This window comes from Silene latifolia, chromosome Y (genome assembly GCF_048544455.1).
Source record: "Silene latifolia isolate original U9 population chromosome Y, ASM4854445v1, whole genome shotgun sequence".
Lineage (NCBI taxonomy): Eukaryota > Viridiplantae > Streptophyta > Magnoliopsida > Caryophyllales > Caryophyllaceae > Silene > Silene latifolia.
In genome coordinates, this window is record NC_133538.1 from 81848009 (window position 1) to 81992187 (window position 144179).

At 40.2% G+C, this 144179-nt stretch overlaps 4 protein-coding genes and 1 long non-coding RNA gene across 10 annotated transcripts; all 5 read left to right on the forward strand.

Moving 5' to 3' along the window:
* Nucleotides 1-2102: 2102 nt before the first annotated feature.
* On the forward strand, nucleotides 2103-2954 carry LOC141628401 (uncharacterized). The gene has a single exon (XM_074441552.1). It carries the CDS (start codon nucleotides 2103-2105, stop codon nucleotides 2952-2954), a length of 852 nt encoding a protein of 283 aa, XP_074297653.1.
* A 7939-nt stretch (nucleotides 2955-10893) lies between these two features.
* LOC141628402 (uncharacterized) lies at nucleotides 10894-12534 on the forward strand. Its single transcript, XM_074441553.1, has 3 exons — nucleotides 10894-11048; nucleotides 11119-12211; nucleotides 12346-12534. The coding sequence occupies exons 1-3, from the start codon at nucleotides 10894-10896 to the stop codon at nucleotides 12532-12534; spliced, it is 1437 nt and encodes a 478-aa protein (XP_074297654.1).
* A 32669-nt stretch (nucleotides 12535-45203) lies between these two features.
* LOC141628404 (uncharacterized) lies at nucleotides 45204-45761 on the forward strand. The gene has a single exon (XM_074441554.1). The coding sequence runs from the start codon at nucleotides 45204-45206 to the stop codon at nucleotides 45759-45761; it is 558 nt and encodes a 185-aa protein (XP_074297655.1).
* A 964-nt stretch (nucleotides 45762-46725) lies between these two features.
* LOC141633352 (protein BONZAI 1-like) lies at nucleotides 46726-51676 on the forward strand. Of its 6 annotated transcripts, none has more exons than XM_074445847.1 (9): nucleotides 46789-47346; nucleotides 47605-47664; nucleotides 47956-48016; nucleotides 48349-48427; nucleotides 49253-49475; nucleotides 49557-49669; nucleotides 50039-50142; nucleotides 50265-50412; nucleotides 51134-51676. In XM_074445847.1, exons 6-9 carry the CDS (start codon nucleotides 49664-49666, stop codon nucleotides 51158-51160), a joined length of 285 nt encoding a protein of 94 aa, XP_074301948.1. In that variant the 5' UTR covers nucleotides 46789-47346; nucleotides 47605-47664; nucleotides 47956-48016; nucleotides 48349-48427; nucleotides 49253-49475; nucleotides 49557-49663; the 3' UTR covers nucleotides 51161-51676. The 6 variants fall into 6 exon arrangements, with proteins under 6 accessions (XP_074301944.1, XP_074301943.1, XP_074301948.1 ...); XM_074445845.1 differs by having other exon boundaries at nucleotides 49278-49475; XM_074445846.1 differs by having other exon boundaries at nucleotides 49305-49475.
* A 23558-nt stretch (nucleotides 51677-75234) lies between these two features.
* On the forward strand, nucleotides 75235-100796 carry LOC141629998 (uncharacterized). Its single transcript, XR_012537401.1, has 4 exons — nucleotides 75235-75426; nucleotides 75622-75735; nucleotides 99437-99723; nucleotides 100213-100796. It is a non-coding gene; the product is annotated as an uncharacterized LOC141629998 (long non-coding RNA).
* Nucleotides 100797-144179: the final 43383 nt, after the last annotated feature.

The window sequence follows — 144179 nt, forward strand, 5'->3', positions numbered from 1 at the left end:
GACCAAAGAGGAAATTCACGTGCATAAAAGGGAAGGGACTCAGTCAACAAACAAACTCCTATTTTGTAGAAGATTGACCTGATATTTCGCAACAGACACAGAGGCAGCTCCAAAAACCCTAAGCTTTGGTTCCAACATCTATATAAAGACGAGGAGAGTAACACTCAAGGCATTCCACAGTAACCTCGAGCAACACTTCATTCCTCAAAATCCATCAATAATTAGCGATAATTATCTAGCAACATAGCATTTGTATTTCCTTACTTGGGCATTTTACACCGATTATAGTGCAAAGTTGGCAGGATTGACTCCCCCCGCGGTTGTTCCCACACCGGGTTTTCCGCGTCACCAAAAATCCCTCGTGTCATTTTTTTCGTTTGTCTCTCTTTCGTTGTTCTTATCGCTGCATTTAAATCGTAATTGGCATTTAGAATATTCACTATCACTCACATAATTAATTCATAACCGGTAAATTTTTACCAAAACAGTTTGGCGCCCACCGTGGGGCATAGTGATCATTTTCTATAGCCAAACCTCGCAAGACCAAACCAGCCGTCACCATGTCTGGAACCAGCCAGAACCCTCCCAGCAGCCAGAGCATGTCAGCCCTGTCCTCTGGAGCAGGACCTACCTCTGCATCCGCAGGATCAGTCAGTGCACCGCCAGCGTCCAGCCAGACGATCCCCGTCAGCGTGTCAACCAGAGCCATGCCCCAGCTTCAGAAGCCACCACAGATTCCGAAGGCAGCAGGTGCATCCAGTCAGTCCAAATCCAGTAGGGAAAGCAACCCCAACAGAAGTGAAGCTGTATCCAGGAGCCAGACCCAAGAAGGCTCAGGCGCAGAAGTTCTCCGAAGCAGAGGATCTCCAGCGCTTGATCCGATGCAGGTGATGATTTAGGGCATGGACACTCTGCGTCGGGCCGTTGAGGATCTGAGGAAGGACAACCAGAACCTGATTGCTCAGATCGTAACAGCAGTCCAGCCTAAACCAGCATCAACACCAGAGCCTCCGACCAGAACCAGCGGTGGAGGATCGGGTCGATCAATTCCATCAGAACTAGTCACCAGACTAGACCTAGCAGGAATAGCACCCAGCGAACCAATTAAGCCCAGAGGATTGGGATGCCTGTCATTTGATAATCCACCCAGTCTGCAGCAGACAACAGATAACGCTTTGTTTAGCACCCCATCAGGATCTGACCTTCCACCCTTTTCAGGTACCCCCGTACACTAGACATCAGGATGGCAATCTGGACCTGTCATCAATACAGCAATTCCATCCTGCAACCAGTTCACCAGTGGAGCCTAGATCGGAGGATTACAGCAGACACCAGGATGGCAGCCTGGATCCATAATCAGTGCAACACTAGTAACCAGTCACCCAGCACCATGCCAATTTTCTGGAGCGCCCTGGTTAGGAGGCCCACCTGTTGGTCCTTTCCTGCCTATTTCTAACTCTCTTGCAGGAGCAGGTAATTCGCTGGAGCAGCAATACCAGGAGCTGAGGGAGCTTATGTATAGGATACCAGGCGTAGCCCGTCCGTTGGAGAAAGTAGCCAAAGACAACTACGCAGAATCACCTTTCGTGGACGACATAGCCCTAGTCGGTGTTCCTAAAGGATGTGTGCCGCCATCTATGACACTCTATGATGGAACCACAGATCCACTTGACCATATCAACCACTACAAGCAGAAAATGATGGTGATAACTGCAACTGGATCTCTGAAGGAAGCTTGCATGTGCAAAGGATTAGGATCAACCTTGTCAGGAGCAGCCCTGCAGTGGTTCGTCGGCCTGCCAAATAAGAGTATATCCAGCTTCGCCGACCTAGTCAATGCCTTCAACCAGCAGTTCGCCAGCAGCAGAAAGGCGGAGAAGCAGACCAGTGACCTCTACCGGATAGTGCAAGGGTTTGAGGAATCTACCCGTGATTACTTGAACAGGTTCAACAAGGAGAAAGTATCAATTCCGAGGTGCGATATAGCAACCGCTATACAAGCCTTCCGCCGAGGATTGCACCAGGATTCACAGCTATACAAGGACCTGACCATGCATCCATGCACTACTTTTGAGGAAGTATAATCAAAGGCAATTGCTGTCATGAGGCTGGAGGAAGACGCTGCACCCGTAAGAGGCACTTACGATTCAGACCCAGTATCCAGAATAGCTCCAGCAAAGAAGAAGAGTGAAAGACCCAAACCCTACCGCAGGAGCGTGAATAGAGTATCTGGAAATTCCGAAGGAAAGAGCGAAGCAGATCTGCCTCCGAAAGTAAGTGAGTATGGTTTTACTACCAATCTTGCAGGACTATTCAAAGCCTTGAAGGAGCTGGGACGCAGAGTCAAATGGCCAAAGCTTCCTGAAGGAAACCCCAGCAGTAGAAAGGACACAGGCAAGAAGTGTGAATTCCATGGCAGCAACACCCACGACACCGATGAATGCCACTCCCTCAGAAAGGAAGTCAAATTCCACTATGACCAAGGAAACCTGGATCATCTCCTACCCAGAAACACAACCAGAGTAAACTCAGCGGATCAGGTTCTGCCATCCCCTCCTCCTCATTTCACTAGAACTGTGAATGTTATTACAGGTGGATCGAAGCTGTGTGGGCTGACCTATTCAACAGCTAAGAGGCACGCAACCAGAAATAAAGGAGACAGACCAGAAAGCTCCTGCAGGATTAACCACCAGAATCTGCCGTCAGTCACCTTTGACGAAACAGACGTAGGGTCTGCTCCAGAACAGCACCACGATGCCCTAATCATCACGCTTCCCATAGGAAATTGCAAGGTGAGGAAGATACTGGTAGATACCGGAAGCTCCGTCAACTTGATCATGATGGAGACACTCAAAGGCATGGGATTAGCCGAGAAAGATCTAGCAAAGAAGGCGATTCCCTTGGTTGGTTTCTGTGAGATCCCTGAAAAAATCTCCTTTTTGAAATATGAGTAATAAGTGGAGTCGCCAGTAGGTTTTATAAAAAACATACAAAAATAAGTTTAACGGAAAAGGCCCCTTTTGATCCCTGGTATGGGGACTGATCCGTCACTCCGGCCTGAACCAAAGATTGCGGATTCGGGGGTAAAGGTACGATCAGGGAAGGTGTTAGGCACCCGGATCGCCCATCAAACTGACGGCCTCTACTATTTATTTATAATATTATATATTTGACGAAAAGTGACAATAAAAAAAGGTTAATTATACAATTTTATACAAGACAAGATGAAACAACTTATTTGATGTCGGTACCCTCAGGCCTATGTGGATGTTGACTATGAATAAAGATCGACTCTGTCGTTAATTATTGGCTCTTATGCGCTTATATGAAATTGGGATGATTTATTTGTGTGTGGTTTGATTTGAGTTGAAGCTGGGATAGTATATTTGAGACGGTAATTTGTATGAGAGCATGAAATTTGTGGGACTGATCTTGTATTAAATCACTCGGTATTATGTGAATCTCGTCTCTTCCGTGGAATTGTTTGTATCGCTGATTTTGTGTTTGTTCCTCTGTCTTATTTTTTTTTCCCTTACCCGTGTATATGCGGGTAGTATATTTATAGTATTTGGGTACGTAGTTTGTCTTTAGTTCGGAGCTTAACAGCGAAATTAGAGTTGCTCTCTAATTAGTGTTGTATGCCTGTATAAACAAGTTGTTGATTGATACTTTGCCTCTTGTTTCTTTCTGTTCCCATATTTCTATCTTCTGCCAACATTCCTTGTTATAATATTACTATATTTACTAAGGTCACAAGGTGTGCACACCTCTTAAAATTCCTTGGACTCTCGTATATGTCAGAGTACTCTTTTAATTTCCTATGCACAAATTATTTAGGCATTGAAAGAAATAACAATGGGCTTATTTATTTGCTATTATGTCACTTGAGTTATGGGCTAATGGCCGAGTATTATAACTTGGGTCGACTATAAATTGACATGAGTTCTGATATGGAACTCTATTTTAATCTTATAGTGTATTTTTTGAGAGTATTATTAAAATCGGCATAAAATATAGTAATGAAATGGATCGGGTGAAAAATAAATGTGAAAGTGGTTTTGGGCTATTTTAAGTAGCTTCTCGGAAAATAAGCGTAAAGAGCCTTTAATTATAACATTGTCAATTTTCATTTAGTCATTAAATTTAAGCCTCATCATCGGGTACCCTTAAGGCTAGGTAGACATTTTGAGGTGTCTACAGAAGCCCCCACTTTGACCGAGTCTGAGTAAGACGAAGGTCAAAGTAGTCCGGTCGGGACAGATAAAGGATAAGAAACGTACCTGGGCCTCTTATATTACCTGTCTGGAGTAGCTGCGATCTGGAAATGGTTTAGCAAAACTTTGTTTTACTAATCTGGAACTGGTATAGCCAAACTTTGTTCAGCTTGTCTGGAACTAGCATGACAAAACTTTGTTTTGTCAATCTGGAATGGAGTTGGTAAAACTTTGTTTCACCAATCTGGCGTGGCAAAACTTTGTTTCGCCGGTCTGGAATCTGGTAAAGCAAAACTTTGTTTTGCTGGTCTGGAATCTGGAATAGCCAAACTTTGTTCAGCTTAAAGGTGAGATCGTGAAATCTGATTTCCCGAACTCGGTTGCGTATAAGGGCCCGCCGACCAAGGGATGCTTCTTAGTTTTGCAGGTGAACAAAACGTGAAATTGTTTAGCTTCGCAGGTGAACGAAGCTGGACTGGTTAGTTTCGCAGGTGAACGAAACTGGATTGCTTTGCAGGTGAACAAAGCTGGATTATTCCGCAGGTGAACGGAATGAGATTGCTTAGTTTCGTAGGTGAACGAAACCGGATTTGCTTAACTTCGCAGGTGAACGAAGCTGGATTAGAACACAAAATTTGATTTTATGAACTAGGACGCGTGTCAGAGCCCGCCGACCAAGGTATTTCAAAATTTTATTTTGAAAAAGGATTGCGTGTTAGAGCCCGCCGACCAAGGAATTCAAAATTTTATTTTGAAAAAGGATTGCGTGTTAGAGCCCGCCGACCGAAGGAATTTCAAAATTTTATTTTGAAAAAGGATTAGAATGTAAAATTTTATTTTACAAACTGGGATTTGCAAAATTTTATTTCGCAAAAAGGCAAGTTCATAAAATTTTATTTTAAGAACTCAGATGCATGTCAGGGCCTGCCGACCAAGGAATTCAAAATTTTATTTTGAAAAGAGAAGCTGATTTGAGGATCGTAAAATTTTATTTCACGAAAAGAGCTGGAGAATTGCAAAATTTATTTCGCAAAAAGATTAGACTTGAATTTTTGACAATCATTGATTTTGAAATTCGCAAAATTTTATTTTACGGGAAGATGGGACTTTATGAGAAAGCCCCCACTTTGGATGAATCTGGAAGATAAATGACAAAGTAGTCGACTGGAATGGTTAGTGACAAATTATATATGACACATAAAATGCAACTGCATGTCCTAGATATGATGCACATGATGAATGCAAAAATGGAGTATTTGAAAACATTTGAATTAAGATTCTTTTTTGAAAAGATTTTGAAAAACATGGGGTTTGACCCAAATGTGATCCAAGTAGAAAGACTGAACACTAATACTCTGGTGTGGAGAATATTCATCATTTTTATTTGACCTATTAATTTGAGTTATTCTTCGACGAGTTCTGCCCTCTTTACAGTAACAAGCTCTACTAATTAAGCAAAACTAATACCATAGAAACAAAATACTTATATGACCGTATAAACTTAGTGTACATCCCCCGAAGTCTTAGATGCTGAACGAGGGTGATAAATGGAATGGAGTAGAAGATTCTATGGTGTTAGAAGACACTGGAGACCTGTGTGCCTCTCTCACTCACCTAAATGAATGAAAGGATCGTCCCAAGAGGAATGGAGACAAAGTAACTGTGGATTGATTCATCTGAAAAATGACTACTCTGCAATTTGATTGCAAATTTGACTAGAGTTGTTTTTTTGCCTTATGAATTTTTGAGACTTTTGACATTGGATTTGATTGCAGCTTTGGCTGGAATTTTTTTTTGTCTTGTGAACTTTTAAGTCTTTTGACACTGGATTTGCATCTTTTTCAGATCATAATTTTTTCTTTGAATATTTGAGAGTCTTGAAACTGGATTTGAATCTATTTGAGATCATTTTGGTCTTTGACTTTTGAGACTTTTGTCACTAGAGTTGATTTCAACTTTGACTGAGTATTTTTGTTGACTTATAAGAGTCTTTACTGTGGGTATTTTGAGCTTGTATTGGAATTTGGACTCACATATTAAGTTCATTTTAAGGGACTAATGGTCACCAATAAAACAGCACGGAGTGCGCGCTCCCATGTCTTATTTGTTATGTTTGAACACGGGTGTACTAGGAATCTGGTTTGAATATGTTTGAGCTAGTTTTCTAGCATGAATGGGAATGAATGATAATATTTGTTAAAATGGTCATATGAGTTTGGGCTCATCTGGTAGTCATTTGAGATATGGGAAATTGACAAATTTCGTAAATAGAGAGTTGTGCTCATTTAGATTAGTAGTCATATGAAATATGGAGAATTTGACAAATCGGGAAAAAGAAAGAGTCTCCAAACCTAGAGGTCACCTAGCTAGAGACACGGCGATCAAGGAATTATCACACCACAGGAGATGGAAAAGATGGTCAAATGCACGCCCTCGTTCAGGCTAACTCTAAGAGGTCGATTGATCTACACTAAAGAGATACGCCCTAAAGTATTTCAAGTCTACTCTACTAGTTAAGGGTAAAAAGTAGAACAAGTGACTAATAAAAATGACATATGCTCGTATTTATTTATTTATTTATGTAACTCAAAAAGGACTAGGATGGTCCTAACTTAATATAAAATGTCAAATGTATTATATGACATAATTTATAAAGTGTGGTAAAATTGGTGATCAGATCATGATACAAACGTCCGTCCAGAAGGAATTGCCAATCATGTGCTCCCTAATTCTATCGTGTATTGCTCTTTTTTTTTGGCAAGAGACCAAAGGGTTACATACGGTGGATAAAGTACTGAAGTCAAAGAATAAGATGCCATGACCTCTTTAATAATGTTTCAATATACTTTCGCTCTGTCTCAAATAGTCCTTCTTTTCTCTAACTCATTGATGTAGGTAATATGTATGCAAGGGAGTACATAATCATTGATAACTATAACTTGATTTGATTCTACCATTTTATGTGATAGAACCGTCTTTTGAGAGATTAATTTGGAAGTGGAGTTCTACCGTGGATCACAATTGAGTTTTTTTTTTTTTTTTTTTTTTTTTTTTTTTTTATGTTTAAAAAAAAACAAAAATTATCATGGAGAATAAAAAAAGGAAAAAAGTAAAAACAAAAACAACAACTGTTTTTTTTTTTAAATAAGACCCCTATTTTTTTAGAAGAAAGTAATAAATTGAGAAAAGAAGACACTGTTTTTTTTTTTTTTTTTTTTTAGACCAGGAAAGGAATTTTTTATTTTATTTTTGAAAATATAAAACCGCAAACTTGAATGCAAATGAGACTAATGATTTTATGCTTATGCATGCATGATTTTATGCTAATGGCCAGCCCAATGCCTAACTAAGTAACTATTTACATTGTTGATCTATTCTACACTACTCTAATGATGCAACGAGACACTAAGTAGTCATAAATTAGACACAACTAATTTTTATACTAAAATTCATATTATACCTTAATAGTTAGTTATTTGTATGTGACTAATTAATGCACAAGCTACTCAGAAACCCAATTGCTCACCTTAATGACTCGGCTGAATGAAATATTTTGACGCAACTAACAATATTAGGCAAGTTAAAATTTTAACACGATCAGATGGCTCACGGAAAATGACAAATTTTTTGAGATTATAAACAAAAAACAATGTACATACATATTATCTTAGTCAAAGGTTCTACGGGATCTATGGTTTGGTTCATGGGTTGGAAAATTGGGTGCTCACAACATTAAAATACCCGAAGGTACCTCTCGCTTTTGTGCTCCCCCAGTCATATGGACCAGACGAGTTGCCAAAACGCGACGTCATGAGGTGGAAAATATGTGTAAGGCCTAGTCGGTCGAATGGACCTTCTAAGTATACAACATACTTTACCGAGGGTGAATTAGGGTAGCTTAAGATGACATAATACTGGCTTACGGAGAGCCTATGCCCTTTTTTGTCTTTTCCATTAAATATTCGAATAATAATACAATTGACAAAACATACAACTCAAGTATGAGATTTAACTTGTATGAAAGACAAAACGGAGTAGCAAATCAATTTAACCTACCTTTAAATAGAAATAATAAAATTTGTCATCAAAAAATTACGGATTGCATGCATAATAGGGGATGGGATCAAAATCAACTCATAATATGAAAATAGTCCCCACTAAAATATGTGCCAACCATAATTACAAACAAAGAAGTACTGATAAGCTGATTGCCATGACAGATGCATACAATTTTGGCGAATTACTATGAAAATCCAGAAAGAATTGATTCATACCTGATTTGCACTAGCTATAAGTCACACTGCTAAATTGTCAACACGTGCGCAAAAACAAAGTTAGTCAAATATATAATATCACAATTAAATTTCAAGTCTTACCCTCTTATAAGTCCCCAGCGGAGTCGCCACTGTGAGATCCCTGAAAAAATCTCCTTTTTGAAATATGAGTAATAAGTGGAGTCGCCAGTAGCTTTTATAAAAAACATACAAAAATAAGTTTAACGGAAAAGGCCCCTTTTGATCCCTGGTATGGGGACTGATCCGTCACTCCGGCCTGAACCAAAGATTGCGGATTCGGGGGTAAAGGTACGATCAGGGAAGGTGTTAGGCACCCGGATCGCCCATCAAACTGACGGCCTCTACTATTTATTTATAATATTATATATTTGACGAAAAGTGACAATAAAAAAAGGTTAATTATACAATTTTATACAAGACAAGATGAAACAACTTATTTGATGTCGGTACCCTCAGGCCTATGTGGATGTTGACTATGAATAAAGATCGACTCTGTCGTTAATTATTGGCTCTTATGCGCTTATATGAAATTGGGATGATTTATTTGTGTGTGGTTTGATTTGAGTTGAAGCTGGGATAGTATATTTGAGACGGTAATTTGTATGAGAGCATGAAATTTGTGGGACTGATCTTGTATTAAATCACTCGGTATTATGTGAATCTCGTCTCTTCCGTGGAATTGTTTGTATCGCTGATTTTGTGTTTGTTCCTCTGTCTTATTTTTTTGCCCCCCCTTACCCGTGTATATGCGGGTAGTATATTTATAGTATTTGGGTACGTAGTTTGTCTTTAGTTCGGAGCTTAACAGCGAAATTAGAGTTGCTCTCTAATTAGTGTTGTATGCCTGTATAAACAAGTTGTTGATTGATACTTTGCCTCTTGTTTCTTTCTGTTCCCATATTTCTATCTTCCGCAACATTCCTTGTTATAATATTACTATATTTACTAAGGTCACAAGGTGTGCACACCTCTTAAAATTCCTTGGACTCTCGTATATGTCAGAGTACTCTTTTAATTTCCTATGCACAAATTATTTAGGCATTGAAAGAAATAACAATGGGCTTATTTATTTGCTATTATGTCACTTGAGTTATGGGCTAATGGCCGAGTATTATAACTTGGGTCGACTATAAATTGACATGAGTTCTGATATGGAACTCTATTTTAATCTTATAGTGTATTTTTTGAGAGTATTATTAAAATCGGCATAAAATATAGTAATGAAATGGATCGGGTGAAAAATAAATGTGAAAGTGGTTTTGGGCTATTTTAAGTAGCTTCTCGGAAAATAAGCGTAAAGAGCCTTTAATTATAACATTGTCAATTTTCATTTAGTCATTAAATTTAAGCCTCATCATCGGGTACCCTTAAGGCTAGGTAGACATTTTGAGGTGTCTACAGTTTCAGTGGCGAAACAAAGCACTCCCTAGGAGAAATCATCATCCCAACCTACGCCGGAGGTGTAAACAAACAGGTAAGGTATCTGGTTATTGATGGACCCTCTACTTACAATGTGATCCTTGGTAGGCCCTGGATCCACGAGATGAAAGCAATTCCCTCAACGTACCACCAATGCCCGAAGTTTCCAACACCTTGGGGGGTGCAAGAGATACGTGGGGACCAGGAAGAAGCTAAGGATTGCTACAAGGTGGCTCTGAAGTCAACGACCGGTTCGCCCGCATAGCAATTACAGAGCCAGCGCATCCAGGACGAGTACATTGAGCCTCAGCAGGCAGAGTTGGACGAAGTCATCCTGGACGCGCTATCCAGAACGAACTGTTCTCATTGGATTTGAATGTACAGGTAAAATTCATGAAGAACTTGTTCGGTTATTGAGAACTAACATAGACTGCTTTGCTTGGTCACATGATGATATGATAGGGATAGACCCAAGTGTGATAACTCACAAGCTAAGTGTGGATCCAAGCTATAAACTTGTGCAGCAGAAAAGGAGAAAATTTGCTTCTAAAACGAACCAGGTCATAAACAAAGAGGTAGATAACCTGCTTGCTGCAGGAAAAATTCGAGAGGTAAAATATCCAGAATGGTTGTCTAATGTGGTGGTGGTTCCGAAGAAGAATGGCAAGTGGACAGTCTGCGTCGATTTCACGGATTTAAATAAAGCTTGCCCAAAGGATCCATTTCCACTACCACACATAGATGCCATGGTGGATGCCACTGCAGGGCACGAGATGCTGACATTCCTGGATGCCTGGAGCGGATATAACAAGATAAAGATGCACCCCAGTGACCAGGAAAAGACAGCATTCAGATCCGAGCGAGATATCTACTGTTATAATGTCATGCCTTCTGGACTGAAAAATGCAGGATCTACCTATCAGAGGCTGGTAAACATGATGTTTAAAGAGCAAATAGGCCAAACTATGGAAGTATACATAGACGATATGGTCATCAAATCGAAGCAGACTTCACAGCACCATCAGCACCTGGCAGAAACTTTCAATACCCTCAGGAAATATCAAATGAAGCTGAATCCGACAAAGTGTACCTTCGGGGTATCTAGTGGAAAATTTCTGGGGTATATGGTAACCCATAGGTGGATAGAGGCCAGCACCGAACAGATGCACGCTGTTTTATGATGTACTCAGAAAAAGCCAAAGATTTGAGTGGACGGATGATCATGAGAAATCATTTCAGGAGCTGAAACGTTATCTCAACACCCCACCACTCCTGTCGAAGCCAGAGCCAGGAGAGCCACTATTCCTGTACCTGTCAGTCACAGAAGCAGCAGTCAGTGTAGTACTAGTACGAGAGCAGGAAGGGTCACAGCATCTAGTATATTACATCAATAAGTCTCTGCTTCCAGCAGAGACCGGGTACACGTCACTAGAAAAACTTGTCCTTGCACTAGTTACTGCATCCCATAAATTGCGTCCCTACTTCGAGTCATATACAATTTTTGTGATAACTAACTATCGCCTCAAAACTATCATGAGAAAACCAGAATTATCAGGAAGGATGGCTAAATGGTCCGTGCACTTGAGCGGTTATGATTTGAAGTTTGAACCCCGTACGGCCATAAAGTCTAAGGCTCTGGCAGACTTTGTGTCTGACTTCTGCCCAGCACTCCAGACCCAGGCAGAACAGGACATTCTGAATCTGGAAGAAGATAAAGGGGAACAAGTATGGGAGCTACATGTGGACGGAGCCTCCAATGCCAAAGGAGCAGGAGTAGGACTGGTCCTCAAGACACCCCAGGGAGATCTCATAGTCCAGGTTGTACGATGTGAATTCAAAGCCACAAACAACGAAGCAGAATATGAGTCACTGATCCTGGGTCCGAAGGCGGCTCGGATCGAAAATCGACACCTTCGGTTTTGCGGTGATTCTAAGCTTATAGTTAACCATGTTAATGACTGCTATGAGGCCAGGGATCCCAAGATGATGGCATATCTAGACGTAGCAAAGGAGCTGAAAATCAGATTTGTCACGTTCAACATCAAGCAAATCCCCAAGGACCATAATGCAGAAGCAAACGCACTAGCCACCCTGGGGGTAACCTTCAAGGCAGCAACTATCTCCACAATACCAATTGTCTACGTGCTGGAGCCAGCAACACTAAAATCTCAGCAGGAACCAGAAAAGGTGTGTAGCACCAGCAGTGAAGAAAATACTCCAGACTGGAGAAAACCCTACCTAGACTGGTTGCAGAATGACGTCCTACCAGTTGATAAAAAGGAGGTACGGAGCTTTAAAATGAGAGCATCCAGATTCATACTAATTGATGGTGTTCTATTCAGGAAATACCTCGCTGGACCCTACCTCAGATGCCTAGATCGGGAAGAGTTTCAGGCTGTTTTGCATGCTCTCCACAGTGGAGAATGTGGAAACCATGCGAGAGGCGAGCCCTGTCTAACAAGGCACGAGGCGGGGATACTTCGCCCACAATGCGCAAAGATGCCATGGAGTTTGCAAAAGATGCGACGCTTGTCAGAGGCACGCCCACGTTAGCCACCAGCCAGCAGAGCCTCTGCACCAGGTTATCTCGCCATGGCCCTTCATGAAGTGGGGAATGGACATCGTGGGACCACTACCCAGAGCGCCAGGAAACAAAGTCTATATGCTCGCCATGACGGACTACTTCTCCAAGTGGATAGAAGTAGAGTCATTCTCCCAGGTTACAGAAACCTAGGTGATATCTTTCATTAAACGCAATATCATATGCAGGTTTGGCATTCCATCTGAAATTATATGTGATAATGGATCCCAATTCATTGGAAATAAGACAGAAGCTTTTTGTGCTAACTGGAATATCTCGTTGCAGAAATCTACTCCTAGGAACCTCCAGTCCAACGGACAAGCTGAATCCAGCAATAAGATTATCGTTGAAAACTTGAAAAAGAAACTGGAGGAGATTGGGGGCAAATGGGCAGAAGAGCTATCGCTGGTTTTTTGGGCTGACAGAACCACACCAAAGGTTGCAACGGGACAAACTCCCTTCAGCCTGGTGTTCGAAGCAGAAGCAGTCATCCCATCCAAAGTTAGGCTCCCAACCCACAGATATGGATGCATAACAGAAGATAGGAATCAGGTAGAAATGACAAGCAATATGGACACGGTAGATGAACTCAGAACCAGCACCCAGATCAGGATGGCTTCCTACCGACAGACTGTGGCTAGAAGCTATAAAAAGAATGTAAAGGTAAGAACCCTGCAGGTGGGAGATCTGGTCCTGAGAAAAGTTTTCCAGAATACCAAGAACCAGCAAGCAGGAAAATTCGCCTACAACTGGGAGGGGCCATACCAAGTAGAGAGCGCAGTTGGAAATGGAGCTTACCGACTCATGACTTTGGAAGGGCAAATGGTTCCCAGATCCTGGAATATCACCCACTTGAAAAAATATTTCACTTAAGCCACCAGCATGGTCAACAACTGGGTACTCAGCCTACCAGATACAGCTCAGCCAGGTTCTAGATATTGCCTTACATATTTTCTGGCTTTGAATATTTTTATGTCTCCAAATATTTTCCTGGCTCTAAATATTTTCCTATTTCTAATGTATTTTTCTATCCCTAAATATTTTTCTGGATCTGAATATCTTCTGACTCTGAATGTTTTTCTGGTTCTAAACGTTATTTCTGAATTCAACATTTCTGGTTCTAAAACAGCCTTGTTCGTATTTTAATTATATCAAATTTTAAGTTGTAAAACCATTTTGAATGTTTTAAGTATAGAACTCTTTTTATTTTTTCAAATAAGCCAAGTGAATAAAATGCAAACTAATCTGGCAGAGTCTGTATTCATTACAGAAGGCGTGTGTCTGTGGCTAAGCACGTACAACCGGGACAACCAGCCTCCCGCGATGCATTAGCACCCACGCAAGCCTGGCTCCTCTGGACGAGTGGGCCTAGACTCCTTAGCCAGCAATCTAACAGCGATGGCCAAACAAACAACGTGCATGCACAAATCAAAGTACCAGAAACGGTACGACACAAAGAGATATCCACTAGAAAATACTTAAGTTGCAAAAGCAAAGTACGTCTGGCACCAGAACCAGACCAAAATACATAAACTGTTCAAAATAAAATTAAGATGTTATGACTCGTAGGGCCAGAAACTAACTAAACATGGCAAAAGTCTTTCAGATGCAGAGAAAAGCTAATCTATGTCAATATGCTCCACGGCTTGATGTAGCGGTTTGCACCGAGTGTCGAGAGCGGAGAATTCACCTCTTCCTCAAAGATCATCTGGATCATCGTGAAGCGGACCGGGTTCCACTAAGCTAGCCAAAGACATCCAGTTCGAGACCATCGGGAAAGCGAAGAAAGCTTCTCCTCTTCGGCTCCTAAGTCCCAAGCCGAATGCTCTCCCTTCTGAAACGCCTTTATGCACTTGATCTTCATTTCCAAAGTAGCATAGGACAGAGCATTCGTTAAAGTCTCTTTCAACTCCTGCACATCAGAAGCCTTCTTCTCCTAGATCTGAGAAACACGAGCCTCCGCATCAGAAGCACGTTTCTCAGCCTCTGAAGCACGTTTCTCCACCTCTGAGGCACGTTTCTCAGCATCAGCAGCCTTATTCTCAGCACCAGAAATCCGCCCTTCAACAGCAGAAAGACTGTTTTGTAAACTCTGCTTCTGAGCAGCCTCCTCCAGCAGCAGACTCTGGGACCTGTCTAGATCAGCCTGAATCTTAAGCCTACCCTCATTGGCTTCTTTCGTCAGCTTCTGAAAATTGGCATTTTCTGCTTCCAGGAGAGGCACCTTCTCCCGCAGATACAGAGCCATCTGGAAGGACTGATCACCAGAACAGAGTGTCAAAAAAAAAAAAAAAAAAAAAAAAGAGAGAAAACTTGCAGCCGTCAATGTCCGTTTACCTCAAAGGAGTGCTCAGCTGCACGATCCACCAAATCATGCAAGGCCCTTCTATCCAACGCAGACCTAGGAGCAAGAAGTAGCATCTGGTTCATTAAACCCAAGTTACGCGCAGACTTAGCCTTGCCAAAAACGTCTGGAAGTGTAAGGACAATAACCCCAGAAGCAGGAGCAGATTTGGAACCAGAGGCAGCCCCAGAAGTAGGGGCAGCCCCAGAAGCAGAGGTAGCTCCAGAAGCAGGGATGGCTTCAGACGTTGGGATCGAACCAGAAGCAGACATGGCTGGGACAGAAGCAGGAGTAGGTTTGGGAACCGGAGGATCCCCAGAAGCAGATGACCCATGCCCAGGTAGTGGAGGCCTCACAGCTAGAGGAGTGGCTTCAATAGGAGTCTACTCCTTAGCCCGGCCCACAGCAGCAGATCTTCTCTTGGGACGAGGTCCAAAACCAGGGGCAGGGGTAGACTTTCTTTTCTCAGCAGGCTTGGGGGCAACTGCGACCCGCTCCTTTTCTTTCTGAGCCAGGACATCGTCTAGCGAAATTCTGGATTTTGCAGAGCCTGGAAGCAGCAAAGATCAAGTCAGAACCAGAAACATCAAATATCTAGATACAGAATCTAGTCAAAAAGGAAAAACAACGCACCAGTCGACATTGATTCTTTTTCCTCAGCTGCTGTTTTCTTCACCACAGCAGCAGAATCCTGAACCATATTGGGGAAGGTCCTATTCTCAGGAGGTGGACTAAATAACTTGGAGAGAGACGCAGTTTTATCGGAGGACAAAGGCAAGTGGCACAAATATGCACAAAAACCAAGTAAGGAAATATAAGCATCAAAGAAAAATACACAGGAATAAGGGCATGCAAATACCGTATGTTGACCGCCAGACACTGATAATGTAGTCAGTAGGAGCAGGAAGAGTGTCAATTTTCACGAAAATAAAGCGGGAAAACCACTTGCTATCATCCGGCTTCACGGGGAAGATAACGCAATTCTTTTCCCCGTCTCGAACCCGAATGGTCACTTGACCCCGACTGAGGGACCTGACCGAAAACAAGTGTGCAAGGTCCGGGAGACCGATCTCATAACTAAAACGATTATTCATAGCATTAATCGCAAGCAAAGTTCGCCAAGTATATGGAGCTACTTGGCAAATAGCCAAGTGATTCAAGTTCAGAAACTCTTGAATTAGAGGAGGAAAAGGAAACCTCAGACCCAGATGGAAAGCATATTCATATAGACATATCCACCCCGCTCTCACAGAGTCGGCTTTTTGGCCCGGGGTTGGAATGTGAAATACCACATCATCGGAGAAACCAAATGTTTCCCTGATATGAGCAAGATCCTCCGGAGTAAAATCGGAGTCACAGGAGTGCTTGGCGGAAAATACACCGCCGGAAGGGAAGAGATCAGGTGGCATCACCGGATCCGAGGCCGAGGTCGAAGAAGCATATTTTTGTGACATTGTATGCAAAGAAAGAAAAAGAAAGAAAGCAGAGAAGGGAAAGAAGTAAGGAAGAAGACGGAATACCTGTAACGGCCGAAAAGGAGAAATAATTTTGTTAATTAAAGGAGGGGAAGTTAGGAGATAGGGAGTAATGATGGAAAGAGTTGGGAAAGGTGAAAGGAGTTGGGATACCAAGGGGTTATTATAAGAGAGGGAGTTGTGGGAGAGTGGGAAGTAAAGGCGGCGGTTGAGGAGACATAAAGTGGGGGAGTTACCAAGATTGAGCCAACTGCTAACACTTCGTCAGTTCTCCGCATCGCAAACAGAAATTCCCGCCTAAAATCATTTGAGACGGAAATTTGGGGGCAATTGTTATGGATAAAAAATAGCATTTATCACTCGTGACATGGCACCATATTATTGGCAGAAAAAGTGACGAAGGGATGGCAACGTGGAACGCAGTAGTTGGTAGAAGAGGGGAGAGAGGGATCGCTGAGGTGGCGTGTTGTGGACCATGGGATCAAAAGTAACAAACACAACATAGACCAAAGAGGAAATTCACGTGCATAAAAGGGAAGGGACTCAGTCAACAAACAAACTCCTATTTTGTAGAGAATTGACCTGATATTTCGCAACAGACGCAGAGGCAGCTCTAAAAACCCTAAGCTTTGGTTTCAACATCTATATAAAGACGAGGAGAGTAACACTCAAGGCATTCCACAGTAACCTCGAGCAACACTTCATTCCTCAAAATCCATCAATAATTAGCGATAATTATCTAGCAACATAGCATTTGTATTTCCTTACTTGGGCATTTTACACCGATTATAGTGCAAAGTTGGCGGGATTCCGACTCCCCCGCGGTTGTTCCCACACCGAGTTTTCCGCGTCACCAAAAATCCCTCGTGTCATTCTTTTCGTTTGTCTCTCTTTCGTTGTTCTTATCACTGCATTTAAATCGTAATTGACATTTAGTATATTCACTATCACTCACATAATTAATTCATAACCGGTAAATTTTTACCAAAACAGTAAACCAATCATACCTTCGTACATTTTTAATAAACAATTACGGATGATAAAGGAAATGTACCTTGATTAGTAAAAAAATAAGATCGTATACGACCCTCTTGATGATCAAATATGAATAATAAATGAATTATAATTTCAATCAATAGAACTCAGTTGGTTAGAATCCATCGTATTGATAACGTGTTATAAAATGTAGAGAATGAGAGTGAGAGATGGTAGAAAGTTGTTTCCTTCTTATTAGCATAAAGGACTAAAGGAGCATATATATACATAATTACAATTGAAAGTTATGCCATAAGAATTTGAAGGGATAAGTCTAGAAACATCCTAAATTTATAGACATATGACATGCATTTCATAACAATATATGATCCATTATTACTTAATACTGAAGCACACATTACTGGGTAAAAGTACCAATGATTGTCAAAACTCAAAACCATTCTTAGTGACAAGTTTTTAAGTTTGAGAAAACTATTTTTAATGACAAGTTGTCTGTGATGGTAAATGTCAACTTTCTCTGTTTGTCACCGGTTTCAAACAAAATATTGACATGCTTCTTTTTTCATTTTAAAGAGTTTTATACAAATAGACCGTGTTATTGTGTGTAAGATCGTCTCATACAGTGACGGAGCACAGGCTGGGCCGGATGGGCCGTGGCCCGGGCAGCCTTGGAAAAACGTTATATAAATTTCTGTTTGATAAATGAAAATTGGGCTGAAGTTGGCAGAGATGGCAATGTATGTTGATTTATTTGGATTTGACTAGGAGGTCTAGTGTTCAAAACCCCGGATGACCTTTTTAGTTTTTTGCATTATTTTTCTGCTGCCTAATGAATATTTGATAAAAAATTTAACAATAAAATAAACTTCGTATCTACAAAGAAAATAAACTACTCTGAAACTTTTTAGTTTTTTGCTTTATTTATTTTTCTACGTGGTTTAATTTTTCTGCTGCCTAATGAGTATTTGATAAAAAGTTTAACAATAAAATAAACTTCGTATCTACAAAGAAAATAAACTAATGTGAAATTTCATGATTACTTAAAAAAAACGATTTACTCTGTATAATTTATACGCTTCTAATAATAATATCGCAGTTATATAATATAGGTACGATACTAATAAACAATGCTAAAATATATCGGAGTATGATCTTATTAAGTTTATAAATCGGCCCCCCTTGCTAGTTTGTTCTAGCTTCGTCCCTGGTCTCATACTACTCTCACACAATAATTACTGATAAATAAAAGCTACAATTATTACGTACTCCAAGGGTCCTTAATTACCTCCTCCTTTCTTCACCTTTTATTTAGCAATAAGGATTTGTAAGCATGTTTTTTACGGGGAATGTGAGATAGGATTTAGTAAACGAATAAGCCAAACGATCATGGTAAGCTTGTCTCTTTTATTTATAAAGTTTGACAAGAGGTAGAATTTATGATCCATGTTATTGTCTTGAATATAGAACTAAGTTTTCTACTTTCAATTTTGACATTATTTATAAATGTTGTATGGCCTTTATTTATTGAAATGTTTTAAGTAAAACAAAGTAATATATACAATTTCTCAATACAAGGCTTCGTTTGATTTCCCGTTGCATTTCATGGAAATTGGAAAATCCCATGAATTACAAAATTGAGACTTATTTGGTTGTCTTTTTTTTTGCCATAATTTAAGCATTCCATTTTCCAAGGAGTTTCCAACTCCTCCACAATGGAGGAGTTGGATTACCTAGGCCCCCTTAGGTAATTGCAAACTCCGGTGTAATTGAATTCCTACACTGGCAACCAAACGAATTTTGCTAATTCACATGAATTTCATGTGGGAGTTTAATTCTCATGAATTCGATATTCCCGTGGAGTTGTATTCCAACAGGCAGCCCGTCCCAATCATTTGTTTGCCTTTAATTAAAATACCCCTATAAAAAATAGAAAATGTAAACAAATGATTGGGATAAAGAAAGTATGAACATATATATTTAAATAAAACAAAAAGATAGATAAGAGTTTATGAGTAATAATAAAGCTGAAAATTAATAATAATGAACCTCTGTTGTTGCTTTTAAAGAAGTCTAACTAAAATATCTCTCATAGAGTAATAGAGACTTTCTTTGGAATAAGAATCCTTCTCAGCGTTCTCCTAATCTGATTGGTTGGCATAAAGTTTGTTTACCAAAGTCGATTGGTGGTTTAGGAATTAATCTTCTGAAGCCGCTAATAAAGCTTTACAAACGAAACTTTTATGAAAAATTCTTATGGATAAGGAAAGTATATGGGTCAAAGTGGTAACTAAAATATATTTGGGAAATTGTTCACTCTTTGATCACAAGCTAAATTCAGTCTCTTCTTGGCAGTGGCGTAAACTTATGAGTCTTCGAACTCTATTTAGAAAAGGATTAAGATGGCAGGTAGGTAATGATAGAAATATTAATTTTTGGTCTGATAATTGGGTTTTTTCATATCCTCTTACTAGCATTTTTGATGCTGATAGTACCCGTGATCTTAATCTTTTGGTTAAAGATTTCATAACACTTGATAAACAATAGGATGTTGGTAAATTATCTGTATTTGTGCATAACGATATTGTTAATCATATAACTGATATTCCAATACCGCAGAATGATATTCCGGATACCCTCATTTGGGGGTTGTCTGTGGATGGCAGTTTCTCTACCAAAATAGCAACTTGGTTAGCACAAGGTTTGTTCGATCAAAGTCTTGACAAATGTAAATTTTTATGGATCTAGAAACTGAATATTCCTCCAAAGTTAAAATTTTTCCTTTGAAAGACTTGCGTTGATGGTCTCCCTATAAAAGGTAGACTTCTTAAAAGTCATATTAATGTCCCAGCTCATTGTGTTTTGTGTGATCCTTTTGAAGACAAAGATCATTTCTTTTTCAAATATCCGTTAATTATTTCAGTTATACAAGACATGAACGTTAAGAAATTTTTGGCAATACATGATATTATTGCAAGTCAAAGCTTTATAATGAAACTAAACTATCTCAAAGACTTAAATCCAAATGCTGATTTTATTAAGATTATTTTTATTTGGTGGAATGCATGGTTCTGTATGTAGAAATGGTATAATTTTTAATAATGTTCATTTAGATATCAGCAAACTTATTCTCTTATGCGGTAATAACATTAAGATTTGGGATGAGACTAGACATAAAGATCTCAACAATCACAAGAAAAACGAGTCAGCTAGAAACACTACTAGTAAAAAAGAAATCTGGTGGGAGAAACCTATAAACGGTTTTCTAAAGCTAAATTTTGACGGATCAAAAATAGATGGCAATAAAGCCGCTTTAGGATACTCTATAAGAGATTATAATGGTAAAGTTATTTTGTTGGGAGCAAAAAAGTGCGGATCTAATAGTATTCTTGTTGCGGAAGCTCTCTCTTTAAAAGAAGGTGTTTTAGCAGCTAAATATTTAGGAATTTCAAAGTTAATTGTGGAAGGTGATAACTTTCTGTTATTAACTCACTTCGTAGTACTTGGCAAATTCCTTGAGAAATTTCTAGTATTATCAAGGATGTGAAATTAGACCTTCATTTTTTCGATGAAGTGATAATTAAACATTGTTTTTGTGAAGTCAACAAGGTTGTTGACTTCATGGCTTCAATTGGACATTCATGTCCAACTCTTTAGAGATGGTTTGAAAGTCGGTGGCTTCAACTTACATCTCTCATTCGAAAGGATGAGATAGGTTGGTCCTACCCCAGAGAATCAACCTAGTTTTTTTTACCTTATCAACAAAAAAAAAAAAAAAAATAGACAATCTTATTATGCGTCCCTCTAATGCTATACATCTACACTTCAATTCTTTGGTTCATTATTCAGCTATTCTATTGTTTTCACGTATAATTTCTCACATTTTGACGATTTTATAGACGTAGTGGAATTAAAGTGTATATATACTATAAGAAAGGTTATAATATTTGATTTGTTATAAATTTTGTGTCCAGTTCAGAGTAATGACTATATTAACAATAATATACGATAATCCAACACAAATTCTAATATGTTGTGTCAATTTATCTCTAGATAAAAGTGTGCATTACTTCTTTTCCACCTTTTGAAAATTTTTATATTTTATATTTTGTAATTTGATTGGTTTCTTAATAAAAAAAAGAATTGTGGTATGTCGGCCCTAAACCAAACACTTGTGGTACTGATCCCAAAATGCAAGGACCCGAAGAAAGTGACGGAGTTTCGCCCTATTAGTCTCTGTAATGTACTTTACAAAATTATATCCAAGATCATGGCCAATAGACTGAAGGGCTTCCTTGATGGGATTATTACGGAGAACCAGAGTGCTTTTACCCCCGGAAGACTTATTACTGACAATGCTCTTGTGGCCTTTGAAATCTTTCACACTATGAAGAGAGGTGGGGAAGGGAGAAAGGGCAACGTGGCACTGAAACTGGATATGAGTAAAGCATACGATAGGGTGGAGTGGTCTTTTTTGGGGGAAGTGATGCGGAAGATGGGCTTCTCGGACGCATGGTGTGGTCGGATATTGAGGTGTCTGTCGACCGTCTCTCAATCATTTCTTCTTAATGGTCGTGTTGTTGGGTGTGTGCAACCAACTAGAGGGCTAAGGCAAGGGGATCCCATTTCACCATATCTCTTTCTCCTTTGTGTGGACACTTTTTCACATATGCTCAGAGAGGCCTCGGAGAGGGGAGCCATTCACGGTATGAGAGTGTGTCGGGGTGCACCTAGGGTTTCCCATCTTTTTTTCGCTGACGACATTATTCTTTTTGTCAAAGCAAATACTGAGGAATGCTCGACTATAGCTAATATTATTACCAATTATGAAAGAGCATCGGGACAGAAAATTAATTTTGAGAAATCGGAAATTGTTTTCAGTAAGAAAGTGGGGAGCCAAATGAGGGGTACATTAAAGAGTTTGCTGGGTGTCCGCGAGGTTGACAAGCACGAGAAGTATTTGGGTTTACCGACTATAATTGGACGGTCTAAGAAGGTCATATTTGCTTGCTTGAAGGAGAAAATATGGAACAAAATGAATGGGCACTACTACAGATACAGTCTATAACAACGGGTAAAAACCGTTGTAAAAAGAAAAAGTGGACATTGTTAAAGTGGCCGTTGTAAAAGGTATTTACAACGGTTAGGTTATTTACTTAAACCGTTGTCGAAAGTATTCACCACGGTTAAAAGTTGTTGTTGTTGCGTGTAAGCCGTTGTGGAAAGTGTTTCAAAAATTTGGTGGGAATGATATAACAACGGTTGTCATATGAATAACCGTTGTTGTAACTTTGCCTCCAAAATTGTGAAGACTTGTAACAACGGGTATATGCTAAATACCCGTTGTTGAAATTTGTAGTAACAACGGTTCTTAGTTTAAAACCCGTTGTTGTAACTTTTCCACCAAAATTGTGAAGACTTTTAACAACGGTTCTTCGTTTAAAACCTGTTGTTGAATATTATGCGGGGGTATTTGTGAAAGGTATTTACAACGGTTCCTATTTTAAAACCTGTTGTTGAATATTATGGCGGGTATTTGTGAAGGGTATTTACAACGGTTTTTTTTTAGTAACCGTTTTTATTACGAACTCCTAATGTTTTTAAAAATTAAATTTGTTTAATGCCATTCAAAACTTGCATATATCAACAAGACCATATATCAAAGACTGCATAAATCACAAATTTGGGTTCATCGAACTCAATAGATTCAATTCAACCACAACAAAGAAGATCATATATATATATATATATATATATATATATATATATATATATATATATATATATATATATATATATATATATATATATATATATATATATATATATATATATAAGGGTTCTTATAAGGCCTTGATACCATATAAGGCCCTAAGTCCTTATAAGAACCCTTGGATGGAAGGGATGGAGGGATGAGATTGCATCTAAATGAAAGGTCACAAATTAATCTCCTCTAATTACCTCCCTTAATCATTCCAACTCCTTAAACTTTACCCTCTCCTAATCTCTCCTCTCATTATCCCACCCTTCCACCCTCTCACTAAATCCCATTTTCTCTGAAATTCCCAACAAAAAAACCCAAAACAAAAAACCCATTTTCCCTAAAATTCCCAACAAATAAAAAAACCACCCTCATCCCGACACCATCCCGTCACTGCATCCCTTTCCCTCCTTCCTTCTCGGCCGCCGTACACCACCATGCCGCCACCTCTACCTCACCAGACCCACCACCACCACCGAGAACCAACACCACCCAACACCACCAGATCCTTCGTCTCCCTCCATTGAACCGCCACCACCAGCGAACCAACAACAACAACGCCAACAACCAGCAACAACAACACCACGACAACAACAACAACAACTCCACGACTCCCTCCTCCCTCTACCACCGCAACAACTCCCCACCACAAACCACCAGACCCACCACCACCACCGAGAAACCCACACGACAAACCCACCCGACAAACCCACCAGATCTAAACCCACCCCCGACAAACCCAACCGACACCCGACTATCCTTAAACACCATCCTCCCTCCTTCACAGCCACCGCAACAACCGACATCAACAACCACTCACTGCCGTACCACCTTTCTCCCTCCCTGCTGCCGCCTAAACACCACGGGTCAGAAAAAATGGTGGTTTCGTGGGTTTGTCGTTGGTGTTGTCGTTGGTATTGGTGTTGTCGTTGACGTTAGTGTTGTCGTTGGTGTTGGTGTTGTTCAAAATTTGCTTTGTTTTTTGTTTTTTTGGTTCTCCCTCCCTGATGCCGCCTAAACGCCATACTCACTGCCGTATCATAGATTAGAAGGCAATTGGACTTTGGGGATTTACTTTTTTGTTTGTTTTGTTTTTTTGTTTTCCTGTGTGATTTGGTTACTTTTTTGTTTGTTTTTATTTTTATTGTTTAAATTTCAGATTTGTGGTTTTTGGTTTTTATTTGTTTGGTTTATTTTTTTTATTTTTTTGTTATTTGGTTTTTTTTTACTTAGTGGTTAGTTTTTTATTATTGTTATTCAAGTTTTTTTATTTGTTTGATTTTATGTTATTTGTATATTTTAGATATCATGTTTTATATTTTTTCAAATCTGTCTTGCTAAAGTTATACAATTTACGACTAAAGTTATACACTTAAAACATTAAAGTTATACTATTTACGACTAAAGTTATACCTTTGAAACATTAAAGTTATACTATTTACGACTAAAGTTGTACCATTGAAACATTATGATTTGTGTTATGTTTTGATTTTATTTTTTTTATTGTTTGATTTTTTTACTATTTACGACTAAAGTTATACATTTTATGACTAAAGTTATACATTTTATGACTAAAGTTATACCCTTGAAACATTAAAGTTACAATCTTTATGACTAAAGTTATACATATTGTCCATTAAAGTTATACACTGTTAATGTCTAAAGTTATACATTGTATAAATTGAAGTTACACAAATTTTGGACTAAAGTTATACATCTTGTCTATTAAAGTTATACACTGCGTGCATTAAAATTATACACACGATATATAAATTTCAATTATTGTTATTGTATTGTATTTCATTGTTATTTGGTTTTTTTTAGTTATTTGGTTTTTTTCTTAGACGGGTTTTTTTAGTTAGATTGGCGGGTTAAAGTTATTATGGGTTAAAGTTATTATTTTTGTATAACTTTGGTTCATTTTTGTATAACTTTAGTCCTTTCTCCTTTTTCCTTTCTCCCTCCTGCTCTTCCTTTCTCCTTTTTTTCGTTCTTTTTTTTTCAATTTTTTTTTTTTAAATTTTCGTTTGGTTTTATGTTATTTTTCTGTGAGTGTTGTTTTTTTATTGTTTTTTGGTTTTTTGTTTTGTTATTGTTATTATTGTTATTGTTATTTGGTTTTTTTTGTTATTGTTATTTGGTTTTTAAATTTTTGTTGGTTATTATTTTTTTGTTGGTTTTTTGTTTGGTTGGGTTATACAAATTTGGACTAAAGTTATACAAAAAACGACTGAAGTTATACTCTTATGGAATAAAGTTATACAATTTTGGACTAAAATTACACAAATTTGGACTGAAGTTATACAAATAAGGACTAAAGTTATACAAATAAGGACTAAAGTTATACAATTTTGGACTAAAGTTATACAAATTTGGACTACAATTATACAAAAAATGATTGAAGTTATACAAATAAGGACAAAAGTTATTCAAATAAGGACTAAAGTTATACAAAAATGGACTAAAGTTATACAAAAAGGATTTGAAGTTATACAAAAATAGACCAAAGTTATACAAAAAAAGACTAAAGTTATACAAAAATTGGACTAAAGTCATACAACAATGGACTAAAGTTATACAAAAATGAACCAAAGTTATACAAAAATGAACCAAAGTTATACAAAAATGGACTAAAGTTATACAAAAAATTGGACTAAAGTTATACAAAAATTGAACAAAAGTTATACAAAAATAGACCAGAGTTATACAAAAATTCACCAAATTTATAAAAAAAATGGACTAAAGTTATAAAAAAATTGGACTAAAGTTATACAAAAATTGGACTAAAGTTATACAAAAATGAACCAAAGTTATACAAAAATGAACCAAAGTTATACAAAAATGGACTAAAGTTAGTCCATATTTGTATAACTTTAATCCATATTTGTATAACTTTAGTCCATTTTTGTATAACTTTGGTTCATTTTTGTATAACTTTGGTTCATTTTTGTATAACTTTGGTTCATTTTTGTATAACTTTGGTTCATTTTTGTATAACTTTAGTCCAATTTTTTGTATAACTTTAGTCCAATTTTTGTATAACTTTGGTCTTTTTTTGTATAACTTTGGTTCATTTTTGTATAACTTTGGTTCATTTTTGTAAAACTTTAGTCCTTATTTGTATAACTTTAGTCCATTTTTGTATAACTTTGGTTCATTTTTGTATAACTTTGGTTAACTTTGGTTCATTTTTGTATAACTTTAGTCCAATTTTTTGTATAACTTTAGTCCAATTTTTGTATAACTTTAGTCTTTTTTTGTATAAATTTGGTCTATTTTTGTATAACTTTGGTTCATTTTTGTATAACTTTAGTCCATTTTTGTCTTAGATGAAAACAAAGTATCTCACAAAAAAAAACGAGATTTAAAACACGAAATCTTAAAAAAACGTATAACAAGAAGAGATTTAAGAAAATGAATAAAAAATGAGAACTAACAAAATAAAAGACAACTAAAATAAAATAAAAGACAAAAAAAATAATGAATGGAAAAAACAACTCAAAATATACAAATTAACACAAAACGAAAAAAAAAAAAAAAAAAAAAGAGTTTAAAAAAAAAAAAAAAAAAAAAAAAAAGTCGGCGGTGGGGGCGGAGGTGGTGGGTGGTTAGTTGGTGTCGGGTGGGGTGGTGGTGGGTGGTGGTGAATGAGGAAGAGAGGAATGAATGATTTATTTGAGTTTTTTGATTTATTTGGATTTTTTGGGTTTTTTATTTATTTGGATTTTTGGGTTTTTTTTATTTATTTGTTTTTTTTTTTTTTTTTTAGAGTTTGAGAGAAGAGAGAAATGAAATGTGTAAGATGAAAGAGAAATGGATGAGTGGAAAACAAATATATAGTAAATTAGTGATTAATTAGAGTGGATTAGTTGATCTCTTCTCTCTCTCTCTCTCTCTCTCTCTCTCTCTCTCTCTCTCTCTCTCTCTCTATATATATATATATATATATATATATATATATATATATATATATATATATATATATATATATATATATATAATTACAAGGAGTTAAATTTACATGAACTAATCATTCCCTAACTTCAACAAAAAATTTACTAATAAGTGATCTAAGCTCTACGAGTATCATGCATTTAGCCTTGAAAGATTGCTATGTTCTAAGACGTATTTGCCCAACATGTCCCTTACCTCGTCTATATGTAAACATTTGTATTGCTGAAGCTCTTGTGATGGGTTGATTACATACTGCGGAAAAAACCAAGACAAGACATTATTGTAACAACATCAAATCTTTGCATAGAACATCATGGTATAGCAAAAGAAGCAAGACAACATCACTCTAATTTAAAAAAGTAATAAACACATTACTAAATTACTAACCTTTTCTGGAATAAGGATATATCTTCGCGTAATAATCTCCAACATGAACCGACAAACGTAGTATCCACATTGTATGCTATCCTACTTGGCGAGGACCTATTATTACATAAAAACAAACAGACGAAAGAAGGCTCACATCAGAATCTTGAACTTTAGGTATTGTATTAGTATTAAACACATATTTTTGCACTTAAGGTATTGTATTTGAGCACGTACCCTTGTTATCGTAATAAAAGTAGGGCCATCATCAGAATCTTTCGTGGGTTGATCCTGCTCGTTAGCTCTTTTCTTCTCAAAGGCCCTCTTTTTAAAAAAAACACAAAAAAGGAGGCAGAAACTCATTTTTTTAGGGGCAAAAATGAGGTTTTTGCTATAAATAAAAATTAAAAATGTTATTATAAATAAATCAGTATTAAAAACTTACTTAATAATCAAGCGCTTAAAAGTCTCGCTTGTTGGATTATGTATAGAGTCCAACCAAAATACTTTCTTCTTCGTCGGCATGATGGCTGCTAGCACCCAATGAGTCCTACATCAAGAGACATCATCATTATTAATAAGTACATATATTAGTTATAAAAATGCAATTGTAGGGGGAAACGTAATATTAATTTGTTTATCACCCTTTTTCATTATAAGGGGCAAAAAAACAGCTTCTTGGTTGTCGCCAATTGCTGAGCAATATAATCTACCCGATCTTCGAACGAAAAAATCGGGATAAACATAGATAAAATATAGGGGCACAGGAATCCGTATTGATCAGATGGAATCTTCTTCTCGGGGATCACTCTCAATTTCAATATCCTACATTATTACGGTATTAATTCCGGTATTTAACACTATCTAGTAGTAGACCTGGCAAACAGATCAGGTCATGTCGTGTTCGTGTTCGTGCCAACTTTAAACGGGTCACCACTACCCCAACCCTAACCCGACCCAATTACTTAAACGGGTAATTTGTCTCAACCCTAACCCAACCCATTTAATTTTTCTATAACCCAACCCGACTTGTTTAACCCATTTATCTTTTAGCAGGTCATGTTTAACCCATTTATCTTTTAGCGGGTCATTTTTAACCACCTAACCCGTTTAACCCAATAAACTATTAAAATAAACCAAGCTTTATAAGCCTATTATCCCAAAATTAAGGAATAAAAATACTTTTTTTTTAAGTTGTTTGGGTGGAATATTGACACTTTTAAATAAGCGGGTTATTCGTGTCGGGTTCGTGTCAAAAGAGCTCAACCCTAACCCGACCCATTTAAGTTTCGTGTCGTGTCCGTGTCAACCCAATTACTTAAATGGGTCACAACGGCTTGACCCTAACCCGCTAACTTCGTGTCGTGTTTTCAGGTCGTGTCAATAATTGCCACCTCTATCTAGTAGTCAGAATATTAGAATATGAAATAATTTATTAAGAAACTTACTTCATCCAAACAAATAGGTGTTGGACATCAATCTCGTCTAGGCCAGCCCAAATGGCTACCATATCCCATGACATAAGTGCTTCGCGCTCAACCTCTAGAATATGCTCCTCGAGCGGAATAATTATCAATTGCTCGTTGCCTATGCGATCGCAAGCCTCCTCTGTAATACTATGGATTTTATAGGCTATACGAGTAAAGTGTGTTGGGTATTCTGTTTGGCTTCTGCCCACGAATACTCGGCCGAGTATGGGTAATACTCGACCGAGTAGAGGGTACTCGGCCGAGTATAATTTATACTCGACCGAGTATCCGGTCTGACAGGTTTAATTCTGCGATTTGGTTAAGGTGATTAGAGATTATTATAAATTATACTTTTACAGTTTCTGAATCATTTTACTAAAACTAAACGACGCTCACTTCTCTCTCTAATCACCCTAACCATTCTCAAGGCTAACTGATCGGTCGCAAGTCTACACTTTCGTCTCTTGTCTCAATTTTATGGGTAAGTCTCTAGTTCGTTGTAATCTGCTAATAGGTTGTCTTTTAGGGTTTTGCCCCAATTTGTGATTTGGGGGTTTAGGGTTTGTTCATCATATGTGTGTTGATTGTGGATTATAATTGTTGTAGGTGACGATGTGGTAATTGTTGTGCAATTATATGATTGATTGCAGCATAGCGGATTGCGAAAAGGTAGGGTTTCTCCTACTCAGTACTGTTAATTGATTAAGATTGCATATGTTTTATAATTGTTGTTATCTGCTGATCATCGGAGGTTGGGTGTTGTGGTGACAATGTTGGTGTGGTTGTGTTGTGACGGTTGTGGTGTTGTGATAGTTATGATGCTGTTTGTGTGATTGTGGTGGAGTCCCTTGCGAGAGTGGCTTCACACCCTAGTTCGCCCTCCGTGGAACCCGTCACGGGAGGAGATGTGCACATTAAGGGACAGGAATTGTTAGTCGCTCGTTGAAGAGCTGGAGTAGGTGGGGATGGGCTGCGGTCACCCACTGGCGGCGAGGATTATCTGTTGCGATGGGTAATCTGGCAGGGCTACACACTTCAGTGTGTAGTCGGTTACTGTGTGAGATCGGGAGACCGGGGATGAAGGATGATCAACCGGTTACATTATGTGTTTGTCTTATCTTGATTGAACGGTACTGACCCCGTGTTGTTGTTTTGTAAAACCTGCGGTGATCCATTCGGGGATGGTGAGCAGATTATGACAGGTAATGCAAATGTTTAGCTATGGGACAGTCATGGGGAGTCATCACTTGAGTCTAGCTTCCGCTGTTACAAGTTTAGCTGTCTTTGATTTCAGTTGTATTGAGACCTTATACTTTTATTTTTGAGTCGACCGAGTTTTATGTAATCGCTAACTCTTTATACTTTAATAAATGTGTTTTTGGATTGTTGCTTTTGATATATACTTACCTTGGGCAACCGAGATGGTAACCTTTCATGCTAGGGTAGTCCTTGGTAAGGTACCTTGGTATGAGGGGGTGTTACAAGTGGTATCAGAGCCGACGATTCTGGCACCTAAAACTAATGAACCCAATGAACTTAGGGGGTCTGAATAAAATGAACCCGGGGAGTGTTGTTTGGAGCTAGCGTAAGGACTTGGGAGACGTCCCGGAATCTCACTAAGGCCCTTACGATCTAAAGTCGATCACATGGGGGGAAACTGTTGTATGTTTGAGTCATGTGTGTTTGATACCTATAGTTTGAATCTTGTGCATGATTGGATGGAATGATGAAAGAAGTGGAATGTGATAGTGGTTGAAAGATGTATTGAGGATTGTTGATATTAAACTTTGAGCATGGAATATGTTAGCATGTTAAGTGTTGGAACATGATAAAACATGAAAGGTGAATTACGAATTCGTATACGATAGAACTTGAGCATGAAATATGTTGAGCATGTTACCTGTTTAATATGTGGCTTTCAAAAGGGTAGTGGTACATGTGTATAAGATTATGATGATGTTAATGTTTGGTTGTTGGTAGTAGCATGTGATTAAGGTCATGCGTCTATATGTATATGAATGATGTGTTTAATTTTCATGTGAGTATGATAAGAGTTCAATTATGTACTGCTTTCTTGAAGTATTGAGTTGTTGTTGTTGCCTTATGCATGTTCAAATTGTTTGGGTTTAGAAAATTTAATTTGTACGAAGATTGATTACGGAAGGGTTGTCTTAAAACTGTCATAAGTCGAGTTCTAGAAATGATATGGCTGTGATTCCAAGTTGAAGTGATAGCTTGTCTTCTTACGATTCTAACGATAGGTCACACACCCAAAACGACCAAGTAACGAGTGAGATATGACTATTTTATGAAAAATGGACGATGTTGAGAATCGTGTTGGTACTCGACCGAGTAAAGTAATACTCGACCGAGTAAGGGCTACTCGGCCGAGTATTCCCAATACTCGACCGAGTAATCCTCTGTGATAATTACGTTCGCTTCTGGAGTCAAAAACTCGGCCAAGTAATATAGTTACTCGACCGAGTATCCTGTACTCGACCTAGTATGCTATGTACTCGACCGAGTACCTCAGTGGGCGGCTATTTTGAGTCGGTGGCTATATTTTCACCTTAATTTTTAAGTCGGTGGCTATGTTCTTACATTTGTTTTGAGTCGTGGGGTATGTGCACACGTATGTTTTGAGTCTTAACGCATTCTTTTATATATGTGACGGCCTTGATACGTATGTTACCGAATGTTATGATAGGGAGGATGCCGGTGTATGAGGGATAGGTGTTGGATATAAAGGACATGAGTTATATGTGGTTGTGAGGGATAGTGGAACAAGAAAAGAGTAGATTGATGAGCTAATCGAGACAAGGATCATGTTTTGTAAGATATAATGAGTGATATAGTCGTGGGTTGAGTAATATAAAAGTAAGTGTATATGGGCAAGGGTGATGTAAGTGTAAAAAAACGTGAGAATGAAAGATTGAGATGAGGGATACGAATAGTGGCATATTGGGATGTGTAAGGATTTATGGAGGGAGACGGTTTGGATTGATTTTCTTAAGGATATAGGTGATAAAAGGTCGTTATAGAGAGATGGAAACGAATAGTGTATAGTGAGGTCAAGTTATGTCGCGATGAATAGACAGTGGTTGATTTTGGAATTTGGAATATCAAGTGAGCCTAGTGTGTAATTCTTTGGGCAATTAACGGTATGAGATGAATTTTTGGTTTACTAAGGATACGACATGGAGATACGGCTTATTGAAGAATAATCGTTAGTGTGTAGACTTGATGGTAACAAGTGCGGGTGAATAGTATGATGGGAGGAGATAAGTGATAAGAAATAAAGAGAAGATATCGATATGAATTACTGGAATTTGGGTTGTGGAGTAACAAGAAGGTAATCAGATTACTAAAGAGTTAGGTAGAAAGAGAAAGGAGATGAATTATTAATTGGTGTTATTGAGTAAAAGGGGAAAGAGGGATGGAAGTAAGTTGAGAGAACGTTGACCGGAGTTAAGGAGCATGAAGGTAGGAAATTATGGATATGTACGATAGCCTCACTAGAGGGTGTGAGTTAATAGTTATATAGGAGAACAGGACGACATGTTAGCCGTGAGTTTCGAGGTATTAAGGGAATAAGAAGCTGGTAGAGTGTTTGCACGATCTGAGATTTTGGTGGAGAGTTAGGTAACGATATGATAAAGGATAGAATTGGGAATAATGTTGAGGTAGATTTTTTTGTGGATTGAATGTTCGTTATTTGGGAAGATAACCAAAGGGAGGAAACGGATTGTTATATTAAGAAGTGATAGTAAGAGAGTAATCACATGAAGGATGTTGGCGTCATAGTATTGTCACTAGTGGTTGAGGATGATGTTAGCTGTCCTAATGAGGTTGATCTTGTGGAGGTGATTAGTATGTTTGGTTGTGAGGGAGTATAAGATGTAGATATATGAGGTGCTCGCTGGAAGTTGAGCAATAATGTTATGGCTACATTTGCCGGAGGAGTGATAATTGCGTGTATGAGAGGATATGTGATGAAAGGCACCTGAGTTAAGTCGGGATGAGAGGTATTCATTTTCAAGTGTTAACTTACGTGGTCAGGATTGGCTAGTTAGATTCGATTATGGGTCCATGAGGTGTGTAAAACTTTGTGTGAGGTCCTGGCCTCACGAGTAATGGTGTGGCGTGACAGTTACGAGTCGTTATGTGTGTGTTACGCGTCATATGTTATACTTATATTTGTATGTATAATATCTGTAAGTGATGGTGTGAGGTTCCGGCCTCAAGAGTCATGGTATGGATAATATTCATAAGGTTGGTATTTGTGATCCCGTCTAATGTGCTGCGTCATGATCTGGTAGAGCAGTTTTAAGACAATCTTGTGCTCAAGGAAGTTGTGCTGAGTCAGTATTATGAGATTGTAAGAGTTGCAATGACTATTGATGTGGTGTTGTGCACTGGGCACGGTAATTCGTGTTGTGATACGAGTATTTTCGTGTTGTCATCGATCGTTGTTTGTTTACTGCTATTTCTTGTCAGTGACGGTCGAGGTATATAGACCGTTGTGTTGTTTCCTGATGTTTCTTACCAGTGTCAGCTTAGGAGTGAGAATAAAGTATGGTATGAGAGAGAGTTAGGTATGGTGTTGTTGATGTCATGGCATAGTAATATTCTGTTAATGGGACACTGTTGTGAGAAGTTGTTGGAGTGCTTTTGATCTTGTGTTAGATGAGGCATTGGTGGACATAGTTGTGAAAAGAAATTGTGGAACATGTGTGGTATTGAACTTGAAACTACAAGTGGTTTAGCACCTTTCCTTGGGACAGGGAGTACGGAGTTTTAGGACTTAGTATCGCGTCAAGTTAAGGGAGTAGTGGTAATAAAGAAGATGAACTTGAGAAGCTAATGTAAGTATGTGTAACACTTGAGGAATGTGAGATAAGATTGTGGAGATGAGTGTATATGTATATAGAGGTATGTCGTGTTGTGGTAATATAGAAGAGATGGAGTAGTGGTCATACCGAGGATTTTATGATATATGTTACGGGAGTGCAGAATAATTGGAGGCACGAGAACTGTTAAAGAAAGAGAGTCATGGATATAGAAATGGTTGTCATGCAGTAGTAATGAGGATTATGGGAGGTATAGCAAAGGACCTAGTATTAGTGAGTTACGAGGACGTAACATTTATCTTAAGAGGAGTAGGATGCGACAAGAGAGTTTGATGGTCATACAGGTTGCAATTGGAAGTTTGAGTGTTGGTGCAGAATAAGGATGGATTTGTGTGATTGTCGATTTTATTACAGGTAATGGGAGTGCTCGTAGTAGTATGATGTTTATGAGTGAGAGTAACGGATTGTGTGAGGATTTTTATGTGTGTGAGTAAACTTCGAGGACGAAGTTCGTTTTAAGGATGGTAGAATGTAACATTCCGTTTTGATGGTTGATCTTATTTTGTGGATTGTATTGGTATTGAGTTGCTAGTGAGTGTTATGGAAGTGAGACAAGGTTGACAACATTATATTGTGGTTATTCGATAATATCATGGAGTTTATATCGGGAGGATTTGTTATCTAGTAGCGTGGTTGGTGGAGTTAGTGTTAGGTGTCCATGTATTATAGGTTGGATTGGAACTTCGGGGAAGAAGTTCTTTTTAAGGGGAGAAGACTGTAATACTATGGATTTTATAGGTTAGTACTCGACCGAATATGGCCTACTCGGTTCGAGTAAAGTGTGTTGGGTATTCTGTTTGGCTTCTGCCCAGGAATACTCGGCCGAGTATGGGTAATCCTCGACCGAGTAGAGGGTACTCGGCCGAGTATACTTTATACTCGACCGAGTATCCGGTCTGACAGGTTTAATTCCGCGATTTGGTTAAGGTGATTAGAGATTATTATAAATTATACTTTTACGGTTTCTGAATCATTTTACTAAAACTAAACGACGCTCACTTCTCTCTCTAATCACCCTAACCATTCTCAAGGCTAACTGATCGGTCGCAAGTCTACACTTCCATCTCTTGTCTCAATTTAATGGGTAAGTCTCTAGTTCGTTGTAATCTGCTAATAGGTTGTCTTTTAGGGTTTTGCTCCAATTTGTGATTTGGGGGTTTAGGGTTTGTTTATCATATGTGTATTGATTGTGGATTATAATTGTTGTAGGTGACGATGTGGTAATTGTTGTGCAACTATATGATTGATTGCAGCATAGCGGATTGCGAAAAGGTAGGGTTTCTCCTACTCAGTACTGTTAATTGATTGAGATTGCATATGTTTTATAATTGTTGTTATCTGCTGATCATCGGAGGTTGGGTGTTGTGGTGACGATGTTGGTGTGGTTGTGTTGTGACGGTTGTGGTGTTGTGACAGCTATGATGCTGTGTGTGTGATTGTGGTGAAGTCACTTGCGGGAATGGCTTCACACCCTAGTTCGCCCTCCGTGGAACCCGTCACAGGAGGGGATGTGCACATTAAGGGACAGGGATTGTTAGTCACTCGTTGAAGAGCTGGACTAGGTGGGGATGGGTCATGTCACCCATCGGCGGCGAGGATTACTGTTGCGATGGGTAATGCAGCGGGGCTACACACTTCGGTGTGTAGTCGGTTACTGTGTGAGATCGGGAGACCGGGGATGGAGGATGATCAGCCGGTTACATTATGTGTTTGTCTTATCTTGATTGAACGGTACTGACCCCGTGTTGTTGTTTTTTAAAACCTGCGGTGATCCATTCGGGGATGGTGAGCGGATTATGACAGGTAATGCAGATGTTTAACTATGGGACAGTCATGGGGAGTCATCACTTGAGTCTAGCTTCCGCTGTTACAAGTTTAGCTGTCTTTGATTTCAGTTGTATTGAGACCTTATACTTTTATTTTTGAGTCGACCGAGTTTTATGTAATCGCTAACTCTTTATACTTTAATAAATGTGTTTTTGGATTGTTTCTTTTGATATATACTTACCTCGGGCAACCGAGATGGTAACCTTTCATGCTAGGGTAGTCCTTGGTAAGGTACCTTGGTATGAGGGGGTGTTATATCCTCATGCAGTTTCCTCATCGTCATTGTTCTTACTTTTTGCATGTAATTCTTCCCAGAATATTTTGTGGAGTTTAAACTCCTAACATCTTTCAGTTCAGGTAAATAATGATTCTTTGATTTTGTGCTACTACCACCAGCCTACACATGTAGATAATTAAAATAATAAAAAATCCAAATGTAACATATCCTAGCTAGCTAGTTGGAGTAATAAAAATAAAAGCGTACTTAACTAAATACCTCATCAACCTGCTCTTTCAATGATGAGGTAGTAGTAGTAGGTATGACTGGGGACTTAGGCTTATCCGTTTTTTTTTGTCCCCTACACAAAATTTCCATGCTTTTTAGAAATACAGACAAAATATACATAAAGGGAGGTTTTTAAAAAAATGGAGAAGTTAATTAAATACCTCATCAAGTTGTTGTCTGGACGAGGTAGTTGGCATGTCCGGGGACTTAGGCTTATCCGCCTTAGCCGGCTTTTTTGTTCCCTACAAAAAATTTTCATGCTTTTTAGAAATACAGAAACAAAAAAATTAAAGGGAGGTTTTCATAAAAATGGAGAAGTTAATTAAATACCTCATCAAGTTGTTGTCTCAACGAGGTAGTTGGCATGTCTGTGGACTTAGGCTTATCCGCCAAAACTGGCTTTTTTGTTCCCTACAAAAAAAAAACATATAAATTTAACATATAAAAACATTCAACAATTAAAAATTTAACATATATATAAAGGTATTTCTTCTAACCCCAACTGCTTTCGGCTGAGGCGGAGACGAACGAGCCAAGAAGATGTGAGATTCAGGCCATTGGATGAAACTTCCAACCACATCTCCCAGAATGGTAATGTCGTCACGAACTCGGACAGGCAGTTGAAAGTTTTCATGGCCTGGAAAGACTTCAGTTATCTCAAATTTCTATGATTCGGCAAAACAATTTCGCCATGAACAACCACTACAGTTTCCGCTGCTGATTTGGTGGGCACTTCTACGAGAGCCCGGCCAACACGCACATATGGTTTATCGAATTTAGGGTCAACAAGAATAACTGGCCTCTTGTTTACGGCCTGAAGAATACACATACATTATTATATCCCAAAATTTAATAGAATTCATATAAATTTAACTAATTAAACACTTCATGCATACCTTATCAAAAATGAAGTGAACCGACTTGAAGGGGATGTATCTTTGTTTTCCATCAGCCGTCTTCTCAAGTTGCATCTCCTTTTCGGACCCATTATTTACCTAATAAAATTAACCAATAGCACGATGTCGAAGTTATAGCATTAGAGCCGGGCAGGGAACACACCCCCGATCTTACCCAAAAAAAAAGAAAAGAAAAATAAGGAAGTATTAGGTACCGGATCGGCTTTAGTTGTTACAACTTCAGAAGCATTAGGTACCTGATCTTTCTGAATCTTGTTGACCGATACTTCCTTCTCATGTATTGCCAAGGTAGTAGTGTTCTCGGCCTCTTGACCAATCTGTTGTACCTTATTACTAGGGATGTCAATGGATCGGGTTCGGGTCGGGTGAAGCCTCATCCGTTATCCATCCGTCTTTTCAAAATCACATCCAACCCGTCCGTCATCCGTGAAACATATCATCCGTCATCCATCCATCCATCATCCATGGATGAAACGGGTGGATCGGGTGATAAACGGGTGTTGTGCATTTATAATTTCAAGTTTAAAAAAATGATGTTTTTTTTTCTCTACAAAAATAAAGTTAGATAATTAATTTAGTTTAACTTTCTAGTGGGTAGGCTTACAAAATATTTATATTGAGAGTAGAAAAATATGAAAATTTAAATATTTTATATCTTAATAATGTGTTATATGTAAAAAAAATTAAATAAAAAATAATAAAATCGGGTGATGGATGGATGGCGGGTGGATGGCGGGTGGAATTTCTTCATCCAACCCATCCGTCATCCACATCCGTTTCATCCGTCATCCATCCATCATCCATTTAAATCGGGTTTTCATCCATCTTTTAGGATCGGGTGGATCGGGTTTTGATGGATGCGGGTGAAATTGACATCCCTACTTATTACCCCCTTTATAAATGGCATCCTCCATCATCTTCACTTCTTCTTCGGAAAGCTTGCCTCCAGCATTCAACTTTAGTAGTACGGATGCCATTAACTGAAGCTGCGTGCCAAGAATGTAATGTTTCAGCAATTTTTATCCCAACAATAACATGTGAATTGAACTTAAATGAAAATAATAGAATAAATGGTACCATGTCAGCCTTCTCAGCCTTAGTCTTCCTTTTCTTCTTTTCCGGGGCAGTTGTTCCATAATATTTCGTAACTCCAACCTGTAACCCGATACCCCTCAATCGACCTGGATGTTCGGGTCGGCCGATCGCTCTATCAAGAACGTCATCACGACCATTGGGAGTGAATTTCCCTTCTTCTACCTCCTTCAATACGTTGTCCTATAATATATTAAATAAACTTCAAATTATATTTGTGACTAAAATAATAAAGTTAGTAATGAACTCGTCTTAATAAAATAATGCTTACTATGTTGGCCAACACTTCCTCATCATATTTGTCACGCGAACGGGATCCTTTAGGCGTGTGCCCTTCTTTATAAGTTACATGCCGATCCAAGTTGGTCACTCCCTTTGCCACCTACACATTAACATGGTAATAGTTATACATGTAAATGTGTATCAAGTCCAAGTGTGATTAAAAAAATCAAGTCTCACAGGGGAATGCATGCTACTTACGAGGTTCTCTTCTATCTTTCTGTAACCGCCTCGAGAACCATATCATTTCCCCTTCTTGCATGAAATGTTAGCACAATTTCTTCTGCTAACGGCCTTCAAATAATTATATAAAAGCGCAAGTAGATGAGATAATAAAAAGATTATATAAAGAACTCATTAATTAAAAAAATGATAGGTAAATCGTTAAAAGGCGAGGATATTTAACCTGAAACTTCTCACTAGTTCTCATCTCTTTGAAAAGATCCCATTGTTCCGGACTGATGGTGGGACACTTATTGTCTCCCGGTGGGTTCTTACGCATCTCCTCCGTTGCCTTGTCCACATACAACCAATCCCTAGCAACGTCACACTTCCACTGCCTTAGGACATCCCCTGCCTCATGCATTAAATACTTATCATGGCATTCATCGGCAATATCAAAGGCTTCCTTTACACGAGCCAAGTATAACTTCCTCAATTTTGTATTCAAATTTCTAATTTCATCTAAATGGATAAGCACAAACTGTCTTGTGCAACATCCAATCCAACTGGATAAAAAACCTGCATTTGGACCAGTAGGGAAACCCTTCGAGCTCCATGTTATTTCAAGCGGCTCTTTAGCGGCTATAGCTGCAAGGGCTTGCGGGCACTTCGTAGCACCCCTCTCACCAGGCTTATTATCATCCCCACGCTTATTATTCTTTTGACTTCTTTTCCGTTTTTCACCCATGATAATCCTAAAACCCAAATATGAATGAAATAGTAAATGAACAACTTAACAACGTAATGCAGAGTATTATCTAAAACCCTAAAGAGGAATGAAAATTTAAAACAACAGATTGAGCTTCTAAAATCCTAAACCCTAATAAGAGGAGTGAAGTAGATGATGCGGGATGATAAAGATAACAAAGAAGACGAAAAACAAACAGATGCATGAAAAAGAAAAAAGATGATCGTCTTAAGACCCTAACGACAAAACACAAAATTAAAGTGAACATACCTGATGATGACGATGATAAAGAGAACGAGCAGGATGATAAGGGAAGTCAATGGAATCAAGGCGTAAATCAAGGCGACGGCGAACGAGAATGTAGAAAGCGGGGGAGAGAGAATAATAAACTCAGGATACCAACGGTTGAACTGGTGTTGTGTGTGTTTGTGTGGTATGTTGTATGTGTTTGTAAATTAGTTTTTTATTAAGACAAACTATTGACAACGGGTCCTCAAAACAAAACCGTTGTTATATGTTAATAACAACGGGTCAATAAAAGTCAACCGTTGTCAAAAATTTATTACAACGGTTAAAATATACCCGTTGTAATATATTTTCACCAAATTTGCGCCAAAATGAAATATGTCTAAAAAATCGATGACAACGGGTAGGGGTACTACACCCGTTGTTGAAAGTAATAACAACGGGTGATGTAACTATAACCGTTGTTGATAGTAATAACAACGGGTGATGTAAATATAACCGTTGTTGAAAGTAATAACAAAGGGAATTGAGATGTAACCGTTGTTATTGTTGAACCTTTTTTTAAAAAAAAAATTACTGTAATTCCATTACAGTCCAAACCTGTAACAATACATACTGTAACAACAGAAGCACCATATATTGCAACATTATTCAGCAATTTCAACACCAGCATCCACATCTAATAATAAGATCAAGAAAATAAGACAACACCGGCATGCATGCATACTGCATATCTACAGGATTTACCATGCCATGCAAATTTGGGAATCTTTATATAACAATGACCATTATTGGTTCTATTGGCTTTTTAAAGCTACCAAAAGCTAAAGACATACAACACATCTCAAACTTGCTATAAATTCATGCATCCTATTAGCTCCCCACAACTCACAAATAAATTAAACCATCAAATTACTGGTCTAAAAATGACTCAAAATGTTGGTCGTCCATATCACTATGTCCAGATGAATTCCCCAGGCCACATAGATATAGACAATGGAAAATTTGCTGCCAAGAGCTTTAATCCTTTGAGGAATAAGCTTATTGAGCTGGGATACTCGGTCAGCAAAGTTAAGCCACAATGGGGGCCATAAGGATTCAAAGGGAGTCTACTCATTCAGTTTGGAACATCACCTACACATGCAGAATCAGCATTTAAGCTTGACATGATGTTTCAACTCAGAGGCCATGGCAGAAACGACTGGAATGCTCCGAATAGGTCAACACTCGAACCATACCTCTAGGTAGCCACAGACTCGAATGCTGAGTTTCTAAAGAATACCGTGGACTATGTCCAAGTGCCGTATGCGACCATCATTGATGGGCAACAGTCGGCCAGGTCAGAAAGCGTCGATGCCTACAACCAGGTTGTGGCTGTTTTCCAAGCAATGTACCCCTAAAACCCCTACAAAATGTGTCCATGTCTACAACCACGTTGTGGCTGAAACTTCCAAGCAACGTCGTGTGTTATTTGTTGAGTGTCAAACTGTGTGTGTCTGTATCCGCCTATCATAAGCAGCGTCGTGGGCCTGTATGAAAAGACAACTTAAATAAAGATAATGTGTAGCCTTGTGCTCTTGTAAGATTTCCAGTACGTTTGTATTAAATATGCATTTCCTTCTACTAATCTGTTCAGTGGAGATAGTTATTTAAAAAATAAAAATAAAAAACTAAAAGGAAGATATATATATATATATATATATATATATATATATATATATATATATATATATATATATTTAAAAAATAAAAATAAAAATAAAAATAAAAATAAAAGCTACTATTTCATTATAAGATACAGTGGGTATATCATATGAGGACGGAGGAAATAATAACTTACATTATGGACCATCTCAGGATCGGGGACGTTTCTTGGATGTCATAGTTTCTTCGTTAACCCAAATACCTTCACCATGGTCATCACGCATATAGATGCTTTCAGTGTCCTCATGATCAGTGTCAACATCGTCGAAATAAGATACAGTGGTAGAGTGATCCATTCCCTCAAAAACGACATCATGATCATCATCACCATTATCGGATGGACTACTCCTTCTACTCCTTATAGACAGTACAACAGACCACTTCTTATCCATAGGATCGGTGACATAGAACACTTGTTTAGCTTGGGATGCCATTATGAAAGGATCATCCTTATTATTGCCAACCTTACCCAGATTGACCAACGTAAATCCCATCTTATCCTTTCGGACACAATGGATGTTGTTATCAACCCAGTTACATCGAAACAAAGGCATTGTGAAATCAATGTAATCTAGTACCAATATTTCTTGAATAACACCATAATAAAGGCATTTTCCCCAAATAGGCTTTTTGTCTTTTGAAGTAGCAAAGTGCATTGCCTCAAATTCAGAACTCACACCACTATTTTGCATTGTGCTCAACTCATCTTGCTCGCGAGTGTAAAAAATATATCCATTACTAGCAAAACTGCTGTAAAAGGTGACTTTTGCATTTGGACCTAAACCAAGACGTAGTAACCTAGGAGATATGTCATCACCAGTTTGATTAGTACACTCTAAGACAATATTCCTCAACCACTCTGCAAACGTCTTCGTATGCTCGTTTGCAATCCACTTCTTGGTCTTGTTTGGGTGATCGTATTTGAGCTCATCTTTGTGTTGTTGAATATAAGGTTGCACCTTATCTTCGTTGTTTAGCACATACGTATGTGCTAAATGCAACATTTCACGTGTCATAATTTTTTCCAACCTGGCCCCTAATACCTTTTCCGGTCATCCAGTCACTATGACGATTCTTAGGAACGCCAATCAACTTCTCAGGGGAGAGATGAGCGTAACAATATGAAAGAGCTTCGTCTAAAATAGCGCGTTCAGCAATACAACCTTCCGGACGATACCGATTAGATGTATAGTCCTTGTAGACTTTCATCAATCTTTCGAAAGGATACTGGTATCTCAAGTACACGGGCCCAAGGTACAAAATCTCCCTAACCAAGTGAATGGTCAGATGAATCATGATAGTGAAGAAAGAGGGTGGAAAATATGCAATCATTTGGACATTCCAAACATTTAGGGTAATTGGTTAAGTTTTGATATAATTTCCGATACAATATGCAATCATTTGGACATTCATGTATTTTCTCATATTTCATACCCACTCCTCTTATTAGTTTTTTCGCCTCATATGTTTTAACAGGTAGAACATTACCATCTGGAAACAACTCCTTTATCAAGGCTAAAAAACTAGTGAAACACGTGTCACTCACCCCATTTGCCCCCTTGATATTATACAACTTCACCACAGCCGACATTTTTGTGAACTTACAACCAGGATACAGAGGTGCTTCAGACTCACACAACTTCTCATACATGTTGTTAAGGTCATCCCAATTAATAGTGTCATCACCTACATCTCAAAATCATTCGAATCATCATCATTCTCTTCATTATCTATAGACCCAACATTCAACTTCTCTACTTCCAACTCTTCCAACTCAAAAAACTCGGCAAACTCAGGATCATCAGTTAGCCTTTCGTGTACCTCAACATCATCTTTTTCAGAGCTATTCTCGTCCTCTAATGGTTCCCCATGAAAAATCCAATGTGTATAGGATCGACTAAATCTCCACTTTTCTAGGTGTATTTTAACGTCCGGAAAAGCCATATAGCTAATATTACCACATCTTTCACAAGGACATGCAATACTAGAAGAACCTTTCAAATTGTTCGAAACGACTTCATAAAATTCAGCTAAACCATCCTTATAGTTGCGGTCACTCATATTTGCATCAATCATCCAAGTTCGAGTCATTTTTCTACATTCGTAATATATAGGCAACTAATTCAGAAAATCCAATAATAGGCAAACAAATAAACGAAATTCAGGAAAGCAATTAAGCTAAATTATCAACAAATTAGATAATAACCCAAAAAATTCTATATCTATAAGCGTTGCTAAGAAACATATATACCGATTAATAAACACGATGAGGAGAGAAGACGGTGACAACGAAAGACGGAGATGAAAACAGAGAGACGATCGGGGAGGAATGGAGGATGATATAGTAGCGAAGATTAGCTTGTGTTTGTGTTTTATAGCGTATAGCAGAATAAAGCAATCTGTTGTTCTTAAGATTTGCATTATATTAATAACAATGGTTACTCAGTATACAACCGTTGTTACAACCTAATAACAACGGGTTCTAAACAAACCGTTGTAATTACTTTTCACTAATTTTGCGCCAAATTATTAACAACGGTTTAAATGTATTACAGATTCAACCGTTGTTATTAGTTTTTATATTAACAACGGTTTTGAAAGTATGACCCGTTGTTAAAACCAATAACAACGGTTAACAACACAGAACGTTGTAATTAAGTTTGGTAAAATTCGCGCCATCCATTCTACAACGTCTTTTGATGATTTTCGTGAATAAGCGTTGTTAAAGGGCTGTTGTAGTTGCCTATATTTGTACTAGTGGGGTGGAAAGAAAAATTGCTTTCAAAACCGGGGAAGGAAGTTCTTATTAAGGCAGTGGCTCAAGCAATCCCGACATATATGATGAGTCTCTTTGCCATCCCGGATGGAATTCTCGATGAGATTCAGGGACTGTTGGATCGGTTTTGGTGGGGATCAACGGATGCTCAACGGAAGCTACATTGGATGAGTTGGGAGCGTTTGTGTGAACCAAAGGCTGATGGGGGTATGGGTTTCAGAGATTTAAAAGTGTTCAACCAAGCCTTGTTAGCAAAGCAAATTTGGAGATAGTTTTTGAAACCGTGTTCGTTGGTAGGCAGAGTTTTGAAAGCTCGATATTTCAAGAATGATTCGGTATTAGATGCTAGAAGGGGTACGACCCGAGTTTCTTATGGCGCAGTCTATGGGGGTCCAAGTCATTGCTATTGGAAGGGTTCAAGTGGAGAGTTGGGAACGGGCAAAGTATTGGGGTGTGGGATGAGACATGGTTACCAGGAGAGACCGCTGGTCGGGCTCCAATGCCAAATATTGAAGCGGACCCGAATATGAAAGTGGCTGATTTCATTGATGTTGAGAGGGGGCAGTGGAACACAGAGGTACTCCGGGAAGTTTTAACCGAGGACGGTGCAAGACTTGTGCTCCAATTGCCATTGAGTAAACAGATGCCCGCTGATGAGATGTTCTAGTGGCCGATAAAGGATGGGAACTATACTGTAAGGTCCGGGTATTGGGTAGGACCTAGGAGGACATCAATACCACGGGTGACTGGAGCTTCGACATGCTCGTGGAAGCAGATCTGGCAGCTCAATATACCGCCAAAGCTGACCCATTTTAGTGTGGAAAATCTTTGCGAACATCCCACCGGTGCGAATGAGCCTCTTTCGTAGACATTATTGTCCGAGCCCTCTATGTAATTTCTGCCCTGAAGAAGAATCAAGTGACCATGCTCTGTTTGGGTGTATATGGACGAAACACCACTGGGATGCGAGCGGGTTTGGGGAGTTGGTTGGTGCTGCTCCAAATTCGTCGTGTGAGGAAAGAATTACATGGATCCTCCATCAGCTAGAGGATGAAGAGAGGGGAAGGTTTCTTGCGATTGTGTGGTCGTTGTAGACAATCAGAAACCAGCGGCTGTTTGAAGAGTCTCCACCAAACGAGAATATTGTATGTTCGGGTTTTGTCAAAATGGTGTCTGATTATCGAGCCTATGCGGATCGAGTCATTACGAGGCCGTGTCTGTCTAGTGGGGTTGGTGATAGTGTGTGGTCTCCTCCGCGTGCGGGTTTTATCAAGATTATTACAGATGCATACATGGCTGGTGATGAGAGTGTTGGGCTGGGTGCAGTGGCGCGGGATAAGGATGGACGGATTCTCTGGTTGGGGTATTGGCAGGTTGGGGCAGAATGGAGTGTGGAGGTGGCGGAAGCTAAAGCGGCCATGTTTGGGCTTGACATTGCAAAGGAAAGGGGACTGTCGAACATCGTCTTGAAATGTGATGCGCTAAATTTGGTGAGAGCGGTACGGGACAAGAATATTGCGAGAACACCGGTTGGTCTTTGTGTCGAAGATTTATGTACCCTTCTTAGCTTTTTCGAATCGAGTAAGTGCTGTCATGTAAAACGTGGGGGAAATATTGTGGCTCATTGTGTTGCTCGAATTAGTGAGCGTGTTGGGGTTGCCACCGTCCTTGTAACGGATTTCCCGCAAGGTGTCCTTTCACTTGCGGAAATTGATTTAATATAAGTACCCATGTTTTCCCTTCAAAAAAAAAAAAAGAATTGCAATTCTCATAAAGTTGGATTCTCTAATATGGTTTGAAAGAGTTGAAAAATATTTACTAAAAATTGGGCCTCTCTATAAAAGCTCGAAAAAAGCTCTTTAATGAGACGGGGGAGGGGTGTCAACTACGGAGGTAAAACAGAACAATATGACATAGAAACTACGGAGGTGTTAACTATCACAGCCCGAGAAAAAGGACTATACCACCATTTGTATAAGAGTATTGTAAAACTATATTAAATCTAAATTTGTTTATGTATTTTTTTTCGAATTTTTAAATTTTTTAGGTTATAATTTAGTTTTTTGATATGAACTAAAATCTAATTGAGCTTATATTACTAGCGCCCATACATCGTACGGGCATTAAATCTAATTATCGTTAATTTTGCAAATTAAGCGTCTAACAGAGTAATAGTAACCCGTTAAACAACCTTTGTTATGAGACTCAAACCTGGCCTGTAATTTTTCTTTTTTCTTTCCTTGAAAGAAAGCCTTCTTAACCTAAAGAAACCCAACATAGTCTAACATCCCCCCCCCTCCCCCCATGTTTTAGTTTGAACACTTTTGAGGAAATTTTATTTTTGCCCTTTTTATAAAAGTCGCAATTGTTTAGATTCGACCATTTAAATTTTTTTTTTTTATCCTTGGGAATTTTATATATTCTCAATATATAGCAGTTATAACTTTTATCTTTGTGTTATTAATCCCAAGTCAACAATGATTCCGCCATTATTTTGCGTTATATTTTATAGGGGATTACAGTTGATGAATAGTTGAAGTTGGGAATAAATTGTTGAGATTAGTTGAGCCGGGTAACATGCTTCTTTGTTGGTTATTTGGGCGGGTTTGGTAATTCGGCCTTCTCACTCAACTCCACTCTTCAGTCCAACACACAAACATTTTTAACTCCTCAGTCCAACATACATGTACAGCCCAACAAATAGTTTGATCGTCACTTCCTCTAAATCAACTTTATCGCCTTTTCAAAGCTAAGAGCACATGAACAGTCCAACTTCACAATGAACAGTTGAACTTTTGCTTGTTTCTTATCCGTTGATCTCACCTTTTCGTCTCTGCCCTCCATTCCTTCTCTCACTCTCCTCAATTATTTTCCCTCATCACATTGCAAGGTCATCGATTCATTTTTAGCTTCATGTTTTTCCTTTTATGTTCACCTTTGATTCTCAACTGTCATTGACAGAACGCCTTTTCTTGTTAATCATGCTCCTTTCTTCACTTCACAGCCACTCTTTTTTTTTTTTTTTTTTTTTTTCACTTTCCACCTTTTCCTCCCAACCTTTCCTTCACGGATCAAAATACAAAACAATAATCCAGATTCATACAATTGAAAGAGATGAATAAGAGATAGAAAGTGCATAGTCGACAAGAGTGAAAGAGGAGTCGTGTGTGGTTGCTGCGTCTTGGAGCTTTAACTCAAGGACAGCAAAAGCCTGCTACGACGTTGGCTCTCATTGTACGGAGAACTGTTTAACTTAGTCACTTGTCTCTCTATATCCTGATCATCCTTGTCGATCTCCGTGATTATCAGGTTTGATTCATTTTGTTTGTGATTTGTTTTTGTGTTTTAGAATTATTTGATTGTGTTTTTGTTTCTGATTATTAGAATATTTTGTAGTAATAATTGAGCAAACTTGGTAAAAGAGTTTATTCCCTTGATCGATTTACAGTGTACAGCATCCAATCTACTTGAGTATCAATTTAGGTTTTATTTATCTGCTTTATTTATGTATTTATTATCACATCAATCAATTTCACTTCATTTCCTTATGCTATCTTAATCTTATAGGCGCGGCAAGTTTATCCCGACAAGAATCCAAATGATCCTCTTGCAGCTCACAATTTTCAGGCATCTTTCTTTTTCTTACTTAACCGCTTGCTTCTTTCTGCTCATATGTACCTTAATTTCTTATACTCTATTTACTTCTCAAGTTACGATTATAATATAAGAGGGATATGATGTAATCATACATTTTCTGTGCTTTTTCGGTAATATTTCAATGTATAGAATCACGTAGCTTTGATGACATTATCTTTTAATCATGGGTTTTTGGATTTTGCCATTTGTGACTGTTCTGTTCTTTGTAGAATTGAATTAGATTTTGATCTATTGGGGGCATTTTCTTTGATCTCTTTCCAGAAAAGATGAATAGAAAATGTAATGTCACCAAGGAATTCAAAGCAAGGCGTCGAATCGAAAGGTATTTTTTTCATCCCTGATTGCTAATTATAATTATGGATTTGTTTTTTGATCTTGGGTTTTATCTATCTTGTTTGATCTTGATCTTATTAAGATAGGTATGGAATTTATGGGTTTATTGTTTAATCTTGTGTTTTGTTTACCTTGTTTTATTTTAATCTTAAAAATTGGGTTATAAAATCCTCGAGTTCGAGTCAATAAAAATTGTATATGTATGAATTTGTACTTTACTGATCTTTATCAAGTTTGCAGTCTCAAAGATAATTTCGGGGTTGTTGATGATGCACACCTTTACACCACATAATTAATCACACTTACATGGAAAAAATGCAGGGATCTTTTGTAGGTTGATGAATTATATGGAGCTTCATAACCTATTCTCCAGCTCACTCTATCTAACTTTAAATCAAAGGTCCTTCCTTTTTTTAGAAGTTTTTGTTGATTTAGTTGGTGTATTACATTGTATTAGTGTGAAAGGGAGTGATCTTTTGTAGATTTATGCATTTATTTTGTGTTTGTTTCTTTTGGGTAGCTCCTGTTTTATCAAATTTGTGATTAATTTGATCATTGTGTTCAACTTTGTGTATTTATTCATTGCATTACACATAATTAGTGCAAAATGAACAATCTTTTGTAAATTTATGCATTTATTTTGTGTTAATTTATAAGGGGTAGTTCTTGTATTATGAAAAATGATGGTGTTTGGTGATTAATTAGCTGATCTTATATCATAATGGGTGGAAAAAGAAACCATCTTTTTAATGTAGCTTCTTTTCGTCTTTAAGGATCAGTAAAATTTCTATATAAAGTTTATACTTTAAGCCGCTCTCTTATGAGAATCTCTGATGGTCGAATTAGAGGTGAAACCTAGCACCTACACACTTCTATTTTTCCTTTCCCCTAATCAAATGTGTAGGTTTCCAGGGCATTAGAGGGAGTACTAAGGAATTTCTGTGTTTTTTTTTTTTTTTGTGTTTCCAAAGCTTAGAATTACTTCTGCTTACCAAGTTGAACTTTGTAACCTATGATATGATTTGGGTTAAAGTCAGGGTATGAATTGCGTGAGTTATTTTTTGATAATTTTGATCTCCATTGCTTTCAGTCCCTTATGGCCTTATGGGTATGATATGATCATTCTTTTGCATTTTAATTTTAATTTTAGAAGACATGTATTTGGTCCGTTATATGCAATCATATCCGTCATTAACTTAAGAATCAATTTCGCTAATGGACTCAGGCATTGAGTTACTACATGATCACAGGTTCCTAAAGTGCTTAATCCCTGGTAGGTTAACGGCGTTGAGGGATCAAGGCTGCCTATGATTATTCCCTCCAGAATGTTGCGTTGGCTGGACCGACCTTGGTTGGTAAGGTGATCGACAAAGCTTCACAAATTGCTGCAAAATCTGTTTCTCAGAACAACTCCAAATACCATGTCTTGCTTCTAAGCTCTAATCACGGCAAGTTACCCTTGCACACTCCATCCCATAGTCTGTCTTGTTTGATCAACCACTGAGTCATTTGAATCTATCTTATTCTAGGATGGAGTTCTAACAGATCTCCAAGCTACTATTGATGCGTTGTGAAGGCGTCTGACCTGCCTTTATTCATCCTTATTGTAAGGATTGGAAATACAGATTTTGCTGAGATGGAGGTAGGTAAATTTGGTGTTTATGTCATTTATTTACGCACACATAACATGTTTTTGTATTGGGTTTGGACATTATGCATTCTGGTCATTTCAAGTGCGTTGTTATTAAGTCAACTCGGGTTTGAATCATTTTTGGTCTTGCTTACAAGGCAGGTCAACCAGTTAATTTTTGGGTCATTTTGCTCCAAAGAAGTTGTGGGTCATTTGAGCCGATTTTTTGCAAATCGAATCATTTATATGTTCGTCTACTCAATTCCGTTGTTAGGTCAATTTTAATGTCAAAATGTTAATTTGCCTTGACTACATATATCCCTCTCTTTCAAAGGCTCTTATTTCACGCATGTGTTTGATTTGTTGCTGTTGAGTATATAGATTCTGGATGCCGATGGTGGTGGTTCATTAAAGAGTTCTTCAGGAACGCTAGCTGCTCGCGACAAAGTACAGTTTATGCCAATGCGTGAGGTGGATGGTGATTGGTGAGTCTACTACTCTACTACTGTCAAATTGTTGTGCATTCATATAAATCTGGAGATTCCATCGCCTATCCATAAAGCTCTAATTAATGGGATTTCTCTAGCTTAACTACCAATTATTGCAGGTTCTATGATCTGGTCTCTCATGATAATGGGATTCTAAAGAAAGGAATGGAAATTTTTCTCACTGGATGTTATCTTCGAATTTTTACTGATGGGGCTGTCTATCCCAGGTTTTTGCCAACAGAATATTTGGTGGTACTGTTGGATGAGGTAGCATATTTTATAATTGGTGAAGTTAAATCTTACTGTATGTAGGTATAGTTTGATGAAGTTAAATCTTACTGTATGTAGGTAGTTCGGTAGTAGCATTCTGCTAGATGTCCTGAGCATTGCACAAGTTTTGTCCTAGACTCTTAGTATTAAAAATAATTGTGTCTAGCCCTGGAGTTCCATTACTGGGATGAAGTTCACCTGCCTTCTGTTCTTTGATTGACGTGCCTTTAATGTCTAGCATCATAGTTTTACAAATGTGTAGACAGTACAGAATAATAATCAGCTAACCATCTTTGAATTTATCATAGGAAAAAGATAATGATGACATGTGACTGGGAGCTCAATGTTGCGTATCCACATGTTTACGCTCTTCTCTGTTTCATGATAAAGATTTTTGTTTTTTTTTTGTATTCATATAGGATCTTTACAGTAACTTGGTATAGTTATTATAACATCTCATTTAGTCTCCTAAGAGACGGTCTTATGCTCGTATTATCTGAAACCAATTCATTACTGAACCCCTACCCACATATTGTTTCAGTAACAAGACTGAGAAACTGTATTTTAGTCACTAGCTTGGTTAGTAAGAATTAGCTAATGTCAATCCTCTCCCAACAATATTTACAAAATACTGCTCATAAGACAACTTGTTTTTCTACATGTCTTATCTGTGGCTTTAAAGCAACAGAATAACAACATGAATCTTTTCCTATTGCAGATATGGATAGCAATATCAAATCAATGATTAAGATTATTAAAGTAGATGAAGACACTTTTGCAAGGCGAGCTGAAATGTATTATAAAAAGCGTCCCGATCTTATGAAACTGGTTGAAGAGTTCTACCGTGCATACCGTGCTTAAGTGGAAAGATATGATCATGCAACAAGGGTGATCCGCCAAGCCCATAAAACCATGGCAGAAGCATTTCCCAACCAAGTCCAATTCCTCATAACCAAAGACGGGACATTGAACCCGTCTAATGATTCTGATCCTCGCACACCTGAGATGCAGGCTCCTGTCTGTGAGATCCCTGAAAAAATCTCCTTTTTGAAAATAAGTGAATAATGTGGGCCTCCGTGTCTAATAAGCCCCAGTTACCAACGGACTGACTAATAAGGTGGTTTGCCTTAATTACTTGGGCCTATTCATAAAAAAGAGTAATTAATAGTAAGGTTGGGTTACGAATTGTAGGTTAAAATTGGAAACAGTGGAACAGATATTTACGAATGGTTTTATGCCATTTTGAGCGGTTTCTTGAAAATAAGCGTGAAGAGCCTTTAATTATAACATTGTCAATTTCCATTTAGTCATTAAATTTGAGCCTCATCATCGGGTACCCGTAAGGCTGACAGACAACTTTGAGGTGTCTACAGAAGCCCCCACTTTGTCCGAGTCTGAGTAAGACGAAGGTCAAAGTAGTCCGGTCGGGACAGATAAGGGTTAAGAAACATACCTGGGCCTCTTATATTACCTGTTTGGAGTAGTTGGAATCTGGAACTGGTTTAGCAAAACTTTGTTTTACTAATTTGGAATGAAGCTGGTACTGGTGTAACGAAACTTTGTTTCGTTGGTCTTAAACTGGCATAGTGAAACTTTGTTTTATGATCTGGAACTGGTATAGCCAAACTTTGTTTAGCTTCTCTGGAACTGGCATGACAAAACTTTGTTTTGTCAATCTGGAATGGAGCTGGTAAAATTTTGTTTAACCATTCTGGAAACTGGTATGACAAAACTTTGTTTCGCCGCTCTGGAATCTGGTAAAGCAAAACTTTGTTTTGTTGGTCTGGAATCTGGAATAGCTAAACTTTGTTTAGCTGGTCTGGAAACTGGTATAGCTAAACTTTGTTTAGCTGGTCTGGAATCTGCTTAAGCAAAATTTTGTTTCACTTAAGAGTGTACCTGCAAAATCTGATTTCACAAGCTCAAATGCGTGTCAGGACCCGCCACCCGAGGATTCAAAATTTTATTTTGAAAAGGGATTAGAATGTAAAATTTGATTTTACAAACTAGGATTTGCAAAATTTTATTTCGCAAAAGGGAAGCCCAAAAATTTTTATTTTAAGAACTCAAAATGCATGTCAGGGCCTGCCGACCAATTGATTTCAAAATTTTATTTTGAAAAAGGATGGGTAAGATCGTAAAATTTTATTTTACAAACTTTGATGCGTGTCGGGGCCCGCCGACCGATAAATTTGAAAATTGCAAAATTTTATTTCGCAAAAAGGGCAAGTTCATAAAATTTTATTTTAAGAACTTAAATGCATGTCAGGGCCTGCCGACCCAAAGAATTTCAAAATTTTATTTTGAAAAAGAAGCTGATTTGAGGATCGTAAAATTTTATTTCACGTAAAGAGCTGGAGAATTGGTTGATTTTGAAACTGGCAAAATTTTATTACGAGAAAAAATGAGACTTTATGAGAAACCCCCACTTTGGATGAATCTGGAAGATGAATGACAAAGTAGTCGACTGGAGCAGGTAGTGACAAATATATGACACATAAAATGCAATGCATGTCCTAGATATGATGCAAAAAAAATGTTATTTTTTGAAAACATTTTAAATGAGTATTGAAAAAGTTTTCATTTTTATTTTTTGAAAATATTTTGAAAAAGATGGGGTCTGACCAAATGTGATCCAAGTAGAAGGACTAGACACTACTACTCTTGAAAATATCTCTGCTGTGGAGAATATTTATCATTTTTTTTTTTTGACATGTGAATTTGAGTCATATTTTTGACGAGTTCTGCCCTTTTTAAAGTAACAAGCTTTACCAATTACGCAAAACTAATACCATAGAAACAAAATACTTATGTGACCGTATAAACTTAGTGTACATCCCCCGAAGTCTTAGATGCTGAACGAGGGTGATAAATGGAATGGAGTAGAAGGCTCTATGGTGTTAGAAGACACTGAAGACCTGTGTGCCTCTCTCACTCACCTAAATGAATGAAAGGATCGTCCCAAGAGGAATGGAGACAATGTAACTGTGGATTGATTCGTCTAAGAAAGGGAAAATGACTTCTGCAATTTGATTGCAAATTTGACTGGAATTGTTTTTTTTTTTTGCCTTGTGAATTTGAGACTTTTGACATTGGATTTAATTACAACTTTGGCTGGAATTTTTTTATCTTGTGAAATTTTGAGACTTTTGACCTGGATTTGTATCTTTTAGAGATCATACTTTTTTTTGTCTTTGACTTTTTGAGACTTCTGTCAGTGGACTAGAATGGCCGTATTCTACAGTGAAATGCTAAGTTTTGTAAATTATTGGCGGTGACAAATTGGTGATCACATGATGATATGAATGATGTTCTCTTGGAACATAATTGTGGATTGCTCATTCATTGCAAAATACAAATGAGCTACGGTGGGTTAGAATTTAGATATTGAACTCATGGATTAGGATTAACTTGTTTGACTACGATTTCTTTTTGTTTGCAACATGACCGTCTTTGAGACTTTTGACTCTTGGGCGAGCTAATTTTCTAGTATTAATGAGAATGGGTGATAAGATTTGCTAACATTTTCGATTGTATGAGTTTGTGCTCATATGGTAGTCAATTAAGATATGAGAAATTGACAAATATGGCAGAAAGCAATTTGTGCTTATTTGAGAAATTGACGAATCTAGTAGTCATTTGAAATATGAAAAAATTGACGAATCGATTAAAAAGATTGAGTCTCTCCAAACCTAGAGGTCACCTAGCTAGAGACACGGCAATCAAGGAATTATCACACCACAGGAGATGGAAAAGGTGGTCAAATGCACGCCCTCGTTCAGGCTCATTCTAAGAGGTCGACTGATCTACACTAAAGAGATACGCCCTAAAGTATTTCAAGTCTATTCTACTAGTTAAGGGTAAAAAGTAGAACAAGTGACTAATAAAGATGACATATGCTCGTTTTTTTCATTTTTTACGCAACTAAAAAAGGACTAGGATGGTCCTAACTAATTAGACATTTGACATGAACTACATGTTATTTGGTAATGCCAGTAATAGAGTTATAAGATTGTTTGTAAGAGTGTTTTTTTTTGTTTTATTGGCATGTTTGTGCTTACTCTTTTTGTTTAGACTGGTTGACATGACTTACAAGAGGAAATCTGGGACAGTTGTACTGGATTTAATGGAAGAACTCGATGTGGAATAAGACTTATACAGACTCTTACAATGGATCACAAATGAGTTAAAAAAAATGGAAAATTGTCAAAGAAAAAAAGATTTTCTTTTTTTTACATTTTTTAAATAAATTGAAAAAATAAGACCCCTTTTAAGATTTTTTTTTTTTTTTTGAAAATAAAATGCATGACGATGACTAACGCAAGTGATGGCTAATTAAGATGAATGCAAGCATCTATCTAAGGGTTAATTGGACCAAATGACACCGTGAAGCTTAAATGCATGTATATAATTATATATCTACCAATATTTAAATGGTGCGTGTGAGAATTTTGTTGGGGCTGGTGTCCTCTACAAGTAGTGCAATAACATTTAAATCTCTAAAAGGATCAAAGGGTATACTTTTGTATTATAATCAGTTGGTCCACGTTTATCAATAACGGTTGGCTTGCTAGATAAGTTTGACGTTATTGTCATACAGATGGCGGTGATCAACTGGTCCCTAAAAGTCACACCTATAGGATACGTTTGAGAGATGTGACGGTATGAAAATACAATCATGTTGATGCCAAAGTTGACTAAGCGAGTTAGTCGAGTCATTGACTAATAATTAGTCAAACGCGATGTTGAGATAATTATTTAATCCAGTTAAATAATATTGGCTAAGGCGAATTAAACAGTTAATTCGTAAATTAAATATAAACGATTATATTTAATTAATGTATATTGAATTAATTATACAATATCGTCTTTGTCGGACATGTATTAATATTTCAACTAATCCGTGTTATTAGTTGATGCTTTAATAACCGATAACCGATGACGATTTATAATAAAACCGTGTCATATACATTTAGCGAATTTCGGGTCGAACCACGAGTTAAAAATAAGAGAAAGTGGAAAGCCCACTCTCCCCTATTGAGGCTCACGGCCGAACCCAAGCAACAAAAGGAGAGCTTTCTCTCCTTTTGCCCTAATCATTCATTTGTGCAAAATAATTAGGGTTTTGAGAACATTACCTCTCAAAAAATTCAGATCTCACATCTAAGAAAAACTCACACAACAATTCTCTCAATATTGCAAGGCAATTAGAGAATACATTTCTAGCACAAGGGCATAGTCTCAGACGGTCTTGGGTGTATCGATTAGGAGGAAATCTACTTTGATTTCTGTTCTTAGGCCGCATCTCAAAGGACCCGAGGTTATTTCTTTACCTTTATCGTTTCTATTGCATTTTCGTTTTATGACAATAATTACATATAAAATTTGCGTTATAGTCCTAATTTTTAAGGGTATTATACGGATATTACCCCACAAGTGGTATCAGAGCGAGGCCACGTAAATTTTTCTATGTGATTTTCATCAAACGGAATTGAATCGATATTTTTTTTATTAAAAACCGTGCGGCAGCCTTTTATTCATCACGGCAGAATTTTTTTTTTGCCCACGGCTGTCTCGTTTTTTTCCCTCTTGGAAACCGTGTCATGTATATACACGGATGTTTTGTTTTGTTTTCGATTTGTTCCTTGCATATTGTTCTTGTAATCGATATTCATTACAATATGTTAAGATCATGTCAATTGTAATTTTGTTTTAATCCGGATTATGTTAAAATTGCAATTGGGTTTTGTCAAATCGTCTTGGTATTGCTTGTTGAGGCTCACGGTTTATTGAGTCATTTTTTTTTTTGGTCTCGGATTCATGCTTTGAAAATAAAAAAAAAAAAAAAAAAAATTTTTTAGGGTTGCTCTCGGTCAAGCCGTGAGAAGAAAGAATTTTTTTTGTTTTGTTCCTTTTTGCTGCTCACGGCATTAGCAGCTAAAATAAAAAAAAAAAAAAAAAAATTCGTTTTTTTGGCCATATCATGTGCATAATACGGATTTTATGCATTCGCTTAATAGTGAAACGGTTCACCATCGTACCATTTAGTTATTTTAAAACGATTTAAAGTAACGGATTATCACGGATTGAAATTAAGTTGATTAAAGCGGTTTTGTCACATAATTTTAATCATTAAAGGTGGTTTGGATAAATTTAACATAATTACGGAATTATGTCACGAATAAATTTAATTTAGTTGATGCATTTTATTTATCGTTATTTTGATTGTTTTGAATGCTTTTAATTACGTATTTATTTTTTTTACAATCAGTTGCAACTTAGTGTGGCCTTAGTAGAACGTGTTACCGTAATGATGGAACACGGTCTTGGTTGTATTTTGAGATCTCGCATCTCCGTTTTGTTTTTCTTTTAAAATTGCAGTTTTTATTTAGAATGTAAATAGGTTAAATTTTGTAAATTTTTAATTGTAATTTTGAGAAGACCAAAGATGGAGATCGGATGCTCACTCCCGCTGCATGGAAAAGATGGAACATCAAGACAAGCTTCTCGGGTCCAACGGTGGATTCCAAAGTTGTATTATGTTCTTTTTACTAGGATAGGCCACACTAGGAATTTTTATTTACGTATTGCATTCTTTTATTTATTTTAACGTAACGATAGATTGCATCATTTTCCGCCTAAAAACCAAACCACCTAATAAATGCATGAAAACTGACTCATATAGAGGTCACGCGTTAGTTTTCTATGACATTCTTATGTCACACGATCAAGTTTAAGCCATCACCTAAGATAATTCATTCACGTAATGCTAGTTATTCGTTCACTTAAAATGAATTAAAACTAAGTTGATGGGATCTTCCTCGTATAACCAAAAATTGAGAATAGTCTTTATAGGTCAAACTCCAATGAATCCCTTCTTCGTCGGTAGGCATAATATGACCCCTTCTACGTCGGGTAAGTTGGAACTGATTGACTTATTTTATCTCAACACTATGGTCACTCGTACGATCCTGTGATTATGGTGGACTATAGATAGGATTTACGGAAATCTATCGACCAAGAGTTCTTACGGAAGAACTAGCTAAACAGTTGGCTTATCAATTTACAGAAATTGAGTCTTGGGATCACTTGTATTATTCTTGAGGGAGATCAATTATGCAAGTGCAGTGAGTCTACACGATTAAAATGAATTTTAAATAGACTTAAATCACCTCGATGAGTTGCTTATTTCGTTTTGTTTTTCTTTCTTTTTCAGCGTAGATCACTATTTTTAACTGCTAATAACATAATGGCTGGCATCCTCGATGACCCAATGCCAAGTGCCACATTGGACCGTGAGTCCCGGTTTCGGATCTTCATGAATCGGATGAATCGGTCTACTAGATCAAGAATGATGGATCAAACTTCGCGAATGGGAGGCGGCATTACGGAATGCATCACCGCCGACGGGAAGCTCAAGTATTTGACTGAGCACCTCCCGCCAGCCCCAGGCCCCACGGCTCGAGTTAACGAGGTCTCCACGTATAGCGACTTCGTCATGGAAGTGGGTGCGATTAAAAACGTACTCATTTTTGCAATGGAATCCAATTTGCAGAAACGCTTCATAGCCCAAGGTGCAAACAAGATTTTCACCACGCTCACTAAGGAATTCTCGAAAGCACCGAGAATCGTGACCTATGAGCATACCACTCGCTTCTTTGATGCGAGACTCCAGAAGGGCCAACCGGTTAGCCCACACATTCTCAGCATGATTGAGAATGTCGAGAGACTGGAGGCGCTTGATTGTAAAATCAGCGAGAACATTGTGATTGACCGCATGCTTCATTCACTCCACGATGGTTTTGCGCTCTTTAGAGCGAATTACTATATGAATGATTTGAAGAAAAGTCCTCATGAACTGCACTCCCTTCTCGTACAGACCGAGAAGGACATGAAGTTCAGTGGGAGCTTGAAACAGGATGTTCTCGTTGTGTCAAACAAGGGTAAGGGCAAAGCTCGTGCAAACCTAGCGATGAGGTAAACCGAAGTTCAAGAAGTCGGGTCGTAAGAGTGGGCTCGGTGAGTCGAAAGCAACTCATCAGGCGCGACAAAGAGCAAAACCGAAAACATGGAATGCCATCATTGCCACAAGACTGGGCATTGGAGGCGTACATGTCCTGTCTACCATGAGGACATAAAAGCAGGTCGTGTTAAACCTGTTGGTATGTCTTCTTTCTCTTCTACTTTTATTCATATGATTGAGATTAACCACGCAAGTTACGAAACTTGGGTACTAGATACTGGTTGTGGTTCTCATCTGTGTAATCATGTGCAGGGGCTCCGAAACATCGAACCCCTCGTAAAGGGTGAGGTGGACCTGCGTGTCGGGAATGGAGCACGAGTGGCTGCCGTCTCGAGGGGAACATACGTGATCCAGCTTCCTAGCGGATTTGAGTTATTTTTATATAACTGCTATTATGTACCCAGTCTTTCTAAAAACATTATTTCAGTTTCTGCACTTGACAAACTTGGTTTTTCATTTGTAATAGAGAATAATTCTTGCATTTTCTCATTACACGATATGATTTATGGCAAGGCAGTCTCCATGAACGGAATTTATGTTTTAGATCAGACCACCGAAATATTACACGTAATGAATAAAAAGTTAAAGGTTGGTGATAAAGATCAAACGTATCTATGGCACTGCCGTATGGGACACATTAATGAGAAACGCGTAAAACAGCTCATAAAGAATGGGGCTATCTCGGCCTTTGATTTTCAATCATTTGGCACGTGTGAATCATGTCTCATCGGTAAGATGACTCGAATTTCCTTCAAAGGTGTTGGAATACGCGCTGCTGACCTATTAGGACTCATACATACGGATGTGTGTGGGCCTATGTCAATCACCGCACGAGAAGGCTATAGGTATTTCATCACTTTCACGGACGATTTAAGTAGATATGGCTATGTCTACTTAATGAAGCACAAAAGTGAATCCTTTGAGAAATTCAAGGAATACCAGAATAGGGTACGGAACCTCACGGGAAGAAAGATTAAAACACTACGCTCGGATCGTGGTGGCGAGTATCTTTCTCACGAGTTTGATCAACACCTTAAAGATCGTGGGATTGCCTTACAATTAACTCCACCGAACACCTCGGTTGAATGGTGTGTCCGAACGGAGAAATCGAACACTACTTGATATGGTTCGATCCATGATGAGTCACACCGTGTTGCCCGACTCATTGTGGGGTTATGCTCTTCTTCATGTCACTGCTCTAATACTTAACCGAAGTCCGTCTAAAGCTGTTGACAAGACTCCATATGAACTATGGAAGGGAACGGTCCCTAACTTGTCCTTTATACGGGTTTGGGGCTGCGAGGCTTATGTCAAGTGGAGACACGAGGATAAGCTCGGCCCGCGATCGGCCAAGACATACTTTATTGGTTATCCTAAAGGAACACTTGGTCATTACTTCTATTCGCCAACCGAACAACGTGTATTTGTTGCGGCTAGTGCGACATTCTTAGAGAAGGAATTTCTCGAGAATGCAAAGAGTGATAGAACCTTCGACCTGTCGGAGATTCCAGAACCAAATACCGAGCAACCATTGGAGGAACCAATTCCTTCAACCCCGGCTGCGGTGAATATTCCTGAGGAACCTAGGAGGTCGGGAAGAGTCTCTATTCCTCCGGACAGATACATAGGTATGGTCGAGGAACATGACATAGATGACATTCTACTCTTAACGAGTAGTGAACCCGCAACCTATAAAGGTGCCATGACCAGTTCTGACTCAAAGCTATGGCTTGAGGCCATGCAATCCGAGATGGACTCCATGTATGAGAACAACGTATGGGATCTTGTTGACTTGCCTGCTAAGGTTCGTCCCCTTAAATGCAAATGGCTTTACAAGATAAAGCATTCTGTGGAAGGTCAACAAGATATCTATAAAGCACGACTAGTTGCTAAAGGTTTCACCCAAGTGCCAAGTTTGCACTACGATGAAATCTTTGCACCCGTAGTCATGCTGCGTTCCATTCGGATTATCTTAGCGATTGCCGCTTTTCATGACTATGAAATTTGGTAGATGGATGTGAAAACCGCCTTCTTAAACGGTTATTTGGAGGAAGAGTTGTACATGGTACAACCCGAAGGTTTCATCGATCCAGAACATCATAAGAAAGTGTGCAAGCTTAAGCGTTCCATTTATGGACTTAAGCAAGCATCTCGGAGTTGGAATCATCGCTTCGACCAAGTGATTAAAGAAAATGGATTTACTCGATCGGTCGAGGAACCATGTCTTTATATCAAGTCGAGTGGGAGCAATATTGTCTTCCTAATATTGTATGTCGATGACATACTCCTGATTGGGAATGACATACCTCTCTTAACTTCGGTGAAAGTATGGTTGAAAAACCATTTCCAGATGAAAGATTTGGGTGAGGCACAAAGAATTCTGGGCATCCGTATCTATCGAGATAGATCACGACGGATGTTATCTCTCGATCAGAGTCTTACATAGACAAAGTCCTAGAGAGATTCAGCATGACTAACTCCAAGAAGGGGTTTCTTCCTATGGCTCCAGGGGTGCATTTGAGCAAGTCTCAGGCACCAGAGACACTGGAAGACAAAGAGCGCATGACACGGATTCCTTATGCCTCGGCTATAGGATCAATCATGTACGCCATGATATGCACACGTCCAGACGTGGCATATGCATTGAGTATGACAAGTCGATTCCAACAAAGATCCGGTGAATCACATTGGATGGCTGTCAAGAACATTCTTAAGTACCTACGGAGGACTAAAGATTGGGCATTGACTTATGGAGGCGATCAAAAGCTATGCGCAACCGGTTACGCAGATGCTAGCTTCCAAACGGATCGAGATGACTCGAAATCTCAGTCTGGATTCGTTTTTACTCTTAATGGCGCTGCAGTCAGCTGGAAGAGTTCCAAACAAAGTGTTACAGCAGATTCTACGACTGAGTCCGAGTACTATGCTGCGTCTGAAGCTGCAAAGGAAGCGATATGGATGCGTCAATTCTTACAAGGACTATCTGTAGTGCCTAGTTCGAATGACCCGATCACCATCTATTGCGACAATAGAGGTGCCATCTTCCAAGCTAAGGAGCCAAAGTCTAGCAACAAGTCTAGACATGTACAACGGAAAGCTCATCTAATCCGAGATTACGTGGAGCAAAAGAAAGTAGTGATAGAAAAGATTGCTACAGATGATAACATAGCAAATCCTCTCACTAAACCATTACGACAAGATAAGCATGAAGGGCATGTTAATTCCATGGGAATTAAACGTGTTCCTAAGTTGTTGTACTCTTTTATGGATTAGATTCATTCCCTTATGTACTCTATACGACATCATCGTTTTGATATTTATATATTTTGTTTTTCATGTGGTTTTGTACGACAATTTTGAACACCACAAAGTGAACTGAACAAACATTATATTTTTGGTCCTTAATTGCCCACGTGAGCTGATAACTCAAGGTAATTATTTTGTGACGTTGGTTGATGGTGGGTTCAACGAGCCATAAGTCAAAAGGTTGACTGACCAATCACAGAGGCGATTTATACGGATATCTCGTAGGACACAATTGTGACATCGACGTGGAGTCCTAAATGTTTTATAACATTCGGTGCCCGGTCGTGGATAGGACCTCCATGGTGATCCTAAGAGTCGATTCTTTTGACTATCGACTGTCTCTTGAGATTAAGGCAGATTTTGGGTGACTTTGGTTTCTTTCTCACGGTCATCCGTAAAGGGGGCCAAGTAGATTTTTTCTAGGTCATTTCATGCTGTGCTTAGTTCGGAAGGAGTCGAGTTGAAGGAAATATTCAGCCTTTATCAGTACTCGATATTTCTCGGGGCCACTCGAGGAGTCAGAATCGAAATGCATGGCCATGCTCGAATACGAATCGTTTTATCGCTTAAGTTACTCTCTAGTCGGGGAAACCACTCTTGATACAGATCGATTGTAAAATACGACCTTTGCGGATCCGGATCTGCAAATTGTTTTACATTGAGTGGGAGAAATTTTAAATGAATATGAGAATCGGTTATCGCACATACACTTGTACGGACAAGTGGGAGTTTGTTGGAGCTGTGTCCTCCAGTTAGTGCGGATAACGTTATTACACATACACTTGTACGGACAAGTGGGAGCTTGTTGGGGCTGGTGTCCTCTACAAGTAGTGCAATAACATTTAAATCTCTAAAAGGATCAAAGGGTATACTTTTGTATTATAATCAGTTGGTCCACGTTTATCAATAACGGTTGGCTTGCTAGATAAGTTTGACGTTATTGTCATACAGATGGCGGTGATCAACTGGTCCCTAAAAGTCACACCTATAGGATACGTTTGAGAGATGTGACGGTATGAAAATACAGTTGTTCCGGGTGTAATTCCAGAGCAGATGTTTGATACCACTCGTAGCTAGTAGAATGATGTCCTTGCTGGAATCCTTCCTGCGGTCTCCTGAAACGATGAACAAACTGAGGACTCGGCTTTGGCCGAGCGTACTCACTCCGACGCTCAAGTCAGTAAACTTAGAGAGGTAAGTTGTTGTTACTTGGCTAAGAGTGTATTGTAGAGAGATAAGGAAGATATTACCAGATGAATAGTGGTTATTAGGTCAATTTGTGGATCCTTTCCTCAATGAAGGTTGAGGAGTATTTATAGGCATTCACCTTTTGTCACGTAGTGGCCAGGTGGCCACGTGACAAAAGGTGAAAAGACCGTTGTACCCTCGGCCGATGGACTGTGGCGTGGCTCGCCGAGGGTCTTGGATATGAGTACGCGGATTGGGTCTCGGCTGGCTGGTTGTCTGGCCGGGACCCGGGTGACAGGCCGATGGGATGCATCGGCTAGACTGTCTAAGTCGTTGACTTTGCTGTGGATACCCTTGACCTTGCTCAATATTGTTGACTTGGTCAGCGGTGCAGAATATGCCCCATCAATTTGCCCCCAGCGTAGTCTATGCCGTGGCATGGGCTCCGGTGTATGTTGAGCGTATATTCTGCGCAAGTATTTTGCAAAAATTTCTGCGCCGGCCTCTTCTGGTGCATCGGCTTGATCATTCGTAGGTCTACCATATCCCCCCTCCACATGGATGCGTAAAGGGTATCCGATGTGGGAAAGAATGATGATGCCGGCCGAGACCAGGGCTGAGAGTGCCGGTTATTTCTGATTGTCCCCGGCCGGTGCTTCATGGCTTGGTCGATCATGTGGCGGCGGAGAGCAGTGCCTGCCTAGGAATTCCAGGTGGGAGATGAACAGGAGAAGAGATGTGAATGGGCGTGTTGAATACGCTTGGTAACTGTAGCATTGATTGACGTTCAACTGTTGCAACGATTGACGTTCCATGGTTGCATGTCTGACACGTGTCTGCTTGCTGATTGGTTGACGGTTCATGGGCTGTGCCCTGATTGGTCCTTCTTCATGGGCTTTCTCCTATAAATAGGGCAGTTATTCCGTGATTTTGGCCACTACTTTCATTTCCTCAAATTTTTCGAAAATTTTCTCCCAAAATCTTCGTCTCTCTAAACTTTCAAGGACTTTCTTTTCTGCAAATCTTCGGTCTTCGATCCGGCGAGCGTGTTTCTTCAAGGTAATCAAACAAATTCTTTTTATCTTGCTAGTAGTTTGTTGTGGAAATGTCTCCTGCTGATGCTGGACCTAGCAAACCCGCGTCGGGGGGTCCTAGGTCTCCTTCTCCTGAAGTTGATCCTCAAATTCTTGAGGAATGGGAGGACTCTGATTCTTATGGCGATTTTGGTGATGACTTCGGTGATGAAGTGAAAAGGCCTCGTCGTAACGAAGGGAGGCAGTACGTCATGGATCACGGCAACGCCTGTAAGGTCCTTCTTGACCGTGCCTGGACTCATAAGCTCGCCAGTTGTTCAGGCGAGAAATTTTTCGAGGGCCATTTTTTCTTCGGTAGGGGATACGAAATTGTTATCCCTGAGGAGGGTCAGGCCGTCTGTTGTCCTCCACCGGGCCATACCGGCGTATATATGCAGCATCTGGAGTTTGGGCTCCGGTTTCCGTTGAATGAGTACGTTGTGGCCATTATTAGAGCCATGAACGTTGCTGTCGCACAGCTGCACCCGCTGGCTATGAGGACCATAATCGGCTTTGTCTGGCTCTGTCTCTTCAAGGGACAGGCCCCAACGGTGAATTTATTCCGCCGGCTTCACCATCTCAAACCATTTTCTGGCCGCGTCGGATGGTATAGTGTGGAGATGGAGCCGGGTTATGTCTCTGTCAACAAGCTTCCTTCTTGCAAGGACTGGCAAGGCCGGTGGGTGTACGTTAAGGTGCCGGATGACTATCCGCTGCCCTGCTTTTTCCAGCACCGAGTTAACTTGCGGTGTGAAACTCAGGCGGAGCACGATAGATGGGTTTCCCGGAAGAAACTCAAAATGGATGTCAGCCGCGTCCATCTCCAAGGGGATGAGAAGCTGGCAATGAGGCTCTTTGAGGTGGACAAGAGTGGGGTACCGAAAAAATGGATTCCCCCGACGCAGATCATCCTTCAGGATGAGCCGCTCTGCCACGTTGGCCTCATACCGGCCCTAGCACAGGGTGAGTGGGGTCGGTGTGAGGCCCATCGCCGCTCTTAATGCTCTTGCTCCTCGGATTTCGCTTTATTTTTCCTAAACTCTTGCTTTGTTTCTTTCGCAGACCACTTTGGAAGGTACTTGTCTGAGGATCTTCTTCGTAGAATGGGGCTGCACAAAGATGGGACCGTTGATAACTTGCATCCGAAGGCTCCAGCCCACGACCGTAGGAAGTCGGTGAGTGACCTTATGGAACAACGGCTGAAGGGCTTGAGCGTGGAGGAGGCTCAGGCGAGGGTCGTTAGTGGTGTAGTGCGTCGGACGCGAAAAACGCCATTGACCCCGATTCCATCTCCTACTCCCCCCCCAAAGAAGGTGGAGATTGTTGATATTCTTTCTGAGGGGGACTCTGATGCGGAGGGATCTCCTCTCATCCGTAAGAGGAAGAAAACAGCCTCTACTGCCGGCGAGGAGGTGCCTTCTTCGGCCAAGAAGGCCAGGCGGGGTACCTATCTATCCCGTGGCTCAAATCTAGCCAGGTCATTAGGTACCTATCGATATGCCGATACATGCCGATACTAATGCTTCTATTAAATTTTGTAGGTCAGCCGCAGCCGGCTTCTGCTCTCGTTGGGCAGCAGGTGAAGGGGACCTCTGCGCAGGTTGGTGATCAAGGCGCCACCGTCAACCCTTCATCCCAGAAGGCTTCCGTCTCCCATCCGCAGGTTGGTGGACAAATTGTTACCACCGTCCCTTCATCCCAGAAGGCTTCCGTCTCCCAGCTTATAGAGGAAGGCACGAAGCTAATTAGGGAGCTGGCAAGGTGGCACGTGGCCACCGGTGCTCGTCTTAAGGAGCAGGAGAAGGCCGTGGCTCGCGCCGTTCATGAGCGTGACGTCACTAAGCAGGTGGCTGTGTCGGCAAAGCTGGATCTCCTCAATGAGCGGACGCTTAGGGGAGATGCTGAGAAGGCGCTCTTGGCTGAGAGAAAAGCCAGGGAGGACGCTGAAAGGGAGGTCCTTGCTGAGAGAGCCAAGGCCGAGGCTGCGGCGATCGAAAACTGCGAAGTCGCTGGAGAAGGTTCGGGGGCGTGCCGACCTCTATCTCCAAAGCGAGAGGGATGAATCCGGGGACCTTTTAAGGCCCAGGGCGAAGGCGATTCGGGGCAAAGAGGCCGTCATCAAGCGAAGGAGGAGGACATTGAGATGCTCCAAACCGTCATGCTCCCTAATCGTGCGCCGACTCCGGATCTGGCCGAGGAGCTGCCGGGAAGTGATCGAGGAGCTTTTTCCTCTTGAAGATTCCTTTCCGTGGGACGGATATAACGAGCTGCTTGATGATAAGCTTGCGGCTAAGGAGAAAGCCATGGTGGAGAAGGCCCGGGAGGCGGTGAGGGCGAAGATTGAGAAGGAGGTCTGCCGCGGAGAAGGCCGCTCTTCTTTGAGAAGGCTAAGGCGGCCCATGAGGAAGCCGACAGAATGAGGGCGGCCGATGAAGCCGAGGCCGGCCGAGGGCCGCTAAGGAAGCCGGGTTGCCCATCAAGAGGGTGCGGCTACCGCTGCTGGTGGTGAGCAATGACAGGCATAGGGAGGCGGGCTGCCCGGTGTCTCAGATAGCTTCAGCTCCTCACTAACACCGCGGGTTGCTGATGAGAACAAGTTTACAGCAGATCTGTTTCAGCTGTTCGGGGGTCAATTGTCAAGCTCCTTCCTTCTGCCATCTTTTGGCGCTTCAAATGACTTAAATTGTAGTTTTTGCTTTTCTTTCCTTGTATTTGGTACAACTTTGATAGGTTGTGTTTAGGCTTATCCCAATGGGGACGGCCGTCGTCTGCATTCTTTTCATCTGTAACCTGTTTATTATTAATAAGAACTTGCTTCCTTTGCCTTCGGCATGCCGAGGTCTTTACTCTATTTCTTTTGAGTGCTTCAATGGTACTCAGTGTTTCCACTTTGCCTCTGGCTTGGCCGAGGTCTTTTTCTCGTTTTTGTCTGAGTTGCCCTCCTACGTCGTTAATTGAGCGTCTCTTTTTGTTCCCGCCTTGGCTTGGCCGAGGCGGTTTTTAGAGTGTACATCTCAACTGTTTTTAACGCTTTTACCAATCGTTGTCTTTGACCGCGATCCCCTTCGCGGTGTCTGCGCTTCGATGGCGACTGCCGCTCTCGTCGGTACGACAGTAAGAGTCGGCGTCCGGATAGTGTGTTACGCGGCGTCTACCACTTTAAGTGACTGCCGAAGCGTCTACTATTTGGGGTGATCGCCCAAAGACTACATTTCTTCATGGGGACCACCGCTCTTGTCTATGACAGTGTGAGCTGGCGTCCGGATAGTGTGTTACGCGGCGTCTACCACTTTAAGTGACTGCCGAAGCGTCTACTATTTGGGGTGACTGCCACAGCACTACATTTCTTCATGGGGACCACCGCTCTTGTCCAATCGACAGTATGAGACGGCGTCGGCTTCATTCTTTATAACGACTGCCGCTCTTGTCCAATCGACAGTGTGAGCAGGCGTCGTCGTTTTCACAACGAACGCCGCTCTTATCCAATCGACAGTATGAGACGGCGTCGGCTTCATTCTTTATAACGACTGCCGCTCTTGTCCAATCGACAATGTGAGCGGGCGTCGTCGTTTCACAACGAACGCCGCTCTTATCCAATCGACAGATGAGACGGCGTCGGCTTCATTCTTTATAACGATCGCCGCTCTTGTCCAATCGACACAGGAGCGGCGTCGTCGTTTTCACAACGAACGCCGCTCTTATCCAATCGACAGTATGAGACGGCGTCGGCTTCATGATGGCGCCTAGCCTGAAAAATGAACATTTCGATGAAAGACTTGGTTCCTTTTACATTTGATATTAACATGCGTCGGGGTGCCCACAGCTGTTTTGGGCACCTCCGGCGCTAAACAAGGTCTATTAGTTTCCTAATGCCTTATTAGAGGTGCTCCGCCTCTGTCAGCCGTCGGTTGCATCCATAAGGTCGCCCTTTGGTTGTGAGGACGAGCTTTTCCCACTCTCCGACTGCTTCGCCACTTTGAGGGATTGCATGTTGCATCCTCTGGCAGATATCTGGATGTTGACCACCTCGTCCTTCTCGTCCTTGGAGACGAGTTTATGTGCTTCCCCCCGGTCCGAGACATACATTAGTGTCGGGGCCGGATGGACATCACTGCGTCGGCATCGCTCAGAGTAACTCGGCCTATTAGGGCGTTGTAGGCGGACGAGCCGTTGATGACGACGAACTCGGCTAAGACATTTTTGGCCGCATTCCCTCGCCGAACATCACCGGAGCCCGATTGAACCGAGGGTACCGGGCGACCGGAGAAGTCCGTATAGTGGATGGGTGCAGGGGCTCAAATCCTTGAGTCTAAGGCCGAGGCTGTTAAAGCACTCCCTAAACATAATGTTTGTGTAGGCGCCTGTGTCAATCAGACACCTCTTCATCGGTGATTGGCTACGTCCAAGTTGACTACGAGTGGGTCGGCGTGAGGGGCGATGACTCCTTCGTAGTCCTTCCTCCAATAGTCATATCGGGAATGCTTTGGAGGCGGGGGTCGCCGTGTGTTGGGCACAAAGTTGATGGCCCGATACGGCTCGTTCGGGTGCCTTTTGTGCCCATGAGCCGACCCACCGTTCTCGTTACCTCCGATGACTACGTGGATAACTCCTATCCGTTGAAAAACGGATTTCTTATCCGAACCGCCGGCGTCGCCTCTTCGGCCTTTGGCCACATACTTGTCGAGGCACCCCTTTCGGATTAGCTCTTCAATGGCATTCTTCAGTGCCGGCGATTGTCGATGAGGTGGCGGCGCAACCGTGGTACTCGCAGATCGGTTCGCGTCTCCGTCTCCTTTTGGCTTGGGAGGCCGCTCCCACTTCCGCCCTCGCTTCGCTCGGGCGAAACCCGGCGGCCGATGCGACCAGAGGGGTTTTGTCATGGTAATGCCTTTGGTAAAATAGCCCCGAATTCCCCGGCGCCCGTCGAGTCCTCGCTTCTTGGCGATCTATCGGGCCGTGACCTGTTTTTGTCACGGCGTTTCTCATCAGACCGCGACCTGTTAGTGTCGCGGCGTCCCTCATCCGGACTGTCATCCCGATGGCTTTTCTTCTTTGAGGGATCGGCCTCGTTGGGGCCTACCCAGGTCTTGTGGTAATCTTCCACCTTGATGGCCTGATCGGCCATCTTCCTTGCGGCGTCCAGGCCCAGGCCCCCGTGCTTGATGAGCTCGTCTTTCAAGCTTCCCTTCGGGAGGCCTTTCATTAGTGCGAACGCCGCTAGTTCGGGGTTGATCTCCCGAATCTGTTGAACCTTGCCGTCGAACCTTTTCACGTAGGCTCGTAGAGACTCGCCCTCCTCCTGTTTGATAGTTAGGAGGTCCGATGTCTCCACGGCCCTCCTTTTGTTACAAGAGTACTTGGGCAAGAAAGCGTCCTTTTAGGTCGGCGAAACAAGATATCGAGCCGCCGGGAGCCCCTTGTACCAACTCCGAGCCAATCCATGTAGGGTCGTTGGGAAGACCCGGCACTGCACCTCGTCGGGCTGCTCCCATACCGACATGTGAGACTCAAAGGCCTCGGCGTGGTCGGTTGGGTCACTATCTCCTTTGTATGTGAGCGTTGGTAACTTCAGCTTGGGTGGCACGGCGGTCTCTAGAACATAATCACTGAGAGGCTGCTTGACTATGTGTCGGATGACACGCGGCGACCGACTCCTCGTGTTCCCCGGTCCGCTTCTCTCCTCGTAGCGGGAAGGACTCCTCCTTTGACTCGGGCTTCTTCTCCGGCTCTCTCCCGAGTCGGGCTTCAAGCCGTGTTCCCCCGGGTGTGCCTCGTCGGTTTTGCGGCGGCGATGTCCTCTCCCGAGTGCGAGAAGGACTTACGTTTACCACGACCACTTTGGGCTCCTCCGGTGTCTTGGTAGGGTCTGCTTCTCCCGGTGCTCGTTCGGGTTTCTTGGAGTCACGTTAAGGCTCGGTCTCTGGGGACGGCTTCCGCCGCTCGTGTCGGCGTGCCTATGTGAGTTGGTGTACTCCCAATTAGGTCCAGGAGTGTCCTCGGTTTTCTACGTCAACCACCTGTCCCATGATGGTGACCTGGTTGGCGGGCGGCGGCGTGTCCTGTATTATCGGCATTCGAATTCGGTTGGACTACTACGCCGGTGGAGGGTTGTACTACTCCAGAATGGTGAAATGTATCATCTTGGTAGAATGTGGCTTCGTCGGTTGCGACTATCTCTTGTTGTTTCGACATCTTAGCTTTTTGGGTGGGTTTTTGTGTTTTTGTTTTTGTTGTTTGGGAATGAATGTGACTAGCTTCTAGTGTCCTCTTCCCCACGACGCGCCAATTGTTCCTGGTGTAATTCCGGAGCGGATGTTTGATACCACTCGTAGCTAGTAGAATGATGTCCTTCTTTGGAATCCTTCCTGCGGTCTCCTGAAACGATGAACAAACCGAGGGCTCGGCTTTGGCCGAGCGTACTCACTCCGACGCTCAAGTCAGTAAACTTAGAGAGGTAAGTTGTTGTTACTTGGCTAAGAGTGTATTGTAGAGAGATAAGGAAGATATTACCAGATGAATAGTGGTTATTAGGTCAATTTGTGGATCCTTTCCTCAATGAAGGTTGAGGAGTATTTATAGGCATTCACCTTTTGTCACGTAGTGGCCAGGTGGCCACGTGACAAAAGGTGAAAAGACCGTTGTACCCTCGGCCGATGGACTGTGGCGAGCTCGCCGAGGGTCTTGGATATGAGTACGCGGATTGGGTCTCGGGCGGCTAGTTGTCCGGCGGGACCCGGTGACAAAGATGGGATGCATCGGCTAGACTGTCTAAGTCGTTGACTTTGCTGTGGATACCCTTGACCTTGCTCAATATTGTTGACTTGGTCAGCGGTGCAGAATATGCCCCATCAACAGTCATGTTGATGCCAAAGTTGACTAAGCAGTTAGTCGGAGTCATTGACTAATAATTAGTCAAACGCGATGTTGAGATAATTATTTAATCCAGATTAAATAATATTGGCTAAGGCGAATTAAACAGTTAATTCGTAAATTAAATATAAACGATTATATTTAATTAATGTATATTGAATTAATTATACAATATCGTCTTTGTCGGACATGTATTAATATTTCAACTAATCCGTGTTATTAGTTGATGCTTTAATAACCGATAACCGATGACGATTTATAATAAAACCGTGTCATATACATTTAGCGAATTTCGGGTCGAACCACGAGTTAAAAATAAGAGAAAGTGGAAAGCCCACTCTCCCCTATTGAGGCTCACGGCCGAACCCAAGCAACAAAAGGAGAGCTTTCTCTCCTTTTGCCCTAATCATTCATTTGTGCAAAATAATTAGGGTTTTGAGAACATTACCTCTCAAAAAATTCAGATCTCACATCTAAGAAAAACTCACACAACAATTCTCTCAATATTGCAAGGCAATTAGAGAATACATTTCTAGCACAAGGGCATAGTCTCAGACGGTCTTGGGTGTATCGATTAGGAGGAAATCTACTTTGATTTCTGTTCTTAGGCCGCATCTCAAAGGACCCGAGGTTATTTCTTTACCTTTATCGTTTCTATTGCATTTTCGTTTTATGACAATAATTACATATAAAATTTGCGTTATAGTCCTAATTTTTAAGGGTATTATACGGATATTACCCCACAAATTTTAGACCGACTAAGGTGAGGAATACCTATTCTATTTGCATGACCAAATGATAGAAAATATGATGTAAACATGCAGTGGTTGAATTTTATTTACATGGGTCAGTGCTACTTTTGACATGCCACACAAAACAAAGCATAATAACGTATTTACAATTTGACCGTATCCCACAAGTTTGCTATTTTCTCAAGTAGACTTACTGTTAATGAAGACATCTATTATATTGACAATCCTACTTTTTGTATGTTTATTTGATAATGCTAAGCTCGTGCAAAACAATAAAACTACCACATTAACAAACAAGACTTCATTATTTGAATTAATCGTACACAAATATCCTAATCAAAGGTTCTACGGGCTCTATGGTTAGGTTTGTGGGTTGAAAATTAGGTACTCATAACATTAAAATACCTGAAGGTATCTCTCGCTTTTGTGCTCCCCCAGTCATATGGACCAGACGAGTTGCCAAAACGCGACGTCATGAGGTGGAAAATATGTGTAAGGCCTAGTCGGTAGAATGGCCCTTCTAAGTATACAACATACTTTACCGAGGGTAAATTAGGGTAGCTTAAGATGACATAATACTGGCTTACGGAGAGCCTATGCCTTTTTTGTCTCAATCAATATACAAAATATCTATATAATATAATAAAACAACAACCACAAGATGTTTTTTTTCCCTCCAAACTTCACTTTCACATTAAACATAGTGTTTACGATCCCTTGAAAATAGGCCCACTAATTAAATAGCTCAATACATGAGATTTCTTTTATATGCTAACATGAGATTTACAATACACAAAATCTCACTTTAGATGGACACTACCCGTCTAAAGTTGTAGACGAGTCAAATATGTCACCACTTTCATAATAACACAAACAACAAGTGTGATGGTGGGGTTGTCTTATTATAAAAGTGGTGACATATTTGACCCGTCTACATCTTTAGACGGATATACCCGTTTACAATGAGACTAATTGTTTATAGAAACCTTACTATTTAAATAGCCCAAGGCAGATACTTTCGTCTTAAATACTAATATGTTTCATTACAATTTAAATTCAATACTAATATGTTTGATTTTTTTACCGAACTAAACGATGTTTTGTTGCCGATATTAGCTTATCATGTTATTATAACATTTCCCCTTTTCTTATACGTGTAAATTGAATTATCTAACAACTAACAAATTGGATTTGAGAAGCATTGGATAAATGTCTTTAGAGACGGTCTCACAATAAATTTATTACTATATTATTTTATAATTTATAATACAAAACAGTACCACAGACAACAAAATAGGTGAAAACACGGCTAAAAATAAAATGAGTACATTTATTATAACAATAGAAACAAAGTTAAAGAGTCATTTTGTGTCATGATTACAATATAATAAAGGTCATGAAAACGCATAAATGGGTATAGATTAGTGTTATATATATCAACAACTTATTTAGAGACAATCTCAGATTTCTCAAATTTTTTTGTTAGTTAATGACAATTTATATGGATAAAATTTGATTATGACATTGTTTAAACAAGAATAAGAGGTCTACATTAGAGAGTTTTGATTAGAGAGTTTTGATTAGATGGTATTTAGCAGTAGAGAACATGAATAAGGGGTCTACAGTCTAGATTGTAAGGGTCTAATTCTCAATCACAAATTATAAGACTATATAAGTCATCATTATATGGTAAAAATTTAGTTTTTTATATTAAAAAGTTCCCACTATTTTGTTATTAAAAATGACTAATTTTTAAATACAATTGTTTTTACACAAAATGGTCACTATTTCTTATAATTGGTCACTTTATTAATCTTATCATACGAAGGTCACACACAATAACTATACAATTTGAATTCGAACCACAGGCAACACTTTATGTATTTTTTTTGATTTAATAAATAGTAAATACTTCTTTTAAGAAATAGTAACTCACCGTTCGCACATAAACGCGTGAAAGAAATGGTTTTAAACCGAGTTGCACGTTAGTTATTTCTATTAGTAGTATGGTTAATTAGGGAATTTTCAATGTATGTGAATGTTCGGTTACTCTTTGAAAAACGTATGAGTTGTGAATTATGTAAAGATTAAGTTGGTTGGTTATCTCACGTTTTCAATTTATAAACTTTGGAACTTTTTCTAACAGATGGTAAACGAGGCATTCAAAGTGACTACGAATTTACTTATTTGGCTAAATCCACATAAATAGGATTATACATCCAGTTGTAACATAAGTATGGTACAACCAAGTATAAGAATTCGAGCTTATGTGTATTCTTTCTGAGCTAATTTAAAGTTCATGTTTTTAATGTGTAAATGGATGAACTCAATACTTTCTAATAAAGCTCATATTCTTTAACATAAAGCTCGGATACTTTATCACAAAGCTCAAATTCTACACCGCACAACATATACAACTGGTTGTATAGTCCATGAATTGCTAAATCCGGGTCGAGATATGTCGATTTGTTTTTTTTTTGTTGAGCTATGTCGAATTCATATCACCTACATGTGATAATTCGGTTTTAGTAATAATGATTAGGTTATTAAGATATATATTTATTCATGCTTCTAAGTTATGATCAATGATTTGATGTTAAAGTCTTTACAGATGCTTATGAATATTTTACTCATATTTAGATATTTCATGTATATACACAAATTATTTTAAAATAACTTTGAATGATGTTTAAAATGCTTAAAAATACACCCGTATAACTTTGCACGGGTTTTAAGCTAGTAAACACAATAAAACATTACCATTCTATTATACGAAATCAACGGAGGAAAAACAGTGATAAAAGCAAATAATTATATGAACCGTTTCGTAATTGATAATGCATCCAAAACCCACGACACGTACATCCAATTTCTTTTGGCTTTATCACATTTATTGTTAAGCAAGTTATGTTCATGAGCAAAGTTGTACGTGTAATGAGGTTAATTTAGGTCTTACCCTCTTATCAAGTCCCCAGCGGAATCGCCGCCACTGTGAGATCCCCGAAAAAATCTCCTTTTTGAAAATAAGTGAATAATGTGGGCCTCCGTGTCTAATAAGCCCCAGTTACCAACGGACTGACTAATAAGGTGGTTTGCCTTAATTACTTGGGCCTATTCATAAAAAAGGGTAATTAATAGTAAGGTTGGGTTACGAATTGTAGGTTAAAATTGGAAACAGTGGAACAGATATTTACGAATGGTTTTATGCCATTTTGAGCGGTTTCTTGAAAATAAGCGTGAAGAGCTTTTAATTATAACATTGTCAATTTCCATTTAGTCATTAAATTTGAGCCTCATCATTGGGTACCCGTAAGGCTGGTAGACAACTTTGAGGTGTCTACACTGTCCGAGCTGGTTCAAACCTTGATGAATTGTATAAGGGTGCTGTTGGCTTGTCTTCGTCAGATTGCCTCTCTGGAAAACTCAGTGATCATTCTTTTTGAGGAATGATAGAATGATAGGCTGGTGTAATGGTGGATTGTTGGAAGGAACAACTATTACTTATCCCTTATACATGTGTTGTATGCCTGTTGACAGTTGCGTGGTTGTGTCAGTGTGTCGCACCTTGTGGCTGTATTCTTCACGCATGTGAGACACTGAGTCACTTAGTGTTTTTCATTTTTTGTATGAACCTCACTGCTTCTGTTCTTAGAGTCTACTTAATGTTAGAAAGTGTGATGCATCGGGTGTGCTGCGAAAAATTTACTAACGTTGATAGCTTTGAACCTGGAAGATGAGATGTTTTTCATCAGAGCTAAAGATTCACCAGTGCCGTTTCTTCACCTTTTACATTATCCAGGTACTGTGAAAGCTGCAGGCTATGCTTCAGTTACATTTATTTGTGATTTGTTGGTTTTCTTTTTCATTAAATCTTTGGGTACGCTCCTTGATGGTGTTTTTGATTATTTTGTGTTCATCAAAATAATTCTTTAATAACGCAATTGGAATTAGTCTTACCGTCATCAGTTAACTAAAACTTCTTATCTTCAATCAGGTGGCTCGAGTTGCTCCGAAGAAGTTTTAGTTACCTCCGCTCATTCCAATTATGGAGCGTTCAGTCTGTTCACTATACTTGATTCTGAGTTCTGACGGTGTTCCCAGGCTCCAAGTACGTTCGATGTACTCTGATTTTTCCCCGTTTCATATGTTTCAGTTATAAATAAGAACATGATCAAGCAACCTTGAATCATGAATGTCAGTATCTCCTTTCTGATTATCGTTTCAGAATATTGTTTCCTTTTCTCGCTTCTTTGTGGTTTCAACAGCTAAAGTATAGTTAAGGTATCTGTTGAGTTTATGGATTCAAGTACCTAAGAGGGGGAGGGGGTGAATTAGGTACTATTTAAAAATTTATAACTCCAACTTTATTGAATTAAAGTGAGTTACGAAAACAAAAGAGATTAGGAGATACTTTGGATAATATTGAAAAACTAAACAAGTATCACGATGAATGTTTGCTGAAGTATGAAAGCAACAATCGTTCTGACTGTATCTATTTGTCTCAGTTTGTGGAATATGACTGCAGGCACCAAATGCGATGATGATGAATCTGAATCACTTCTAAGGTTAAGCAAAGCAAAGCAAAACAAACAAAGTAAATTGCAGCGGAAACAAAGTAAAAACAATGAACACGAGATTTTTGAATTGGTTCGGCAAATACAAGTGCCCACGTCCAATCTACCTTTTTATTGCTTTTCTTTTAGTGATCTACTCCGACAACTAAAAGACCCTTACAATAAAAGACACAAACCTACTCCGGTTGTAAAGCTAGTACAAGAACTACTCCGTTCTTATGACAAGCTAACTCGCAACCTACTCCGGTTGCCAACTCACAACCTACTCCGGTTGTCAAGAGTTAAAGACTACTCCGTCCTAAACTCTACTAACACACTTAGAATGTTATAGGATCAAGTTTCCACTAACACATTCTTAACAAAGAATAGAGATGGACAACTTTTACAAGATCAACAATTCATAAGCAAGAGAGTTTAGTATAGAAAAGCAACAGTAGCCACGACTGTAACAACTTGAAGACACTTGAAGACTTTTAAAGATTTTTGCAAATAAAACACGATTTTTAGCTTTAAAAATAATTTGCAAAGATGGAAGAATTATTTCAGAAAAGTCTTGAGGATTTATGAAGGAGGGACACGGTTTATATAGAGGAGGTGAGTGAAGGGGTTGCTAGGGTTTTGAAGGGTCAAAGACCTCACATGTGAAGGGCAATAGCAACCACCCAAAACTTGCACCAAAGAGGGCTCTTTTGCAAAGGCAAGAATAGAGAAAGAAGGTTTGAAAGATAACCTTAAATGCTCATGCAAAATCAGAAAACAAAGGGAGAAAAGACAAGTCACATGATGACAAGTTAGCACTAAAATGGCAAAAAGCATTCTTTGTTTTCTTAAAGAGCCAAAGGGTTGAATTTGCATAAAGAGGAAACATTTTGAAAATAATAATTCAAACCACTCTTTAATGAAGACCATCTCTTTAATAAAAATCTGATTTTTATCTTTGAAAAATATGGGTCACGTGAAATGCATTTGAAAGATAAAAAGAGAGCTTCAAGTTTTTACGAGTTGTGGCAACAATCCACTCAGCTGTTTACTTGTTAAAGCAACAGTCGTCTGGACCGTTTATATTACTCTAATATACTATACTTTCTCACTTGTACATTAGATGACACTTGACTAAATACAATGGGATTAATAACAACTTCAACACTTCTTAATCCAAGCTTGATTACATCATTAATCCTGAAAAGGTAAACTAAGATAATACAAATCAAATGGGCATGTTATCATCAACATAAGGAACCCAACAAATTCCCCCTTTGATGATGACAAGCCCCAAACGAATGTATAAGCAATGTAAACACCTTAATTCAAGAGTTTAAGCAAGCAAGATCAAATGAAAGAGAAGGGACAATATTACCTTACCTAAGGCAAAAGTTAGAATTAAATTTGATGGGACATATTCTGCACCGTTGACCAAGTCAACATATTAAGCAAGGTCAAAGATATCCACAGCAAGTCAACGACTTAGACAAATTTAGCCGATGCACCTATCGGCTGTCACTGGTCTCGGCATGGCGATCACCAAATGGGCACATATCCGCGAACTCATATCCAAGACCCCTCGGCCGGCCTGCCATAGGTCCATCGGCCGAGGGTAGATCGGTCTTTCCACCTGCTAGCCACTTGGCCACTACGTGACAAAAGGTGAAAAGTCTATAAATACTCCTCGACCTTCATTGAGTAAAGGATCCACATTTTAACCTAAGAATCACTATTCATCTGGTATTATCTTCCTTATCTCTCTACAATATACATTTAGCCAAGTAACAACTTATCCCTTAAGTTTACTGACTTGAGCGTCGGAGTGAGTTCGCTCGGTCCAAAGCCGAGCCCTCAGTTTGTTCATCCTTTCAGGAGACCGAAAGGAGGATTCAAGCAAAGACATCATTCTACAAGCTACGAGTGGTAACAAATACCTGCTCTGGAATTACACCCGGAACAATTGGCGCCGTCTGTGGGAAAAGATACTAGAAGCTAGTCACATTCATTCCCAAACAAAAAATAAAAAAAACAAAAACCCACCCAAAAAGCTAAGAAGATGTCGAAACAACAAGAGGTACTCGTGACCGACGAACCCGCACTCTACCAAGATGACACCTTCAACAATTCTGGAGTCGTGCAGCCCTCCACCGGCGGAGTAATCCAACCGGAATTCGGGATGCCGATAATACCAGTACACGCGCCGCGCCCGCACAACCAGTCACCATCATGGGACATGTGGTTGACGTAGCAAAACCGAAAATGCTCCCGGACCTAATCGGTGTACGCCCGCTCACACCGTCACGCCGACAAGAGCGGCGGAAACCGTCCAGGAGACCAGGGCCCAAAAGGTGACTCCGAGAAATTTGAATGGAGCACTAGAGAAGCGACCCGGTCAAGACGCCGGGAGCCCAAAGTGGGCGTGGTAGACCTAAGTCCTTCCCGCACTCATGGGAGGATAGCGTCCCCGCCGCATGAACGAGGCTTACCCCAAAGGAGCCAGAGGAGTCCGACTCGGAGTCGGAGAAGAAGTCCGAGTCGAAGAAGGAGTCCTTCCCGCTACGAGGGGAGGAGCCGGACTAGGAATGCGAGAAGCCGGTCGCCGCGTGTCGTTCGACACGTGGTCGACAGCCCCCTCGCGCCTACGTCCTAGAAATCCAGGTGCCAACTAAGCTCAAGTTGCCACCCATATCATACAAAGGAGATAGTGATCCAGCCGACCACGCCGAGGCTTTCGAGTCTTACATGTCGGTATGGGAGCAGCCCGATGAGGTCTGGTGCCGAGTTTTCCCAACAACTTTGCATGGAATGGCTCAAAATTGGTACAAGGGGCTTCCCGACGGCTCGGTATACTATTACGCCGACCTAAGGGACGCCTTTCTAGCCCAGTACTCTTGCAATAAGAGGAGGGCCGTGGAGACGTCGGACCTCCTAACTATCAAACAGGAGGGGGCGAGTCTCTACGAAGCTATGTGAAGAGGTTCGACGGAAAGGTCCAGCAGATTCGAGAAATTAATCCCGAACTGGCGGCCTTCGCGCTGATGAAAGGCCTCCCAAGGGGAGACTTAAAAAATGAGCTCATCAAGTGCGGAGGCCTGGGCTTGGACGCCGCTAGGAAGATGGCCGACCAGGCCATCAAGGTAGAGGACTATCACAAGACTGGGTAGGCCCAGCCGAGGCCGGCACTCGAAAAGAAGAGCGCCGGAGGACAACCCGACGAAAGACGCCGTGACAACAATGGGTCACGGTCCGATGAAAGACGCCGTGACAATAATGGGTCACGGTCCGACAAGTCTGCCAGAAAGCAGAACTCGGCGGATGCCGGGGGAAGCTCGGGACCGTACTACCGAAAACGGTACGATGATCACACCCCCCTAGTCGTATCGGCCGCCGAAGTCTTCGCTTTGAGCAAGAACGAGGGTCGGGAAGGGAAAGGCCCCTAGGCCGAGGAGTGACGGTGACACGAGCCAAGATCGTGAGTACCACGGCCACACCGGCCACTTAACCAACGACTGCCGACATCTGAAGAATGCCATTGAGGAACTGATCCGGAAGGGGAGCCTCGGCAAATATGTTGCCGGAGGCCAAAAACCAGATGCCGGCGGGTCGAATAGCAAGTCCGTCTTTGAACGGATAGGAGTAATCCATGTTGTCATCAGGGGCAACGAGAACGGTGGGTCCGCTCATGGGCACAAACGGCACCCGAATGAACCATATCGTGCCATCAACTTTGTGCCCAACACAACCACCCCGCTTCCAACATCCCCGATATGACCATTGGGAAGAAGGACTATGAGGGAGTCATCGCTCTTCACATGACCCACTTACGGTCCACCCGGACATAGCCAACCACTTGGTGAAGAGGTGCCCGACGACACGGCGCCTACACGAACATTATGTACAGAGAATGCTTTCTCGGCCTCGGTCCGAGGGTTGAAGACTTAATCCCCGCACCAACCCGTTGTACAGACTTTTTTCGGGGCCGGCCCGATACCCCGGGGTCGTCGAGACACGGTGAGGTTCGGCGAGGGAAGTGCAGCCAAGAATGTTATGTCTGAATTCGTGGTCATCGACGGCACGTCTGCCTACAACGTTCTCATAGGCCGGGTCACTTTGAGTAAAACCGACGCTGTAATATCCATCCGGGCCCTGACATTGATATACGTCTCGGACCGGGGGGAAGCACATAAGCTCATCTCGAAGAACGAGAAGGATCCCGGCGTGTGGGAGGTACATACTAACGGCCCTTCCACGACGGATAGCTCGAAGGCCAGCATCGTTATTATTAGCCCGAACGGAGACGTGTTTGAGCACGCCTTAAAGCTTACCTCCTTAGCCTCGAACAACGAATCCAAGTACGAGGCAGTGATAACCGGAGTCGAGCTAGCTAAAGCCGCCGGGGCGGAGCATGTCGCGGTGAAAACAGATTCGCTCTTAGTGACCAACCAGATCAAAGGAGAGTACGAGGCTCGGGACTATAGGACGATAAGGTATCTAGAGAGGGTGAAAGCCGGCGCTTCAAAATTAAAATCCTTCCAGATACAGCACACTCCCAGGTCCAAGAACGACCGAACCATCGGCATGGTTGAAGGAGCAGAGACCGAGGAGGTGGAGATTGATCCAGGCCGCACCGTAACTGTCGGTGTCAACCTGGAACAAAAATTCAGGGCCAAACTCCTGGACCTGCTGAGGAAAAATAAGGACGTCTTCGCCTACTCAGCGGCCGAGATGCCAGGTGTGAGCCGGGAGGTAATTATTCACAAGCTAAATGTACTCCCCACCGCTCGCCCTGTCAAGCAAAGGATGAGGAACTCCTCAGTCGAGAAAGATGAGGCCATCAAAGCCGAGGTAGATAAACTACTTACGGCGGGCTTTATTATGCCTTGAACTTATCCTGAGTGGCTAGCCAATGTTGTGATGGTGAGGAAATCATCGGGAGCATGGAGAATGTGCGTAGACTTTACCAATCTTAATAAAGCATGCCCCAAAGATTGTTACCCTTTGCCTCGGATAGATAGCTTAATCGACGCCACGGCAGGCTACACCATGCTGAGCCTACTAGACGCCTTCTCGGGGTATCACCAGGTATTCATGGCTGAGGAGGACATGCCTAAATGCGCATTCATCACCGCTAACGGCACATACATGTACAAAATGATGCCGTTTGGTTTGAAAAACGCCGTATGACGTAACGTATACAAGACTTGTGGACAAAGTGTTCCAAAATCAAAAAGGGCGAAACATTGAGGCTTACGTCGACGATGCTATTGTGAAAAGCAAGTCGACAAACCAGACTGGCCGATTTACACGAGACATTTTGCTCACTAAGGAAATACAAGATGAAGCTCAACCCAATGAAATGCAACTTCGGTGTCCGGGCAGGTAAATTCCTCGGTGTACTTGTCAGCGCCAGAGGCATCGATGCAAATCCAGACAAAGTCCGAGCAATCCTAGACCTGCCGGAACCAAGGAATCGAAAAGAGGTTATGATGCTGACCGGGAGAATGGCGGCTCTCGCCCGTTTCATCTCTCGGTCGGCCGACAAGAGCACCCCATTCTTCAAAGTGTTGAAGGGGAATAAAGACTTCACTGGGAGGAACAGAGCACGGCTTTCAAGCAACCGAAAGCTCATCTTCGACTCTCCCAACCCCGTCCAGCCGATCATCGGGGAGACGCTATATCTATACATAGCGCATTACCTCGGCCACGGTCGATCTGCCGTGATCATCAGGGAAGAAGACAAACAGCAACACCCAATCTACTTTGTCAGCCATACGCTGTTGCCCGCCGAGAGAAATTACCCACTAATTGAAAAAGCAGCTTTCGCCGTCGTCGTTGCCACGAGGAAGTTAAAACCCTACTTCGACGCACACCCCGTGACGGTCCTAACCGATCAGCCATTGGAGAAAGCTTTGGAAAAATTCGAACAATCCGGTAGGCTCATCAAATGGGCAGTGGAACTCTCTGGTTTCGGCATTCAAGACAAACCAAGGCCTTCGATAAAGGGGCAAGCACTTGCGATTTCTGGCCGAATGCACATATCAAGAAGAGCCAAACCTGTGTATGGGAGGTTTACACCGACGCTCCTCCACGACGAATGGCTCAGAGCCGATCCTTATCATCACCCAAACGGGGACGAGTTTGAGTATGCCTTGAAATTCACCTTCTTGGCCTCGAACAACGAATCCGAATACGAGGCGGTGATAACCTGAGTCGAGCTAGCTAGGGTCACGGAGCGAGAACACATTGTGTTGAAGATGGACTCACCGTTGGTTACTAACCAAATCAGGGGGAGTTTGAGGCTCGGGACGACGGAATGGTAAGGTACCTAGAAAGGGTAAAGGCCGACATAGCGAAATTGAAATCTTTCCAAATCCAATGCGTTCCCGGATCCGAGAACAACCGGCCGACGCTCTCTCAAAACTTGCCGACTCAACCATCAAGAATGTCACCAACCGTGCTGGTAGATATCGAGAATGCAAAGAGCATCACTGAGGCCGTCGGCATGGTGGGCAACATAGAGACCGAGACAACGTGGATGACTCCGATAATGAAATACAAACTTACAAGTGAGTTGCCGGAGGACCGCAATCCCTCGGCCAAGATAAAAAGGATCGCGCGCCAGTACTTGGTGTTCGAAGGGGAACCGTACGAAGGTCCGTAATAAGACCACTCTTGAAGTGTGTCGGCCCAGCCGACGCAGAGCTGATACTGACAGAGATTCACGAGGGCATCTGTGGACACCACATGGGGGCAAGAACACTAGCCCACAAAGCTCTCCGAGCCGGCTACTTCGGCCCACCATGCTTCAAGATTCCGAACAAAGACCAAGAAGTGCACGAATCTGTCGATGCATGCCCCGGTGATACACGCTCCCTCCCGGACCTACAACCGTGCTTAATCCCCTTCCTTTCGCACAGTGGGGGATGGACATGCTAGGGCCGTTCCCAACGGCCTCCGGAGGAAGGAAGTTCTTGATCGTCGCCGTTGATTACTTCACCAAATGGGTTGAAGCCGTAGCAGATCGCGGCGAAGACCACAAATGGCCGTCGAAAGGTAATCTGGGAAAATGTTATAACTCGTTTCGGATTACCCCAAGTTATGGTATTTGACCACGGCCGAGAGTTTTGGAGTGACCCGATAATGAATCGGTTAGAAGAGCTTGGCATCAAGTTCACATACTCCTCCGTCCGCCACCCACAGAGCAACGGCAAAGTGAGGCAGCCAACAAAACAATCCTCAACGGTTTGAAGAAGACAGTTGAAGACCTTAAGGGAAGGTGGGCCGATGAACTACCCGGTGTCCTGTGGTCCCTTCGGACCACGGAGAAAGAAGCAACGGGGTACACCCCCTTCTACTTAGTCTACTTCCCGGCGCCCCTACCAATTGAAGCGACGGTGCCAACATTCGAACGGCTACCTTTGACCCAAATAAAACGAGGAAGGCCTGAAAGCCTCCCTAGACCTGGTCGAAGAAAGCCGAGATACAAGACGCCTCAACTTGGCAAAGATATCAAAACCGGATGAAAAGGGCCTACAATCGAAGAGTCCACAAAAGGGACTTAAAAGTGGGAGACCTAGTCCTAAGGAGGCTCACCGCCACCAACAAGGGAAATATTCATGGTAAACGACGCCAACCGGGAGGGTCCCTACAAAGTGGTTGAAGAGATGAGGCCGGCACATACCGTGCCGACATATGGGGGTGTGCCTTTGATGAGCCATTGGAACACCGACAACTTAAGGAAATACTTTGTATAGCGGCGGAGGTGTCCAAACCCATTGTGGACACCCCAACGCACGATCATAACAAACAAATGAATCACCCAAGTTTTCCATCAAAATGCTGGTCCCCTCCATGATTGCCACCAGACAGTCACCCAAAGAGAAGAAACGCTATCGAGCCATAACCCCGATTACCTCGGCCTTAGCCGAGAGCGACGGGGACACAATGACCGATACGCTAGAAGAAACGCTATCGAGCCATAACCCCGATTACCTCGGCCTTAGCCGAGAGCGACGGGGACACAATGACCGATACGCTAGAAGAAACGCTATCGAGCCATAACCCCGATTACCTCGGCCTTAGCCGAGAGCGACGGGGACACAATGACCGATACGCTAGAAGAAACGCTATCGAGCCATAACCCCGATTACCTCGGCCTTAGCCGAGAGCGACGGGGACACAATGACCGATACGCTAGAAGAAACGCTATCGAGCCATAACCCCGATTACCTCGGCCTTAGCCGAGAGCGACGGGGAGACAATGACCGATACGCTAGAAGAAATGCTATCGAGCCATGACCCCGATTACCTCGGCTTTAGCCGAGAGCGACGGGGACACAATGACCGATACGCTAACGTGTCCACAACGGCGGTTGGGAAGCACAAATCGGACGCCTCGGCCAAGACCGAGAGTGAAAGAGGAGGCAACCAATATGCCGACATGTTTAAAAAGACGTTAAACACAGTTGAGATATGCATTCTAACTGCCTCGGCCATGCCGACGAAAAAAACGAAGGCACTCAATTAATAACGCAAGAAGAAAAGTGAAGAATTGTGATCATAGCCCCGGCCAAAGCCGAGGACCAAAAAGACAAACTTTATTAAAAATGATTACAAAAAGAATACAGACGACGGCCGCCTCCATAGGGATAAGCCTAAACACAACCTACCAAAGAGTTTTACAACAAAACAAGGGAAAGAAAAGCAAAAGATTACAAACATATCATTTAAAGCGCCAAAAAATGGCAGGGAGGAAAGGCTCAATAGTTGGCCCCCGAACAGCTAAAGCTATCCGAGATGCCGGGTGAGTCTGGTGACGACCGCCCGTCTCCCTATGCCTGTTGCTCGCCCTCCATCGCAGCGGCAGATCTTCTGGCGGGCTCGAGAAGAGGGCTCGACGTTTTCAAGTGCCTTTAGCCTCTCAGCCTCCTTCACCTTTGCATCATAGGCCGCCTTGGCCTCAGCTATCTGAGCCGCCTTCGCCGCCTCCGCCTTCTCCGCAACCGCTGCCTCCGCAGCATTAGCCATCTCGTCCAGAAGCTGGTCAAATTTATCCCACGGGAAGGAGCCGTCGGGGATGAGCTTTTTGATTGCCTCCCTGGTCGCCTCCTCGGCCTGGTCCCTGAATTGGGCGCACATTTTAGGGAGGAGATCATCTTGAAGCATTTCAATATCCTTCTCCTTTTGAGCAAGGGTAGCGTGTCCCTGAGCACCTCCGCCTGGTTATGGAACAGATCTTTCCACTCTTCCTCTTGGCAACCACGGCGTCATAAGCGCCTTATACCCGTCCCGCTCCTCCATCATCTTGGCGGGCGGCGCATCGATCCTCAACTTTGGCCCTCTCGGCCGCTAACACCTTCTCGGCTTCCTCCACACGCTTCTTGGCGCAAGGAGATCCACCTTAGCCTTCCCGGCTTCCCCTTTGCAAAGCAGAGAGATCAAGCTTAAGCTTTGCGATCGGTGGCCCGTTTGGGCCATGGCCTTCTCCCGCTCCATGATGTGGGAGCCGCTAGTTGGGTCCACTTCGCCACCTCCCTATATATCTTCACACCCTCCGCCACAAGCTCGGTGGGAGGAATCTTTTGAGCCGAGGAGTCAACGGTGACATTCCCGTCATCCGCCTTCTCAATAGCCTTCTCAAAGTTTTTTCCCTAATTGCCGTTCAGTGAGAACGGCGACCGCCAAGGTGGATCTACAAAAATTTACACAGAGCATCCATGTCACCATGCATTGACACATCGTAAAGCCTCACATCGTGGATGTCCAACGAACCAGCTAAATCCGAACCACAAGTTAGATCCGTACCCACCGGACCCTCTTAGTTGGAGGGCCGGGTGAGTCGGCCTTCTCCCTAAGAAACGGTGGAAGCGCACGGTGGCTCTTTTCTCTTCTTCGAGGAGAAGGGCCCTTAGCAACGGTCACCACCCCCTCGTGATATCGATGACCTCCACATGCTCCTTCGAACCACCGGGGTCAAAGAGGGAGTTGACACAGCGCCGTCGCCAACCTCGGACGCGCTTCTTTGATCTCTTCGGACACCTCCAAGAACCCTTGCTTGGGCCGCCGGATCCAAAGTGACTTCCGCCGCTTATCCATGAGTTCGTTGGGAGCCGGTCTACGATCACGCGGGTCACCGTAGGATGCCGTTGAACGACCTTCCCGTCCTTATCGAGCCCTAACCTCTCCAGGGTCCTCTCGCATGCATCCTGGCCAAACCGGTCTCGCAAAAAAAAATCAAACAAAGGTTACATAAAAGGAGTAAAACAAAGCTCAAACAAGAGCATAACAGTAAAAATGGGCCTCACACCGACCCCACTCACCCCGGGCCGAGGGCCGGTATGAGGCCGACGCGATAGCAACTCATCCTCGAAGAATAATCTGAGTTGGGGCAGCCACCCCTTCTCGGCGTCAAAAACAACACGCCCGCTTCTCATCCGCAGTAAGAGGGACCATCGAAGCGTCCATCTTAACTTTACCCCGGAGATACATTCCTCATACTCTTCCTGCTCACACCGCAAGTAAACAGGGCTCGGAAAGACCGAGGCAATGGGTAGTCCTCCCAAGACTTGAACATACACCCATCGCCGTGCGTCCTTGCAAGAAGTAAGTTTGGACACGAGACGAAGCCTGGCTCCGTCCGCACGCCGTACCACCCCACTTTACCGGCGATTGACGGCCGTAGATGATGAAGGCGGCGGAATAAGTTAACCGTTGGATCTCCCCCAAAGAGACAGAGCCACACAAAGCCGACTATCGTCCTCATGGCCAACGGATGCAGTTGGGCCACAGCGACGTTCATAGCTTTAATGATGGCCATGACGTATTCATTCAAAGGAAACCGGAGCCCATACTCCAGTGCCGATATACACGCCGATGTGACCGGAGGAGGGCAACAGACCGCCCGACCCTCCTCGGGATAACGATCTTGTACCCCTCACCGAAGGAGAAATGGCCTCCGAAAAGAGTCCCACCGAACAAATTTGGCGAATTTATTAGTCCGGACACGGTCAAGACCCGGTCGTGCGCCTCGCCATGATCCGGGATAGACAACCTCTCACCACCGAAGGAGTCCTCTCATCATCATCAACATCATCATCCTCATCCTCCCATTCCTCCAAAATTGGTGGATCAACTACGGGAGAAGGAGACCTAGGGCCCCCAAACCTTATCGGGATGGCATCTAGAATCCCTCCCCATCAAGACGCAACGGGGACCCCCAAATGCCGAAGTGCTAGTCCCGGCGTCAGCAGAAGACATGACAAAGAATGATTACTTAACAAAATAAGAAGTGAAGAAATTTGTTTGTTTACCTTGAAGAAAAACACTCGCCGGAGTAACAACTCTAAAAATTAGAAGACAAAGAAGCCCTTGAAAGTTTAGAGAGAAGAAAATTTTGGAGAATGAAATGGGTGGCCAATTTCACTAATAATCGCCTATTTATAGGGAAAAGCCCATGAAGAAGGACCAATCGTGAGAATGCCCATGAAACGTCACCAATCGGCGTGCGGACACGTGTTGACATGCAACCACGAAACGTCAATCGTTGCAACAGCTTGAACGTCAATCAATGCAACAAGAACTGCGTCTTCAACACGCCCATTCACATCCCTCCGCCTATTCACCTTCCTCAACAAATTCCCAATCATCTGTTCTCTTCCGGCCACCTGATCAACCAAGCTAGGTAGCGCCGGCCGGGGGCAATCAAAAACAACCGGCACTCTCAACCCTGGTCTCGGCCAGCGTCACTTTCTTTTCCACATCGGATGCCCTTTACACATCCATGTGGAGGGGGGATATGGTACGGCCTAAGAAAAACCAGGCCGAGGATGAAGATGCCGATGCAGTAGAAGAAGCCGATGCAGAAATTTTTTACAAATTACTTGCGCAGAATATACGCTCAAACATACATCGGAGCCCATACCACGGCATAGACTACGCTGGGGGCAAATTGATGGGACATATTCTGCACCGTTGACCAAGTCAACATATTAAGCAAGGTCAAAGATATCCACAGCAAGTCAACGACTTAGACAAATTAGCCGATGCAAAATATCGGCTGTCGGCTGGTCTCGGATGGCGGTCTGCAAATGGGCACATATCCGCGAACTCATATCCAAGACCCCTCGGCCGGCCTGCCATAGGTCCATCGGCCGAGGGTAGATCGGTCTTTCCACCTGCTAGCCACTTGGCCACTTGGCCACTACGTGACAAAAGGTGAAAAGTCTATAAATACTCCTCGACCTTCATTGAGGAAATGATCCACATTTTAACCTAAGAATCACTATTCATCTGGTATTATCTTCCTTATCTCTCTACAATATACATTTAGCCAAGTAACAACTTATCCCTTAAGTTTACTGACTTGAGCGTCGGAGTGAGTTCGCTCGGTCCAAAGCCGAGCCCTCAGTTTGTTCATCCTTTCAGGAGACCGAAAGGAGGATTCAAGCAAAGACATCATTCTACAAGCTACGAGTGGTAACAAATACCTGCTCTGGAATTACACCCGGAACAAAATTATCATGACAATTTTACATTGCCCCAAAACAAGAATCAAGCTAAGAAGGTTAGACAAGCCATTAGTTTAATCAATAAGCAAAGAGATTCAAAGCATGAGTTTACCTTTTCCCCCTCTTGACATCATCAAACGGATAGGGATGTCACAAGCATTAGAGTGCAGATATTTCATAAGAAAACACAAAAAGACATGTAGTTGTAACAAGGTAACAAGGTCAACATAAACAAAGATTAAGCATAAGTTAATCAAAGTTCAACATAGCTAAAGATAGTTTAAAATACACCACCAAATGTCAAGATAACAAGCAAAGAAAATAAGTCTTAGAAAGGCACAACCGGTGGGACAAAATGAAATGGCACGGGTAAAAGATTAATAGGCCGAGAGGGAAGGGAAAGGCTAAGGGGAGGAGGCTTGTTCACCATCCGAGCCACTACCCAAAGGATCATCATCCACATGAGCATCTTCACCAACTTCTTTTGTTGACACAAGGGTGGAAATGATATCCACCTCTCCACGGATGAGGTCCAAAGTAGAAGCAAGGGCCGAAATTGCCAAGTCCTTTTGACGAGCATCTTCCTTAATCCACGCACCCAACTCAGCCACGGCATTAAGCACTTCCCCCATACCACCCGTATTCACTTGACTTGATGACCCAACCTCCGGGTCCTTCTTAATTTTCACAGAAATTAATTCATCATTTTCAATCTTGATAAGCATCTTCCCCATTTGCCCATCACTCATAACATCACACATATCCAACGAACCCAAGCTAGTATTCACTAACACCCCTTGTGCCTTGAGCACAACCGATAACCACATGCCATAGGGTAGGTGAATCATACTAGAAGAAGGTCGACGAAGCTTGGTCGAAATAAGGTGAAAACGTTTAAACATTAACCCGACTAGGTTCACCTTCTTATGGGTAGCAATATGATAGATTAAGTATTGTTGGGCTATGGTGAGTTTTCCCCTATCACCCGAGGGATAAATAGAGCGACAAAGCATATTAAAAATGATGCGGAGAGAAGGGGGTATTTGGGTGTTGCTCACGGGTCCAGGAGAAACAGTTTTGGGACACACTACTTGGGCAACATTAAGTGGTGAGGCATAAGGTAGGGCGACCCATGTTTCGGAGGGGAGTTTGTCGTATCCTCCGACAGGAATATTAAGAGCAGTAGCGAAATCAGATTGAGACAATTTAAGGGGCTTACCGTTCACCTTAGCCGTAAGAGTTTCACCCGACTTATCAACCCGTACCGTTGCAAAGAACTGAATCACTTCGCTCACAAACACCGGCTCACGCATCTCCAATAGCTTCTCCCAACCTTGAGCTAAAACTATATCACGGACTGAGTGAAAAACAGGCGGCTCGAACCATGTTTGGTTGTAAACCCGAGGAGAGTGAATTGCTTTGATGTTCATCAACCTCTCACAATTTTTGTAAATGGAGGTAGGGAGGTCTATACTCTCAAGGTGATCCCAAACAATGGCCAAATCCCATTTCGAGGTTAGGTAAACCGGATCCGAGGGAGAAAGATATACAAGCTTTTTCTTCAAAGGTTTCGACTTTTTCTGGGGAGGTTCACTAGGATTTTCAATTGGAGTATCAACAATGGGGTTTTCAATGTTACTCTGCTCAACATTTTCTGAAATTGGGGGTAATTGGGATGAAGAGGCTTTTTCTTTCCTTTTGTTGTTCTTTTTCGCCGGAGTCGGGTCAGACTCGCTGGACTTAGACGGATTCTCATTTAAGTCAAACTCGGTTTCATCTTCAACATCTTCAACAACTACTGTAACCGGTTCAGATGAAGAACTCGGAACAGTGGAGCTTTTCTTCCGACCACCACGTGTGCGCCGTCCTACCATTGTGGAGATGGGAATGTCGTCGGATGATGGCGGGTCAGTGGGGTTCGGTGATGGTTGTGGGTTAGGTGGATCTGGGTTTGTTGAAGAGGTCGTGTTTGAGGTTTGAGGTGGGAATGCGTAGGATGTTTTGGTTGGGGTCATTGTTGGAGTAGTTGATGTCGGTGGGTTGGATGTGACAGGTGGTGAGGTAACTTTTGTGGGTTTGATGGGTATAGTTGTGTTAAAGGATGTTTTTACCATGGTGGGTTAGGGTAGGTGAGATGAGGGAGTTTTGTGGATTTGGAGATGAAAGGTTAGTGGATTTCGGTTGTTTGGACGGGTAGGCATGGGTGATGGGTTGAGGGAATTAATGGCCCAATAAATGTGGTAAGTGAGGTAGTTGGCCCAACTAGACAAATTTAATTACTCGAAATAAAAACGCAAGGTAGCATATAATAAACGTAAGTTTAGATATGAGGTTGAGTGATTACCGACTCACAAATACGGTGTCAATTTTTGGTCTAAACATGATGTCAATGCACTTAGAACACTTAATAACATATATCCAATTTTAATTTAATCAATTAGGGAATTTTGTAAAACTCACACTAAAAATCACAAGCTATTAATTAACCCAATTTCTAGTCTAAATTTCTCAAAATGTTCTCTTGCAAGTGGCTTAGTAAAAATATCGGCAATTTGATTTTCGGTTTTGCAAAAGATAAGTTTAATATGTCCTTTTTCAACATGATCACGGATAAAATGGTGACGAATATCAATATGTTTGGTTTTAGAGTGTTGAATAGGATTTTTGGAAATATTTATTGCACTCGTATTATCACACATTAAAGGAATGGAGTCAAAAATAATACCAAAATCCAAGAGTTGTTGTTTTACCCAAAGGAGTTGGGAACAACAATGTGCCGCACTAACGTACTCACTTTCGGCCGTAGAAAGAGCTACCGTGTTTTGTTTCTTTGAGGCCCAAGAAGTCAAGCAAGGACCCAAGAACGTTGCAATTCCGGAGGTACTCTTTCTATCCACCGTGCACCCCGCATAGTTCGCGTCCGAAAAGCCTATAAGATCAAAAGGACAATGTAAAGGGTACCATAGGTAAAGATTTTGTGTTCCAATCAAATACCGAAGAATTCGTTTAACGGCTTTGAAATGTGATTCTTTCGGATTTGCTTGGAACCTAGCACATAAACAAACGCTAAAGAGAATGTCGGGACGACTTGCGGTCAAGTAAAGAAGTGAGCCTATCATACCTCTATACACCTTATCACTAACATTCTTACCGAGTTCATCCTTGTCCAATTTGGACCCGACTACCATAGGTGTATCATGAGGCTTACCATTAGTCATTCCAAATTTCTTAAGCATTTCCTTAATATACTTTTGTTGATGGATCATGATTCCATCCTTTGATTGCTTAATTTGGAGCCCAAGGAAGAATCCTAGCTCACCCATCATGCTCATTTCAAACTCCGATTTCATTAGTTCCGAAAAATATAAGTAAAGAAGTTCATTTGTTACACCAAATATAATGTCATCAACATATACTTGTACAACCAACAATTCACTGGACTGTTGCTTCAAGAACAATGTTTTGTCAACGGAGCCTCTTTTAAAACCATTTTCAATAAGAAATTTAGACAATCTATCATACCAACATCTTGGTGCTTGTTTTAAACCATAAAGAGCTTTGTCTAATTTGAAAACATGGTTAGGCAAGTCATTGTTCTCAAAACCCGGTGGTTGCTCTACAAAGACATCTTCTTCCAAATATCCATTTAAAAAAGCGGTTTTGACATCCATTTAGAAGAGTTTAATGCCTTTGTGAGCCGCAAAAGCTATAAGCAATCGTATGGCCTCAAGTCTAGCTACCGGTGCATAGGTTTCATCGTAATCAATACCCTCTTGTTGGTTATAACCTTGCACCACTAGTTTAGCCTTGTTCCTTACAATTTCTCCCGAATCATCAAGCTTGTTGCGAAAGACCCACCTAGTACCAATGACGGTACGATTAGGCGGTCTAGGGACTAAGTGCCATACCTCATTTCTTTTGAATTGATTGAGCTCATCTTGCATGGCAAGCACCCAATCTGCATCGATCGGTGCATGACATCACATTTGAAGGCTCAATTTGGGATAGGAAGGCATTATGGGCACAATACTCATTGAGGTGAGCAAGATTGTTGACGGATGATCTTGTTCGGATTCCCGAGTTGAGATCACTTGTGAGATTAGTGAGTGGATGAGAGCTTAGATGTTTCCACTTCTTTGGAACAATGGTTTCTTGTTCCCCCTCAACAAAGATCGATCCACAAAGATCGTTTCTATTGGCCTGGAAGGTTCTTCATTCTCACCGTTTTTGGGTTACTTGATTGGAGGTGGATGCAATAGTCGTTGGGTCTGTTGCTTCCAGAGAGGAATCGAAGTACTACGTGTTCCCCCGAGTTGTTGCTCTCCTTTGAAGGTGACAATCTGTGTTCCGTTGCAATTGTAAAGGTCTTTGGGAGCTTCTTCATCCGTGAACACGAAGTCTTTTCGAACAAGACCAATCTCAAACTCATCATCCTCGTCCTCGTCATCATCATCATCCATGTTTTGTACCTGTCCAAGCACACTAGATTCATCAAAAATGACATGGATGCTTTCTTCAATTAACAAGGTTCGTTTATTGTAAACTTTATAGGCCTTGCTATGATCGGAGTACCCAATAAATACTCCTTCATCACTACGTGGATCGAACTTACCCAAGTTGTTTTTACCATTGTTGTGAACAAAACATTTGCTTCCAAAACATCTAAAATATGAAATGTTGGGTTTTCTTCCACGTAATGATTCATAGGGAGTTTTATTTAAAATACTCCTTATCATGACACGATTATGAATGTAGCAAGCGGTATTTACCGCTTTTACCCAAAAGTTCTTAGGCAACTTACTAGTTAATAACATTGTTCTAGCCATTCCTTCAAGGGTTCTATTCATCCTTTCAACCACACCATTTTGTTGTGGGGTTCTAGGAGCCGAGAAGTTATGGTCTACACCATTGTCATCACAATAGGCACCAAATGATGAGTTTTCGAATTCGGTTCCATGATCGGTTCTCATTGAAACAAGTTTTAAACCAAGTTTATTTTGAATCTTTCTTAACCAAATTAGAAACTCATCAAATGTCTCATCCTTAGAGCTTAGGAAGAGTGCCCAAACAAACCTAGAGTAATCATCAACAATGACACATACATAACGACTACCACCTCTACTTCTAGTTCTCATTGGTCCACACAAGTCGATATGTAAAAGTTGCAAAGGTTGAGATGTACTCAAAATTCTTTTGGATTTGAAGGAACTTTTAACATGTTTACCTCTAGAACATTCATCACATACTTTATCAAAGTCAAATTTTATATTAGGAATGCCTTCAACTAAGTCAAGTCTTTTAAGGGTATTAAGAGTTTTTGTACTAACATGACCAAACCTTTTATGCCATAACCAAGGATCATTGTTCATTACACTCATACAAGACATGGTGTGACCGGATAGAGAGTTCAAATTAGTTAAGTAAACATCTTTGACACGTCTTCCTTCGAGTATTAGTTCATTAGTATTGGCATCAAAAATTCGACACATATTGGCACAAAATTCAACAACATTACCCTTATCACAAAGTTGAGAAATGCTAAGGAGATTATGTTTCAAACCTTTGACAAGCCGCACATTGTCGACACAAAGTAAGGATGACTTACCAACTTTTCCAATACCAATTACTTCACCTTTCTTGTTGTCACCAAACCTTACCGTGCCACCATCATATGCTTTAAGTGAGAGGAATTGGCTTCTATCACCCGTCATGTGACGAGAGCATCCACTATCCAAGTACCAATTGCGGCCGCCTCTCACCAAGCCCTACACAAGATTAGTTTTTGAGTTTAGGAACCCAAATAAATTTGGGTCCCTTTTTGTGATCAACATAACTTGTGGTGTCTTTCTTAATGTTCATTTCATTTAATGCTTTGGTGTTCTTGTCAATGTCATCAAATCGTTTTGTACATCCATTAAAAACATGACCATTGTCACCGCAATAATTGCAAATGATGTATTCGGGAAGACCTACATACTTCCTTCCTCTAAAATCGTTTTTAGGCTTCCGGATGCAACAATCCGACTGTTCCATTTGAACCCCAAACCAGCAGATTTATCACATTTATCGGTTTGATTCGTGAGGAAGTTTAACACGGTTTGACTTCCTTCCCATTTTTCAGTGATATTCTTAGCATTAACAAGTTCATTGGTCAAGTCATTGACACGAGAGAGAAGATGCAAATTCTTTTCCTTTTCTCTTTTAAGTTCATCATTGTTAACACTTTCTATGGACAATCTTTTCTCAACAATGAAGTCATGGGTGTGATTGTTGAGCTTAGACACGAGATATATGATTCTTTCTTTGGACTCTTCATATTTAGATGTCATCTCGTCAAGTCTCTTGCTTAGATCAACGACTTCATCGGATCTATGGTGAGGAGAAGACCTAGAAGTGCTACATTCGGGCATACCTTTTTGAAAGAAAGTAAGCCTATCATGGAGATCTTGTATTTCATTCTTGAGACAAACAACCTCACTTTTAAGACACTCATTTTCATTTTCCAACCATTCACTTTTTCTTTTAAACTTGTCTAAATCGTGGTCGGGAAGCAACGAGTCTTAGAAACTGTTTCTCTCAAGTCTACAACTTCAACTACAAGGTCATAGATCTCATTTTCAAGAGCATCTTTGTCCTTCAAAATGTCATCACGTTCCTTGGTTAGTTGGGAAACTTGCATCACTAAAGTTGTGTTGACATTTTCAAGGTCAGAGACGTCCGTGGGGGTCAACCTAAGACGCTCTAGTTCTTTAGTCAAATGTTTGTTTAACTTGTTGACTCTTTTGACTTCATTATATGCCTCGAAGTGACAGTAGAATTGCATCTGTTGCTTTTAGTTCATTTTTCAGATTAAAGTTCTCTTGAGCAATTTCCTCAATCTCATTTTGCATTATATCAAGCTTATTAGTTTGAGACCGACATTTATCAAAAAGTTGGTCAAGAAGCTTACATACTTTCTCTTTGGAGTAAGTTCTAGCCTTGGCCTTTAGATGATTTACCTCGTTGTCGGAATCGGAGTCGGAATCGTCGGGGTTAGCCATGAGGCATCTTAAGTGTTCAAGTTTTGAGGTTTTTGAGACTTTTTCTTTACCATGATTTGCAAGACACATTTTAGCCTCAAGTTCCTCCTCGATGAGTTCCTCATCTTCCTCGGAGTCGGACATTCCCCATATGGCACTCATGACTCTATGTTTATAGTCCTTTTTAACCTTTTCTCTTCTTTCCTTAGATTTGATTTCTTCCCACTTGGGACATTCTTTAATTTGATGAGTTTTATCACCACATTTAAAGCATCCCACGGTGGAGGTAGGTCGTTTCTTAGGAAAGCGTTTTTTCGAGTAATTATTAGTGAACCTTTTGTTACCTTGTCCATTGACCAACCCGGCTAAGTTCCATGTGAACATAGCAAACTCGTCTTCCTCCTCATCTTCTTCATCACTTGGAGAAGATGTGAGGGCGAGACTCTTTCCCTTTGATGACTCACTAGAATGCTTATCGAGGTTAAACTCGTGAGCCATTAGTGATCCCATTAGTTCATGAAGAGATAGGGTTGACAAGTCTTTAGCTTCCTCTATGGCGGTGACTTTAGGTTGCCATTTAGGGGTTAGACTACGAAGGATTTTTCGAATGATGTCCTCGGACTCGAAATTCCTTCCTAGACTTTGAAACTCATTAATAATACAAGAAAAACGTGAAGAGAAACTATTTAAAGACTCGTCCTTTGACATTCTAAACATTTCATATTGTTGCATGAGAAGGTCAATAAGGTGTTTTCTTACTTGGGACGTCCCTTCATATGCAAGTACAAGGGAATCCCAAATAGACTTTGCCGTAGGACACCCGGAGATTCGACTAACTTCCCCCTCACCAACACAACGTTGAAGAATCGACATTGCTTTGGAATTCTTTTCGGCAAGCTTGAAGTCGTTCTCATTGTAATTTCTTTCCTCTTTTGTCTTGGTGAAACCGTTAAGAATATCGGTTTCCTCAATGGCAAGAGGTCCATTTTGGATGATGTTCCAACATTGATAATCGATACTTTTGATGTAATGTTCCATTTTGAATTTCCACCATCCAAAATTCGAACCGGTAAAAACCGGGATCTTGGAGTGTTTCTCGGAATCCATTACCCACGAATCAAACTCTAAGGCGGTTAGCCTCGATCAAGAGCACGCGGCTCTGATACCAATTGTTGAGTTTATGGATTCAAGTACCTAAGAGGGGGAGGGGGTGAATTAGGTACTATTTAAAAATTTATAACTCCAACTTTATTGAATTAAAGTGAGTTACGAAAACAAAAGAGATTAGGAGATACTTTGGATAATATTGAAAAACTAAACAAGTATCACGATGAATGTTTGCTGAAGTATGAAAGCAACAATCGTTCTGACTGTATCTATTTGTCTCAGTTTGTGGAATATGACTGCAGACCAAATGCGACAAAGATGATGAATCACTTCTAAGGTTAAGCTAAGCAAAGCAAAGCAAAACAAACAAAGTAAATTGCAGCGGAAATAAAGTAAAAACAATGAACACGAGATTTTTGAATTGGTTCGGCAAATACTCAAGTGCCTACGTCCAATCTACCTTTTTATTGCTTTTCTTTTAGTGATCTACTCCGACAACTAAAAGACCCTTACAATAAAAGACACCAACCTACTCCGGTTGTAAAGCTAGTACAAGAACTACTCCGTTCTTATGACAAGCTAACTCGCAACCTACTCCGGTTGCCAACTCACAACCTACTCCGGTTGTCAAGAGTTAAAGACTACTCCGTCCTAAACTCTACTAACACACTTAGAATGTTATAGGATCAAGTTTCCACTAACACATTCTTAACAAAGAATAGAGATGGACAACTTTTACAAGATCAACAATTCATAAGCAAGAGAGTTTAGTATAGAAAAGCAACGATAGCCTACGATCGTAACAACTTGAAGACACTTGAAGACTTTTAAAGATTTTTGCAAATAAAACACGATTTTTAGCTTTAAAAATAATTTGCAAAGATGGAAGAATTATTTCAGAAAAGTCTTGAGGATTTATGAAGGAGGGACACGGTTTATATAGAGGAGGTGAGTGAAGGGGTTGCTAGGGTTTTGAAGGGTCAAAGACCTCACATGTGAAGGGCAATAGCAACCACCCAAAACTTGCACCAAAGAGGGCTATTTTGCAAAGGCAAGAATAGAGAAAGAAGGTTTGAAAGATAACCTTAAATGCTCATGCAAAATCAGAAAACAAAGGGAGAAAAGACAAGTCACATGATGACAAGTTAGCACTAAAATGGCAAAAAGCATTCTTTGTTTTCTTAAAGAGCCAAAGGGTTGAATTTGCATAAAGAGGAAACATTTTGAAAATAATAATTCAAACCACTCTTTAATGAAGACCATCTCTTTAATAAAAATCTGATTTTTATCTTTGAAAAATATGGGTCACGTGAAATGCATTTGAAAGATAAAAAGAGAGCTTCAAGTTTTTACGAGTTGTGGCAACAATCCACTCAAATTTTTACTTTGTTAAAGCAATAATGTCCCTGACCGCTTTCTATTACTCTAATATACTCTACTTTCTCACTTGTACATTAGATGACACTTGACTAAATACAATGGGATTAATAACAACTTCAACACTTCTTAATCCAAGCTTGATTACATCATTAATCCTGAAAAGGTAAACTAAGATAACACAAATCAAATGGGCATGTTATCATCAACATAAGGAACCCAACAGTATCGCAATTTGTATATACATGGTTTTTCACCAAGTATATATACCCATGAAAGTATAATGGCATAAGCAACCAGTGTTCAGAGACCATGCTTCCTTTCGATTTTAGTTGTATCTGAACTAGCTGAACGGAAGTTCTAAGTTTTGGTTACTGGTTTCGACAAATTAAGAGCAAAGTTTCTCATAGAATTTTTGGTCTACTTGAGAAATAATTTGCAAAAGCATGGCCTTGATTTGATTATTAGTCATGGAAAGCCAGAAGAAATTCTGCCTGTTCTAGCCACCACATTTGGAGCTCACACAGTTACGAAAACTATTATTAATAATAAAAAAAGACCAGTTTTAATACAGTAGGTTGACTATAAACCTTTAAGCCCATTATGCTTGAACGCTTTTGCGTCAAAAACGGAGGTGAGGTTCCTTCTGGATGATGTTCTGTCAAACATACTTAAAGTCTGTACTGAGATTGAATTAACACGGCCTTGTTCAAGGTAGGCGAATTGTTCATTTTTAAATTAGTTGTCAAAGTTGACATCAGTTGACAACCGAAATCAAAATTGGGAAATGGGGAAAGATAAATGGGATGGAGGGAGTTTTTAATTTTGTATAACCCGTTTTGGATTGCTGTGTAATCATACATGCATGACTGAATGCGTGCAACTTGATTATCTAACACCAATTCTGTAAATATTGCTACGTTTTATACTACAGAGATTTTTCTCCATGCTCAATCCACCCGTCATCTCTCAAAGTCTTAAGAAGCATCAAGTGGACCAATTTTGTTCTGTCTTTAAAAAGTATCACAGATGACGAGACTGCCTTACTTGAATAGGAGAAATTTCCTGCAAATACATATATCGACATTGCCCTTCACTGCTACAATAATTAATATCCACCAGATATTTACTTATATTGTAGTTCAGTTTTACGATGAGTAGCGTCAATCAGAAGTTACATTCTTCTTTATCAGCTACGTACTATTGTTTGCTGTGTATTGATATACCTTGATTGGCTTGCACAGTTGCACGGTTATCATACCAACATTAAAGCAGAGACCTAATGTTGAAACTAAGCTCATGAAGGAAGCGATCTGTCTGGCACTTACATAAGTAACATAAAGGGGAGAGTAAAAGAAGGCGAAGTCATATGTAAGGTTGTTTGTTTACATCTCGACGACCAACCCCATCAAGCTTGCGGACAAGTTCCTTCCCTTTCTTTATTTTTACGGTGGCCTCTTCGATCAAGTTTTTAATCGATGATTTGAAGGAAAGGTATAGTGGAGCTCTTCTCAGTGCCCATGCTCTCAAGGTACGTCTTTTTCAAAATCCTTCTGTTGCTATATAAGTTTCTTTGTCTGATAAAGAAGCCAGAGATGCTATATTCTGTGAACAAGAATCTCATTCATCTATCAAACTAATGTAAAGTAAACATTCTCAAAGTGTCTCATAAAAACAGTTGAGCTCAAAGAAATTAACGGCAACAGCTATAAGGTCTCTAACTTATTTCTTGCCTAAAGCAATTTAGAAGCCACGATCACTGAGTTTGTTTATCTCAACAAATACGGAAACGACTCATTAAACTGTCTGCATTTTTTTTATTTTTCAGTCTTTGTTCACCCTTAAATTTGCGTATGCTGTAACTTATGTTTGTATTCACCTTTCTTTTTGATAAAAACAAAATTTGAGTTGAATCGGGTTCTAGGCCACAAACCAAGTTAGGAAATTTTATAGGCATGTGTAATCACAGTTTTATGATATGTATATCATCTGATTCATCTGTCTTTTATTTGGTTGTCAGATCAATACATATGCACCTGATCTTGCAAGGCGAATGTCTCCTCCGCATGCAAGTGGCAAATATTGAAGGTGAGTCGGTGGAAGAATGCATTAAACAAAAGATTTTGTCTGCAAAAACTATCAAATATCAATGACAGGAGGCCTCTAAGCCTGAAACGCAGTGAGGACATACCATTTCTTTTCGGAGTTGAACATGATGATGAACTGGAAGACATGTGGCATGATTATGTAGGAGAGGAAGAAGGGTGCACTATTATGGATTTCTAATCATCAATTCTGTGAGCAAATTACATGTTCTTGTAAGTAATCAACCTTCTTTTTATGAAGTGAGCTAGAAAGTTGGTGATCCCATTTACCATGGCCAACCATTAATTTAATAACAGCAAAAGTAGTTTGTAACCCTTGTCCTCAAAAATATGTTGGTTCATCCGCATGTGCACTATGTAAAATGGTGAAGTGTTCATTACTCTTGAAAGATTTTTTAGCGAGTTTGTTCAAGAAATTACTCAGTAGTGAGTTTGTTTTGGAAACAATTGCGCGAGATAGATTTCATAAACTGTTCTAAATCAATGTTGATGTATTTGTCACGGCTGGCAGAGGGACTTGGTTTGATGCCTTAACGAATACTGCTGACAGTATTCGGCACATGTATACTGTGACATTTTACCCCCAAAATCTTTACTCCTGTCCCACTCAATATTTATCAATTGAATTTGGCACAAAGATCACAGAGATTTAAAATAGTCTTTTAATAATAATATTGTTATACAAACCTACCACTTACACATGTTATAAAATATGCTATAAATATAGATGCTTACATTTGCTTTATTTCCCCCTTACAAAATAAGAAATAAAGCAAATGTAAACTATTCAATGTGACATAAGAAGTAACTATTAACTGATACGCCTAAAAATGAAACATGTTAACTATTGGCTTGCACAGAGAGTATTATTTATTAACGAATAACAAATTATGAATAATTTATATTACAATAAACACAACAAATTACAGCAATTTACATTACAATAAATAACAGCAAATTACAAAAATTGATACAAATACAAAAAAAATTATTCATAAATTATTTGAAATACTATAAAAAAATATTCAGAAAAAGATAAAATGACTGTTTAAAAAGTCCGACTTTCTAGATTTATAACTTTAATGATGTACTCCGTAAGAGCTTTCATAAATCATTAAGAGAAATAATTAAAATAATAGTTTACAGATATTCAAACTGGAAAAATTACTAAAAATAACTCACTAATATAAAAAAAATGTGAAAAAATGCTTATAGAACGGAAATTAATTTTAAATGAGAATATTTGCTTGGAAAAAAATCTCAAAACATTAGATCTCTGAAATTAAAGAGTACACAAACAAAAATAAATTTAAAAAAGTGAAAATATCCTCAAAAACGAAAATTTCGACATAAAAATAATTATTTTTAATATTACCTTTTACAAAATTTTGTAGACTTAAATATAATTAGCCAGCAGATCTACAATCTTTGAGTCAAAACAGCGGAAATGAATGAGTATTCAGACCCATTGTGTTATATTAAGTCTTAATTAGTGAAATATGGAAAGATATTAGATTGAGTGGAGTGGTTGTGATTTTTTTTTTTTGGTCCTTGGAGTGGTTGTGATTTGTGAATGAAGAAGGATGAAATAGAATTTCAGGTTGGTGAGGGATATAGAAGTGAACAAGGTGAATTGTATTAGGGTGGAATTGCAAAGCAAGCTGCTGAACACAGAAAATGCCTAGGCCGTTTAGGTTAGTGGAAACGCAAGTTTTGGATTTCTAATAGTTAGGTTATTATTTTAGTTGGACCGATTGTTTAGTAAGGACTAAGTACCGACTATTTGCATTAGGGTATTACTCTATGTTTGGACTAGATCTCTTAAACGGGTCGGACTGGCCGGGTCCTGGGTCAAGCCATACGAATTGGATTAAAGTACGGGTCCGGTCGAATATAGGTCTGGTCAAGTACGGGTCGGTTCATACGGGTCATGGGCCGGTTTGGATCAGAATAGCGGTCAAAAAATAATTTCTAATGCCTTTTTTTTAAAAAAAGTTAATAAATTTTTTTTAAAAAAATATTAAAACCTATTTAAAATTAATATTTTAATCATATTAAATGCTTACATTAATTATATTGACATAATAATAAAAATAACATTTTTTATAATTATTTTTATTATTAAATGTTATAAAAGTCATATAAAATTGTTTTTTAATTGTATTTGTAATTTGGAGTACTTAAAATAATATTTTTTTTAATTATTGTTTCAAATAAAAAACATAAATATTAATATTTTAATAAAAGTAATGATTTATCTTTGTCCCAACAAGTCGCCCCATTCAGGTCGGGTTTTAACCCTAATACAAGAGGTCATTTCGGGTTCCTCAAAAAACGGGGTCGCATCAGGTCAATATTTTAGTTCATTTGAGATATCGAATGCATAAAGATCATCGATAAATTACCACGCGTCATTGGTAAATTTTAAACTTTTTTCCCTAACTTTAACAACAACCCTTTATCTCTCATTTTTCACTTTTTAAACAAAAAATCAACGAATTAACTTAATAAACTACAAATCTATACAAAATTAATGACACTTATTACTTTAATTTGATAATTACAAATAAAAAATTATAAATTATGAATATATTTCAACCCCATTATAATTAGCGGTTCAATCATCATAAAACCTTCGTTTTTCACTATCCGACATTAGCAATGGTAAGTTAATTACTCATATCGATTTATAAGTATTCACACAAATGGTCTATAATCTGTGTTAATTTTCATAATATTTTTATTTTATTTTATCGGTGTCGTTACTTTTAGATACACAATTACAAGGTTGAATTAGCGTTTCATACTTTTCTAACTAAGAGGAAAGACCATATTTCAATAATACCCGAGGAATTTACCCTTATTCACAGTTGAAATACTACGGGTTGCTTTACTATATAAAATAAAAACAACAACCTAATATTGAGTTGTCAATCTCATATCTCATATTAAAAGTAGAGAACGTTTTGTGACTAAACAAAATTTTGTTTAAAAACAATGAATAAAGTTATAATAGGTAGGTGTTTTTTTTTTTTTCAGCTGAGATGTATAATTAACAATCTTTAATATATAAACTTGATATAAAAATTAATCACCAAAATATTGTTTGAACATTTTTATAATAACAATTACTAAAATAGCATACCCGTGCATGGAATTCCGCTAAGCTTTTTTCATTAAAGAAAAAACATGATCATAGTGGCGGAGTGAACAAGGTGACACGGTGAGGGAGCTATTATGGATACTCACAGAAACATTTCCTGCAAATATCGTGCAGCCACGTTACCTTTTTACAATTTTTTCACGTGTTTTAACCTATTATCATTATAAAAGAAATATAATATAAAATATTCATTTATTTTGGTTAAAATTTTTTAAATGTTAATTATTGTATCAATGTTCTTAAAAACATACCCGTGCAAATTGCACGGGTTGAAAACTAGTTTGAGTTAATATAAAGTCCAATTAGTACAAAGTTCCCTTTTGAAAATTATGCCTATTTGCGTGTTATTGAGGCTTTGACTCACAAATATTATCCTACAACCAGTTGTATAGTAGCATTGTACAACCGCCTCAAAATTGTTGAGCTCTTACACAAAGTTGTTGAGCTATTTTACAAGTTATTGAGCTATTTTATGAAGTTATTGAGCTTAATAATTATTCTGTTAAGCTCAATAACTTTGTATCATAACTCGATAATTTTGTTAGTATTGCTCGATAACTTTGTAACAAATTTCGACTACATTGAATAAATTTTATATACAACCAGTTGTATAATACATTAAGTGGCTTTGACTACAACAAAGAATTTTTTGAAAATAATTTTTTTTTTTTGGCAACTACGGAGTATAAAAGCAAATTGACGGGAATAATCCCACCTTTAAGTCATCTTCCAACAATAGTCCCACCTTTCAATAATCCGAAAATAGTCCCATCTTTCTACCCCATCTTGTTTAAACAGTCCCTCCTTAAAAACAACTTATTATAGTAGGTAATCACTAGTAACTAGTAATGTGGCTGTCTTCAATTTGCTGTTTTAATTTCCTTACTTCATTACTAACTAACCCTTAACTAACCAACCACATCAAGAGCCATCCATGGAATCCAATTTGGTGAGTTGATAAAGGTGGTGAAAAATATGCAAATATCTCAACACCAAGACAAGACAAACTTCAAGAAAGACATGGAAGCTCGGTTGGCATCTCATGCTCTTGCTAACCCTCAAAGGTCGCCGGATGGTTGACACGGCTGTCGCAACCCTATCAAAAATAAACCAACCGGCTCAACTAATATAGTAGAGGTAAGTCGGGTATCGTACTCCACAGGGAGGCTATTGTATCTACTTGTTATCTAAGTCTGTCACGGTAATAAATTGGGTGTTTTGATTTGTTTTCTAAACTACTAAATGAGATTAAGGTAGAGAGGAAAAGAGCAATAAAAAATAGCAAATGGAATAAGTTGTGATCAAATTAAGAGAAGAATGCTAGGATGTCGGTTCACCATGATAATTAACCAATTTAGTCATAAAGAGATCAGTCGGTCTAATGTGAGAAGAGTAAAAGAAAGGTCCTCTCGGTCCGCTATCTGCCCTAAAATACTACTAACTTAGCTCTCTCCCTCATTAGTGTAGTCTACTATTCATAACAGGTCTATTCATTCCAATCTCTCGATCTAGGTCTGAATTTAACCGGATTAACTAGTTTAGAAGCGTGCACTCAACTAAACGATTACAATTAAATTGTTATAAAATAGTTCTCACATGTAAACCTCCTAATCCATTCACAACATTATTGTTTCGCTACCATGTCTCCCCTAATACTAACATAAAAGGATTTAGCTACTCATGGCGACGATAGAAATAACTATGATTAATGAAACAAAAGGGGGCATGATATAAAGAGGATGATTAATAAGAAATAGCATAAACTAATAGTGATACTAATTAAAGCATAAATTGAGAACAAGTAATTAAGGATGCAAAGAAGAAAATTAAATTAAATCAAGAAAGTAAAGAGGGATTACAAAGCAAGATCCGGAAATAATGAGCAAAGCAACGTTGAACCAAGGAAGAAAAGTGTCTGCTTAATGAATGCTTAAGAGTAATTAAAGGAAAAGTATCCGATTATAAAGTGTATCTTAACCTAATGACGTCTTCTCATTATATAGAGAAGATATTTATTAACCTAAAACAACTTAAGATAAAAATTAAGTTCTCGCGAAGTAAAATCTCGCGTATTAATAAAAACCCTCTCGATCGAGTAACTTCAATCTTCTCGATCGAGCAAATCCTTGGCCAAACCTCTCGATCGAGCAGCTAACATCTTCGATCGAGTAAACCCAGAATGCCACCTTTCGATCGAGTACAGCAGGGACTTGACCGAACACTATTCACTACCCATGTCTACTCGATCGAATAGAAAGGCTTACAAAAGCCTTCGATCGAGTAAACGTCACTGAACCAGCTTCCTTTCTTCGTTGGTTAGCTTCCGAAATCACTCTACGCTTCCCGAGGCATAGCAATTTCGCTTCAATTCTTCCATCTCCATAAATGCATGCTAAGGGGACTGAAAAAGGCTTGGTTCCGCTACTTTCGGGTCCATTCCTGCAATTAAAGCCAAACAAACCAAAGTAGACTATTCGGGGCATTTCGCAATATAAAACTACGAGAATCGCATAGAAATACGTGCAATAAAGGCTAAAAAAGACTATATAAAATGGACGTATCAAATCTCCCCAAACCGAACCTTTACTCGTCCTCGAGTAAACTATATGCAAACTAATGGAACGGAAAAGAAAACTCAGAGCTAGCTACAAGTTGTCCACTTAAACCTGTTTAATGCAAACAAAACTGACACTTATAACCAAACTAGTCAAGTGCAAACGAGTTGTAAGATGTTTATAAATAAGCTGAACTATCGACCTTGCAGGACCTTTAAAAATGGACTCTCACGGGTCACTCTTCTCTCATGAAGCAAAGTGTAAGCATATAAATGTAAGAAGAGAAGAAAAATAGTCGCTCACCTAAACTACGACCCACATAGACATGCATGCAGCTAATGATACGTGTAATTTATATAGTCTTTTTAGCCTCTTATTGCACGCATTTCTATGTCATTTTCATTGCTTTGTATTGCAAAATGCTCCGAATTGGCTACTTTGGTTTGTTTTGTCACGTTTGCAGAAATGGACCTTAAAGTAGTGGAATCGTACCTTGTTCAGTCCTTTTTTTTGCATGGATTTTAAGGAGATGAAGATTTAGAGCAGAATGCCGTACCTCGGGAAGCGTGAAGGAGGTCTTTGGAAGCTAATAAAATGTTGTTCGAGCTGTTTTCAGTGGCAAGTCACTCGATCAAGGTCTTCTGTGATCGATCGAGTGGTTTTGGCAGAGCTAGGAGTTCGATCGAGTCCCTGCTATATGACAGGGCTGTCGTATACCTATCAAAAATAACTAACTAAACTAACTATATAACTAGGGAAGTCAGGTCGATCTCCTCAGGGAGGCAAGATATCTGTAAGAGTCCGTCTATTTGGTCACAAACGGGGGGTTTGTAATTGGTTTTCTAAACTAAAAGGTTTAAAGGAAGAGAAGCAAGGAAAGAAAATGAGAATAAACTATCAATAGAGAGGGGACATGTCAGGATTTCGGTTCACTACGGTAGTCCAGTGACTCAACTGTAAACAACTTAGATAAATTCTTTGAGACGGATATGGAAAGGTCCTTCCGGTCCACTTTCTACCCTAGATTCCCACTAACTTAACTTCCGTCCTCGTCGGGGTAGTCTCTTCGTTCATAGCAGCCTATTTAGTCCAATCTTCCGATCCAGGATTAAATTTAACCAGATTAAGAGGGTGACTCAGAAGCGTGCACTCAACTAAGTCAGTAAATACAGTTATATTGCTATGGGGACAGAGTCTCACAATTAATTCATCTAACCTATTTACTATATCGTCGCTTTTCTACCGTAGATCCCCTAATCCTAACATGAAACAGATTGGCTACTCATGCTATTAATATTGTCAAAACTAATAACAAGAATAAACCAACATTAAACATAATGAAACAATAATTAAATTGCATAAAAGATATTAGGGCAGAAAATTAAAGGAACAAAACAAGTAATTAAGATGAATAAAATGAAAGATTAAGAATAAAAGAGAGTAAAGGATTACAATCGCAAGTATCCGGCGTAAAGAACAACTAAATCCGAGAGAGAAAATCCGAAAGCAAAAGTTACAGTGAAAAAGAGAAAGCAACGTAGTGTTTACAGTGAAAGATGAATGATAAGATAAAAACTGAATGCTAATGACCTAGTTATTATGCGTTTAAATAGAAAAATTACTAAGTCCATAAGCTAAAAACAAGTTCATGGACTAATTAAAGCCCATGAAAGACAAACCCACTCGATTGAGCAATCTGAAACAGCTCGATCGAGTACTTCTCCAAGTAATCTACTCGATCGAGTAGAATTGTTACTCGATCGAGTAATTCCAAATTCCAGCTCTATTGGATCGAGTAATATACTACTCGATCGACCATTTCCAGCCATAGAAACCACTTGATCGACCAATAAAACAACTCGATCGAATATTCTTCCTCCGAAACAGCTCAAACTCATGACCGACTGCTCCGTAGACCGTTCCTTCACGCATCCCAATGTAAGATCTCACTCTGAAAAATCCCGTCTCCTCAAAATGCATGTAAAAAGGGACGAAAATGGTACGATTCCACTACTTTTACGTTCATTCCTACAAAACGGACAAAACGAACCAAAGTAGCCAATTCGGGGCAAAATGTAATATAAACAGTACGAAAGTACATAGAAATACGTGCTAAAATAGGCTAAAAAGACTATACAAAATGCACGTATCACTGTACTCGATCGAAGAGGGTTGTTTTGGAAGCTTTCGATCGAAGGGCAAGTTTGTTTGATCGAAGTGAATGGTTGAAGAATCACTCGATCGAGAGGAATTAAATGCCTCGATCGCGTGAGTAGCTTATTTTTTACGGGATTTTTATTCCGTGTTTAGGTTTATTTTAGTTAATAATCCCTTCCCTATATAAAGGAAGACGTCATTAGGTTAATTATCACATCTTATCATACTTACTCTACACTTAATTACTCTTCTAATTACTGCTGGAACTTGTTCTCTGCCTCTTTATTTTTCCGGATCTAAGCTTTGTAATCTCTCCTTTCTCTTTAATCTCAATTTAATCCTTTGTTTGCTCTTAATTATTGTTCTCTTGTTCTATTGTCTTTGTTGATTAGTTTATGCTTCTTCCTTTGTATTCATTTATCATGTCTCTTATTAGCATATTCAGTTTTGTTATCGTTAGTAATATCAATAGCCTGAGTAGTTAAACTCCTTTATGTTAGGATTAGGGGAGCCATGGTAGTAAAGTGATGATGTTGTGAATAGGCTAGACGATTCATTGTGAGAACTGTCTTATAGCAATATAACTGTAATAAGTTTAGTTGAGTGCACGCTTCTAAACCCTTTAATTTGGTTAAACTCAATCCTAGATCGGAATATTGGAATGAACAGACCTGTTATGAACAGTAGACTACCCTAATGAGGACGGAAGTTAAGTTAGTTGTAATCTAGGGTGGATAGCGGACCGGAAGGACCTTTCCCTTGCCCTTCTCACACTAGATCGTCTGAACTGTTTACGACAGAGTTAGTGAACTGCCATGGTGAACCGAAATCCTAGCATATCTCTCTCTATCTGATCACATATCTTGCTTTTTCTTACTTTACTGCTCTTTCCTTTGTCTCTCTTGCCTTAAACCCTTATTAGTTTAGAGATCATTTAAAACCCCCATTAATTACTAGACAGACGTAATTAACAGATAGATACATTAGCCTCCCTGTGGAGATCGACCGTACTTCCGCTGACTTCTGTTAGTTGTTCTAGGTAATTAATTTTGATACTAAAATGACGGTATCAAATTTTGGCGCCGTTGCCGGGGAGGCAATTAGCCTATTTATCTGTCTTGTTTTCGTTTGTCTCAGTCTCAGAGTTTAATTCCTTGAGACAGTTCTTATTTATTTTCTCCAGTGCTGTTTATGCCCAGGTCTAACAGGTCGGAGTTAGTGCCAGCTGATCCTGAACCAGAGCGGACCTTTTGCTATAGACAAAGACTGCTGAGAAAGATTCAAAAGGAAGCCTTGAGTACTTTTGAACCCGAGCTAGAACATTTCTTATTTGCAGAAGACCTGTCTTTTGAAGAAGACAAATCTATTTCTGCCGTTAGTCCTGTGAAAATGCCTAATATCGCGAGTCATTCGGGGCCTACAACTGCTTCAATCCCTAAAGGTTTCAATCTTGCAACCGAGGATGGGAACACATTTGATATTCGGCCTTCTTAAATCAACCTGGTCGAAAGAAATTTATTTCGCGGAGTAGCTGGAGAGGATCCGCGGAAGCATATGGAGGTATTCACGGACTATTGTTCTACCATTCCCGCCACTTGACCCAGGACAAGATTAAGGAAGTTTTATTTCCTTTCTCTCTTACTGATGGAGCCAGAGACTGGCTGACTGACCTTGATAGAGCTGCAGCAGGAATAACAAATTGGGAGACCTTGGCTCTTGCTTTCTACAAAAGGTACTTTCCTCCACAAAGAACTAATCAGCTGAGAGGAAAAATCACGAGTTTCAAGCAAACTCCGGATGAAAACTAGTATGAAGCGTGGAACCGGTTCAAGAAAATGGTACGGTCTATCCCACATCACGGTTTTAAGCCGTGGTACCTATGCAACCACTTTTATAATGGGTTGTATGATGATCACCGTACTATTTTGGATGCTGCATAAAATGGTCGATTTTAGAAGAGCATAGATGATGACAAAGGATGGGGAATCATAGAGGAGATGGCTACCCATTGTGCTGAGTATGGGAACCCAAGAGGAGGAATAAGAACAGTTTCTTCTGTTGATAGTGCAGTTGTGGCTCAGCTGGAAGCCATGAATGCCTGTTTTGACAAATTGGAGTTGCAGAATCCTGGAGATCAACAGACGATTCACTTGTTGAGTAGATAAGAAACCGTTTTGTGTTAGAGGTGTGGAAGCAATGATGGTCACACTGCTGTTGACTGTCTAACTGAGAAGGAGCAGGTGCTTGCCTTTCAACAATATAGGCAAGGGGGCTCCTATTGCAACAATCAGAGTGGAGTCCATCCTAATTTGAGATGGACTAGTCAGAATGTTTTGAATCCTACATCTCAACCTCCACCGCAACAGCAACAACCTTACATTCCAACTTATAAAGCTCAACAAGGCTTTCAAAAGCCTCCATCCTTTCAACCGCCGCAAAAAAGGTGCTTCTTCCAGTGGTGTAAGTGAAATAGCAGATTTGAAGTCAATGTTTTAGTCATTGACAATTCAGTTGCAGAAGAGTGACCAACAAAAACATGCGTCTATAAAGTCACTTGAGTCTCAAATAGCTCAATTCGCCACTGATACCCGTCGTTGTGAGTACCAAAGATAAAATTTATAATCTCCTATTAAGACTAACCTAGGCTAGTGGTAACAGGGTCGAACCACAAGGAGGCAGTTGTAAATTCTAGTTGTTCTATATTTAGTCTAAGGTAACAAATGTGGGGGTTGGTTTGAATTGGTCTACAGCTAATAGTAAATAAAGACAGTAAACTAAATAAATGATTTAAACAGATAAAAGAAGGGTACTAGGATGGTCGGTTCATTATAGCTTTGGCGGCAGCAAACTAAGTCGGTCTGAATCAAACACAGGTAAGGCGGGAAATAAAGAGGTCCTCTCGGTCCACTCTTAACAAATAGCATCTTTCGATCTCGCTATAGGTCCCTAATGTCACTAATACTAACTTTCGTCCTGAAAAGTGACTAACGGTCTAAACTATACCTATCTTTCGATCTTAGCACAGTCTAGTCGATTTAATTGATGGTCTAATAACCTCCCTACCTTTCGATCTAATGGGTCGATCACGAAATAGGTATCTAACTGGTCGCATGCATTCAACTCGTTAAATACAAGATTAAAACAATTAAAACGAATATAAAACCCTACGAGGTCAGTCGATCGACTGGCAATGTCAGTCGATCGACCAACACGCGAGACAGTCCTTTCTAATCTAATGCCGCCTATGCCATAAATCGCCTACATCCTAGCACTAAAGAATTATCTACTCATGATGGACGTAATAACAACAATAAAACTAACAGCAATTACTGAATTCATGCTTAAAGTAAATGACAAATAGCGATAAAACGATAATTGGCTTTGGGATGCTAATCTAGCAAATCTTATACTAATGAAGAAAGCAAAACAATAGAATGGAATTAGGCGGAAGGAATACCGAGATTCAGAGGAACGATTAGGAACCGAATGTAAAAAATCAATGCTAACCGATGTTCCAAACCCTAATTACTCGAATAAACTAAAACTGAAAGTAACGTCTTTGTGATAGAAACTTCGATAGAAAACTGATGAAAACTTAATGGTTTTATGTTACGTTATATAGCAATCAACGTAACATCTTATTTCCTAAACCTAAACTTCACGGGCTTCAAGATTCACGGTCTTTCAATTCACGTCTGGAATAGAAATCTGGTCGATCGACTGATAAGGTTGGTCGATCGATCGCTTCTCAAAAAACAAAGAGCTTCGGAACCCGAGCATTGGTCGATCGACTGAAGGTGGTAGTCGATCGACTGGCTGAGCTGCTATTTGACTTCTTAAAACACGTGGACTTGTCTTTTGGGCCTTGGATTACGCACCAAGCTCGTTCCTTAAGTGATTCCTTTACGTCATTTGCAAATGCAGGTTACTCGGGGACGGATTTGGCTTGATTTCCCGTTGAATTCTTCACATTTCTGCAATAATGTACAAAAACACGAAAGTAGAGGAAAATAGGGAAATAATGGCATATATTGCACATTTGAGCGATAAAATGCGTGTAGAATAAAGTGTGAAACATCATATTTTAGACACGCATCAAATCTCCCCAAACCAAACCTTGCTTGTCCCCAAGCAAGAACTAGACTTGATCTAATGACCTAATGGAACGATTTCAATCTCAGAGCGAAATGCAACAAGTAAAGCCTAAGCCAATTTAATGCACAACCAACAATCAATTAGTAATGTGAATCCCGCAAACGAGTTATGTGGTCGTTAAAATCATGTGAATCGCTTGATCAGTAAGACTTATCAAATTGGACTCTCACGGGTCGCTCAAAACACTCAATAAGCACAGGTGATATTAATGTAAGATAGAAAGAAGTAAATTTTGTAATGACTCTCACCTAACTACGACCTATGAAAACATGCCAGCAATAAAATATGAAAATGATCTCTACGACCGTACATATGCATTCCAACCAAACAGATGACCAATGACACATGCCGAGGGAATATGGGATATGTGAGGTATGGGTAAGAAGAGGCAAAACATTTTATGGTAAGATAGAGGTACAGGTGATCAAGCTAGTACCAAAACGGAACCAAGTGGCAACATCCGACTTCTTGCTCATAAACAAGCGAAAAGGTGCTATAGCAAGCACAAAACTCACAATCTCCAAACAAATCAATAAACTCCCCATAGGATATAAATGAAACATGGGAGCAAAAATCGCCAAAAGATAAGGATTAAATTATGCGAATTGACTTTTTCTCCTTTCGAATATCAGTCGATCGACTATATTGGACAGTCGATCGACTGCCTTGAACAGTGTAGAATCTCTTTTTTTTTTCTTTTCTTTTTTGTTTCTTTCTTTCCTTTTTTCATTTTCCAATCATCATCTCAACAGAGCATATGCCACCAAAAATGAGTAACAACCCCAAAAACACAGACTACTAGCTTGACAAAGGACATGCTAAATGTAGGATGTAGTAAATAGTTCAAAAAGGGATATTTTTGGCAGTGTGGAGCTTATGGGTAAAATGGGAAAAGGAAACCTCTACCACATGTGTCAACAAACCACAAACCGAATGCATACAGGTATTAAGTAGATCGAATTCATATTCATGCAAAATTAAGGAAACATGTCTCATAAGGAGTACTACTCACATTCCTAAATAAACCGGTCATAGATGTCACCAGTTAGAGGCTCTAATTCTCAGAAATATGATGTAGGTTGCCAATTTTCTAAGTCAAGTCTCAAGTCCAGCAAGTAATTGAACGAAAACTCGTAGATATGCATATGTGATTCTACTAATAACATGTCAATTAAGCACGGCTTAGGCATAAACAGGTGCAAATGCAAAATCATCATTGAAATACTACCGTTCCGACTCGACCTATATGCTAAAATAAACGTGCATGTTATGGAAAATTTTGAAATTTTATCAATTTTTTTTTGGAATTTTCTGTATATATGAGAAATGAAATAAACAATGCAAGGCAAGAATGTAAACGTGAATGCAAACAAATGTTATGCGACGCAAAACCCTTCCCCAAACCAAATCGCACAATGTCCCCATTGTGCAAAATCATGTAGTGAAGAAAAGAGAAATGGGTATTTGCGAGAAAATAAATAAAACATGACACGAAGTAAAGAAATCAGGGACTTACAAGACTTTAAGCGCAGCAAGGGAAACCTCCCCAAACCAGCGTGAGCTAGGAGGTTTCAGTAGCCAGCAGTGCTACCAATAAGGACCTGAAAAGACAATTAAAAACCACGCATAAGACCGAAGAAAATAATTTTGAAGCGTAAAAATTGTGCACAAATGAGACAATAGAAGAAATAGTTAATTCGACGGAAAATAGAGTGGAGTGGAAGACTCCCTTAGGTCCGCATATCGACCAAACACAGCAGGGGAGAGGTCGTGAATGAATATAGCAGCAGCAGTGGTCGATCGACCACGGAGATCAGTCGATCGACCAGGTGGGCGTGAACAGTAGCTCCTGTAAACCTACAATTCAGTCGATCGACCAATGGTGCCAGTCGATCGACTGAAAACACTGCTGCAGCGTCTTATTTCTTCGTAATTGCTCAATGATTTGAGCTAACAAGCTCTAAATACCTGCAAATGCACAATAGCACGCGCCCAAAATTGCGCAAAACCCAGAACGAAGTCTAAAGTACTTAAAAATCCTAAGCAAATAAAATAAAAGCGAAGTTTTCGCGCACACAAAAAACAATAAAATTGTCTTAACAAAGCAAATAAAGAGAAGTTCGGAACGAGATTGATCAACTAATAGTTGATCAAGAAGGACCACTGTATGGCCCACTTCGTCGGCTTCTGTCTACTAGAGGTAGCCTCAATGGTGCTCATCTTATCAGTTGCACCCTTCTTAGCGTCGACGGTCGGAGAGCTCAATGGACCAACTTCGTCATCTCCCCAATCAAGGACTCCCACGGAACCGTCGGAATCTAAATCTGCCCATCTCACCTTGGCTGGCTCATCTTCCACTACCTCATCAGTCCCATAGCTTAAGCAACCAAGACCTCCTCGTTGAATGATCGGCTGCTTTACAGTTGGCACAACTTGTAGCACTTCCTTCCCCAAACCAGCTCCTGCATTATCTAAAACAACAGATTCTTCCTCCTTCTTACTCCCAATCCGGGGCGGAGGGGTTAACACAGCAGTAGTAATAGGCACAGTCAATTCAGGAAGCACAAAGTACGATCTCTTTTCAGAGACCGTATTACAAGTAACAGGCCACATGGGACCCTTCTTTTTAGCGGGTTGGGCAAAAATGATGGAATGTTTCCCAACTTTGAAGGTCAAAGTTCCAGAGCCTACGTCAATAACTGCACCAGCAGTGTGCAGAAATGGCCTACCTAAGATGATCGGTATATGGGCATCCTCAGGCATGTCAAGGACAACAAAGTCAACAGGGAAGAAAAACTTCGCTATTTGGACGAGTATGTCCTCTAGGACTCCTATAGGCTCGACCGCAGATCGGTCAGCCATCTGAACTGTCATGTCAGTGATAGCAAATCGGGTCAACTTGAGTTTCCTAGCTAAACTCAAGGGCATGACGCTTATACTGGCCCCTAAGTCACATAATGCCTTCTCAATTGAGAAGGTACCTATTTTGCAAGGAACGGAAAAGCTACCCGGATCCTCTAACTTATGGGGCGCAGTGTGGGACAGATAGGAGCAAGACTCCTTGGTGAGTGCGACAGTGTGCACTGTTTCAAGTGACCGCTTTTTGGACAACAGTTGTTTCATAAATTTAGTGTAAGCAGGCACTTGGTTAACTAACTCAAGGAAGGGGACTTGCACATTCAGACTACGGATAACTTTCTCAAACTTACTGAAAGATACTTGTTCCTTCGTCGGCACGAGCCTCTCCGGATATGGGGCTGTAAGGAGTACCTTAGCCCTCTCCTCCAATTCACGCGCACCGGCATCCTTGGACTTAGACTGAAAGTCCGTCACCTTCTCTTTGTTGAAGCTAGACCCCTCCTCAGATCCTCTCAAATGAGAACCATTAACCGTCATTGGGTCGAAATTCGGGGGGGACCGACCCATCAAGACTCGGTCCGCCCAAAATTTTCGGACGGTGGTTCCCCGAAACAAGTGGTCTCGTAGATTAGTTGGCATTAAAGGACGAAATTCTTCAAAGATCGTGCCGATCTCGGTCCGATCGACTATCGTCCTCGATCGATCGACGAGATGTCTGATTCCTTAAGCTCCCCGTAGCCCGTGCTTCAGTCGATCGACTAGGTATATCAGTCGATCGACTGAAATACCTGGCAGACGTCTTTTTCTTTGATTTGCTCGTTGAAGCTTTCTCTTGACTTGTTTCCGGCTCATCTTTTCCAACAGCGTCCTCGACCATGGCAGGACCATCAAGGGTGGACCCACTCCTTAAAGTGATGGCATTTAGGGTCTCCTTTTTTTCCGGTTGAGTGGGCAAGTGTCCGGGAGCTCGAGTGTTATTTTTGCTAGCCAATTGAGCTATTTGGCTTTCCAGTAGCTTCATCCCGGCCTCTCTTGCTTGGGACTCCTTTAGCAACAGATTCTTGAGCTCGGAAAATTCAGAATTCTATGATTGTTGTTGCTGCAGCACATAAGGAGGTTTCTGGTATTGTTGTTGCTTTTGGTGAGGAGGCACATAGGGTTGTTGCTGCTGCGGATGTTGGGTTGGATTTTGGACATTTTGGCTCCTCCAACTCAAGTTTGGGTGGCTTGGCTCGTAGTAGGTGTTTGTCTGCCTATAGTGTTGAAAGGCAGCACAAGATTCAAAGGGGCTAGGACAGTTTTTCGAGACATGGCCCTCACCTCCACACCTTTCACAGACGAAAGGACCGTCTGACACAGCATTGACTTGGTACATCCCACCTTTAGAGGCTCCTCCTAGCTCATACTTGTCAAACCTCGCAGAAGAGCCTCAAGTGCAGCAACAAAGAGGATTCAACGACTCTCCTCTGGTTTCCTCTCGAATTCCCATACTCGGCCTTGTGGGTAGCTAGATCGTCAATGATCTTCCACCCCTTGGTTGCTCCCAAATTTTCAAATAAATCTTCCATTGGTCAAAGATCCAAAATGGCCCTCTGATCGTCGTACAACCCATTGTAGAAATGATTGCACAAACTCCACTTTTCAAACCCATGGTGCGGTATGGTTCGCACTAACTTCTTGAATCGGACCCATGCCTCGTGGAAATTCTCATCTGGCCCTTGTTTAAAGTCCGTGATTTGAGCTCTAATAGCGATCGTCCTTGAAGTAGAAAAGTACTTCTTGTAGAACGCCAATGCCAATGTATTCCAATCAGTGATCTCCTGAGCGGTCCGGTCCAAATCTCTATACCACTCCTTGCAAAAGATCACGAAGGAGAAGATGAACATGGTCTCCTTGATTTGATCCTGGGTCACGCCACCGTGGGGGGAATGGAGCAAACAGAGTCAATAAAGGTCTCCATATGCCTTGCTGCATCTTCATTTGCAGCTCCCCCAAACTGATTTCTCTCGACCATAGTAATGTAGGCAGGCTTTGGTTCGAATTTCCTGGCATCTCCCGGTAACTCGAACCCCTTGTATAGATTGTCGGCTGTCGGCTCAGAATAACTAGCTATACTTGCTTCCTCGGCCATGACTGGAATTTCCGGAGAAGTAACTGTCTCGGCTGAAGAAGTGGAAACAGGCGAAGATGGTGGATTATCTTCGAACAATTCGTTCTCGTAGTATCTTGACAGAGTACTCAGCTCTTCCTCTGTTGGTAATACCCTTTGTGTTCGTCTCAACTCGCGCAAGGATCTTTCAAGCTCAGGGTTCAACGGTACTAATTCTCCACCCTGTGACCTGCGCATAAGAAGAAACTACAAAAAGAATATAAGAAAAGTTTAAGGAACAGATGTCCCTTAAACTAAGAAAGACTAAAAATAAAGACATCTAAAATTAGGACTATTGCTTCCCCGGCAACGGCGCCAAAATTTGATACCCGTCGTTGTGAGTACCAAAGATAAAATTTATAATCTCCTATTAAGACTAACCTAGGCTAGTGGTAACAGGGTCGAACCACAAGGAGGCAGTTGTAAATTCTAGTTGTTCTATATTTAGTCTAAGGTAACAAATGTGGGGGTTGGTTTGAATTGGTCTACAGCTAATAGTAAATAAAGACAGTAAACTAAATAAATGATTTAAACAGATAAAAGAAGGGTACTAGGATGGTCGGTTCATTATAGCTTTGGCGGCAGCAAACTAAGTCGGTCTGAATCAAACACAGGTAAGGCGGGAAATAAAGAGGTCCTCTCGGTCCACTCTTAACAAATAGCATCTTTCGATCTCGCTATAGGTCCCTAATGTCACTAATACTAACTTTCGTCCTGAAAAGTGACTAACGGTCTAAACTATACCTATCTTTCGATCTTAGCACAGTCTAGTCGATTTAATTGATGGTCTAATAACCTCCCTACCTTTCGATCTAATGGGTCACCACGAAATAGGTATCTAACTGGTCGCATGCATTCAACTCGTTAAATACAAGATTAAAACAATTAAAACGAATATAAAACCCTACGAGGTCAGTCGATCGACTGGCAATGTCAGTCGATCGACCAACACGCAAGACAGTCCTTTCTAATCTAATGCCGCCTATGCCATAAATCGCCTACATCCTAGCACTAAAGAATTAGCTACTCATGATGGACGTAATAACAACAATAAAACTAACAGCAATTACTGAATTCATGCTTAAAGTAAATGACAAATAGCGATAAAACGATAATTGGCTTTGGGATGCTAATCTAGCAAATCTTATACTAATGAAGAAAGCAAAACAATAGAATGGAATTAGGGCAGAAGGAATACCAAGATTCGAGGAACGATTAGGAACCGAATTTAAAAATCCAATGCTAACCGATGTTCCAAACCCTAATTACTCGAATAAACTAAAACTGAAAGTAACGTCTTTGTGATAGAAACTTCGATAGAAAACTGATGAAAACTTAATGGTTTTATGTTACGTTATATAGCAATCAACGTAACATCTTATTTCCTAAACCTAAACTTCATGGGCTTCAAGATTCACGGTCTTTCAATTCACGTCTGGAATAGAAATCTGGTCGATCGACTGATAAGGTTGGTCGATCGATCGCTTCTCAAAGAAACGAGCTTCGGAACTCGAGCATTGGTCGATCGATGAAGGTGGTAGTCGATCGACTGGCTGAGCTGCTATTTGACTTCTTAAAACACGTGGACTTGTCTTTTGGGCCTTGGATTACGCACCAAGCTCGTTCCTTAAGTGATTCCTTTACGTCATTTGCAAATGCAGGTTACTCGGGGACGGATTTGGCTTGATTTCCCGTTAAATTCTTCACATTTCTGCAATAATGTACGAAAACACGAAAGTAGAGGAAAATAGGGAAATAATGGCATATATTGCACATTTGAGCGATAAAATGCGTGTAGAATAAAGTGTGAAACATCATATTTTAGACACGCATCAGCCACTAATCAATCTTCAAGGAAGCCAGGTCATTTACCATCTCAACCTGACAAGAACCAACATGAGACGGTGAATCTGATAAATTTGAGGAGCGGTCTTTTCTACAAAGGACTCAAATTGTCGACTGATGAAGACAAATGAGACCCGAAAATTACTGTTGCAGAGCGTGAACAGTCGTCATTGGATGAAAGTATGCTGAACCCGAGGAAAGTCCTCGATCGAATCATTTCCGGTGGTCGATCGAGAGGAAATGCTGAGGAAATTACTCGATCGAGTGAAATTGCTGTTCGATCGAGTAGTGCTGAAAAGGAAGACTTCGATCGAGTGGAGGAAAGTCCTCGATCGAATAATATTGCTGATGAAAGTGCTGGATCGAAGGGAAAAAGAGGTCGATCGAGCAAAAACGTTGATGATCGTGTTGAAACTTTGGCAGAAAGAAATAATGGCTTGGAAATTCCCATTACGGTCCCCTTTCGGAGGCGATTGCAGAACAAGAAGGCCGAACAACAAATCGAGAAATTTGCTGATATCCTAAAGAGCCTTCATGTCAACATACCATTCGCCGAACTGCTGTAGATACCCAGTATCTGCACCTTCCAAAAACCACCCGATGATGATCGGACTATAACGTGTTTTTGATATACGTGCGTAGATTGGCTATACATGAGACGGTTTAATGCACTACTCGGATATGAAAAATGATTTCAAAAGTTTTCTAACTTCATTTGCATTAAAATAACACTATTTAGAGTTAAAACCGTCTTCAGACCCAAAACCGACTCAGAAACCCGCAATTCGAGTCAACCTGAGTCAACCCAAATCTCGAATGTCAAAAATAATGCCATGAATATTTTTATCATGTAATTTCCATTAAAATGACCCTAATCAGAGTAAAAACCGACACCGGGACAAAAACCGACTCGAAATTCTAATCCCGACTCACACGGGTCAAACCCGAGTCAAGCACACAAAACACCTACCTCAAGTAACAGCAAAATCATCTTATTATATGCCCATATTGTTACACGACATCTTATATGAATACCACATATCAACAATGGATGGAGAATAGGCCACGTCCAAATTGAAAGGGACAATACACCCCTTTCCATCACGAGGTAGCCCACGCCTAAAGCAGGTGTGTGCTTAGCCTCTAAGCAAACACAACCGACCTACCTCCCCACATTTCTCTATAAATACCACCCATCACACACCATAATCTTCACGCGAGAGTCCGCCCCGTCCTTTTCCCTTAAACTTCTAGACCCGACTTCCTAAGTCACAAATCGACACGTGTTTACGACCTACCGATCGTAAACACAAGCCTTACACATTTTGTTTGGTACAGTCGCCGTGCATTCGACCGACCCATTTGACCAACTCTACATTAATCAACATGTTTTAATTAACATATTTTCAACATATTTTCAAAACCAAATCCTTTTTAAGGCACTCTTTTTAAACTTCTTTGATCGCGAGTAGTCACAACGAGAAAATCGTCTCTAAAGTCGTCTACCACGCAAACATCAAAATACATAAGTTTGAGGGTGTAAATATCTCACTTTAATTCATGTCTTTACTGTTTTAATGAGTTTATAAGCATGAACAATGCATAACACGATTCAAATTTAGGTTAGACGAGCAAAAACCGAGTTTTGGCCTGAGACAGAAGCTCCTTGCTATGCAAGGAAGCTCGCGCCTCTTGTGGGTCTCGGGTCAGACTCATCCGTGTTTATTCTAGTCTTTCCACTTTATTTTATTTGTAATCATTTTTACCATTTCAAATGTTTTAATTCATTTTTATGATAAACATGTTTTTACCATTACAAAAATCATCCTTGGTTCTTTCTACCATGACGGTTTATTCTGTGACTCGATGATATTATTGGTTAATTACACTTTAATGGGTATTTTAACCCCCTTTTATTTTATTTACCATTTTTCTCATTTATTCACATTTGCAAACATATTAGTCATAATTCATAACCATCCTTGGTTCTTTATACCATGTCGGTTTAATCCGAGTATGATGACAAACTTGACTGATTACAAATAATTGAACTTAACATAATTAGTTCAAATCAAACATTTTCCTTTTACACATTTTACTATGCCTTTCAAACTTACAAATACGACAACGAATATTACTAACATAATAGTAATTATTCCGAGTCATGTAAATCGTACTTGCAAATCATTAGTCACAAAAAACGGTTTTAAACAACCTTTTTAACAACCAGGAGACGCCCCTTGGGTCATTGTATGTCTTGCGCCCCAAGAGGTCGTCTGTTTTCATATTCCAAAACCTGGACAGGCCCCATTCCCTCGCCAATAGGCTCGCGCCCCAATGGGGCTGCCTGGCACTATTCTGTCTCATTTTGATACTTGTCTAGGACGATCCCGATTACGGTTAATTCGAATACGTGACGGATCAGATTGACAAGTTTGCGTTTTTACACTTTGTTATTTGACACACTTTTTCAAATAAATGGATCGTGTTAAGCATCATAACCCGAATTTGGTAAATGGATGTTTAATTTCCATTTTCACATATAAATCAATCTAAATCCAACTTGACATCTCATGCTTGATATTTGGATTAACAAACCGACTTAAAAAGCTCACATGTTAGGTTAAAACTTTTGGATGTGCATTCATTCATTTACACCGTCTTATCAACTTTTGCACTTAAACAACCACGATCGATCAGTAGAGGCCGCTAACGCGGGCGGGATTGGGTGTCTGATTAAAGGGCTTCCCAATACGTACCCTCACCCCTTACTCAGAGCCTTTGGATAGTGGATGGCCTTATCCAGGGCGTACGAGAGTCATTTTAAGCATAGAATGCTAAAAGGGGGACGAGTCCTTATCTTTAGTACCTATGTCAAACACTGCTTTGTGCTTCGTTTGACTGAAGTATAAAGTGGATTCGAACGGGTTCCAAGCATCCCACAAATGCTTGGTGGCGACTCCAAACATCTCTAATCGTTTCGAGACCTTTACCGAGACGAACCGACCGATCTAAAACGATCCGGTCAAAAGCATTTACGCCGCCGAGCGTGGTTTTCTAGACCGCTACATGTCCACAGATTGGCTTGGCGTGCAGGTGGCCTGTGACCGCAGATCAGTAGGTGGCCCAAATGCACAGACCGGCCTGTGGCCCATGTCCACAGATTGGCGACTCCGCTGGAGAAAACTAGGACACTTGTGTCTTTGTGATCCTTAGAGGTGAAACTCGAACGAGGTCGTGGTTAAAGTGCATTAATTGCTATTACGGTCATAAGTCGGGTTCCTTGTCCGGGCTGTTGGAGCTTGTGTCCTCCACAAATTAGTGTGATAACATTTGTAAATCACTTACAGGTTCACAAGGGTATACTTCGTATATTTAATCAGTTGATTAACGTTTACCTAATAACGGTTGGCTTGCTAGAAAGTTTGACGTTATTATCATACAGATGGCGGTGATCAACTGGTCTCTAAAGGTCACACCTATAGGATGTGTTTGAGAGATGTGGTTATAGAAATATAATCACATTGATGCCTAATATGACTAAACAGTTAGTCAATGTGTTGATGAGACAATTATTTAATGAAGATTAAATAATATTAGTTGAGACGAATTAATTGTCAATTCGTAAATTGAATATAATAAGTTATATTTAATTAAATGTATGTAATGTTAGCTTGGACGAATTAATCTGTTAATTCGTAACTAAATGTAATCGGTTATATTTAATATCAACAAGATGAATGTGTCATAGTGGTAATAGTGAGGGTACACAAACCAAGAGGTCATGGGTTCGATCCTCACTAGATGACAATTTAACACATTTTATACATTTTTGGAATAACCGAAAATAAGGAAATATACTCCTTATTTCGGTCAAATGGGCCGAAAATTAAAAGAAGATGATCTACCCTAAGTACTTCCTAATACACGGTTTATAGGGAGTGAGGGAGATTATTATTCCAACCTAATTTTTTCTAAGCCATTTGTGCCTCCTCTCTCATCAGAAAAAACACAAAAACCTGAATTTTTACAGAAAATTTTGGATCGATTCTAGCACAATCAAAGGGCATATCTCATATCGTCTTGGGTGCAACTGATAGGCGACTATCTACTTTGATATTGTTCTGAGGCCGTATTTGCTAGGACCGAAGGTTATTTCTGAATCCTTTACTTTTGTGTATGTATTTTATTTTATGACTAGTGATCGTCTTCATTAAATTCGTTATAATCCTTGAATATTGAGGGATTCATACAGATTAATCCCACAAGTGGTTTCAGAGCTTAGGCCACGAATTTTAATTTTGATGATTTTCATAAAATTGTATGTAAACAATATGAGGAATTTCGAAAAAAATTAGGATTTTTCGGCTGAAATTTTTTTTTTTGGCGAGAAGATTTTTTTTTCGGCCTGTTTTTTTTTTTTCGTTTTTTTTCTTCTTTTGCTTGATGATTTATTTCCAATTTCATTTTTCATATCATTGTTTTAATCATTTAAAATTATCATATGAAGAATTGGTAGATTTTGATTTAATGAAGATTAAGTTAAAATACAAATAGAATCGTCATGTCGATGATACAAGAACTTGTTTTTGCTATATAGTTTTAGCATATACGATTAATCATGTTCATTAATTCATTTGCTAAATCATGTTCTAATAGCAACTGTAAACATTTTCTTCATCGATTTTTGTTTTAGGGCTTTTTGCCGCAAAAGAAAAAAATTGACGGCTTATTTTTTTAGGGTTTGCCGTGAGAAAAAAAAAAATTTCTGTTTTTTTTTTTTTTTTTTTTTTTTTTTTCTGAAATGCCGAAAAAGAAAAAAAAAAAAGGAAAGCTTTTTCTTGTTTTTGCCTAATTGCCGAATTGAAAAAAAAAACATATTTGGGCTGTTTTTTTATTCCAGCCGTGAGCTGGGAATTAAAAAAATTTTTTTTTTTTGATTCAGCCGAGACCAAATAAAAAAAAAAAAATGGATTTTGTTTTTGTTTTGTTTTGTTTTGGCCAATTAGTTATTGTGAAACGGTTCACAATTTAAAGATATCATATTATTTTAAAGCAGTTTAAAATTTTGACGGATTGAATTCATATTACAAGTTTAATATGAATTAAGATTGAAATTAATGTGATTAATTGAGGAATTGTCACTTAATTTGATTTAAATAGGTGGTTTGGATAAATTAATCAACATAATTAAGGAATTGTGTCATGTATGTTTAATTTATTTTTAGTTGATGCATTTTATTTTAATTTTGTTGAATGAATCGATTGAATGAATTTAATTTACGTATTTTGGCAATTTGTAATACTTAGTGTGGCCTTAGTCAAATTATGTTTTCGTAATGAAGGAAACATGATTTTTTATGTAATTATGAGATCTCGAATCTCCTTTATTTTTCTTTAGTTTTTGGGTTTTGAAATTAAAATGTAATAAATAGGTTTATTATGTAAATTTATTTATTGTAATTTTCGAAGAAGACTAAAGATGGAGATTGGAGCTCACTCCCGCTACATGGATCAAGATGGAACATCAAGACAAGCTTCTCGGGTCCAAGGATAGATTCCAAACTTGTATTTATTGTTCATTTTCATAGGATAAGCCACACTAGGACTTTTACTATTTTTACGTTTTCATTCTTATTGCTTTTCATTCATATGTTAGTCTATGCATCATATTCCGCCTAAAACCAAACCACCTACTACTAAAATGCATGAAAATTGACTAATATAGGTTGTATGTTAGTTTTCATGGACATGCAGATGTCACAGTCTTTAAGCCATCAACCTTAGTTTATTCATTCTCGTATGTTAGATATTAGTTCACTTAAAATGAATTAAAATAAAGTTGATGGGATCTTCTTCTAAAACGGAAATTAAGATTAGTCTTTATAAGGGCAAACAACTATGAATCCTTTCTTCGCCGGTAGGCATAATATGACCCCTTCTACGTTGGGTAAGTAGTTGTGTTGACTTAGTTTACCTCAACATCATAGTCCGAAGAGTTTCTCGTGATTATGATGGACTAAAGATAGAATTTACAGAAATTTATCGACTAAGAATTCTAACGGTAGAATTAGCTAAAAGGTTAGCTTATCAATATACAGAGAATTGAGTCTTGGGATCATTTATATAATTCTTGAGAGGGGTCAATTGTATAAATGTTTTGAGTCTTCGCGTTATGACAGTAGTTCATTAGACTTAAAAACATAAACGATGCACATGCTTATTATTTTTATTCTTCTTCTCGCAGTGTAGAACACGTATATTTTTATAATACTGTTACAACTAAATGGCTGGAAATAACGCAATCCCAATGCCTAGTGCCACACTTGATCGCGCGTCCTGGCTTAAAATTTTTATGGACCGATGAATCGCTTCACACGTCGAAAAACGACGGGTCCAACTTTGCGGATCGGGAGGCGGCACTACGGAATGCTGCCATTGCGACGGTAAGCTCAGTACTTAATCGAGCCAATACCGGTAAAACCCAGGCCCCAGTGCGAGTCAACGAGTCACTCGCTTATAGTGACTTCGTTATGGAAGCGGGTGCGATAAAGAACGTACTCATCTTTGCAATGGAAACCAATTTGCAGAGACGCTTCATTGCCCAAGGTGCAAACAAGATTTTCACCACGCTCACTAACGAGTTCTCAAAAGCACCGAGAATCGTTACATATGAGCTTACCTGTCGCTTCTTTGATGCGAAACTCCAGAAGGGCCAACCGGTTAGCCCACACATTCTTCACATGATTGAGAATGTCGAGAAGTCGGAGGCACCGAATTGTAAAATCGAGTGAGAGCATTGTCATTGACCAAATGCTTCATTCTCTTCACGATGGTTTTGCCCTTTTCAGGGCGAACTACTACATGAATGACTTGAAAAAGAGTCCTCATGAGCTACACTCCCTTCTCGTACAGACCGAGAAGGATATGAAATTGAGTGGGAGCATGAAGCAGGATGTTCTCAAGATTTCCAACAAGGGTAAAGGTAAGGGAAAGGCTCATGGCGACCTAGCTGTAGGTAAGCCAAAGTTTAAGAAGCCAGGAAACGGAAAGAGTGGGCCTGGTGAGACTAGTGGCTCACAGGGCAAGACAAAGAGCAAGGGCGGTGACATTGAGTGCCACCATTGTCACAAGACTGGACATTGGAGGAGGAACTGTCCCGTCTACCGTGAGGACATCAAAGCAGGCCGCGTCGTTCCTGTGGGTATGTCATCTTATATTCATATGATTGAGATTAACCATGCAAGTTTCGGAACTTGGGTACTTGATACTGGTTGTGGTTCTCATCTGTGTAATCATTTGCAGGGCCTAAAGAACATCATACCTCTCGAAAAAGGTGATGTGGACCTGCGAGTCGGGAATGGAGCATGAGTTGCTGCTGTCTTGAAGGGAACATATGTAATCCAACTCCATAGTGGTTTTGAGTTATTTTTAAATAACTGTTACTACGTACTCAGTTTGTCTAAGAACATTATTTCTGTTTCCGTACTTGCTAAAGACGGTTTTGCATTTTCAATAAAGGATAATAGCTGTATTTTCTCTTTCAATGAAATGATTTATGGGAAAGCAGTTTCCATGAATGGAATTTACATCTTAGATCAAACCACGGAAGTATTACACATGAATAATAAGAAATTAAAGGTTGGTGACAAAGATTAAACCTATCTATGGCATTGTCGAATGGGACACATAAATGAGAAACGCGTGAAGAAACTCGTCGATAATGGGACTATTCCCGCATTCGATTTTTCTACATATGGCACGTGTGAATCATGTCTCATTGGCAAGATGACTCGAATTTCCTTCAAAGGTGTTGGAATGTGCGCTAGTGACCTATTAGGACTCATACATACTGACATATGTGGACCTATGTAATTTACCGCTAGAGATGGCTATAGATATTTTATCACTTTCACGGACGATTTAATTAGATACGGATATGTCTACTTAATGAAGCATAAAAGTGAGTCCTTTGAGAAATTCAAGGAATACCAGAACAGGGTACAGAACCAACTGGGTAGAAAGGTTAAAGCACTCCGTTCAGATCGGGGTGGCGAATATCTTTCAAATGAGTTTGATCAACACCTGAAAGACCGTGGAATCGTTTTGCAGTTAACTCCACCTGGAACACCTCAATTGAATGGTGTGTCCGAACGGAGAAATCGAACCTTACTTGATATGGTTCGATCCATGATGAGTCACACGGTAGTGCTTGATTCATTATGGGGTTTTGCTCTTTTGTCAGCTGCTCTTATACTTAACCGAAGTCCGTCTAAAGCTGTCGACAAGACCCCATATGCAATGTGGAAGGGAACGGTCCCCAACTTGTCCTTTATTCGGGTTTGGGGCTGCGAGGCTTATGTCAAGTAGAGACACGAGGATAAGCTCGGCCCGCGATCGGTCAAGACATACTTTATAGGTTATCCAAAAGGAACATTTGGACATTACTTCTGTTCGCCTACCGAACATCGAGTTTTTGTTGCGGCTAGTGCGACGTTCTTAGAGAAAGAATTTCTCGAGAACAAGACGAGTAATAGAACCTTCGAGCTGTTGGAGATTCCAGAACCAATAACTAAGGAACAGATGGAGGAAGTTGTTCCTCCAACTGATGATACGGTTAATATTCCTGAGGAACCTAGGAGGTCGGGTAGAGTATCTCATCCTCCGGACAGATACATTGGTATGGTCGAGGAGAATGACGTTTTACTCCTAGAGAGTAATGAACCCGTTACCTATAAAGGTGCTATGACCTGTTCTGACTCAAAGCTATGGCTCGAAGCCATGCAATCCGAGATGGACTCCATGTATGAGAATGACATATGGGATCTAGTTAATTTACCTAATAAGGTAAAACCTCTACAGTGCAAATGGCTTTACAAAATAAAGCGTTCTGTAGACGCGCAACCAGATACCTATAAGGCACGACTAGTGGCAAAAGGTTTCACTCAAGTGCACGGATTGTATTATGATGAGATTTTTGCACCTGTAGTCATGCTACGTTCCATTCGGATAATCTTAGCGATTGCCGCTTTTCATGATTATGAAATTTGGCAAATGGATGTGAAAACCGCCTTCTTAAACGGTTATTTGGAGGAAGAGTTGTACATGGTGCAACCCAAAAATTTCATAGATCTTGAACATCATAAGAAAGTATGCAAGCTTAAGCGTTCCATTTATGGACTTAAGAAAGCTTCTCGGAGTTGGAATCATCGTTTCGACCAGGTGATAAAAGAGTATGGTTTCACTCGATCGGTCGAAGAACCATGCTTATATATCAAGTCGAGTGGGAGCAAGATTGTATTCTTGATATTGTATGTCGATGACATACTCCTGATTGGGAATGACATTCCTCTCCTATATTCGGTTAAAGAATGGTTGAAGAACCATTTCCAGATGAAAGATCTGGGTGAGGCACAACGCATTTTGGGAATCCGTATCTACCGAGATAGATCACGACGGACGTTATCACTTAGTCAGGAGTCTTATTTGGATAAGATTCTTGAGAAGTTCAGCATGACCAACTCCAAGAAGGGGAACCTTCCAATGACGTCTGGGATTCAGTTGAGCAAGTCTCAGTCACCCACAACGCCTGAAGGGATTGAGCGCATGAGTCGTGTTCCTTATGCATCTGCAATAGGATCAATCATGTATGCCATGATATGCACACGTCCGGATGCGGCATATGCATTGAGTATGACGAGTCGGTACCAAAAGAATCCAGGTGAAACACACTGGATAGCTGTTAAAAATATCTTCAAGTACCTACGGAGGACTAAGGATAGGGTATTGACTTATGGAGGCGATATTAAGCTATGCGCAATCGGTTACGCAGATGCTAGCTTCCAAACGGATCGAGATGACTCAAAATCTCAGTCCGGGTTCGTCTTCACTCTTAATGGTGCTGCGTTCAGCTGGAAGAGTTCCAAACAGAGTGTTGTAGCAGATTCTACTACTGAATCCGAGTACTATGCCGCTTCGGAGGCAACAAAGGAAGCGATATGGATGCGTCAATTCTTACAAGGACTTACGATAGTTCCTAGTTCGAATGACCCGATCACCATCTATTGTGACAATAGAGGTGCCATCTTCCAGGCTAAGGAGCCAAAGTCTAGCAACAAATCTAGACATGTACATCGGAAAGCTCACCTGATCCGTGATTACGTGGAGCAAGAGGAGATAGTGATAGACAAGATTGCGACAGATGATAACATCTCGGATCCTCTCACTAAACCGTTGAATTATGATAAGCATGTAGGGCACGTTAATTCCATGGGAATTAAAACGTGTTCCTGAGTTGTAGTACTTGATTATGGATTTGATACATTATCTTTTTCATATACTGTTTATAACTTCATCGTTTTATTATAATATTTTGTTTTTCATGTGTATTGTACTGACAACATTGAACGCCACAAAGTGAACTGAATTACATTATATTTTTTTTGGTCCGTAATCGCCAATGTGAGCTGATAACTCCGGCTATTATATTGTGCAGTCGATTGATGGTGGGTTCAACGAGCCATAAGTCAAACAGTTGACTGAGCGATCACAGATGCGAGATTATAACGATACCTCGTAGGACAAATTTTTGTGACAACGTAATGGAGTCCTAAATGTTTAAAAACATTTGGTGCCAGGTCGTGGATAGGACATCCATTGTGTTCCTAGAGTCGATTCTTTTGACTATCGACTGTGTCTTGAGATTAAGGCAGTTTTTGGGTGACTTTGGTTTCTTTCTCACGGTCTGCCGTAACTGGAGGCTAAGTAGATTTTTTCTGGGTCATTTCATATTGTGCTTATATCTGCAGGATTCGAGTTGAGGAAAATATCCAACCCTTATCAGGTATAGTTATTTCTCAGGGCCACTCGAGGAGTTGTAACTGAAATGCATGGCCATGCTCGAATGTTGATTCGTTTATCAGTTAAGTTACTCTCTAGTCGGGGAAACCACTCTTGATGATGATCGCTTGTAAAATACGACCTTTGTGAATACGGATTTGCAAATTGTTTTACATTGAGTGGGAGAAATTTTAGGATATGAGAATCGGTTATCGTATATACACTTGTGAGGACAAGTGGGAGTTTGTTGGAGCTTGTGTCCTCTACAAATTAGTGTGATAACATTTGTAAATCTCTTACAGGTTCACAAGGGTATACTTCGTATATTTAATTAGTTGATTAACGTTTACCTAATAACGGTTGACTTGCTAGAAAGTTTGACGTTATTATCATACACATGGCGGTGATCAACTGGTCCCTAAAGGTCACACCTATAGGATGTGTTTGAGAGATATGGTTATAGAAATATAATCACATTGATGCCTAATATGACTAAACAGTTAGTCAATGTGTTGATGAGACAATTATTTAATGAAGATTAAATAATATTAGTTGAGACGAATTAAATGTCAATTCGTAAATTGAATATAATAAGTTATATTTAATTAAATGTATGTAATGTTAGCTTGGACGGATTAATCTTTTAATTCGTAATTAAATATAATCGGTTATATTTAATATCAACAAGATGAATGTGTCATAGTGGTAATAGTGAGGGTACACAAACCAAGAGGTCATGGGTTCGATCCTCACTAGATGACAATTTAACACATTTTATAGATTTTTGGAATAACCGAAAATAAGGAAATATACTCCTTATTTCGGTCAAATGGGCCGAAAATTAAAAGAAGATGATCTACCCTAATTACTTCCTAATACACGGTTTATAGGGAGTGAGGGAGATTATTATTCCAACCTAATTTTTTCTAAGCCATTTGTGCCTCCTCTCTCATCAGAAAAAACACAAAAACCTGAATTTTTACAGAAAATTTTGGATCGATTCTAGCACAATCAAAGGGCATATCTCATATCGTCTTGGGTGCATCTGATAGGCGAATATCTACTTTGATATTGTTCTGAGGCCGTATTTGCTAGGATCGAAGGTTATTTCTGAATCCTTTACTTTTGTTTATGTATTTTATTTTATGACTAGTGATCGTCTTCATTAAATTCGTTATAATCTTGGAATATTGAGGGATTCATACAGATTAATCCCACAGGGCCCACAACCTAACCCTTTTCGACCAATTGGCTCGTCTCGTCGGCGTGAGTTTTCTCATCCCCGCGTTTCAAATCCCGATTGAGTCAAGCATGCCGTTGATGATACACATTTCTGTTTCGTCAAAGAGCTTTCATCACTTTCGAGCACGAGGCTAGGGCACCCTCCTTACACATTTTGTTTGGATTGGTATCCTTCTTGCAAATCGGGGTTTGATTACTTGGTGTGTAACCCACCCTTTTAAACCAAAACCCGTATCAGCATTATGCATAATATAATGAAACTGCGAGTGCTTATGTGCTATGTGATCATAAGTCCTTCCGTGTCATTTCAAACTTTCAAAAACACTTTTTTTGCGTCGTTATAATGGCCATTTCAAACCTCGGTCTTTCGCCGACCGTTGCATTTTAACACGCCTTTCTAGGCCGTCGTAATGACGATTTTCGAACCCGGTTTTTATAACCATTTCAACACGCCTTGTAGGCCGTCGTAATGACAATTTTCAAACCCGGTTTGTTATAACCATTTCAACACGCCTTTCTAGGCCGTCTTAGTGACGATTTTCATACCCGGTTTTTATAACCATTTCAACACACCTTTCTAGGCCGTCGTAATGACGTTTTCAAACCCGGTTTTTACAACCGTTTCTAAGCACCTTTTTATGCCGTTATAATGGTCAAATCAAAACCCGGTTTTTATAACCATTTCAAATGCACCTTTTTATACCGTTGTAATGACGATTTCAAACCTTGGTTTTCACAAACCATTTCAAAATCCCCTTTTACGTCATCATAATGGCCGTTTCAAAACTCGGTCTGCCGCCAATCGTTGCATTCTCAAAGCGCCCTTTTACGCCGTCATTTTCGAAATCAAATTTGGCTTTTCTAAGCCGTCGTAATGACGATTTCAATTCTCACAATTTTCGATTTGCATACCGTCTTTCAAAGGTTAAAACGGTTTTCTAACCCGTCGTAATGATGAATTCAATTCTCACAATTTCCAATTTCAAATCTTTGAAAACAAATTTGACCGTTTTCAAATTTCAATTCCAATTTCAAACCATTTGAAAACAAATTTAACCGTTTTCAAAATTCAATTCAAAACCAAATTCTTTGAAAACAAATCTAACTGTTTTCAAATTTCAATTCAAATTCAAATCTTTGAAAACAAATATGACCGTTTTCAAATTTCAAATCCAACTTCAAATCATTTGAAAACAAATTTAATCGTTTTCAAATTTCAATTCAAAGTTAAATCTTTGAAAACGAATTTAACCGTTTTCAGATTTCAAATCAAAACTGAAATCATTTGAGAACAAATCTAACCGTTTTCAAATTTCAATTCAAAATCAAATCTTTGAAAACAAATTTAACCGTTTTCAGATTTCAATCAAATTTCAAATATTTGAAAACAAATCTAACCGTTTTCAAATTTCAATTCAAAATCAAATCTTTGAAAACAAATTTAACTGTTTTCAAATTTCAAATCCAATTTCAAATGTTTGAAAACAAATTTATCTGTTTTCTAATTTCAAATTCAAAATCAAATCTTTGAAAACAAATTTAACCGTTTTCAAATTTCAATCCGATTCCAAATTGTTTGAAAACAAATCTAACCGTTTCAAATTTTCATCCCAATTTTAAATCCTTTGAAAAAAAACTTAACCGTTTTCATGGCCATTATGATGAAGATTCCAAATTATTCGATTCTCGGTTTTCAAATTCGTGATTCGGAATTTCAAAAACCGTCTTCGGAAACAACACATTGTTTTCAGGGCCGCCTCAATCTCAACTCAAACTGTCTTTTGAAAACAAACTTAAGATAACTCTTCAACTGATCGACTTTCGGAGATCTCTACTCTTTGGAAGCTGTCCATAAAACGACAAATGAACCTTTTTGAAAATTTCTATTTTCGAAAATTTCAGTCCACCTTTCTGATTCAGCCTCAAGTTGATTTCAAGTCAAGTCATCTAGATAACGTCGAGTCTCTGCAGAAGTTAGTACCTACCTTCTGGTCTAGGTCGTGTCGCCTAATTGTCGAGACATCTCCAATTATGGCGTTAGGAGAGTCAAAACCTCTCGGGTATTAAACCCATCTTTCCCCTAAATTACGGGTCAAAGGTCAAGTTTGTGTACATGTCTTGTCCAACGGCGTCACGCCAGTAACGCACATCCAAACTGAGTCATAAGTCGTCTGTCTAGGCATCACTATGCCAAAGTCGACACTTGAGTCTAAGTTCAATGTCATGCACCAAGAGTTCAAACACAAGAGGTCATTCACGATCTTTAATGAACTCATAACCTAGTCACACTGCCGCGTCTTCACGACAAAACTGACTTTTGTATATATGTGTCGCACTTACCTTTGTTTGTGCAATATCTTACCAAGACAAGTTATAACGCTTATCGTTATGTCAAATAGGGATCCCTTGGGTTCCATCGATCGTCGACAAGAAACTCAAGATGCCGATCAATCTGCATCTGCCATGACTTCTGTTGAAACCAACAACATGGTCCTTCGACTCCTAGCTACCGTGGAAGACTTGAGCACTCGTCTCCCAAGTTGAGGAAAAAATGATAACCGGGAATTCTCCCTCTTCCGATATTGAACAAAGGGTTAAGCTCCTTGAAAGCCGACTACTTGCCAACGACAAAACCAAAACCAGACGACCTCATATGTCCTTCCCTGATCTGGGTATGCTTTATGCCACAGCCTTGGAAAGGCTAACCTCCCAAGGAAAACTTCAACCAATTGGTCCAACTCCAGACCCTCTACTAAACAAGCGAGGACGTAGATGGGACGAAAAACTGTTTTGCCAATATCACCAAGGTCGCGGACACGATACTGAAATGTGTCTTTCCCTAAAAGGCGTTATCCTTGACATGATTGAAAAGGGTGAGTTACCATTACCTCCCTCAACAAACAAAAAGAACAACCCTCCAGAATACCCTACTGAACACAGCCAGGAATCCTCCTTAGACTTCTCTCACCTCAGCCCTCCTGACGATGAGGAAATTCCTGCAATTGACGAAGATGGCATAGAAACGCTATAATGATGCTCTCCATCTCCATCAACAACATATTCTCAAAGCTGCAAGTGGCTATCGATGATTTGAACACTCGGGTAGCTAATTTGGAGAAGAGGTTTGGTAGTATAGAAAATGAACCTGAACACCATGGAGAAAACCAACCCTCCCTTCACCAACCAACAGCTGTTGAAAATGAGGAGTCATCTGATGGTTCCCACATCCACGAACCTACCAACAAAGAACATGAAATCACCTCAACAAATATCCTTTCAAAATACCAAGCAACATCCCCAAAACTTCCCATTGACATCAACCAAATCCTGCTTCTGCCCAGGACTGATAAAAACAAAAACAAAACTCACACAAAAATCCGAAGAATCACCAATGTGGGAACCACGGGAAAACATCAAAGGGTCTTCACAGATTTAGGAATAACATATGGCACCACTCTGGAGATACTTTCTTCAGAAGGAATACTCCAACCCATTGGTCTGACTCCGGACCCACCAGAACACAGGAGAGCCCGATTCTGGGATAGTAATGCCTATTGCCAATATCATCAAGGCAAGGGCCATAACACCGAAACCTGTTTCAAACTCAAGCATGCCATTCAAGATATGATTAAAGCTGGCAAAATCATAATTGCACCTCTCAGTCAGGACAATCCTTCTGAATATCTCAAGTCAAACAGCAAGGTTGAACTTTCTCAAAGGACATTCACTAGGCTTAACACAACCTATGCCGCAACTCTTCAAAAGCTCATGACTGAATGGAAGCTCCAACCAATCGGGCCCACCCCGGACCCGTCTGAATGCAAGAAAAGCCGTTTCTAGGACGGCAATTCCTATTGCCAATATAATCAAGGAAAAGGTCATGATACGGAAACATGCTTCAAACTGAAACATGCTATTCAAAATATGATCTACAACAATGAACTGGTAGCTTCATCCCTATGCCAACCAAGTGATGAAAATAACCCTCATGAACATATCTTTCTGCAAGGAGATAAAAGCCTCATGGACTGTTATCCTCATATCATCCCCAACAACGACAGTGAAGTGCTCAAGTGGGTCAATGCTCAAGATCAAACATTCAAGCCGCTGGATGCTGCAAAGGAGATCCTTGAGGAGAAAAGTAATGATTAGGAGTCCGTATCTACGATTAAGCCTGAATCCGAGTCCGAGTCCGAGTCTTAGGCTTTCTCATATCTATCCTAGTGTCTGTCCTTCTATTCCTAAGTGACAAACTGGGGGCTGTCCCCATGAGTCACATGTATTCCTCGAGTCTGTGCTAACATCTTATTTATCTAAATAAAAGCACAATTTTCAACTATCATATATTCTCCCCTTTACCATTTCCCGTTGACAACGAGAATTGATTTAAAACAAACAATATGTTCCAATTCTATGTGAGTACACTCGAGTGACGTTCCGTTCCGAGTAAGCAGAGGACTCGAAACTCCGTGTCCATTTTCTTTACATATTCCATGTCTGGCAATAGAAACCTTTCATTAGCGCCCAATTTAGAACGAGCTTCTATCAAGGGGATCCTACGACGAACCCAGATAACAAACCAGAACATCTCCTTGTTCATGATCAATGACGGAAGGCAAGCCCATTCCCCACAAAAACATCCCATCACCAAATTTCAACCTCTCACCAACGGGTACATCCCCGTCTGCACCTTTACGTGCCTCGAACGAAGGACGGCAAAGAACCAATAATTCAAAAGCCAAAGCAAAAGGCCAAAATCAAAGGCCTAAGCCAATAACCATTCACTCAAAACCAAAGCAAAAGGCCAAAATCAAAAGACCAAGCCAATACCCATTTCCCAAAGCCAAAGCTCAAGACCAAAATCAAAGGCCCAAGCCAATATCCATTCACCCAAAGCCAAAGCGAAAGGCCAAAATCAAAGGCCCAAGCCAATAGCCCTTCACCCGAAGCCAAAGCGAAAGGCCAAAATCAAAAGCCCAAGCCAATATCCATTCACCCAAAGCCAAAATTCAAGGCCAAGCAAAAACCAAAGCCGAAATCAATTCGCTCAAAGCAAAAAACAACCAAAGCCAAAAGCTACTCAGGCGAAGGCCAAGACCCAAGCCAAAATCAAAACAAAATAAGATTGAAACCCTTTTCTCAAAAAGACCAAAATCCAAAGAAAGCATCCAACACACAAAATCCTGGATAAGTGAGTACAAAATACCAAATCCAAGACCAACAAGTCCAAAGCCCAGGACCAACGAGTCCAACACACCAAATCCCGGACCGACAAGTCCAAAACACCAAACAAGTCAATCCAAAACACCAAGTCCAGGACCAACAAGTCCAAAGCCCATGACCAACGTTTCTTCCCTTCTAACTCCGGGACCAACAAGTACAAAACACAAAAATAGTAAAACCTAATGTCAAAGAGCTAAAACAAGAGCTCAAGACTCGTCAACTAACAACAAACCCAACACTGCTCCCTGGAACAACACATGCCTATTACATCCTAGGGTCCACTTTTTAGTGTGCTCACACAACAAGAAACATTTTTACTAGCTATGCCTCTTTGATTCATGATCAAGAGTTATTTCTCTCCAATCAGCTTTCAAGTCACCAAACGGAATTCACTGTCAGGACCATCAACTCCATATTTTTATCTGTCAAACAAACCTGTTATTACCAAGCACTACATTCCATAATGTTGAAGCCATTTTCACCATGACCCAGATACGGAGTCCTCGAATGCTTTGCTACCGAGAACGGGACATACCCAATCTACCCTTAGGGTCCACTTTTTAGTGTGCTCACATGATAAGGAACATTTTTACAAATCACACCTCTTCGATTCATGATCAAAGAGGAATTCTCTCAAATCAATTTTTCGAGTCACCAAACGGAATTTACCGCCGTGACCCTCACACTTTAAGGTCCTAACATCTCGCTTAGGCACACACACATTCAAAACTATGATCTGGTTTGATTTCGCAAACACGCGAATACGTAGGCAGTCCTATTACTAGGACACAACCGCACACTCCTTTCACAACATTTCCAATTTTCAATCCTCAATAACCAGCTCAGAACTACGATCTGGTTTGATTTCGCAAACACGCGAATACGTAGGAAGTCCCCCAACAAGGACGCAACCACATCAATCCTCAAAATCAGCCCACCCAGCTGCAAAAATTAATCCTATACCTCTTTATTGGGGGCTTCTTCCTTAAGACGTCGCCCATTCCTCCTTTCGCCAAATTCTAATCTTCTCACTCTGGGGGCTTCTCTTTCAAGACGCCACCCGTCCTTTATCCTCAAACATCTTTTGAGTCTCAACTACAGTTCAAAATAAAACCGCCCATAGCCTAGTGCTAGGTTCGGACAATGACAAGATCTTGGTTCCGCTGTCTGAATCATCAAAACTCGAGAAGGGATCTCAAACAAGCAAACGGAGGCAAAGATGTCTGGAAAAGTTAATCAATTCATGTTCCCTAGCCGAGCGGACCTTCTACCTCAGGGATTTCATACGCGTTATCACCCTTTTCTTGGCTAAGGAGTTGCACTTACATGTGCAAAGTCTATCAGAGTCACCCCCGTGTCGTGTCGATACTGAGTTGGCATCACGTTCACGACTGCCCATTTGTCAGTCTGTTAGTATGTGTCTGTGTGAGTCAGTGTCAAAACGGTCACGTGTCACAAATCTATCAAATCACGGATCTACGAGTAACAAGACTCGCCTTTAAGCTTCACAACACTCAAAAATTCTATCTCCCTTCGCGTGAGATATTACATGCTAGTTGCTTATATGCTAACTGCTCACATGCTTATGTGCCTATATGCTTGCATTCAACGTGATTGTCTATGCGACTGCGGATTTGTGTGGTCACTAATCATGCAGATAATCTTGAGAAGATAAACTCACTCCAATTGAGTACTGGGTTCTTCCCAAAAAACGGCGACCCATCAGGTCCAAGAGTTTTAACCCCACCGATTACATGGCTTACGATACCTCCCAGCGAGCAACAACTCATATCCCCGGCGAGTCCTGAGAAGTTTATAACTCCCCAGCGAGTGCCGATTTTTCAAATGGATGTCACACATGCTATTTTCCATAGTCGACCATTCGACCATAGATGGTTGGCGAGCCTTACAACGCATATGGCTGGCGAGCCTTTGTCCGCAAACAAGATACAATTCAAGGAAGTATCCCGAAGATGCCTTGGGTACGACTCCTTATCACAGCTGGCGAGCCTTTGCACGCACACAAGATACGACTCAAGGACATATCCCAAAGATGCCTCAGGTATGTCTCCTTCTTATGGCTGGCGAGCGTTAAAACGCACCGCCTTCAACACCGGTTGGCGAGCCTTTGCGCGCAAAAGATTAAAGGACGTATCCCGAAGATGCCTCAGGTATGATTCCTTCTTATGGCTGGCGAGCCTTTATACGTAGTCAAATGGACTTTAAACGACCCGCATTGAAAGTCGATAAACTCTAAAATGTTCCCAACGGCAGGTCCTTGACTCGAATCCCCGAGTCGCCTCGAAGTCGCCCTTCCCGACGGCAGGTCCTTGGCTCAAACCCTTTTGAGTCGCCTTGACGTCGCAATGGTCTTCAGGTTGTAATCTTCGATTGACCTGGAGATCATACTTTGACTTTCGCCCTGTCCAAGCCTCAGTCAAAGTGGGGGCTCTGTGGATACCCAGTATCCGCACCTTCCAAAAACCACCCGATGATTTTCGGACTATAACGTGTTTTTGATATGCGTGCGTAGATTGGCTATACATGAAACGGTTTAATGCACTACTCGGATATGAAAAATGATTTCAAAAGTTTTCTAACTTCATTTGCATTAAAATAACACTATTTAGAGTTAAACCGTCTTTGGACCCAAAACCGACTCAGAAACCCGCAATTCGAGTCAACCCGAGTCAACCCAAATCTCGAATGTCAAAAATAATGCCATGAATGTTTTCATCATGTCATTTCCATTAAAATGACCCTAATTAGAGTTAAAATCGACACCTGGCCAAAAACCGACTCGAAATTCAAATCCTGACTCACACGGGTCAAACCCGAGTCAAGCACACAAAACACCTACCTCAAGTAACACCAAAATCATCTTATTAGATGGCCATATTGTTACACGACATCGTATATGAATACCACATATCAACAATGGATGGAGAATAGGCCACGTCCAAATTGAAAAGGACAATACACCCCTTTCCATCACGACGTAGCCCGCGCCTAAACCAGGTGTCTGCTTAGCCTCTAAGCAAACACAACCGACCTACATCCCCACATTTCTCTATAAATACCACCCATCACACACCATAATCTTCACGCGAGAGCCTGCCCCCTCCTTCTCACTTAAACTTCTAGACCCGACTTCCTAAGTCACAAAATCGACACGTGTTTACGACCTACCGATCGTAAACACAAGCCTTACACATTTTGTTTGGTACAGTCGCCGTGCATTCGACCGAACCATTTGACCAACTCAACATTAATCAACATGTTTTAATTAACATATTTTCAACATATTTTCAAAACCAAATCCTTTTTTAAGGCACTCTTTTTAAACTTCTTTGATCGCGAGTAGTCACAACGAGAAAACCGTCTCTAAAGTCGTTTACCACGCAAACATCAAAATACGTAAGTTTAATGGTGTAAATATCTCACTTTAATTCACGTCTTTACTGTTTTGATGAGTTTATAAGCCTGAACAATGCATAACACGATTCAACTTTAGGTTAGACGAGCCAAAACCGAGTTTTGGCCTGAGATAGAAGCTCCTTGTTATGCAAGGAAGCTCGCGCCTCTTGTGGGCCTCGGATCAGACTCATCCGTGTTTGTTTTCGTCTTTCCTCTTTATTTTATTTGTAATTGTTTTTACAATTTCAAATGTTTTAATTCATTTTTATGATAAACATGTTTTGACCATTACAAAAATCATCCTTGGTTCTTTATACCATGATGGTTTATTCCGTGACTCGATGATATTATTGGTTAATTATATTTTAATGGGTATTTTAACCCCCTTTTATTTTATTTACCATTTTTCTCATTTATTTACATTTGCAAACATATTTGTCATAATTCATAATCATCCTTGGTTCTTTATACCATGTCGGTTTAATCCGAGTACGATGACAAACTTGACTAATTACAAATAATTGAACTTAACATAATTAGTTCAAATCTAACATTTTCCTTTTACACATTTTACTATGCCTTTCAAACTTACAAATACGACAACGAATATTACTAACATAATAGTAATTATTCCGAGTCATGTAAATCGTACTTGCAAATCATTAATCACAAAAAACAGTTTTAAACAACCTTTTTAACAACCAGGAGACGCCTCTTGGGTTGTCGTATGGTTCGTGCCCCTAGAGGTCGTCTGTTTTCATATTCCAAAACCTGGACATGCCCCATTCCCTCGCCAATAGGCTCGCGCCCCAATTGGGCTGTCTGGCACTGTTATGTCTCATTTTGATACTTGTCTAGGACGATCCCGATTACGGTTAATCCGAATACATGACAAATCAGATTGACAAGTTTGCGTTTTTACATTTTGTTATTTGACACACTTTTTCAAATAAATGGATCGTGTTAAGCATCATAACCCAAATTTGGTAAATGGATGTTTAATTTCCATTTTCACATGTAAATAAATCTAAATCCAACTTGACATCTCATGCTTGATATTTAGATTAAGAAATCGACTTAGAAAGCTCACATGTTAGGTTAAAACTTTTGGATGTGTATTCATGCATTTACATCGTTTTATCAACTTTTGCACTTAAACAACCACGATCGATCAGTAGAGGCCGCTAACGCGGGCGGGATTGGGTGTCCGATTAAAGGGCTTTCCAATACGTACCCTCACCCCTTACTCATAACCTTTGGATAGTGGATGGCCTTATCCAGGGCGTACGAGAGTCATTTTAGGCATAGAATGCTAAAAGGGGGACGAGTCCTTATCTTTAGTTTCTATGTCAAACACTACTTTGTGCTTCGTTTGACCGAGGTATAAAGTGGATTCGAACGGGTTCCAAGCATCCCACAAATGCTTGGTGGCGACTCCGAACATCTCTAATCGTTTCGAGACTTTATCGAGACGAAACCGACCGATCTAAAATGATCCGATCAAAAGTATTTACGCCGCTGAGCATGGCTTTCTACACCGCTGCATGTCCACAGATTGGCTTGGCGTGCAAGTGGCCCGTGACCGCAGATCGGTAGGTGGCCTAAATCCACAGACCGGCTTGTGGCCCATGTCCACAACTGCTTACCCAGGTACCCTCTTACATGAAATTTATGAAAGAAATATGAACGCGTAAGAGGCATATTAGTGATCATGAAACGGTAGCTTTGACTGAAATAGGTTCTGCCTTAATTCAGAATAAGACACCACCCAAATAATCTGAACCGGGTAGCTTTTCTATTCCATGCCATATAGGGACCCACTTAATTGATAATGCGCTATGTGACTTAGGAGCTAGCGTAAGTGTCTTACCATTGTCTCTCGCTAAAAGACTGGGTTTGACCAAATTTAACTGTACCAACATGACTGTTCAGATGGCCGACCGTACAATATCATGGCCAATAGGGGTCTTAGAGGACATACCTGTAAAGATCAGGAGATTCTTTATTCCCGTTGATTTTGTGGTCTTAGACATACCCGAGGACTCTTACACTCCTATCATATTAGGACGACCATTCTTATTTACTGCTCGCGCGGTAATCGATGTCGGGGGGAAGACCCTTACTTTTCAGGTAGGTGACGAGCAGCTGACCTTTTATCAATCCAAAGCTCGTAGGGCCCCTATGCAAGTTCAACCTTGCAATGCCTTACCCTCTATAGACCCAGACACAGATTCTCCAGTTGATGATATTGAGTTTTGTGCTGATATATTGACACCTCCGCCCCAGACTGAGAGCAATATGGAGGACCATTTTGTTGTTTCCATTGATGTAGGTACAAACAGGGTGGATGTGGGAGATTATGTCGGTCAAGGTACAGTGAAAGGCATGCTAAGTGATGGGAATGCTGCAAATGACGATGCCAGTAAGAATGCCAAAGGAAAGAAGAAAGTGAAGGCGTATCTGGACGCGAACTATTCTTCTTCAATTAGTTCAAGTTTAAGCTCATGGCAATCCAAGAGGACGGTCCATAATGCTGAAGGGACCTCCTCTTGTCAGAAACCCTCTTTTGGGCTGTTACAGTGTTTTGGAAGATAAGCGGGAAATGTCCTGTTGTAAAACTTTATAATTTGAATTTCCGTTAGACACTTTTATTTGTGTTTAGACTTTTAGATAATAGCGTAGTTAGTTTTAGCATAAGACCGAATATAGACTGCGTATTTTAGTAAATTTGGTATTTGCGAGAAGCATTTTTCTGTGTTTTTATGCAGGTTTGGGGAAGATATGCTACACTGGGATGTGTGCCAAAGGAAAACAACTCGATCGAGAACTTTTTGTACTCGATCGAGAGAAATGCCCTGGAAAAGTTCTCGATCGAAATGTATGTGGTCCTCGATCGAAGGGTCCAAAATGGGGAGTTCTCGATCGAGAGGAGTTTTACTCGATCGAGCAGATTGGAGGACAAAGCTCTCGATCGAGTGGTTTCAAATCACTCGATCGAGTGCCAGATGCTTATAACATGCAAGGGAGTTCTTTTCTCCTTCATTCTATTTCATTATTACTCCTTTCTTTTTCCTTTTATTGCGATAAACACCATTAAATCCCCCAAACCTCCATTTTTCTTCCCCTTTACCAAATTAAATACCCACATTGTGTTCCTTGCTCAATTTTCGACAAAAGAACCATACTTTCCCCTTCAAATTCGTGCTCATTACGGTTTAATTAAGGTTTTAGGGTTTGAGAAAATCGGGTCTCAATCCGACTATTTTGCCGAATTTTGTTGATTCTTTGCATCTATTTGTGGGTAATCGTCAAGTAAGTCTTCCCCCTTGCCTTTTATTGTCTAATTTGATTGTATTCGACCTAAATTAGGGCTTAGGGTTTCGAAAATTTGATTAATTTGGGGAAAACAAATTGTTATTGATCAATTCACTGATTTAAGGACTTATTTGATTGATAGGATGGATAGTAGTATCGTACCCTCTACCGTTTCTACTTCTAGTCCGTCTGTTTCTGAGATGGTGGTCCCTGCTGCTACCACCGTCACTAGCTCTGTTACTACGGCTACTGTTACTGCTGTTGGTTTTACTACAGCTTCTGTCCCTTCTATGGTGTCGACCCCTACTGCGTCGACACCTCCTGTCACAGCCACTACTTCGTCTGCACTTGTTCCTAGACCAGTCACATGCCGCGCTCCTGGACTGGCCGCGTCTGCTTTGGGTGCTGCTGGACGAGGTCGGGGACGAGGACGAGGTGCTCCTATTACTGCTGCAGGACGCACTGCTGCCAGGTTCGTGGAAGACGACTCCCTGGACTCGCTTCCCGAGTTCCCTCGGGTACATTTCGTGAACTTGCTTCATCGTAAACATTTTAAAAATTTAATGCGCTGTGACATTACTTCCACTATGTTTCTGTGTCAGACTTCGCTTGAGAAATTGGGGATTTACGAGCCTGTTGCTGAATTGTTAAACGGGACGGGGATGACTGGGTTGACCAGAATGAGTGCACTGACTTACGAGCAGCTGACCCTTGTGTTTTTCAGCTCTTTTACTTTCTCAGCTGGTGCATATGCTACTGACCCGGAAAGCTTTTATGTCTCCTTTAGACTATTTAACCAGACCACCACTTGGACCTTAGTTGAGTTTGGGAGGAGGTTAGGTTTGTCTTCTCACGGCCATCAGGACCCTCCTCGGAAGGTCTTGCGCTTACTTTGGCCTACTTTAGCACAGAATCCCTATGACCAGCATAAGCTGGCTCACGTTCATCTTCCCCTGGCCCTTT

Excerpts from the sequence above, each read along its gene's own strand:
- LOC141628401 (XM_074441552.1), top strand. The coding sequence starts at position 2,103 with ATGAGGCTGGAGGAAGACGCTGCACCCGTAAGAGGCACTTACGATTCA.
- LOC141628402 (XM_074441553.1), top strand. The coding sequence starts at position 10,894 with ATGGAAGTATACATAGACGATATGGTCATCAAATCGAAGCAGACTTCA. Across the intron at positions 11,049-11,118 it reads TCTAGTGGAAAATTTCTGGG|AAAAAGCCAAAGATTTGAGT; the intron begins GTATATGGTAAC and ends TGATGTACTCAG. Across the intron at positions 12,212-12,345 it reads TACCAGTTGATAAAAAGGAG|TGGAGAATGTGGAAACCATG; the intron begins GTACGGAGCTTT and ends TGCTCTCCACAG.
- LOC141628404 (XM_074441554.1), top strand. The coding sequence starts at position 45,204 with ATGGTGTCTGATTATCGAGCCTATGCGGATCGAGTCATTACGAGGCCG.
- LOC141633352 (XM_074445843.1), top strand. Across the intron at positions 50,143-50,264 it reads CGTGAGGTGGATGGTGATTG|GTTCTATGATCTGGTCTCTC; the intron begins GTGAGTCTACTA and ends CAATTATTGCAG.